Here is a 121,896-nt window from a genome sequence, read left to right on the forward strand (position 1 = left end):
TTTTGTTATTAGACTGCAAAGCCAGACTAAAAAAAAATTTAGTTTCTAAACCTGAACTGATCTTTAAAATCTCCAAAATCATCATCTAAACTATCCTGTTCTCCTCCGTCTTCCTCAACATTGTTGTCCTCTTCACATATAAGAAGGTCTTCAGTGCCATTGAGAATGTTACTTATGCTGCTCTTCTTGAAGATTTAATAATAATGTCTTTCCTCAGGCTAGACCATGACTGTTTTATCCACAGACACACTTGTTTGATTATAGATTGTTTTAAAGCTTCCTTTGGTGTGAATTCATATTGGGTTTCATTCACCATCCATTTCTTCCATTCCTCCTTCATGTACACTTTAAATGGTTTATTTATCAAGACATCAAGATGTTACAATTGTGAAGTAAATCTCAAGTTATTCAAAAAATAACAGCAATCTCTGTATTTTCCTGTCTCAATTTTTCTTCCACAGAATTTTTGAAATGACAGCTCAACTGATCTAGCACAAGGAGACACCTCTTCTTCAAGAAGGCACCTTCCTTCTTTCCCACATTCTATTAATCTGTAATTTCATACCAGTCTTGTCCATCCAACCTCTTCCTGTGTGTGAACAACACCTCCCAGCAGTATTTCAAAAGGTTTTGGCATTGTTTCGCACTTGAAAATGATCATTAGATTTAATTTAACATTGCCAGCACAACATGAGAGGACTACAGTGTAGGGCATTTTTTTAATGTCCACTTGTTCTTTTTAGCACCTTTCATGGCAATAGTTCTGTTACTTGGCACATCAAATGTCAGAGGATTTTTGTCCATATTTGCTATTCGGCTTAGTTCCACACTGTTGGTTTTTATTTTTCGCCCCCGATGTTGAATAATAAAGCAGTGGAAAGATAATATTTTCTCTTCATACTCTTGTAGCAGTTTATGAGATATTTTAGTTTTGGTTCACATGCTAAATCCATGACACTACATAAGCCTGTAGCACCAATGAAATCCACCCATAAACTCTGTTGAGTTTCACTGTACCACTAGCTTACAGGCGTGTATTGGAATCATTTTTGTATTTGTCGCCATTTCAGTACATCATATTATAGTTTTGGCCATTTTGCATTCAGTCCTCTATCTGCACATTTAGTCTTCCTTATTTCTTTTAGTTCTTTCTTTACCAGCCCGCCAGTCGCAAAGGGCCAAAATGCTGCTCATCTGCTCTGTTTCTATGTTCTTCTGCGTATGCTGTTACTTTCAATTTACAGCCCACATCGTATGAATACCTTTTTTTCCATTATGAAACTAGCTACTAACAAAAATGTCACACTGTTACCAATAACGCAAATCACTTTCAATTCAGGTTCACTGGCACAGTAGACTGAAATGACACATCATAGGGTAGACAGTTTTCTAGGTTTGTGATGGTGGAGGTGGAGGGAGATAGTGTTAGCAGCTTGTAAATCTCCACAACTTATGTTCGTTGCATTTGTGCACTGCTGCTGCCAGTTGAATCCAATACTGCCAGATAGTGATAGGTTTCCTGTTGCATCGAATATATGCCCATTTTAAGACTGGTGGTAATTTTAAGTCAGACACGGGACATTTTTATATTAATTTTGAGTATAAGATACACCTGACTTCTGGAGGCAATTATTAGAAGAAAAAAAAGTGTATCTTATAGTCTGCAAAATATGGTAATGTTGCATTCCCATGTGATCATGCCACAGAAGGGCAGAAAACAGGAGAGTAGAAAAAGTGTAAGTACACTTTGTTGCTTCAGATCACACTTAAATTTTGTTAAATGATTCTGAATTGTCCCTAGTGGTTACAACCTGTACACAAGAGCAAAAAGTGCAGTCTTGCTGAACTCCAAAGAGGTGCAATCACATTTGGTGGGCATGCAGCCCCACAGTGTCCTTAGAGAAGGGTTGATACATCCAAGGGTGTCAGCAATGCCAATGGTTGTCAAGAACATCTTCCTATTGCTCATTTAATTGTGAACTGTCATCTTTGACCGCAAAATGTGTGGGAATCGATGTCTCATGGAAAGGAATGGTTTCATTGACACCCCTTATGCCATTCCGTAAGGCCTTTGTGTGTCGATTCTGGGTGGTGGCGTGTCTGAAATGTTTTCCTCGGCCACACATAAGAAACCTGTGTGATTTCAGTGCTGGGTGTCACAGTTCTGACCATCACACATCCATGGTGGTGATGGACAGAATTGTGGTGAAATTTAATACCAATGTGACATCACTAACCCACTTTACAGCTTACATGAACTTCAGAGTTGTGGTCTTTTTTTTTTTTTTTTTTTGCTTGTGGCAACACCTTGCTGTTTGAAGTATCACTGAGCTGGAGGATGGCACTGCAAAGCACCATGCCTTAGTGCCATTACAGAGAAAAGTTGTAGGCACCTTTGAGCCAAATTTCAAACTTATGCATTACGCATTTCATTGGGAGGCAACTACAGGGTTTCAAAAATGTGGTCCTTTAACTGTGCTGCACATTGTACTTAGCATTTTTATAGTAATTTACTTTGATACTCAAATGATAAGCATATTTAAAAAGTGTATGCAAAGTTTGTTTTTATGTTATTAATATAAAACTGGGTGCCAACTTTTTGATTCAACTATCTGAAATCATATCCTCATTGGATTAAATCCAGCATATCCACTGAGTTATAAAATTAGGCTAGAAAATATTCACATAAATATTTACTCACATTCCTATAATGTTAGGCTGAAACTGAAAATTAAAATTTGAAATGGGGGAAAAATCACCATGTCTGAGAAAATGCCACATTAATTCTCCTCAAAGTGGACAAAGAGGGAAAAAACTTTCACTGAAGGATTATGGAAATTTAATGCCATCTATAACACATTGTTTTATTATAAAACTATAGATCTGATGACTTTAATGGATTTGTGACTTCTCTTTCATGCTCTGTAGCTCTTATTGTACTAGCACGAATGAAGTTGAACAAAATGAATTTTTACATGATAAACATGGAAAACCTCCAAAACCCACTCTCATATTGACCTGCAGAGTCAACAGTTAGCAATCTAGGACTGAGCCAAGTTAATCCTTGTCCCACCAGTTTGTCACATTATTGTGCAGCCATGCCAATTTGAATGCAGAATTCATAGCTCTGTACCTGCAGGATCTGTGTGGCATCTTGTTGCATCCATAGACTTTGAAAAGCTTCCACTATTGGAGAGGGCAACTTTCCAACCTTGAAATTCTAGGCAGAATTCCCCCCCCCCCCCCCCCCCTCCCCCTACTGATGTATTATAGATGCACACACTTACAATAGAGCATGACTGCCCTTCTGAGTGTTACGATAGCTGTGTTGTGTAAAACAGAATAGAAGCTGAGCAGTCCATCATGAGTTTTCCTTGTTCACAGACAAAAATGGTAAACTCTTATTGTGATTCCATTGTGCACCATAGGGAGGGGGCATGATTAATGTGAACTGGGGATTGATGACACACATATACTGCTGTCATTCTTATAATGTGTTGGGAACTGACAACCAAATGTGCATGCCATGACGTTGGACCAGCTCCTTTTTTCAGCTCAGTAAGAGCTGATCGAGGAAATGACAGAGAAAAATTGAAGGCACTATTTTGGCAATTTCTAGTAAAGCATCACATACAGCTTGACTGGAGGACAGCACCTAAACTGTAGCCACACCAGGGAATTTTGTGATTTTTCATAAACAGAGTGACTCCTAGGAAAACCCAAATATATAGTTACTGTTAAGACTGTATGTTTTCCGTTGCAAGTGGCAATGTTAAATTCGAAGTTGGGGAGTAGCAGACAATGACTGCTAGAATTTCGAGAAAAATCTGTAATGCATAAAAAGGCTGTATCCAGATTCGAGGAGGGTCAAGTGCCCATCCTCTCACCCCCTTCCCCTTCCCCTCCCCCTTTCCTGATGCCTGGGGCCTTCTCTGCCTGAATAGTCAAAATGTTCAGATCTGTTTGTAACTAGAAGATTTAAGATGTTTCCCTAAATTGTTTCAATGTTCAAGACAAGTTTCATATAAGATAATAAGTACATCATCACATGAATTCCTGACTGCCTTACCTGTTCTTCTCACAAGTGTCTCTTAGTCTATGACTTGTAGGCTGAAATCTCTTTCTTTTACCCTAACATCATCAGGAAATTTACTCGCAACCTTCTTCAAGCTTCTCCTAAAGTGATATGCTAATACAGCTCCTGAGGCCAGTGGTGTATAAAAATATTCAGTTTAGTATATCATTGCAATATACAGTTTCTATGTTCAGTCAATTTTGACTGTTAACATTCAAACTACATTTCATTCAGAATCTTCATTAGATGCAATAATGTCCTTCACGATCACCGTCATTGTCAACCAGCCTTTCCTTGTGATTTGTGTGTTCCAATTGAATTTGAGATTTCATAAATATTAATTTTTGTTTTCAGGTAGCTTTTTGTCACTAATACTACATGGGTATTATTAACATAATGATCAATGGTAATTGCAGGATTTTAACACGGACATGCCTGCAGTTAATTAAGTCCATATTACATTCTATATCAAATATTACATGTATCCAGTTTTATCATTTTTTTTTTTTTTCTATCATGTGAGTGAGTGAGGTAGACTTAAACCATTGGCTATGAAAGAGATGAGGACCTTATAAGTTGTCATCTGTGTTTTGTTTAACGTGGATGCTTTGGGCCTTGATTACTAACCTTGTGTCATTAGCAAACAAACAGTTTTTGAACAGGTGCTTAACACGTCTGACAGATTACTGCTGTGACTAAGGAATGGAGTGATATTTTATGGTCTCTCGGTCTGAGAGCACTTGTGAAGCACCTCTGGAGTGTGAACTATTACACTGCATTAGGAAGATAAGACCCCACCCATTCAAGGAAGATTCCATTACAATATTCTTTCCCAGAGAGGGAGCAGTAGAGATAAATAAGTCCTATCTTTACTGGAATTGTAGTCACTCAAATGAAACTGAGGTGATGTAACAAACAAACATGCCATTAATAGATTTATAGTAAACTTCATTGGTGATAGTGAAATATTTTTTGCCACATTACAGTAGCAAAGAGTTTTGTTTGTTTGTATTTTTTATTCATTGCAGTTATTCATTGTTTCAGCTTTTAAAATAAACACATCAATGACCTCAAAATCAGATGTAAATTTCAAAGAAAAAACCTTGAATATAATGATAAGTACCAACATAATGATGACGAGAATAGTTCTGAAACAATGAAAACAAATGTGTGAAATAATGAGGAAACAGTTTTAAACATACACACTGTTGTGTGAATCAGGAAGGATGAAAGAATGATACTACATTGACCAAAATTATAAACTTTTATTCATTTATTATTTTTGTTCAAGAAAAGAAACAAAAAAGTGTATATATGGTGCATAGTATTTAGGCTTTATTGTTTTAGCAACACATTAACCCTTAAAATCTTTCTTCATATTTATTTCTTGTTAGTGGAAGACTTAAATACCAAAAGTTAGTGACTATATTATCAATAAATTCCATACAGCTCTTGTAATATTGGGGTGAGTGGCAGCATGTGAGAGAAGGAGGGGGGGGGGGGGGGGGGGGGGGGGGGGGGGGGGGGTGTCAGGTCAGAATGTTTCACCAACTCTTCTGGTCTGTCCTGTACAATATCAAGTTTTGTTTTGACAGTTTGTAAAGAGTATACTTTTTTTACTACTGAGTGTACTCCAACACTATTCCCCACTTTATTAAAAATTATATTTACAAAAGCATAAACTATGCAATTATTATGAAGTAATTGAACGTGTTTTGGTAATGAGATGTGATTCCATAGACATTCATTCAATACATTTCTGTCATATTACCATATGGGATAGAGGTAAATAAACTTCTTTCACAGACACAGGTTTGCAGTCTCTGTTTTGCATGCACTTGACAAGTTAAGTGTCCTGCTGTACCACTTGGCTGCCTTATGACATGGTTCAAGAAGCAATCAAGAGGTCACCTACTTCTGTCTGTATTGGAGCATTCCTTTCAGTTTATGTAGAACATTCTTGATGGCTGGCTGGCTACATACACGATACGCAGAATGATCTCATTCTGTTCTTCCATATATAAGTGTCCAGAAAGCAGGAGCTAGATTTCAGTCTTGTGCTCAGTGCGAGATCAGTCTTCGGCCTCTTGTGTTAAAGATCTGTGAGTACATTCCACATAATGAGTTTCCGTAGATGACAGCTAAATGTTAGTAGCATATTTTATATTGATTACTGCCATATCCGTTGTCTTCTAGTGTCAGATGATTCCTGATACTGTTATCTTGCTGAACTTATCAGTATAGAAGACCTATATGTATCATGAGATTCTTATAGTCGTGAAATACTCAAAACATTATTCTGAAATATGTAGTACTACTTATGTCTCTATTGTATTTGCATTACACAATCCAGTACTGGGAAAATAAACTCAGAAGTATTAATTAAAATCAAGACAACACTGAGCTATGTCAATATTTAAAATGTGGAAAGAGAATTGTCAGTACACTAAAAGGTTTCTTAGATTTTCTTGGTCTACTTTCTCCACCCACACAATAATTTTTTTTAGGTCATTGATCATTTTAACAGACACACAGTTATGTCATTTACACAAAGCCTTAAAAACTGCTACACTTAGATACTGTAATTTAATAGTTATCCATCCATTGTCATGCTGTATCTGATTTGTAAAGGATTTCTTTTAGTTTCTGTATAAAAATTAAGACAAAGTAGCTTCACTTATTAAAACTGTCAGACTTATATGCAACTGATTCTGACAGCACTATCTCTGAGTAGCATCTAGCAGTGTTTGCTGTAGATGAATAAACAGTGCAGTGACATTTAATGGTGTAAGCAGAAGGAGTAACAGTTTTATCACGAGAAAGTTGTATGTACTAGGTACATGAAATTACACAATACTGTGCTGGGATCAGTATGCACAACATTTTGCAAAGTTATAGACAAACATTATACTATCTTTGCATTACAAACAGGTGCTTAGAGTCATTACATACACAAAATTAAGTACATTAATTTATTCACTCATCACATTTAGAAAGATCCTAAGATGAAAGAGAACTTTTTGAGTAGAAGAACAAGTCAACAGTTATAGCATGAGAAGTATATATTGTAACAATCAGCTGCCAGAAACTAATTGTGTACACTGTATTAACAATCACCAAACTACTATATACAATACAAACTTACAAAAGCTAAAATGAACTTACAAAAGCAGCAAGAACACTACTATTATTGTAAAAAACAGCAAGTTCCTTTATTATACTAAATAGCTGCGGTTTGCTGGCTATATCTTGTTTGATATTTAAATGATTAAATTAGCAATTACCAAAGAATAACAACTACACAGATGCTGCAAGAATAGAGGCCTGTACAGTACAAATTGTTGCATGTCATACTCTTAACAGATTTTTTCAGTTCCTGAATCAAGATATTTTAAACATTTGTAAGAGTTGTGGCTAATAGTGTATGTTTTTAGTTTTGTTATGAGTGTGTAGAATCCATCATTCCTTTTTTTATCTTTCTGCCAGTGGTTAATTGAAAACATTTCTACAAGAATGCAGAACTCCATTCTGATTGCTACAGTAGGCACAAAGTCTACATGGGAATAATTTGTGTGTCTCGTGTAGTATTTATGTATATTGCATTTCACCTGAACCTGAATTTTATTACTGGTCACAAATACCATTAGGCATTAAATATACTGGAAAGTGAATGTAAGAAATCTAAAATCTTTGAAGAGACCTCTGCATGACGTATTATGGGTAGTTGCCTATTCTATGCAATTATTTTTATTTTTTATTTTCTTAGCCTGTAGTTACATCAGTACGGCCAGTTTAGACTTATAGGGCTTTATTTCCACGATTTACTATGTAATTTGTGGCAGAAATCCCACTGATATTATCAATAACACTTTAAGTCAGTGCCCAAAAAGTATCTACATCTTAGATTAAAAAACTAGTTTCTAAATAAGTGATATCAACACAGTGTTGATATGTTCTTGTTCCATTTCAACCAACTCTGCAAGAAGCCAGTCTGATTCTGTTCTGCGTCTGGAACAGCCCAAGTATAGGTGGTTGATGTCCTGGCTCTTCCCGTAGCTGTAGTGGTTGAATTTCAATCTGCAATGGTCATTATCAATAACCTCTTGTTCCCATTTCCTGTGTGTGTCTTTGATATATATGGTTTAATTTGTCTGTACCAAGTGGCTTTGTGCAGGTGACCGAGCGAGGTGGCATAGTGATTAAACACTGGACTCGCATTCGGGAGGACAACGGTTCAATCCCGCATCTGGCCATCCTGATTTAGGTTTTCTGTGATTTCCCTAAATCGCTCCAGGCAAATGCCGGGATGGTTCCTTTCAAAAGGGCATGGCCGACTTCCTTCCCTGTCCTTCCCTAAACCGATGAGACCGATGACCTTGCTGTCTGGTCTCCTTCCCCAAAAACAACATTTGTGGAGATCTTCGGTCTCCCACTCCATCCACTCATTTTTGACTACAGCAATTAGATCCGTGGCTGCTGTGCATCTATATTGATCCCATTCTTTGACCGTCTGCCAGCCATCTTGTTCCCTACAATCCCAGCAGCCCCCTTGGTCCACACAATTAATACTTCTGTATTGTTTCTTCTTAGTTCAGAAACATTAGCAGCTATTTGGTATAGCAAATATCAGCTTCCTTTGCCTTTACTGACCAACGATACTGTTTTTAATGTGGAAAGTGAATGCAATACTCTCATTACAGTATTTATTTTTGTTGCATTGTACTAGAAGGAACAGAAGCATTCAGCATAAGCTGGTTCCTAAATGCAATGAAGACTAAAGCCTGACTCAGTGTCCAGAGATGACAGTATCCCTGTGTTTCTTTTTTTTTCCCTACATTGGACAAAGGATTTAGTCCAATGGCTAAATAATATCTAGCAGTCTTTATTCATTGTGGCTGTCACCAATCAATGTCTCCTCTATATAGCAAGTAGCAATCTACCCTTTTCATTTGGTTGATATTAAAAAATATCGTAATTCATATTCATTATTCCATATTATAATTTCAAACATTACTTGTACACTATCCATTTTGCTGTATCCTCTTCTGAAATGTGCTTGTTCCTTTGCATGGTAGAATCCAAAGATGGTTTCTTTTCTCTCTGTATGCAATAGGTGATAATTTCAGTGGATAGCGTGTCCATTATGGAAATTAGGTTGATAGGTCCCTAGCTTTTTATGGCTTGTTTGTCTCCATTCTTGTGAAGTAGAACAACTGCAAAAATGTTCCAGTTATGGGGAGCCTGCATGTTACACAGACATCCTGTTAATAATTTTGCAAGCTTCTTCTGTATTACTTATACTACACACTAAATAATTTATTTTGAAATGCCATAATCTGGCAAATTTACTTTAGAATGTCATTATTTCTGTTGTTAAATATTTGTGTTTGTGATTCAATTCCTGGTCATTATAAACTTCCAGAGAAAACTTAGAATGCTTTTAGAAATTTATTTCTGTTGTTAATTTGTTGCGCCATATTAACGGTTGAAGTATGGTTTCTACAATTTCAATTTTGTTTTCCCCATACTCTTATGGTTTTCGGTTATACAAACTTTTGTTACACCCTCTCAAAGACATTAGCAAATAGGTCTGTTTAGTTTGACACACTGTATCATATTCGTATTATCATTTGCTTGAATCTCTCTTCTTCACTTTAATAACTAGTTTGTCACATCTGAAGTTTTCTTTTCTACATATGTGCAACATCTTTCACTTTTTGCATAGATAGCTTTGTTAAGTAATTGCACTTTTTTGTCTCTCTCTTTATAATATTCAGATTCTAAGCTTACTTTTTTTGGCATCTCTCTGTATCCTTAAATAAATTCTCACAATCTACTTATACAATTTCTTGCCTGATGATGTTTTTCTTTCTAACTTTGTGTCTCTTTTTGCTTTGCATCTTGTTAGCTTATGATCACTTGAAATTCTAAAGTAGTTCAGAACTGTCATGTCATTACTGTATGACAAAATAGTGAACTCATTTTTAGTTTTATTTAGTTTTTGTCAAATTGATTGTAAATTTGTTTTCTGATGGGTGATGTCTAAAGGGCAATTATTTTGCTGTTATCACCAGATTCTACATATATATATATATATATATATATATATATATATATATATATATATATATATATATATATATATATATATATATATATATATATATTTTTTTTTTTTTTTTTTTTTTTTTTTTTTTTTTTTTTTTTTTTTTTTTTTTTTTTTTTTTACTTCTGCAGTTTCTGTTATTATAGCCACAGTTTGCCACTGAAGAATTATTCTTTAGGTTTTATCCCATTTCTGTATGAATGCCATTATTTTTATTTTATAGTGGAATTTGGTGTCATTTACCACTTAATGTAAATCTTCACAGAAGACCCCTGGTCAAAATAGACTCATTTTACACACTCTTGAAAGATTCTGTGGAATGTCTTTTGTTTATTTTAAAATAAGTCCTGCTATTGAGTCCGAGATTCCTTCAGCATCTAGAATGTTGTTTATAGTTAATTTGTTTATAGTAAAATGCACATTTGTATTTCCTTGTGCCTGGTTACTTCATGGTAATACACTTGTTGCTATATTAATTATATATTATCTCTGTTATTTCCATGCACTTCTCACAATCCTATTTTACCTTGTTTATCTTCTCTCCCATCTTCACCATCCCATCTTGACAACCTAAAGTTCTGTACTTCAGTGTCTCTCAACAAAAAGTAGTATAAGCAGTTGAGTTTCTAGAACAAATAGCATTAAGCAGTATGGTGATCTTTTATTATTAATACAGAATACACATTAAATTTCTTTGTCTGTTGTTAATCCCTGATGGTTCTCCTTCTTTATAGGATCTACATAACAGAATCAATGAATGGTGTTTATGTACTTGTCTACACTGTGCAACACAATTAAATGATCACTTTCTGAAATCCCATAATTGTTTCCCATTGCAATGTTTAAGTTCGTAATTTGATTGAAAGATGCCTACTACCTTCCTCTGTGATGGTGCAAAAACGTAGCAGCACCCTGTGATGTTATTCTTGGGCTTGGAAATGTTACATGCAGCAACATGCTGGTACATGCAAAAAAAAAAAAAAAAAAAAAAAAAAAAAAAAAAAAAAAAAAAAAAAAAAAAAAAAAAAAAAAAAACCCTCAGAAATAGGCACCAAATTTCACAACAATGCTGCGCAACTCCATCATGGACTTGCCACATGATGGGAAGGTAGTCAAACCTCCTCCTAGCCACATATCACCCCTCTGCAATCGAGGTCAGAATGTGATGCTTAGTGTTTAAATCATGCTATTTTCTTATGGATGGCTGAGGAAAACATTTCAGACACACCACAGCTTTTTTCCCTTAAAGCGTTGATTCCCATGCATTTCATGGTAAAAAAAAAAACAACATTTTGCATGCAATGAGCAATAGGACAATGTTCGACACTTCAAAGGGACATAGAAGGGATTGCCTATCCTCAGGTGTTAGAGCAGCAGCAGAAAGCCAATTACGTGAATTATGTCAAAGTGTCTGTACAGGTTCACTTTTAAAGCGCATAATGAGGGTGCACAGATGGCACTGAGGGTATTGTCAAACTGGGGTCTTAGAGGGATCCTTTGCCATTTCATTCATGCATGTGTCAATGTCAACCCTCCCCCCACGATCATGCCACAGAAGAGTGGAAAAAAGGAGGGCTGCGAAAGCATAAAAGCCCTTTGTTGTATCATGTCACATCCAAGACGTGCAAGCACCACTAAAAAATATCATGCGGAGTAAATTGTACACCCATTTCACTTGTTATTTTTGTTGTTCTGGTCATCAGGTCCAAGACTGGCTTGATGCAGCTCCCCATGCTAGTCTACCATGTGCAAGCCGCTTCATCTCTGCTTAATTACTGAAACCTACAGCTATTTCAATCTGCTTACTGTATTCAAACTTTGGTCTCCCTCTACCATTTACCACCCCATACAGGATGTGTCCTACCAAATGATCCCTTCTGTTAATCAAGCTGTATCATGAATTTCTTTTCCCCCAGTTCGATTCAGTACCTCCTCACTTGTTATGCAATGTAACCATCTAATCTTCAGTATTATTCCATAGCACCACATTTCAAATGTTTCTTTCTTCTCTTTGCCTGAATTGCCTAACATCCATATTTCAGGCTACACTCCAGATCAAAAGTATCCTGGTACCCCCAAAAACACACATTTTTCATATTATGTGCATTTTGTTGCCACCTACTGCATATCAGACACCTCAGTAGTCATTAACCATTGTGAGAGTGCAGAACAGGATGCTTCACGGAACTCACAGACTTCGAACATGGCCAGATGATTGGGTGTCACTTGTGTCATACGTCTGTATGTGAGATTTCTACACTCCTAAACATCCCTAGGCCCACTGTGAAGTGGAAACATGAAGGGACACATACAGCACAAAAGCGCACAGGCCTACCTCGTCTGCTGACTGACAGAGACCGCCGACAGTTGAAGAGGGTCGTAATGTGTAATAGGCAGACATCTATCCAGACCATCACACAGGTATTCCAAACTGCATCAGGATCCACTGAAAGTACTATGACAGTTAGACAGGAGGTGAGAAAACTTGGATTTTATGGTCAAGTGGCTGCTCACAAGCCACACATCACGCCGGTAAATGCCAAATGGTGCCCCGCTTGGTGTAAAGAGTGTAAACAATGGACAATTGAACAGTGAAAAAAAGTTGTGTGGAGTGACGAATCACGATGCACAATGTGGCGATCTGATGGCAGGATGTGGGTGTGGCGAATGCCCACTACATGTCATCTTCCAGCATTTGTAGTGCCAACAGTAAAATTCGGAGGGGGTGGTGTTATGGTGTGGTCATGTTTTTCATGGAGGGGGCTTGCATCCCTTGTTGTTTTGCATGGCACTATCACAGCACAGGCCTACATTGATGTTTTAAGCACCTTCTTGCTTCCCACTGTTGAAGAGAAATTTGGTGATGGCGATTGCATCTTTCAATACGATTGAGCACCTGTTCATAATACATGGCCTGTGGCGGAGTGGTTACATGGCAATAACATCCCTGTAATGGACTGGCTTGCACAGAGTCCTGACCTGAATCCTATAGAACACCTTTGGGATGTTTTGGAATGCCGACTTTGTGCCAGGCCTCACCGACCGACATCAATACCTCTCCTCAGTGCAGCAGTCCGTGAAGAATTGGCTGCCATTCCCCAAGAAACCTTCCAGCACCTGACTGAATGTATGCCTACAAGAGTGGAAGCTGCCATCAAGGCTAAGGCTGGGCCAACACCATATTGAATTCAAGCATTACCAATGGAGGGCACCACGAACTCGTAAGTCATTTTCATTTTCAGCCACGTGTCCAGATAATTTTGATCACATAGTGTGTCTCCAGAAAAGACTTCCTGATACTTAAATTTATATTAGATGTTAATACATTCCCCTTTTTCAGAAATTATTTTCTTGCTATTGCCAGTTTGCAGTCTATGTCTTCCCTGCTATGGCCATCATCACTTATTTTGCTGTCCTAATAACAAAGCTCATCTGCTACTTTTATTGTCTCATTTCCTAATCTCATTCCATCAATGTCACCTGATTTACTTCAACTACATTCATCAGCAATCTTAAATTTTATTCATGTTCATCTTATATCTTTTCAAGACACTACTCATTCTGTTCAGCTGCTCTTCCAAGACCTTAGTAACTCAGACAGGATTGCAATGTCATTGACAAATTGCAAGGTTTTTATTTCTTGAACCCCATGTTGTTTTCCTTAAGCATTTGCTCAATGCACATATTGAATGTCATTGGGGATAGTCTACAATCTCTTTCAGGCCCTTCTCAACCACTGCTTCCCTTTCTTATTCATTGACTCTTGCAACTGCAGTTTGGTTTCTGTGCAAGGTATAGGTAATCTTTCACTGACTCTATTTTATGCCTGCTACCACCAGAATTTGAAAGAGTCAAAAATTTTCTCAAAATTTGCAAATTCTACAAATGTGGGTATACATTTCTTCATACTGTCTTCTAAGACAACTTGTAGGGTCAGTACTGCCTTGCATGTTCTTACATTTCTCTGGACCCCAAATGGGTCTTCCAAAGGCCAGCTTCTACACTTTTTCTTTTTTCTTTTCTTTTTTTTCTTTTTTTTTAATGCAAATAATTCTTGTCAGTATTTTGCAACTGTAACTTATTTAACTGATTGTTAAGAGTATTCACAATAGAATTATTACATTCTTTGTGAAGTCTGAGAGTATTTCATCTGTCTCATATGTCTTATACACCAGACACAATATTTTTGTCATGGGTGGCTCTCCCAGGAAACTGAGAACTTCTGAGGAAATGTCATTTACTACAGAGGCCAATGTTGACACTTAGGTCATGTAGTGTTCTGTCAAATTCTTCTCACAGTATAATTTCTCTCATTCATCATCACCTACATCTTCTTCTCTTTCTGTAATGTTGTCTCCAAGTTTCTTCTCCCTTCTATAGACCTTCTATATATTTATTCCTTCCATCTCTTCATCATCTGCAGAGCAAGTATTCATATAAACCTGTACTACTGTGGTAGGTGTGTGCTTCATGTCTATCTTGGCTACAATACTGCATTCACTATACTGTTCATACTAGCTTACCCAAGCTCCTACTTGTTTATTCATTATTAAACCTACTTCTGCATTACCCCTATTTGATTTTGCAGTTATATCTCAGTATTTGCCTGACCAAAAGTCTTGTTCCTCCTGCCATTGAACATCACTAATTCCCATTATATCTAACTTTAACTTATCCATTTCCCTTTTTAAATTTTCTAACCTATCTGCCTGAGCAAGGAATCTGACATTCAACGTTCCAATCCGTAGAATGCTAGTTTTGTTTCTCCGGATAACGACGTCCTCCTGAGTAGTCCCCACCCGGAGATCCGAATGGGGGACTATTTTACCTCCGGAATATCTTACCTAAGAGGATGCCATCATCATTTAACCATACAGTAAAGCTGCATGCCCTCGGGAAAAATTACGGCTGTAGTTTCCCCTTGCTTTCATCCGTTCGCAGTACCAGCACAGCAAGGCCGTTTTGGGTATGGTACAAGGCCAGATTAGACAGTCATCCAAACTGTTGCTACTGCAGCTACTGAAAAGACTGCTGTCCTCTTCAGCAACTATAGGTTAGTCTGGCCTCTCCACAGTTACCCCTCCTCCGTAGTTGCTTCGATGATATGACTATCTATATCACTGAGGCATACAGGCCACCTCATCTTAGCAGGGTCAATAGTTCAAGTGGTCCACTTACCTGGAACAATATTGTAAAAATATATCAGGTCAAACAATTTGGAGTGTTTCACTCAGAAACAGAATCTGTGAAAAACCTTGTGAAGGGATGTCCTGAATTTTTTTTTTTATTAATGGACCTAAAAAGGAGCCAAAGGTACCATAATGCTAAGAGAATTGGCTCAATCTGTTGCCCCTCATGCTAGATCAATTTCTTTATCTTGCAAAACTCTTGTAGAAAATGATATGTGGGATATGGCACATAAAACAAATAATGCATTTTTATCAATAGAAATAGATTAGCCATACTAAGCACCCTCTGCCTTGCATCTTACAGTGGTTTTCAGAGTATGTTTGTAGATGTAGCTTCAACCAGCACAAGATCTGTACAACATTGTCACTCCTTGGAGCTTGTATATGTTTACTAGCATTGCTTATGGAACTGCCTCTCCTCCAGTTATATGGCAAGCAAAATTATATAATATTCAAGTTATCTTGAATTGCATCAAAATAACCAGTGGCCAGATTGCTCATACCTATATTGTTACATGGGTCATAGTTGTAAACCCTAATAGTCTTAGACCTCAGATTTTATTAGCAATATACTCAGGCCATTTGGCAATCATAAAAATTAACTCTGTAGCTCCAAGCTTTACATGGGGGCATGAATTGAATAAAAAAGTAGGGAAAATTAGTGCTGCTTACTATGAATGTTCTGGATCTGTAGTGCTCTGGTAAGGCTGTTTATCACTCAGCAAAATAGCCTACAGTACCATAGGGGAGACTTCATACTGGTTTTACAGAGTTTCCCTAGACGGAATATTTGATTTTAGTGGATGCCCGTGGCGTTGTCAGAAGTAATCAAGATGTCTTCTACCATCGCTTGTGTCCTAGTAGATGCATTAATTCATTTGTTTACTCAGTTTGGTCTATGCAAAGTGATGTGTCAGACAATGGAATCGAACTAGTTAGTAAAAACTTTGCATGAAGAAAAGTTGAATTAAGCATTTGACCATTGCAACTTACCATCTTACCGTATTTACTCGCATCTAAGCCGCACTTTTTTCCGGTTTTTGTAGTCCAAAAAACCGCCTGCGGCTTAGAATCGAGTGCAAAGTAAGCGGGAGTTCTGAAAAATGTTGGTAGGTGCCGCCACAACTAACTTCTGTCGTCGAATATATGTAGCGCTACGCAGGCATGCTTCGCAGGCACAAAGACAAATACTGGCACCAAAACCTCTGCGTCAGTAAATTAATAAAAAAAGGTGGAAGACGAGCTTTTTTTTTCTCCGCCCCGAGTTTCGACCACTGCATTTTCATACATTATCCAACGAAGTAAATACAAATTCCGTATTGTTCCTCTTCGAACGTAGCAGCATTTCAATGTACTACGAAAATCCGACTGGCAAGACTGTTTGGGATATTTGTCAATATGGCCAACTCTGCTTTCTGAATTTTTTCCTAACTGTGAGAAGAAATGGTTGCTAATAGAAACTTTTATGAATTGTGAATCACATGCAGTATTCTCTTCGCCATAAGAATAATACGAATATAAACATTTTGCCAAGTATTATTTCGTGTTTGCTGCTATCTCATTTAAATCCTGTCCGCCTAATAAACTACGAAACTAGAGTGAGACAACAGCAAACGCAGAAGAATATACATACCATGTCATGTTTATATTCGTATTATTCTTATGCCTAATAGTGATACAGTCAAAAATGAAGCACGGCAATTGACTAGATTTTTAAATCTAAGATGACTCTAATTTCTGAGCACAATGTAACGTACTAAAGAGGCGTCTGCAAAGATTTTCAAACGGAAAAAATTTTCGCTAAATTCTCGTTCAGAACATCTTCTATCATACGCAGTCTATTATTTGATTCTTGTTGATCATTATCAAAGAAAGCAGCAGTGTAAGTAGCAACGAATAGCAGTCTCATGCCATTGTTTCGCTAATGAGACGATTCCTCTTTTTTTTTTTTTTTTTTTTTTTTTTTTTTTTTTAAAAAAAAACTGTAAGCGGCGGTAGCGTGCACAAAAGCAAGCCATGCCGCGAGCGGCGACAGGCCGTAAACCCTCATTTTCAGAATGCGACAAACAATGCATGACACAGTACAGTAACGCATTTTCAGCTTTGAGTGACGGAAACAGCTATAACAAAGAGAACTGCACTTGTCAGATCAAAGAAAAATAAGCAATCAATTCAAACCAGACGAAGCACGTGAAAAAGGAAAGGTACCCGTATAAATACGGACGGAGCGCCTGACGCATAACAACGGCTACCTGGTAAAGCTTAACTGCTAAGCTTGCGACTCGAACCAAACTACTACAGCTGTATCGTCATTCATTCAACCTAAATTGTGTCTCATATTACAATGGACCAAGTTTGTTTCGATTTGGAAGTGCGGCCTAAAACTTTTCTCTCCCCTTGAATTCCGAGTCTCAGATTTCAGGTGCGGCTTAGATTCGGGAAATTTTTTTTCCTCGATTTCGAGTCTAATTTTTCAGGTGCGGCTTAGATTCGAGTGCGGCTTAAATTCGAGTAAATACGGTAATTCAAATGGTCAAGCTGGGCAAGCATTCAAGGTTGTAAGCGTGCACTGTAAGTTAGTAAGTTTGATGAAATATCCAACCTTTATAAACTGTATACTTGGTTACCTGCATATTGCAATGCAGAACACACTTTCACCCGCCAAGGCTCAGTCGTGCTTATGTTCAGGAGGGATTTACGGACTTGATTAAGCCTAATCAAATTTATTGATGACCAGCCAAAGCTCTAAACCAAGTTAATACCTAATAACAGTTGTTGATTCAGCATAGGAGACTTCATAGGCATGAGAAATGGCATTAACATTGATGCATGAGAAAAGGGTATAGTTGTAAAAAAAGGAAGACATTTCAATGTTACTATTAACAATGTAGGAAGAGACAGATTATTACTTACCGTAAAGATAGCATTCTAAGTTGCAGAGATGCACAATTAAAAGACACTTACACATAAACTTTTGACCTCAGCCTTCATCTGAAAAAGAGAAGAGCTGTCTGACAGATTGTGCAGGGACTAGGATGCCAACAGGTGCAGCATCATGAGGTTGTGGGGCATGGAGATGGGGAAAATGCAGTTTTAAAAGGAGATGTGCAGGGAAAGATGGATGGCAGAGAGTGGCCGACAGATAGGGTGGTAGACAGGAATGGGTAAGAGGTGATAGGATAGAGGGGGTGGAAACTGTTGGATGGATGGTGTGGGGACATTATGTTACTGCAGGTTGGGGTCAGGATGGTTACAGGAACGTAGAATGCGTTGTAAGGATAACTCCCATCTGCACAATTCAGAAAAGATGGTAGTGGAGGAGAGGCTTAGGCAGTGAAGCAGCCACCACTGAAATCAAGCATATTCTGTTCAGCTGGTATTGTGCCACATGGTGATCTGCTTTGCTGTTGGCCTCAGTCCAGTGGCGACTGTTCATCCTGGTGGACAGCTGATTGGTAGTCATACTGATATATATAAAAAACAAACTGTTCAATGATGTAGCAGAGCTGGTAAATGACATGACAGCTTTCACAGGTGGCCCTGTCCCTGATGGAGCATGATTACCTACAATCATGCTCTGAAATGAGGGATGGCCTACCTGAGATCCTTCCCATCCTCTCCTAATGGTGTTTCACCACCCATCCACCCTGCACAACATCCTATTCCATCCCTATGCCATTCCCAATCCCAACCCCTTATCACAAGGGTCTTATCCTTTTGGAAGACTTGGGTGCAAGATCTACCCAAACCACCCACCCAGTACTTCCTATTCCACTCGTATCGCAGATTTATCCTACCCCATCAGGGGCCAGGCTACCTGTGAAAGTAGTCATGTCATTTACCAGCTCTGCTGCACTCATTGCACAGCTTTTTGTATCAGTATAACTACCAAACAGCTCTCTACCAGGATAAATGGCCACCACCAAACTGTGGCCAAGAGTAAAGTAGACCTCCCTGTGGGACAACATGCAGTGGAACAAAACATGCTTGATTTCAATGGCTGCTTCACTACCCGAGCCATCTGGATCTTCCCCTCCACCATTAGCTTTTCTGAACAGCGTAGATGAGAGTTATCCATATAAGACATTCTGGAGACTCCCATAATTACCCTGGCCTCAACCTACAGCAACATACTGTCCCCACACACTCCACTCAACAGTTTCCACCTCTCTATCCAGTCACCTCCACCCATTCTCATCTCCCACCCTTTTTGTTTGCCACCCTCTGCCAATGCACCCACCCATTTTTCCCTGCACCTCTCCTTTTTCACTCCATTTTCCTCACCTCCCTGCCCCACAACCTCCTGGCATTCTAGACCCTGCTGGAAGAAAGTTTGAAGCATCGTCCTCCTGTATGCATTTCTCTTGTGCTAACCCTCGTGCCACCTCACTTGGTAGGTGTTTGAGAATGCAATTCGTAAGTAAGAAGCAAGCACACAAGCATCTGTTGGCAAATTACTATAGGAACTAATTGATTATATGTACTCAGGAGTCCACAGAAACGTATTCAGGAGCTGGCGGTGGTGGAGGATGGGAGTGAGAATGGAGGGGGTAGGGGGTAGGAGAGGCACTACTCTAACAGTCTAACTATCAAAAAAATGCACATAGCAACTACTAAAGGCGCAGTACTGTCTCACTGTGATCAACCACGTAATGCTATAACTGGCTACATGAAAAGTGTAGCAGAATCACGCTCCTAGAGGTGTATGAGAATTTTGTAAAAACTCTATTCCACGTTATGGGAGGGGAAGGGGTGGAGGAGGGCAAGTGGGTTAAGTGCCCCCCTCCCCCCCCCCTTTCAAGCCGCTAAGGTGAAGGAAGTTTTACACACTTTTACTTGAAGTATAAGGTGCATATAATGCGCTTGGACCACCTTTTTATGCTGTGGTTACTGCAACACACATACAAGCTCTGTATGCCAATATTGTTGATAATTAACGAAAAATTCAGGAAAGGAAAATAATTAGACAATTCCTATTTTCATCTAGAGAGGAACCTAATGTGCGGCACAACGACGATGGGCTTTGATTTCAGTCCCATAAGGAAAAAGTTAAAATATTCACTATAAGAAGTTTCCACAAACGTTTAAAAGAATAAGTAGTGGAAAATGACGCCAAGAAATGAATCAAGAGCCATTAATATGCTCGAAATCTGATTTTGTTAAGTAACAAAGTAGCAAATCAGTCTAATATTAAAGTGGCATTTATTTACGTTTGTTTTTCCATGTTTTTATATTTTATAACCATTACTTGTGGAAGAAATTCTCGTTAGAAATACAGAATGGCATAAAATATTAAAAACACACACTTTTGTTTTGGTGGTGGGGTAAAATGCAAAGGGTTTTTAGTTCGCTTTTCCACATTGCAATAGCAAGGTTTGATGTGGAAAATACATTCTTCCAGGACGATACATTTCTGAGAAATATTGTCGTAGAATGTTAAACCAACCTCTTTCTTAGTGGCTGTGTACTAATAAAGAGGGCTGACTGCGGACATAGCGTGTAGACACGAACCCAACTTCCTGCGAAGTAGCACGACGGGCGCGCATGGTAGAATGCAGCGTGAAATTGCGACAGGCGTAGCATGACCGCGTTCACAATAGCAGGCCTGCTACACGCCAATAACGAAATGTCTCCAAGAAAAAGTACTGGAAGTAAAACACTACTTTTCTGACAAGTAAAATTAGTCCTTTGTAAATATTTTTCATGTACCGGTAGAGGATTGGTACCGGTATTAAGTAGAGCGATTGCTAGTTATTGGAAGGTTTCATTCACTTCTCTTTTCGCCGACACTCAGAAGTCTGGGCTACACTTGGCCACTGTTTCTATGTTTTGGTACAGTGTATCGATACGTGGAACTGTTTCAGTGTTTCATTCCGCTCTGTGTCGGAAAACGGGACCAGATTCGTTCTCGTGCCACGGAAACTGTATCTTTGTTCAAAATAACGCTGTTTCAGTCCACTTGTGCTTGGAATGGGCTAATTGTATCGAAACAGTGATGTTTCATTTCGCTTTGTCTCGGACGAGATTCGGGCACGGCACAGATATGGAAATACGTTTAGTATACTACTTCATCAAACTCTTTTTCAAGAGTGTCGAAATCTTTTTGACACACAACAGCATGAAGCTTAAGATTTCCGAAAATAAAGCTTCGTTTCTAATTAACTGCTCTATATTGAAATGGCGTAATATATGCTTTATAAACACCAAAAAATAATAAAATAAAGCACACCATTCGCATTCAAAATAATAAAAGTGTGAAAAACATTCAGTTAAATTACACATCTCCTACGACATATGCTTCTCTGTTCATGTACAGTAGAGATGGGCAAACTGAAACACTTAACTGTTTCGAAACAAATGAAACAGTACAATGTTATGTTTCGATACGCTGTTTCGAAACAGTGAAACAGTTTGTGTTTTGTTATCTAATAAACCTACACATTTTATCATCTTGAATGTCTACTGTATAAGTATGTCCATATAAACACAAATGAGGTGCGAGAGCGCTAATCATTTCGCAGATATGAAACTATCACTTGGGAGTCTTGGCAGTTTCGTATTTCCTGCAGCAAATGGTAATACATCTGCTTGCTGTGAGTACTTGAGGGAACTCCATGTACCTGTACCTCAAACAAACTTCTTTAGCAAGAACTATAAGTGGTCTAGAGGCAGATCTGCCATGATACAGGTATCACAAAGACATTACACTGTATGAATTGTTTTAAATTTTAGTCTGGATTTTATACTTCAAAGAAACATACCTATCTCTGCATTTCAGTTACCTTGAAATGTTTTCCAATTCTATCAAGTGTACTTACTAAGAGATGTATCCAGCTAACTTGAGAATGGTTGATGAGAAACTGCCATTCTTGACCATTGCGCTATATCCTCCAGTCTGTTACGGTAATTTTTTGATCTGTGTGCATAAGTCACTTTGCATCCTGCTCTGTGTGACAAACAATGGAAAATTTAACTGTGAATAGTAAAAGTGTGAGTGGCACAGTCATAAATGTTAATTCAGTGCCTCGCTTCCCAGAATGTTATCTCAATAAATTATATCTCATGATATGCCTTTTCAAGAGCACATGCAGATTATCACTCATTAAACCTATCAAAATTATGCACTAGAATATTGGGAAATGATTTTGGCAAAATCTGTTATGTCAAAAATATTTAGTCTGACCTAAGCCAGTTGGAAAATATGATATTCACATGACACGAAAGCAGCGCATTTGCTGCTACAGGAAATATGGAACTGCAAAGACGCCTAAGTGAAAGTTTCATACTTTCTGCGATATGATTGGTGGTCTCGCACCTCGTTTGTGTTTTTATGACAATATTTATACAGTAGACACTCAAGATGATACAAAACACGAACTGTTTCACTGTTTCGAAACAGCGTTTCGAAACATTACATTGTACTGTTTCATTTGTTTCGAAAGAGTTAGGTGTTTCAGTTTGCCCATCTCTAGTGTGAAGAGGGCTGGCACTGCACTTGGGCACACTTAAAGACCAAATAGCATGTCTTACATTTCCTCGAACAGTGTGCTTCATACACCAAACTCTTCAGGAAGAAATGCGCCAAAAAATGAATATATTTTTGAAGACAAGATTTTTTAAAATTTTTGACGTCTTATGTCAAACGCTCCTATAAGTTTTTCCTCCTGTTCGGAAATGTTGTAGATCTGGGGCTGCTTAGAATCATATGAGAAATACTGCATAGTTAACTGCACATGAAAATCTAACTAGTGCGGGTTTTAACTTTGTACACAAACAGTAAAGTAGAGAGTTGGATGTCCACTGTAGAACAGTTTGTGACGAGAGACGCTTGCCATAATGCATAGTCACTGTAAAGAAACTCCTAAAGAAACAGAAACTACTTTATTACCCATTTTATGCCATTCACCAACCATGGCTGGACAGACTGCATCAAGCTTACAATAATGTTACTACAATAAAATTAATACAACAATGTAATTTAAACTGTGGTACTAAAATAGGTACTATAAGACATGAAGTTAAGAATTAGATTACAGTATACTTTACAATAATAAGACAATCAATATTAGAACGCAGTGTGGTAACATAGCAGAGTTGCTGCTGTTTTCTTTGGCCCTGAGTTGCAGCTCAGGCAGAAACTGTTCTGTCACCAGAGAAGTATTCTTCACTACTGCACAAAGTTTGCTCTTTTAATATACACAAAATTTTAGTTCTAAATTGTTCAGTTGCTAATGACTGAATACCCTTAGGTGGAGCATTAAATAATTTTAAAGCTGCTATTGAGGAGCTCTTCTGTGTTTTAGTTGATTAACATCTTGGCCTATATATACTGGCTTTATAGTGAGGACTGTGTTAATGAACTTCATTTCTCTATCTGTAGGTCTCCTGATTTCACTTTCTGTGAACAAAGCAACTGAAAATATATTGGCTGAAAACAGTCAGAACTCCTAATGTGGAAAAAATTGGTTTACAATGGTCAGCTTTCTTGCTTGAGGTAATGATCCTATTGCTTTCTTTTGCAGTAAAAGCACTTTCTTGCAGCCTGTGGAATGGCCCACAGTAACAGCCCTTAGTTGATGTGGCTGCATAACATTTTATAGTATACTGTTAGTAGGTACTGTATGATTTTAAACTTTTTAGTTTCCTCAAGAGGTACAGAACCCATGATAGGTCATAAGATACAAGTTTAGCATACTGTTGCCAGGTCAACTTGGTTTCAAGGAAAAAGAGCAATAGCTTGACAGCTACTCTGTCACCCAGTGCTCCAGAATCACTCAGGCTGCGTATCATCCTCTGTGTTCTGTCTTAACAAAATTTTCCATCTTGTTCATAATGATGAACCAGGCCTTGGCCCCACTGAATAGGACTTCGGCTTGTTGAACAACCTGAAATACATTCTCCCCTTTTGAGAACAAAGTTGTATCATCTGAAACTGTACTGTATGCCCATTGGAGCCTGTGTCATTAATGAAAATTAAGAACAACAGGAGCCCTATTACTCATACGTGTGGCACTCTGTCTTTTAATTTCATTTCACCTGAGTCTGCTCCTTGCACTGATACAACCTGTTGACTGTTCTTTAGGTAGGATTTGAGAATTTGTAGAACGGTTCCCCCAATAGCCCTTGATTTTAGCTACATGAGCAGGGCCTTGTGCGGAATACAATCAAATGCCTTACTAACATCATAGAGTACCTGTGCTATAGGTTCCTTGTCTTCAAAACTCTGACTTATATTTGTAACTAAAAAACCCTGACTTATATTTGTAACAAAGTCAAGTACTGTTGTATTTGACTTGCCCTTCCAAAAGTTGTGCTGGGTATACTAAAAGACGTTATTTACGTCAAAATAACTTAATAGCTTATCTTTCGTTATGGGTTCAATCACCATAGATAGTACTGGTGTTATATATATAGGTCTGTAGCTTGACACTTCATGTGGATTACCTTTTCCTTAAACGCTATTTTCAGGAAGTCTGGCAGTGCCCCGGCAGGGAGGTATTTATTTATTACTACTAACAGCGGTTGAGCAATTTCACAGATTATAGTTCTTAATGTAGTACAGGACATGCTCTAAATATCGATATTCCCTGAGTGTTTGTGGTCTTTCACTATTTTTTATTATGTTTTTTGGATACATTCTCTTTCATATTACTTGCTGCATTTATTTCCAAATTTCATAGCAGCTGCAGGATCTGTTCCAAACTCAGGAATTTCACCTACTGTGCTTTCCACTATGCTCATAAAATATTCATTTAATTCATCTGGACTGCAATAATTAAAGAGAGACATGGGCTTTTGTCTATGTTTATTAACCACATCCCAAGCTGGTTTACAAGGATTGAGAGTTTCTTCAATAAATCTGGCATTGGTTGCCTTCTTTACTCTCTCTACTTCTTCTCTGTACATCCTTTTGGCCTTTAAGTAATTGCAGTATAGCCTGTCCTTGATGTCAGTATCTTCAGTGGCTTTGACATTATCACTTAAAGATTTGCAGAATACATCTTATTTTAGCTAATCTAGAGGTATATCACCACTTAACAGGTTTCTGTGTGTAGTCTAATTTGGCAATTGGATATCTCTTGGGTTATAGTGGAAAACATTTCATCAGAAGAATCCAGAACATGGAACTGAATGTATCATTTGGTGCCAGTTCTTCATAGATTAATCTGTAGAAGACACTGTAGTTTTAAAATCATCTAAATTTTTCTTTGTAATAACCCAACTTCTGAAGACATAATTTGAAATCTATCCGTGAATTTGTTAAGTACTTCCTGAGTTTGTCTTTAGTTTCATAATTACTGCACTGTGATCTAGAAGCATTGGTTCAATCAAACTTACTTTGTAGTCTCAACTATTTCAGTGTGTGGCAACTGTATCAAGACAAACATCTTCTCTTATAGGTAGATAACTTGTCACAAATAGTCCACAACTGTTTGTTAAGTTCATAAAAGCTTCCTTTTTTGTCCTGAAGCACAGCACATTTGCACTAGCTATAACTAAGCTTGCATTTTTTCCATTGGTGACATTTCCTTTTCTACAGGAATATTCTTGGTGTTGGGAGTTTATCTCGCGGAAGCATTGGGCATCCCACAGAATAAAAAATGTATTTTGACAAAGTTTTTGAGCCATATGTTGTTGTCCATTATTTTATCTTTTAAGTTGAAATGAACACAAGTTTCGAAGCTATTATTTAATCTCTTCATTTCCAGTTTTTCAACTTCAAAACTGTTGTAAGTTGGGAAAGGATTCTGTAAGAAAGTAGTTACAGTATCAGCTGTTGTGCCACCTATTAGTTTGTTAGGGTGGAATCAGTTACCATATTTGCCATACAGCATTCTATTTTTGTTGTCAGTACTTAAAAGATGAGTGATATATGCAGGATGAATAAAAAATGTTGTACTTGGAGGTCAGCATGCAATTCCTCATCCAGATTCAATACAAAAGTTTATCTAGCAAAATCAGTCTGGTGCATTTTGAAAAATGTTTGAAAATGAGGAGCTGGCAACACCGTTACATCATGAGCATATCAGAATGTTCAGAGGAAGTTGTATCAGCTCGCAGTACCTTGCCAGTAGTCACAGCTCACTGAGTAGACTGTTGGGGCTATTTTTGAATCTTTGTCAGGTTCTTTTTTTATTTTTATTTTGCAGACATCTGTTCCCTAGTTCTAGACATTTATAAGCAAGACATCGATTTTTCACATGGCAGTCACCTTTCACATAACAGTGCGATCCATTAAACTACATGCATGTGTCTACTAACCATGCAGTGAACAACCATAACTTATCCTGTCAAGTTCATGTAGGATGGCTTCCTGACGGAGTGCACAAACGATGAATACATCATTCAATATGCTTTTGGTGCTCTTGCATATTCTGCATGGTGCCTTGACAGACGCCAACCCAATAAGAATGTTTTTCATCACCAGGAGCAATGCATTCAGGAAATCGGTAATCTTCATCCACAAGTAATGGACAGTGGTCATCCAAGGTATAGACATACTACATAAGCAGAGGTCAATATTCTTGATACCATTCACCAATCACCTTGGTGAAGTACCTATGATATTGCAAAGCAGTTCCAGATACCTCAAATACTGGTTGTTGGAATGTTGCACGATGAAGAACTGCATCTGTATTATTACATGTTAACTCAACACCAGCAACCAGAAGACTACATTCAATTAGTACAGTTTTGTGAATGGGTTTTGCACCAAGTGGAAGCTAACCAACATTTTATAGATAATGTGATGTGGGCTGATGAATGTCGCTTCACTTGTCAAGGTATTTTCAACCTCCACAACAGCCATTATTGGTCGGAACACAACCATCATGTAACTCATGAAATGCCTTTCACATACACTTTGGCATAAACCTGTTGGCTGGAATTGTGGAAGGAGTGCTTTTGGACCCTTACCTATTGCCAAACAAGTTGAATGCACCTCTGTATCATAAGTTTCTTTGCAATATTTTTCCTGGCACATTAGAAAACATTCCACTTGTCCTTCAGCAACAGCTATGGTTTCAACACAATGGTTCACTGCCATGCTTTGGAATGAATTTGCATAACTATTTAAATGAAGTGTTTCCAGGGAAATGGATTGGTCGTGGAGATTCTGGCTTGAACATTCCCAGGACCTTAATCCACTAGACTTTTATTTGCGGGGACTCTTAAAGGAGCAAATTTATAGCACTCCACCCATGGATGTACACGACCTGATAGTTTGCATGCATGTCGCTTTGGCAATGATGGATGCAGGTGCGTTGCATAGGGTCCAGCAAAGTATAATTTGGTGAGTGGCAAAGTGTTTAAAAGTGCCAGGTGGTCACTTCGAACATTGCTAGATACCCTAAAGTGAATGTTGCTCATGGGTGTACATAACAGCTCTTTGAAAATAAACCTGGATGTCAAATGCAAGGAATGGAATTATTGTGCATAGCATAATGTGCAGTCTAGTGTAGCCTGTCTATTGTCCTATTGTGTTTTTAGTACCTCATTGATACAAAAGATATTACTGTAGCCACTATTATATTCTATTGGTTTTATTTGTGTCAGGGGCAAAACAAAGTGGTCATTTACATCTGTAAGAAGTTTGTGTTATACCTTAATGTTTAAATAATCATAACTGAAACAGAAAGAAGTACATAAAATACTTCATTACGGAAGTGTAAACTGGATACAAATTGATGTTTAACTGGAAAAAAAAGTTTAGCACAAACACAACTCGAATATCAGCAAGTCTGTATATCCATTCCCTCCACTATTACCCTGTCTCACTGAGCTAATGGGACAGCACCAGCACAGTGTAAGGTTCATTCTACCTGTTCTTGGCCACACTGCACACAGTTACAACATTTCAAGAGCCTTATATTTTAAATAAAATATCTATTAAACGTATTTGCAGGACTTGGTTTTTGTAGATACACTTTTGTCTTGAATTGGGATGTGGATCCGCATCCTGACCTCCAAGTGTGGCGTTTTTTCCATCACCCTGTATACTAGTATCAGTGGCATTGAGAAAAAGCTGAAGTTAATGTGTTCTGAGCTCAAAAATAATAAGGTATATTGAACAGAATGATCTCCTTGCTAGGCAGCATGGATTCCAAAGACATAGATCATGTGAAACCCAACTCACTTTTCGCATATGACATACTAAAAGCAATGGATCAACACAATCAGGCAGATGCAGTAATCTTTGGGTTCTGAAAAGCGTTTCATTCAGTACTGCATCTACATTCATTTTCAAAAGTATGATTGTATGGGGTACCAAGCAAAATTTTTGGCTGGATTGAGGATTATATGATCCAACTTAGAATATTGCTCAAGCGTGCGGCACCCAAACTAAATACAACTTACAGGGGATATTGAATGGATACAAAATAGGGCATCACAAATAGTCACAGGCTTATTCAATCCATGGGGCAGTGTCGCAAATATGTTGAAAGAAGTACAATGGGAGACACTTGAAGATAGGTGCAAAATATCCTGTGAAAACATACCCAGAAAGTTTCTAGAAACAACTTTGAGTTAATCTAGGAATACCAGGTGTTATCAAAAAGTAATGGGAATCTTTGTTTTCCTTAAAGAACTTTATTTGCTCATCAGCATCAACTTTGTCCACTTCAAAGTAATCCAACTCTTTTTCCAATCTTGGAAGCCCTCCTGGAACTCACTTTTCATTATGATGTTCAGCTCCTTCACCAATTCTGTTTTTATCTCATCAATGGCGGCAAAACAACATCCTTTCATGGTTCTCTTCAGTCTTGGGAGTAGAAAGAAGTCACAGGAAACCATGCCTGGCAAATGTGGTGGCTGAGGCAACACAGTAGTTTTGTTTTTTGCCAAAAAAATTGCAAACAAGCATTGAGGTGTGAGTGGGAACATTATTGTAATGCAGTTTCCACAACTGGACAGTTCTGGTCATTTTCATCAGATTGTTTCACACAAATGGTGCATAAATTCCAGGTAGTTTTCCTTATTGACCGTACAACCATAAGGCAGGAACTTGTGAATGCACTATCCCATTGTAATTAGCCTTCAGGCAATTTCCATTGGGATGATTTGTCTTTGCTTGTAACGTCATACAAATATTTCATCACCTGTTGTAACCTTCTTTAGAAGTCCTAGATCATTGTCAGCTTTATTCAGCTATTCCTGAGTGATGTTTGCATGATGTCATTTTTAGCTGAAATTCAACAAATTTGGAAAAAAAACTTTGCTACTACACTTTTCATGCCCAAAACACTTGAAAAACTTGCTTGGCATGAGCCAAAGGACATTCTGACATCATCAGCAACTTCTCTGATGGTGATTCGGGGATTTTCCAAAACCATTTTCTTTACTTCTTCCACATTGTCATCAGTGATGGATGTGCTAGGGAGTACAGGACAGTTGTCATCTTCGATGTCTTCTTGATCCTCTTTGAAACATTTATATCACTCATAAACATTTGTCTTACTCATAGTAGGTTTGCCAAAAGCTACAGACCACGTTTCAAATGCAGTGCTGCACTTTACTCCATTTTTGAAGCAGACTGTAATGCAAATTCTTTCATTCATCTTTTTTGTAAGTAAAAATTCACTAAGCACTTGAAAACATGTCAACTGTTTCAGTTGTCAACAATAAACTAAATATTAAAAATATTTGAAAATGGAAATATAGATCAGAAACATGTGTACCAAAAACTTTAAAAAAATGTGAAAACCGGGTGTTTAAAGCTGAGGAAATTAAAATATTCCCATTAGTTTTTGATCATACCTCATATATTATAACTGCTTATGTGTTACTCTTACAGAAACTAAGAAGACAAGATTGGACTTATTACAGCACACACAAAGGCATTTAAATAAACATTCTTCCCCCAATCTATATGTGAATTCAATGGGAATAAGCCCTAATAACTGGTAAAGTGGGACATACAGTCTGTCATTCACTTCTCAATGGTTTGTAGAATATAGATGTAGGTGTAGCCTTCCTTCATTTACATAAAACAAATTTTTTCAAGGCACTTCACATAACTCAAAATATGATTCTCCCCTCCCCTGCCCATGTATTGTCTAATGGAGCAACCAGATCTCAGTGTTGTGCTTGGAGATGCATCTCAGTGTTGTGTCACTGTCACCCCAGTGTGAACCAGTTAAGTTGCTTCCACTATGTTTCTTTGTGCTCCACCAGTGCGGGTTGCTCGTGTGTTTGTATTGCGAGTCATTTGGCAGTAACTACATCTGGTATACTCCACCAAGGAATTTTTTAACTGTGAGGAAAGTGATTGGATTCACTGAACTTTCTCCAAAACTAGTAAATCTGCCAGAGAACTAAATGTTGATGATAGATGAATTGAATCTATAGTAAATGCTTAAACTGTTCAAATTTTTTCTAATGTTATGTATTATTTATATTGTAATACATCAGTTTTGTGCAGTCTGCCCAGCAATGGCTGGTGAATGATATAGACTTGGTAATAAATGGTAATTTTATTGCATCACATGTTGTATCACATCGGTGGGAACTGTGCTAGCTCTCGCTTCCAGTCAGATGTAGTGTGCACACTTGTGTGCCAGCCACACATGGCTGTAATGTAAATGTGAAATAGTAGAGCTGCAGTTTTAATAGTTAGAGCCACTGTGTTAACACATGGTAAATTTTGCTTTATAAATTTGTGTAATCTATGAATATGCAATATAATCTATGTATATACGAAATGTGATCAAAGAGTAATAGGAATTTTTTAATTTTACAGGTTTTATACATTCAATTTTCAAATTTTTTTATCTTGTTGGTACACATTTTCCTGAGGTATGTTTACATTTTCAGTTATTTTGAACATTTAGTTTATTGTTGCGAGTCAAAAACTTACACAATCAAACCTTGATGTATTGAATCTCTAGGGAAGGTAAGATTCATTCAATGTATAGAGGGTTTGATATACACTACTGGCCAATAAAATTGCTACACCATGAAGATGACGCTCTACAGACGCAAAATTTAAGCGACAGGAAGAAGATGCTGTGATATGCAAATGATTAGCTTTCCAGAGCATTCACACAAGGTTGGTGCCGGTGGCAACACCTACAACGTGCTGACATGAGGAAAGTTTCCAACCGATTTCTCATACAGAAACAGCAGTTGACTGGCGTTGCCTAGTGAAACGTTGTTGTGACGCCTCATGTAAAGAGGAGAAATGCGTACCATCACGTTTCCGACTTTGATAAAGGTTGGATTGTAGCCTATCGTGATTGTGGTTTATCGTATCACGACATTGCTGTTCGTGTTGGTCGAGATCCAATGACTGTTAGCAGAATATGGAATCGGTGGGTTCAGGAGGGTAATACAGAACACCGTGCTGGATCCCAACGGCCTCGTATCACTAGCAGTCGAGATGACAGGCATCTTATCCGCATGGCTGTAACGGATCGTGCAGCCACGTCTTGATCACTGAGTCAACAGATGGGGACGTTTGCAAGACAACAACCATATGCACGAACAGTTCGACGACGTTTGGAGCAGCATTGACTACCAGCTTGGAGACCACGGCTGTGGTTACCCTTGATGCTGCATCACAGACAGGAGCACCTGTGATGGTGTACTCAACGACGAACCTGGGTGGATGAATGGCAAAATGTCATTTTTTCGGATGAATCCAGGTTCTGTTTACAGCATCATGATGGTCGCATCTGTGTTTGGCAACATCACGGTGAACGCACATTGGAAGTGTGTATTCGTCATTGCCATACTGGCGTATCACCTGGCATGATGATATGGGGTGCCATTGGTTACACGTCTCGGTCACCTCTTGTTCACATTGACGGCACTTTGAACAGTGGACGTTACATTTCAGATGTGTTACGACCCGTGGCTCTACTCTTAATTTGATCCCTGCAAAACCATACATTTCAGCAAGATAATGCATGACCACATGTTGCAGGTCCTGTACGGGCCTTTCTGGATACAGAAAATGTTCAACTGCTGCCCTGGCCAGCACATTCTCCAAATCTCTCACCAATTGAAAACATCTGATCAATGGCGGCCGAGCAACTGGCTTGTCACAATATGCCAGTCACTACTCTTGATGAACTGTGGCATCGTGTTGAATCTGCTTGGGCAGCTGTACCTGTACACGCCTTTCAAGCTCTGTTTGACTCAATGCCCAGGCATATCAGGGCCGTTATTACAGCCAGAGGTGGTTGTTCTGGATAATGATTTCTCAGGATCTATGCACCCAAATTGCGTGAAAATGTAATCACATGTTAGTTCTAGTATATTTGTCCAATGAATACCCATTTATCATCTGCATTTCTTCTTGGTGTAGCAATTTTAATGGCCAGTAGTGTAATAAGGTTTTGATAGGGAGGTGATAGGGGTGTGGGGCAAGTTTACAATCCATGATTTTTTTGTTACTGTACTATGATTTTTTGTTTTGTTGTTTCTGTGTGTGATAATGCACTATGTTTAGTTTTCTTCTGAAATAGGCATCAATCTATAAGTTTAAAATACTTTCGTTGTAAAGAAATATGCAGCTCACGTACATAAAAATTTCCAGAAATCATTGACTTTAAAAATAATCTGTAATTTTGGCTTGCTATAAACTTTTGATCACTGTCAGTCAGTTTCATTGTCTTTAATTACAATGGCTGAAAACACGTTACTCTATACCTCCTCAAACTTCTCCGTGTATGCTCTGATTGTGTCGAGAGCCACTTTGGCCTGCCTGGTCGTCACTGGCAGTGCTTCTTCAACCTTCCTCTACCTTCGACATTGTTGCCACTTCCTTTTTCTTTCGCTGTCTTCACAGAGTCAGCAATCTTGGCTTCTGTTAATGATCCTGCTACTGTGACATCATTGTCTACATCTACATAATCTTCAAAATGAATGTGAGCGGTGTTAATGTGAGTCACCACTTTTGTCCATTCGGACTCAAGGATACTGACAGGGAGTGTCTCCCATAAGTACTGTATAAAATAAAAACTAATCACAATTCCCATAAACAAGTGTCAGACTCAAACTAAGATTTTACATACTTTTGTATTAAACCCACCAGACACTCATTTTTGTCTGTCATTGAAAATCCATGTGTTCGGAGACAATTGAAGATCATTTGCTCCTTCACATTTCTGTACATTTTCAGCATTCTTATAGTGTCTAAAATTTTGATAGTTGTTGGGTCATTGTTGTCAGTAGCCCAGACATGTCATTTCGAACATTTCGTATCTAGTTTTCTTTGGCAGTCTTGATTATTCCTTGATCCAAGGGCTGAAATTTTGACGTAGTGTTAGGTGGTAAAAATTGCTCTGTAACAAATTTTAATAGAGGGTTAACGCTGTGTGTACAGCAGTTGACCACAAACAACATTTTTTTTTGATTTTCACAAGACATTTTCTATCAAAATCCTGTAACCAGTTGGAAAACACTTCTGAGGTCATCCATACTTTCTTGTTCACAGTGTACTCCACAGGGAATGACTTACACCCAGAAAAACAGCACAGTTTCATAGGTTTTCCAATCCTAAGTGGCTTCAGTTTTTCTGTGCCGTTCATTTTTGCTGCTAACAGAATGTCACACAATCTTTGCTTAGCTTGCTCCTGAGACATTTTTCTCCTTGGAAGGTCAAAGCTTTGTCTGAAAGACATTTGTAAAAAAGTTCAATTCTGTCTGTGTTAAAAAAATCATTGGTTCGTAATCTTGAAAAATCCTGCACAGTTCTAGCTTCCAAGCATTGCAAATTTTGCTATCTACACTGGTACTTTCCCTGCTCACTTTTCAGAAAAACAATACAATGTCTTTTCATGAAGTTTTCTAACCACCGCTCACTTGCATAAAATGTATCATATCCAAATGTTGCTGCAAAACAATCGGCCATTTCTTTCAAAGTAAGTCCACCAATGTTCACATTATTGTTCCCCTGTTGCCGGAACCACTGCACTAAATGTGGAAACTCAGCCTTTTGTTATTGTTTCCAATCTGTCCCTTCATCTGTGGTAATCACACAGTCTGCCTAAAGCACATACCTGCATAGAGGGCTTCTTGGGAACTTCAATGCAACACAGATCTCACTGATGTATCAACGCAGGAAGGGGAGGGATTGGGATTCCTCTATTTGCACACACTTCAATATGTAGAGGTACCATATGAATGACTTTACATCAAAGAGGTGACTTCAGTGTAAAGTGTTTTTGTCCCCTGAACTGCAATGCAATGTACGGAGGTAAAATCTGCCCTTCTTGAGCCTTCAAAAAAACTTTGCTGTAACAGCAGATTTTCTTCAAAATATTAAGGATTTGTGCTTTCAGGAGAAGGGAATGAAGAAAAAATTCAAATAGACAAGTCTTCAGTATACTGAGGTTCAATATAACGAGGTTTGATTCTACATGTTTTTGAGTGCTCGGTGAATTTTTACTTTCAAAAAAGGTGGATCAAAGAATTTGCATTAAATTTTACTTGAAAAACGGAATAAAGTACAGCACTGTGTTCAAAATGTCAACTATGGCATTTGGTGAACTTAACTATGAGTAAAACAAGAGTTAATGAGTGGTATAAACATTTCCAAGAGGGCCGAGAAGATGCTGAAGACGACAACTGCCGTGGACACCCTAGCACATCAATTACTGATTACAATGTGAAAGAAGTAAAGAAAATGGTTCTAAAAATCGCCCAATCCCCAACAGAGGGGTTGCTGATGATGTCAACATATCCTTTGATTGCTGACAAGCAATTTTTTTGGATGTTTTGTGCATCGAAAGTGTAGTAATCAAGTGTTGAATTTCATCCAAAAACAACATCATGCAGGTATACTCAGGAATTACTGAATGAAGTCAGCAGCAATCCAGAATGTCTAATGAAGGTTATAACAGGTGATGAATATATGGGTATATGGATATGAGGTCAAAACCAAGGCCCAGTCATCCCAACAGAAACTGCCTGAAGAGCCAAAACTGAAAAAAATTTGACAGTTTTGGTCAATAAGGAATAATACCCAGAAACTATGTACAACTTACATGAAGCAGTCTGAAGAAAATGACCAGAGCTGTCCACATGTGGAAATTGCAAAACGATAATGCTCCCGTTCACACCTTGGTTCTTGTTGGTTATTTTTTGGCAAAAAACAATACTGTTATGTTGCCTCATCCACTGTATTCACCCATCATGGCCCCCTGTGACTTCTTTCTATCCCCAAGGCTGAAAAGAAACATTAAAGGACATTGTGTTGCCACCATTGATGAGATAAAAACAGAATCGCTGAAGTAGCTGAACACCATGATGAATACTGAGATCAAGAAATGCTTCCAAAATTAGTGAAGGAGCTAGCCCAAGTGTCTTATATATCAGGGGAACTGATTTGAAGGGGCAAAGTTGATACTGATAAATAAGTAAAGATACTACTCTAAACAATAATTGCTATTACTGTTTGATCACACTTCGTATGTAATTTTATTAAGTGCTACATGATAATAAATTGACAAATTTGTTTACTGGCATGTTGGCCACTATCAGTAAACCTCATACACTAATATGTGCCTAAAGCCCATCCTCTAACCTGACAACAATTTTTTTTTTGAGATCTATACAGTGGTAACCAGAGTAAAGTTTTCATTTACTGCAATGAAAAGTGTAACACACTTCTTGTGTTTAGTTTTGCTCTGGAAGGAAAGACTGGGGCATAAGGGATCAGACTCTGCAAGAGAGGCGCTCTGCATTGCAGTGTAGATTGCTCGCCAGGTTTCGAGAGGGTGCGTTTCTGGATGAGGTATCGAATATATTGCTTCCCCCTATTTATACCTCCCGAGGAAATCACGAATGTAAAATTAGAGAGATTAGAGTGCGCATGGAAGCTTTCAGACAGTCGTTCTTCCCGCGAACCATATGCGACTGGAACAGGAAAGGGAGGTAATGACAGTGGCACGTAAAGTGCCCTCCGCCACACACCGTTGGGTGGCTTGCGGAGTATAAATGTAGATGTAGATATCATTGGTAACATTCATACAGGTTGACATAATTTATTAAACTCACAACTATTACAATTAAAGCAGATCACATTAATTAAAAAAGACAAGATTCAGGTTTTGAGTTTTGTGACTTTCAAAATAATTTAAAATGAAATCAAATTAATAAAATTAAGCAATTAAATACAGAGTGTTATTTAAGAAATAACTTTTGTGATTTAAGCATTTAATCAAGCTTAGTAAAATTAAAAAATAAGAAAGAGATTTTAATAATTTTAACCAAACTTTAAAAATAAATTCCTAAAGTTCTTCCCTGGGATATAATACCAAGTAACAGAAATTAACTCCCTATTGCCCCAAAATGTTGAAGTGTGATTTCAGTTTTACAAGTGTGAAAGAATCAGGAGGAGCAGCATTACCAAACGAAGGAATGGGGTGGGGGGTGGGGTTGGGGGGAAGACAACACTATATTAAAACAGTTTAAGTAAGATTTCTGTTGGAAAGGGAGCAGACAGGACAGAGGCTATGAAACCCAACTTAAGCAAACACCGCCCATCGAGATACAGCAAACAATACACCCAAATCAGTAGCTTAAGCTCCACATGCATGAACACGCGAGGACTAAGGTGCTGCCTCACGATACCAAAGTTAGGTTACATGATGATATGCTTTCATTATGTAACAGATAAAGGGAGTTTACAGTGCCACAATGAAGCCCAGATTTACAAAATACTCTTCTCGTAAAATATGCCACTGGAGAAGAAACACAATTCAGTACAAAATATAACCAGTAGCTCCTTTTAATTAAAAAAAAATCTTAAGAGGCCAAGACATACACAATAAATAGGCTGAACAGTGCAGGCAATTAAACGTGAGACTGAGCAGATCATCATGTTTAACAGTCAATGTCTTAAAAAAAAAATTCAACTGATAAGAGGGACCAAAACAAACCGGCACCATTTTCACTCCAAGCAGTAATGAATTGGCTGGCACACTAACGTCAGATGTTCTCCAAACAATTTGGCAATGTTAAGTGGCTTGCAAATCATCAAGCAGTATTTAAAAACCCACTCACCATACATTGTGATGTTTGCACACACAAATGCCAGTGTAGACATGAGCGGTGGCCATGATGGTCACCGGTCCAAGGAAGAGGCACATTTGACAGCAAGTGAACCACAGCAGACAATGGCTGAAGACTCGACTGGGAAGATGTAAGTAACTGGAGCCCTATTGAGGACCTTCATCTCACATGTGCCCTGCTCATTTCATATCAGTAATGGACTATTTACACACCACTATTGGCGCCTCACAACTCGATCCAGTTGTCTCACTGTCACAAGCACTGCACCAGGTCCCCAGCCACAAAGCCCCAGTAGCCACACGCTGAATGCCACCATGTGTCCTGGCAGTCCAACCACATTTCCACATTTTGGGCAAAGATAATATTTCAACACATAACATGACTGTCTATCATGGCTTGGCTCAATAAGTATTGAATGATGAGAAAGGGAAAAAGCTTAAAACTGCAACTGATATTTAAAAGATATTCCATACAAAATAATTGTACAGGCTATACTGTAATGCTGCTGAAGTGTGACCCAATAGTGATGCTTATGGATTCCATAGGATTTACATCAGATGAACCTGGTCACTGAGACATTAACATGAGTTCACTGTAATGCTCCTCACACCAATGTAGCACAGTTCTGGCTCTGAGACATGGACAGTTATACTGCTGAAAGATGACATTGCTGTTAGGGATAAAATCAAGCATGATGTGATGCAGATGGCTCACATCTGTCAGCGTGGCTTCGATTACTACCACAGTCCCATGCGAGCACAGGAGAATACCTTCCATAGCATAATACTGCTCCCACCAGCCTGCTTCCATGGCCTGCTGCACATTTCAAGCCATTGTTCACCTCAATGACGGCATTTGTGGAGATGGCCAGTGACCTAGTGTAGCAAAAATGTGATTCATGCGAAGAACCAACACATTTCCATTGATCAACACTCGAATCCTGATGGTCCCATGCCCACTGCAGTCATAACTGATGATGTTGTTGGGTCAACATGTGAACACACAGGGTTGACTGTTGTGGAGCTCCATGTTCAACAATGTACAATGAACGATGTGCTCTGAAACACTTGCACATGTACCATCATTGTGCTCTTTTGGAAGAGATTCCACAGGTCACTGTCTATCTTACTTTACAAAGCAGACAAGCATGTAAACCCCATGTTCTGTGAATAGTCATGGGCATCCAACCATTTTGTGCCTAGTGGTAGTTTCACTGTCCTTTTACCTCTCTCTGTAGATCCTCATGACAATAGCATGTGAACATTCAATCAGATTTGCCATTTTTGAGATACTCGTTTGCGGTCATAATAATAATCTGCCCTTTGTCAAAGTTGCTTATCTCAATGGACTTCCCCATTTGCAGCCCATGTCTTGTGATCTCCCATCCATGTCTGCTCTGCTTACATACTTTTGCTACCACCTCACATGCCTGCAGTGCTGCCAGCTGGCATCCAACGCCGTGGTCATAAAGTTTTGGCTTATTGGTATACGGTCATATATACAATAATTCTTTGTGTACAAGTCACAACACCAAATAAGATGGCACAGCTGTGCTTACATGGTTTACAAACAGTATTTGATTTCCATGTGTACTTACTTGTATTACAAAATAGCTTACCCAGGGCCTCGTCCCTGTTGCAAGTTACTCTCTAACAGCTTCCAGGGGCACGAAAAATTTGATTTTTAATATTTCATACAGTTATTAACCGAATTTAAAATACTATCATAATCTACTCATGAAGAGCAACAGGTATATCTTATGTTAAAAGTTTAACACAATAAATCAAGTACACTGGTGTCTAAAATTCAAGCAAAAAACTGCTATTTCCGCATCCTGTGTCTAATTCATGATGTATTCATACAAACTGTCAACCAGACGTCCATACAATAGTGTTCTGCACAGAAGATTTCATTCTGGTCAATGGACAACCATGCCAATTATGGTGTCGGGGCACATATGAAACGAAATAGCGTTTGCCACACATCCACAATCGCTGTGTACACAGCCACAGATGGTGCAGCAGGGCACATAAGAGTTGCCTACCAGACTCTCTAAAATGGAGGGCCATAGAAAGAAATGAAACAGGGCAGTTGCTGACTGATGAGGCCCGATGGCGTAATGTGAATTGTTCTGTTGTGTCTTGGACATGGCGACAGTTTATAGAGGCTGAAACTGTATCCCAAAGACAAGGGCTGACCATGTGTGACTACAGAAGAGAGGACTGTTATTTGTCTGTAAGCGCACGATAGTACTGCTATAGTGCTGCACGGCATCAGGCATGTGAGCTCACAGCATCCACTGCACTTGTTGTATCAAGGCAAACAGCGTGCTGAGAGACATGCTGTATGCCTAGCTCTGACACGTCTTCACAGAAGGGAACATCTGTAGCTGAGTTATCAACAAGCCACCTGGACGGTCAAACAATGGGTCAATGTTTTTTTGAACAAATGAGTCCCAATTTAGTCTGGAGAGTGATTCTCGATGGATTCACATCTGGAGGGAATGTGGAACATGATTTTGGCACCCAAACATTGTGGAAAGAGACTGAGATTGAGGAAGATCCCTAATGGTGTGGGCAGGAATTATGTTTACCACTCGAAGTCCTCTTCGTGAAATTGTACAGGTGAATTGGCAAGTTTTAACTGCTATCAGGTATTGTGATGAAATCTTGGGACCTCATTTGTGGTTGCTGCTAGGTGCTGTGGGCCTAGACATTATAGTGATGGACAATAATCCTCAACCTCATAGAGCACTTGTGGTTGATATTCTCTTGGAAATGGAAGATATTTCATGCATGGCGTGGCCTGCTCACTCTCCTGATTTGAATCCCTTAGAGCATGTGTGGGATGCACTAGCGTGACGGCTTGCATCACATCAGCATCCACCAACCACTCTCCAACCACTGCAGGAGCATCTCTGCAGGAAGAATGTGTGTTACTGTCTCAACATGAGACTGATGACATCATTCACAGCATGTGATGTTGTTGTCTGGCCTGTATTGCTGCCAGAGGAGGTCATATCCCATAATGAGCACATTAACCAGTTGTCGGAATGCATGTGAAAATCCATTAAGTTGGAAAAAATGAAGAACATTTTGTCTAGCATTATGCATGTTCCAGTTTCTTATGTTCTGTACTCTTTACATTGTTTCTACTTTACTGTCACCTGTTTATACAGCTTTGTGGCAAAGTAAATGCAGCCTTGCAAAATTTCATTTTGTTACTTTAGTTTTGGACACCAGTGTACTACTGTTAGAAACTGTGTATATTTCTTGAGGCAGCATAATTCAAGGCATGAAAACTCTCCAGCCTATATTCATCGAGTATTTTAATACAAGAGCACTCAGTGAATTCCAACAAACTGTGCACAAAATTTTAAACTTTTATGAAACTTTTTCCCAGTGGTACCCTTCACAAAATGATGAACAGAGAAAGGTTTATTGCTTACTACATTTTCAAGGTTAATGCAGTATAAATGCAGCATCAGACATGATGTTTTAATTTATGACTTCTTTACTATTGACTCTACAACAACACATTTTTCAGACAATAACCACATACACTGCTGAATGAACCTGGAAGTGTCTACTACATGGTGGAGTTCTGCCTCTCATTTGGTGAAAACCTTATCTTACACTCAACTGGTTTCTTTTCAAGAAAATAATAGACACAGATGACTGGGGTGAAGAAGATTACAATGCTGCTTCTAGATTTGAAATCACAATGCATGATGTCTGTTTCAGTTTCATTCTGCATACTTTCACAGATAATTTTCCTCGCACCAATGCCTTAGTTGATATATTACTAGCCTGAATTTAAGACATTGGCTAATGTGCAACAGAAGTTAATGAACTTCAAGAGATGTTGAAAACCAAATGTGATGGATTTGAAAGAATATTGTAAAAGAGTCATCCAAGGCCAACATACGGATGAACCAGGAAATAAATGTCCTAGGCATGGTGCTGCAGTCAGTTTGGAAGCAAACTTTAGAAGAATTTGCTGAAAAATTTTGGTCACAGTGATTGATCAGTTACAAAACAGATTCAGCTTGGACTCTCTGTTGTATTTGGAACTTTTAGGGGTTCATAATTTTGATCAGTATGAACAGTGCTACTCTGAGATTGCATACCAATCATTAAATGACTGTTGTAAATCATTTCATGTTTTAGAGATTTCTTACAAAGCATTTGTGTTCACCTTTTTGGTATACTGCTCAGATGTGTGGGACCAAACATTACGTCTCTCCCATTTTTCGTGCCCTTTATCTCATATCTTGATGGCATCAGCATGTCAGTTATTGAATGTGGCAATTTTAGTGGTAGAGGGTGGCCGAATGCCCTTCCTGTTGCCCCTGCTTTCCCTGCCAGGATGGAATTTATCTACCCCAAATTAAAGTGTGTGAAGATTTTTTACATGTTTGCAAATCATGTTACTGAGGCAGGATGTGGGTACTAGTCCAGTATTCACCTATTCAGATATGGGAAACTGCCTGGAAACCACATCCAGGCTGACTGGCACACCAATCCTCATCATTTGTGCAAAGCCAATTCAACCTGTAGCCAACATGCCCCCCCCCCCCCCCCCTGAGTTCCAGAAGTGGTGTGCTAACATGCACAGCCATGCGGGCATATTCATACAAAATTTTACTAATGGTGTGTATTGAATGTAAGCAAAGAAGGGCAGCAGAAATAGTCTCAGGTTAACATGACTTGTGGAAATACGTCAGAAGCATAATTTGCTGATGCTTGAATAGAGACCCAATTATCCAAAGAATGCCTACTTACAAATTTTCAAGAACTAAAACTGAGTGAAGAATCTAGAGATATTCTTCGGCCCTCTACATATCACACTTACAGGTACCATCAAAACAACATTAGATTAATTACTGCACACACAAGGGTGATTAACTTGTCGTTCTTCTCATGGTCCAGATGTGAATGAATGTAGAAATAATGAGCAACTGCTTTAATTTGTCTGCTGGAATGTCTGCTGTAGTTTAAGATTAGGGCATCCTGACAGGCACTCATTGTTGTTGTAAAGTTACATATTGAAGTATCATAAACAAATGTTCACCATAATTACAGTGCATGACTCAGGTGTAGATCTACCTTGTTGTATTATGACCATCTTCTCTTGAAAACTGTGGGAAGAAAACTTGTGCATCAGAGTTCCACATGGTAAATTATGCAAGCTCAGTTGCTTACCTTCCTGCCAACAGTGGCATACCTCTTTGAAGGTTATTATAAATTGCTAAGGCTGTTTGTGGAATTCATATAACAGAAAACTATGTACCGTTTGTGCAGTTAGTTGTTTTCCATAACTATGAATACTTTTTCCATAGCACCAGAAAAGAAATTTCAACTTCTAGTGGTTTTGTAACCTGACACTGATGGTCGCAGTCAACTCACTGTGGGAGCTTGTGGAGTGGGATAGCATGTAGTCACACTTGCTGCCAGTTTACAGCCTATTCAAAGAAAAACACTCTTTGCCTGAATTATAAGGCATAGGGAGCGTGAATTTTGCTGGGAATCTTGCAAAATAAGGCAGTGCTAATTCAAAAATATTATATAAGATTGCATTGTAAACCCATTAAGGAAAGTTTTTAAATTTTAGTGTTTCCATTAGTTTCACCATTGTTTCCGTTTTGTACCTGGCTTACCTGGCATTGCTTGAATACATGCCTTTTATGGGACAGTTTCCTTTTTTATTTCTGTTTCTTATTTTTAGAAAGTTTCACTGTTTAACCACTAACCCTATTCAATAGTGATCAACTATTAGTGAAAATGTTCTAGAGTGTAAGTGCTATTAAATTTATTTGTGCACAATTTAATTCTTTCACAGGCATTGGCCTTCTACTGTATCAAAAATATATGATGCTTCAATATACACATGGCTGAAAACTTGCAAAACTCATACTGCAACATATGACACTGCTGTATACTTTATTTTTAATTGTATGTCTGGTTTCAGTATGTATGTATCTCTATACGAGGATGGTCCCATAATTACCCAGCGTGACTGAGAGACGGTAGTCATTGTTGAAAAATATCTCTGGATTAGAAAGTATACAAACTATGAAGCATATGTTTCAAGTTTGAAGATGCCACATTGTTTAGTATTTGTTTGGCAGCCATCAATAGCAAATGTTGTTAGTGAACTTGTGAACATAGAGAAAATTGGCCATCATTATGTGATATAATATCTTTTTTTGAAAGGCCTCAGCCCAACCAATATTAAAGCTGAACTAGATTGTAGTTTGGAAGAGTGTGCTCCTTTGTTGAGAACAGTAAAATATTCGGCAGATGAGTTTAAATGAGACCATATGAGCTGCCAAGAAGACCATTGCAGTGGTCGACCAAATGAGGTGATAACTCCAGAAATGATGAAGAAAATTCACAAAGCAGTAATGGATGATCGTTGACTGGAAGTGCGCAAGTTAGCAGACATAGTAGGCATGATGAGAGGTATAACTATGTGAGAAAATCCCGCACATGAACTTCCATACAATCAAAAACGAGATGGAACTTCAAACAGATTTATTAACTCTCCACATTCACAGTTGTCTACAAGTGTTACTATAACAACAAGAGTCACAGAATCTCTACAAAAACAAAGAGTAAAAATTGGTAGTTGCTCTTCTATTCTAAGAGCAAATGTGGCGTGTCACTGCAGGTGAATCGCCATGTCCCTAGCTGCAAAAACACTCGGCATAAGGACGGCATTCTTCTGTCTTCATTTCACACTCATACACGAACTTCAATGCGAGCGACTATCATGTGCGCTGACTGCAGTGTCGGTGTGTAGTAGTCACTACGGGAGCCACCTTGGTGAAAGCAGATTGTGGTAAGTCTTTTCTGTACCTGGCAGAAAAAAGAACACATCTTCCTGAGCGAGTCGTGCATTTTGCTTCGTCTTGATGTGGGTGAGGCGGTGGTGGAATGGGAGGCTGAATTGTAGTCCCTTCCTTCTCCTCTCTCAAAATCTTTGGCGGTGTAGTCGGTGCCTCTTTGAACATGTAGGCTGACTTAACTCTGTGCATTGAAACTGTAGCTTGTTTACCCATAATGAGAATGTCCATGGTTTGTTAACTCCTGCACAGCACACGGTATGGTCCAGTGTAGGGTGGTTGCTGTGGCAGTTTGACAGCATCCGTGCGAAGTGTAACATGCGTGCATGTGTCAAGATCCTTATGCATGAACATCATGTGCTGTCCATGCCTGGTGGCTTTCATTGGTTTCATGCAGTCCACAGTCTCTTGTAAAGTATGTACGAATTGTGGTTGATCATTAATGTCACATATCTTTGTGGCATCAACAAATTCACCAGGTAGATGCAGAGACTCTCTGTATGCAAGCTCTGCTGGTGAATCCTCAATGTTTGGCTTGAATGCAGTCTTCAGACCAAGTAGGACAAAGTGCTGAAGTCCATGTGGTCCCACAGTACATAGGTGTTGCCTTCAAACTGCAGTGCCATCTTAACAGCATGCCATTACTAGCCAGGTGGTAAGTAGTGGTCTTATGGGGTGAGTATCTGCAGAACTTGGCTAGCTGAGTGAACAAGTCAGACTCAAACTGCCTCCCCCTGTTGGTTGTTACATGGAGAGGGCAAATGAATCTGGTGAGCCATGTTTACGTGAAAGCTGCTGTTAGCATTTCTGCCGAAATTATCAGTAGGTACTGCTTCCGGCCAATGCATTTACCTGTCAATCATTGTCATTAAATAGCAACGACTGTCTGAGGGAGGCAGTGGTCCTACCATGTCTAGGTGAATGTGAGCAAAACGTACGCAGACATCTGGGAACTCCTCTATTGGAGTGTATACATGGTGGGCAACTCCAGGGTGACACAGGTTATGGAGTTTATTGAACACTGTCTGACAGAATGCGTTCGGTATATATGGTCATGAGTATATATGGTCATGATCTGCCGTGCAGTAAGTTGCACTAGACCTTGCCAGTTTCGCCCGGAATGTCGACCAGTTGCAATTTTAGTGAAGTTTTGTCATTGCGTAATATTACTTGTAGTTCAGGGTCTTCTTGCTGCAGGACTGCTAGCTCTGTCATGTTCAGTGGTTGGGAAACACCAGATACTCTGGATAAGCAGTCGGCCACCACATTGGTCAATACAGAAATGTGCCGCAAGTCCATAGTGAATTGGCTTTTAAACTCGAGTTGGGAGTACTGACGTGGTGAGCACTTGTTGCTGTTCTTACTGAATGTGTATAACAACAGTTTGTGATCAGTATAAACTGCAAAATCCCGTGCCATGACCTGTGGTCAGAGGTGCTTGATTGATTGCTAGATGGCCAACAACTCCCTATCATATGCGCACCAGCACTGCTGTGAAGGCAATTTAAGTGAAAAATATGCCAGCAGCTGCCATGTATCATCTACTCATTGTTGTAAAGCTGAGACGATTGAAAACTGGCTGGCGTCAACCACTAAGGCGAGCAGAGCATCAAGTTTTGGGTGAGTGAGTAGGGTATCCTGAGCAAGACTGTCTTTCATCGTTTTGAACACTGCATCCATACTCTCATTCCATTGCACAGGGGCGTTACCTCATACCTTTGTGCCTGATAGTGCTGCATTTAACAGTGCTTTGCTCAGCGGTACGTGGTAAGTGACGCCGATAAAAATTCAGCATTTTGAGGTATCTGGGTAGCTCTTTTATGCTGGTAGGCTTTGGCAGTTGTAAGATGACCTCTACTTTTTCTGTTTGTGGTGCAGAACCAGAGGATGGTATGTCGTGGCACAGAAATTCAACAGCAGGCTGGCCAGAAATACATTTCATAGTGTTTAAGACTATGCCTTACTTTTCCAGTCATTTGAAAACCTCACATAAATGACTGTGGTGCTGTTCTCTGGTTTCTGAATAGATCAACACATTGTGCAGGTATGGAAAGCAGAAAGGTAGCTCATGCAAGATGAAACCTGTAAACCACTGCCAGGTCTGTACAGCATTCTATAACCCAAATGTCATAAACTTTGACTCGAACAATCCAAAGGCTGTAATTATAGCCGTCTTGGGAATGTCCTCTGGTGCAACTGGGATATGCGTGTAGGCCTTTGCACTATCAGTGATGCCAAATATTGTTCAGCCATGAAGAGTGTGATTGTAATCACATAATAATCATACAGGGTAGTGGTCGGGAATAGTCCTGGCATTCCGTGCTTGATAATTGCCACATGGACGCCAGGCACCACCTTTTATAGGTACTAGGTGTAAAGCTGATGCCCATGGACTGGATGATGGGTGATTAATTTCTTCCTGCAACGTAAGAGCAAACTTTGCCCTTGCTATTGCGAGACATCCGGGTGCTAATCTGCATGGGCAACATGACACAGATGGTCCATCAATAGTTTTGATAGGGTGGACAGTGTCGTGCAACACATGTCATGGTGCTCCCAGTGGTCTAGTTAAGGCCTGCTCGCTGTATCTGTGGTGTTACCAGCGAACTGTGGGGCCAGACTCTGACGCAGTATGCGAAGTGGAGCGACTCCTTGAACATCGTCGGCTACACCTGCTTCGGCAGCTTGTATTACCACATGAAAGCAAAGCTGCCATCTGTGCAGTTAAGAGATCCACCTTGGCAGACAGGGCATCGTAATTGGCATGTGACACCATAAGTGGTATGGACGTAGCACTGGAAGGAACAGTTTACTGTACTGACCTGTGAGCACAGTGTAATGGCATCTTGAATGCAGTGAGCAAGTTCAACGACTGCATCCAGTGACATATCCGACTCAGTACCAATGATGGCTTTTACCTGGGCCGGCAGATGGTTGCTCCAAATTGTGTGCAGGTGGTTATCAGGAACAGTGCCGAAGTCCACTGTGTTGCTAATATGGCGAAGGTATTGTGAGGGTTTCCTGCCACCCATTTTTTCTTGTGTCAATATCTGGTGCATGCAGTCTTCCTGTGAAGCTGCCATATGATGTATGAGTTCTGCTTTTAATCTGTCATAAGTGTTTTCCATTGGAGGAGCTGTTATTGTGCCTTGGACCTCCGTAGCATATCGCTGGTCAGGCTGGCATATGACCAAAGAATGTTTTGTGTTATCTGCGATTATTCCGGCATAGTAAAAGCTTGCCTCCACCTGAAAAAACCACAATATGGTATTATGGGGCCAAAAGGATGGGAGGCGCATTGCCAGGCGTGATACTGTAGACGGTTCCATTGATGTTTGCTAATTCTGTATGGCAAAATAACATCAGGGTCATCACTGATGAAAGGTTGCAGGGAAGTTCATGGCGTCGGTTTTTTGGGATGTATGTGAGATAATTTTCATTGACTACATTGAAAAAGGAAAAACTATCAATTGTGAGTATTATGTGAACTTATTGCAACATTTGGACAAAGAAATCAAGCAAAAATGGTTGCATTTGACGAAGAAGAAAGTGTTGTTTCTTCAGGGCAATGCATCAGCTCACAAGTCCGTTATTGTGACAGTCGAAATTAATGAATTAAAGTTTTAATTGCTGCTTCATGCACCCTGTTTGCCAAATTTAGCCCCCTCAGATTATTTTATGTTCCCAAACTTGAAAAAATGGCTCGGTGGTAGAAAATTTTCAACAAATAAAGACGTGATGTTGGCAGTTAATGGCTGTTATGAGGAGCTAGACAATTATCATTATAAGAAGGGTATTGAACTTATTGAACATCGCTGGGAAAAGAGTATAGAGCTGAAAGGAGATTATGTTGAAAAATAAATACATTTTTTTCAAAATTTTTGTGTTTTCTTTGTTGGGTCGGGTGCTTATGGGACCACCCTCGTACATGCAAGCCAATGGCCCGAATGACTGACTGACTCACTCACTCACTGACTCATCATTACCCAGCCCAAACCAAGGAGGATCTTGAAATTTGCAGAGGCATTGTTTAAGAAGATATTTTTTGATGTTCCACTGTTAAGGGGGTGAAATAGGGGATGAATTTTTTTTAAATGTGTCACCATTAAGGCAATTTTATAGCTAGACCTATGAAAATTGATCTTTGGTTTCTCAGTCAGAAGTAAAGAAATATGTGTTCAAGTATTTTTGGAAATTGAACCCCTTTGGGGGTGAAATAGTGGGTGATTTTTTTTAAAAAGAAAACATTATTAAAGAAGTACTGAAGTATTTTCAAAGCATCATGTATGAAAAGTCATACTTGAATTCTCAATTACAATTAAAAAAATACATGTTTCAGTGTTTTTGGAAATCCAATCCCTAAGGGGGTGTTTTATGAAATATTTCATTATGAAAGCATTGTTAAAGCTAAATCTAAGGAAATCTGAATTTGGCTTTTTGGTTAGAGATAAAAAATACATGCTTCACAGTTTCTGGAAATCGAACTCCTATGGGGATGAAAGTTTTTATGGAAATATTTCATTGTGCAAGCATGTGTGAAGATAAATCTACGAAAATTTGTGTTTGGCATCTCTGTTATAAATAATAATAATTAAAAAAATGCATTTCACTGTTTTTGGATACCCAGTTCCGAAGGGGGTGAAATGTTTTTAAACTATGTCTATGACACTTATTACTTGGATTTCAGTTAGAAATGAAAAATGTGTGTTCCAATGTTTCCAGAAATTCAATCCCTAAGAGGGTGAAATAGGAGATCAAAAATTTTTAAGAATATATTTTGCTATATTAAAAAGTATTTTAAATATAAAACTATGGAAACTGATACTTCACTATTCAGTTAAATATAAAGAAATATGTGTTAGGGGATGAAAGTTTGTACAGAAATATCTCCACAAGAAGGCAAAAGGCATGATTAACAAAAATTTTGGATTCCAGTTACCAGAATTGCTTCTTGGTCAGAAGTAAATTCGGCAACGACCACACTGCTACTCACCATATAGTGGAAATACTAAGTCACAGACAGGAACAACAAAAAGGCTGTCGGAAAGTGTTCTGCCTATCTGCAACTCAGCATCTCTGCTATTTGGTGAGTAACAAATACCCTTTTTATAATATTGAACAACATGAAAATTTGGGAGAGAGAGAGAGAGAGAGAGAGAGAAACAGACAATATGCATAGGAAAAAAAAAAATAAAGAAGAAAAACAGAAAACCTGAAAATTTGTACTGGAAAATGGTTTCTAGCTTAAACCAGTTGTACAATTAAAAATAAATTATACAGCAGCCTCACTTGTTACAGTATGTGATTTCTAATGTCTATCAACACTGTGGAACACAATCAATAGAAACTTCTCACATTTACCTATGAAATCCCTTCATGAATGTTACTGTTATGAAGGATTAAGTACCTTGCCTTCTCATCCAATTTTGTAACGAACTTACCCTCATGCACCATGATTTTTTCACTTAATTAAAAAAAAATTAGCATTACAGGAGGTTAGAACATTGTATGAATAGGATTATAGATATAGCACGTTTTACTTTTTTTAGTAAATCTTTTATTAAACTAAGATATAATGAATTACAATGTTTTATAAATGTTGATGCATAACTTAAGCATTATCAATATATCCTTCAAATGATTTATATTAACCAGGGATTTAATAATAACAATAATAATAATAACAACAATACTAATGACTGAGCCATGGTACCACTATAAAGTGCACTTCATTTACAAACGTATATACTATTGAGGGTGCTTATTGTTAGGTATTTTTTGTAACAGATACGTAAACAACAAGTATGAACATAATGTTAAGGACAATCAAACAATTTAAAATCAGAGAGGGTAAAATAGACTATATTAAAACTGAGTGAAAGTCCAAATCTGTAATAGGTGTTTATTGTGTTTCCACTGTATGACAAATGGTTTCATGCTTTGGAGGTATATCTTCAAGTCATATCCACATAAAGAATAAAACTACATAAGTAAAACCACTAGCAGTCAACATGACCCACCGAACAAGGTAGACAGTAAAGCAATGCACTCACAAAACTAATTCTTCATGTGCCATGAATTTCAAGGTACTGAAATATATTGGCATGCGTCAAATAGAACTACATGTCACAGCCACACACTGAATACTGTGAAGCCAAGTATGTGTCACCCTGTCGCGACTTGAAGCGACATCTAGTGGTAGAAACCGAATTAATAGGACACGCAGATTGGACCTTGGGAATCGCGGTAATAAAATGGATCACAGTGTTAAATAACAATCCAGTACAAGAGACAGAAAATGTTAATCATGACACTTATGAAAAGTAAGATACAGTTAAAATTACTTAAAGCTAAGGGAACTGAAGTACCTGATTCCATCTAAAACAAGATATAGAAACTGACTGAAGTCCTAATCCTTTATGGTAAAATATATTAAGCCAATAAAAATATTAAAAAAAATAAGAAAAAGGAGTAGGGGGATAGGGCAGGGGGGGGGGGGGTGATGAGGAGGGAGGGAGGATGGCAGAGGTGGTTAGGAATAGGGAGGGAATATGGGAGAACTGAATCTAGGCAATGGGAAAGTTATTTATCCAGGATGAATGGAAACACATGTGGACCCTATCGATAGTTAGTAGAGTATAAGTAGTTGAGATTCAATAATAGACCCCCATATTTTAGGTTTCTAACAAGTATGAAGTTGACATGTTCTCTCTTCCAAAGACATAAAAGGCAAAATTGCAATGAATGTACCAAATGAAGATGTATTGAGCTGCTACTTCAATTTGCATGCTAGGACGGCTACCATATTACAGCTCAGGTTCATGATACCATGACAACAAAGACCTTTATTAGTGCCTTAGAGGAATTCAGAGCAGAGTCACTTGTAAAATAAATATGAAACAATAAATAGTGGCACATTTGATTACCTGGCCAGCCATACAGATTTAGGTTTTTGTGGTAACTGCACATCTCTTAAGACAAATACCGGGCTGGTTCCTCTAAAAGACCAGGAAAATTTTTTTTACACCATGAGTGTTCTGTCTGAGCTTGAGTTCCACCTCCAGTGACCTTGTCATTGATTGAATATTAAACATCTTTCTTCTACCCATAAACTGAATGGAAATAAACCTTAAAAATAGTAGACTCTACCATAAAATGTATTCCCTTCCATACTAACTATGATTCACAGAGTAGATATTGGTACAGAAATTTCCCACAATGTAATTGCTGTAATTTCATACATATTTCTGTCAATAGGGCCACTATACTTCATTTGGCTTTTGGTAGTAACCATTGAGCTCACTACATTTGAATCACCAAAATTTTATGTAACATTGCCAGATGTACTTTGGACACACTAGCATTTACAAACATGGCTTATAAAACTTCTTTCTTTAAGCTTTTTTAATTTGGAGTCAATAAATGTGATACCCATCATGCACTTGACTACATGCAGATATTTGTTCGGGATTTCATGTCCCCTTTGTTTGAGATTCATTCACATGTCATGTTCAGTAATTCCTATAAAGAAGATGTTCTGAAAGAAGTGACTGCTCCTTCTTCTATATAAGGCCCTATTTGGCTGCAGTTATTATTTATTACTTCAAACAAAGCCTGTTATGTAACTTTACTTTAGTTTTCTACATACTAGTAAAATCAGGATCTCTCTAATAAAATATTAGAGTTATATGGAATTGATGTTGTTGTTGTTGTTGTTATTGTTGTGGTCTTCAGTCCAAAGACTGGTTTGATGCAGTTCTCTATACTACTCTATGCTATGCAAGCCTCATCTCTGAAAAACTACTGCAACCTACATCCTTCTGTACCTTCCCCTTGTGATCATCTCTTGGTCTCCTTCTGAGGTTTTTACCCCCCACACTTCCCTCCAGTACTACATTGGTGATCCCTTGATGCCTCAGACTGTGTCATATCCCTTCTTGTAGTCAAGTTGTGCCACAAATTTCTTGTCTCCCCAATTTTATTCATTACCTCATCATTGGTTACGTGATCTACCTATCTAATATTCAGCATTCTTCTATGGCGCCACATCTCAAAAACCTCTGTTCTTTTCTTGTCTAAACTGCTTATCATCCGTGTTTCACTTCCATAGATGGCTACACTTCACACCAATATCTTCAGAAATCTCCTCCTAACACTTACGTCTATATTTGATATCAAAAATTTTCTCTTCTTTAGAAATACTTCTCTTGCCATTGTCAGTCTACGTTTTATATCCTCTATACTTTGACCATCATCAGTTATTTTGCTCCCCAAACAGCAAAACTCATCTACTACTTTAAGTGTCTCATTTCCTAATCTGATTCCTTCAGCATCACTTGATTTAATTTGACTACATTCCATCATCCTTGTTTTGCTTTTGTTGAGGTTCATCTTATATCCTCCTTTCAAAACACTGTCCATTCCTTTTAACTACTCTTCCAAGCCCTTTGCCCTCACTGGCAAACCTCAGTTTTATTTCTTCACTCTGAACTTTAATTCCCACTCCAAATTTTTCTTGGGTTTCCTTTACTGTCTACTCAGTGTACAGATTGAATAACTTTGTGAATAGGCTACAACACTGTCTCACTCCCTCCTCAACCATTGTTTCCCTTTCACACCCAACTCTTCAACAGTCTGGTTTCTGCACCGTCCTTCCCTACAGCCTAGGTCTTCGTGACAAACGAATCTGCTCCAGTCCGGAATCCCTGAACCATTACACCAACAACCTGAAAACAGCTTTCGCATCCCGCAACTACCCTCCCGACCTGGTACAGAAGCAAATAACCAGAGCCACTTCCTCATCCCTTCAAACCCAGAACCTCCCACAGAAGAACCCCAAAAGTGCCCCACTTGTGACAGGATACTTTCCGGGACTGGATCAGACTCTGAATGTGGCTCTCCAGCAGGGATACGACTTCCTCAAATCCTGCCCTGAAATGAGATCCATCCTTCATGAAATCCTCCCCACTCCACCAAGAGTGTCTTTCCGCTGTCCACCTAATCTTCGTAACCTCTTAGTTCATCCCTATGAAATCCCCAAACCAACTTCCCTACCCTCTGGCTCCTACCCTTGTAACTGCCCCCGGTGTAAAACCTGTCCCATGCACCCTCCCACCACCACCTACTCCAGTCCTGTAACCCGGAAGGTGTACACGATCAAAGGCAGAGCCACGTGTGAAAGCACCCACGTGATTTATCAACTGACCTGCCTACACTGTGAAGCTTTCTATGTGGGAATGACCAGCAACAAACTGTCCATTCGCATGAATGGACACAGGCAGACAGTGTTTGTTGGTAATGAGGATCACCCTGTGGCTAAACATGCCTTGGTGCACGGCCAGCACATCTTGGCACAGTGTTACACCGTCCAGGTTATCTGGATACTTCCCACTAACACCAGCCTGTCAGAACTCCGGAGATGGGAACTTGCCCTTCAGTATATCCTCTCTTCTCGTTATCCACCAGGCCGCTCATACCTCACCTGTCTTTCAACAACATCTTTGCCTCTTTACTTCCGCCTCGACTGACATCTCTGCCCAAACTCTTTGCCTTTACAAATGTCTGCTTGTGTCTGTGTATGTGCGGATGGATATGTGTGTGTGTGCGAGTGTATACCTGTCCTTTTTTTCCCCCTAAGGTAAGTCTTTCCGCTCCCGGGATTGAAATGTTCAGTAAGATAGATATAAAATCAGTAGTGTCATATCTCAAATGAGGAACTTGAAACTTTCAGCACAGGTCAGGAGTATGTATATGAATTCTTGCTCAAGTTTAAAAGAATAGTTAACCCACATTGGATAGATATGTAGAAAAGTTCATAATGGGAGGAAACCTTCATGGTATATGGTCACTGCGAAGAAACTTTAAAGAAACAGAGATTACTGCATAATAGACGTAAAGCAGGGGAGTGTAGGGCTATAGATAGACACTGAATGAAACGTGTTTGGCTGTCAACAGAGCAATGCATGATGCCTTCAGTGATTACCATAGCAGACTGTTGTCAAATGACATTTCACAAAATCCTAAGAAATTCTGGTCATTTGCAAAGGCTGTTAGTGTCACCACAGTTGGTGTCAAGTCCTTAACAAATGACACAGGAACTGGAATTGAGGGTAGCAGTGCAAAAGCTGAAATGCTTAACTCCATTTTCAATTGTTTCTTTACAAAGGAAAACCTAGGAGAATAGCTTCAATTTAATCCTCATACCTCTGAAAAGGTGAATGAAATAAGTATTAGTGTCAATGGTGTTGAGAAACAGCTCAAATTGTTAAAATTGAACAAAGCTCCAAGTCCTAATGGAATCCCAGTCAGATTCTGTACTGAGTTTGCAGCTGAGTTAGCCTCTCTTCTAACTATAATCTATTGTAGATTCCTTGAACAAAAAACCATGCTCAGTTCTTGGAAAAAGTCATGGGTCACATGGGTTTTGAAGAAATCGTTCATGTGAAACCCAACTCGCACTTTTCTCACATCGCATACTGAAACCTTTGGATCAAGGCAACCGGTTAGACACAGTATTTCTTGATTTCTGGAAAGCATTTGACTCAGTACCACACCTACACTTGTTGTCTAAAGTTTGATGGGGTATCAATTGAAATTTGTGACTGGATTGAGGACCTTTTGGTAGGGAGGACACAGCATGTTATCTTGGATAGAGAGTCATCATCAGATGTAGAAGTAACTTCAGGTGTGCCCCAGGGAAGTTGTTGAGACCCTTGCTGTTCATGTTGTATATTAATGACCTTGCTGACAATATTGATAGTAAAAGCAAGCTTTCTGCAGATGATGCATTTATCTATAATGAATTACTATCTGAGAGAAGCTGCATAAATATTCAGTCAGATTTTGATAAAATTTCAAGGGGGTGCACAGATTGGAACTTGCTATAAATGTTCAGAAATGTAAAATTTTGCACTTCACAAAATGTAAATAGATCTATTATCCTATGACAATAATATCAATGAGTCATTGTTGGAATCAGCCAAGTCGTACAAATACATTGGTGTAACATTTTGTAGGGATATGAAATGGAATTATCACATAACAAAATCCAGGGCAGAATGTAACAGTATTATGAAAAGAAAAGTTCCTACTCACTATATAGGAGAGATTCTGAATCACAGGTAGGCACAACAAAAAGACTCCCACAAATAAAGGTTACGGCCAGTAAGGCCTTTGTCAAAAATAAATGACAGACACACGCACACACACACACACGCATTCACGCCTCAACTCACACACATGTTACTAGAATCTCAGGCAACTGAGACCAGTGTGGGTGTATGGTGAGTAGCAACTTTCCTTTTCATAATATTGTTACAATTATCACATAAGTTCAGTCATGGGTAAGGCATGTGGTGGACTTCAGTTTACTGGTAGAGTACTGGGCAAGTGCAATCAGTCTACAAAATAGATTGCTTACAAGTCACTTGTTGGGCTAGTTCTAGAATGTTGCTCAAGTGTGTGTGACCCTTACTAGATAAGAATAAGAGGGGATCTTGAACATATACAGAGAAGAGCAGCACGAATGGTCACAAGTTTGTTTAATACGTGAGAGAGTGTCGCAGAGAAACTAAACTGTCAGACTCTTGAAGACAGACTTAAACTATCCTGAGAAAGTATATTAACAAAGTTTCAAGAACTAGCTTTAAATGATTACTCCACGGATATACTACAACCCCTTCTTATCACTCCCAATCACTCCCATAGGGGCCATGAGTATAAGATTAGAATACTTACTTCATACACAGACACATTCAAACAATCATTCTTCCTGTGCTCCATATGTGAATGTAACAAGAAGAAACCCTAGTAACTGGTACAATGGGACACATGCTCTGCCATGCACCAGTGATTTGCAGAATATAGATGTAGATGTAGATTCTGTTGTAAGCTACCTCAGCTGTGTGTCTAGAATGTGCCACATATTCATTGCTTGTACATATGTGAATGAGTTCAAACCATTCCCTTAGGATACAAAATTTTACACAAATCCATCATGAAAATCTTACAGCTAACACACACATACAATGTTTTGTGTAGAAGTCTGAGGGTGATGCATACAAAAACTTGTAAATGGAATCATACTGTGATTTGTTGAAAAACAAAGTTCTGCTGAGTGAATGTTGGCGAGCTCTGAAGCCAATTAATTGACTCTGCTGTCACTGAAATAGTTCTTGTGTGAAAACCAAACAGACCATGAGATGTGGACATACTGCCTTAAATCCACCTAGTACTGCCTTGCATCACCCAATCAGTGTAAAATTTTTACAAAATGTCATTCTCTTAAATGTACTATTGATGGTCATTAAATTAAGTATATTGCAACAGGTTTACCCCCCTACACTCAGGTTAGTTTTGTGACCTTTCTGTCAGTTCTAGAACTTTTGATTATCATTTAATTGCTACAATGGTAAACTGACCTATCTCTCAAAAGTACGCCAAACAAAGCATTCCGCATAACTCTGCATAATCCTGCCATTTGATTTGTGCTTGAGGGTCAGAACTGCTTAATGTATTGTTGAGATATTTTGGTCAGATCTAGTTGTCACAGGAGCTGTAATTTGAATTACTGTACAGATCTGTAGATGTATGGATGTATCAGTAATTAAAGTTTTATTACGAAATAAATCTCGGGTGAACAGCCTGATATGAATGTGCATAGGACACAATATTTCGGCAATCGATCATGTTGCCATCATCAGGTGCACTGATGTACTGACCAGCGGTGGGCTGGCGCCAGGTATATATAGGACAATCCCCCTCCTGCTCCTCCTTCAGGCGCTTCCTATGAGTCGGTGCAGTCCGCGCCCCGCGCGTGGTCCAGGTACAGCATCCGTTCTCCCACCGTCTGGGCGCTGTGTCCTAGGTCTTCTCGTTCAGGAGGGTCTGCCGGCACCACTCTTGTTATTCTTCCCTCCTCCCCTGAAGTTGGTACACTCTGGGAAATATCCTTTTTCTTCTTAATCTGGGTGATCGCGGGTTCCCACACCTTGCTAAGGATGTAACCGCTGTCATGATTTAGTTGTGGCTCCCTTACTCTGGTCTCTATGGCTTCTTTGATGACACAGTCCCAGTATTTGGAAGTCTATGTCAGGATTTTGGTTTGGTTATAATCCGTGCTGTGGAGTTCCAACAGGCAATGCTCAACGATTACCGACTTATTGGGCTGTTGCAGTCTAGTGTGCCATTGATGTTCTCGGCATTGGTCCTCAATGGTACGAATGGTTTGACCTATGTATACACTACCACACTGGCAAGGTATCTGATAAACCACTGATTTACGTAGACCAAGGTTGTCCTTCAACACTACCAAGAAGGCTCTTGGTTTTGCTTGGAGGACGGAAGATGGTTTTCACTTGGTGTTTACATAAAATGCCTCCAATTTTTCCAGATAAGCCCCCACAAAAAGGGATAATAGCCAAGGCCACCTCCTCCTGAGGTTCATCCTCAGTTTCCGCCAGTGCTGCAGGTGTGGGATGTAGAGCGTTCCAAATTTGCCCTTCCTTGTAAGCCATAGAGATCAAAGTAAGGGAGCCACAACTAAATTGTGACAGTGGTTACATCCTTAGCAAGGCGTGGGAACCCGCGATCACCTGGATTAGGAAGAAAAAGGATATTTCCCAGAGTGTACTGACTTCGGGGGAGGAGGGAAGAATAACGAGAGCGGTGCCGGCAGACCCTCCTGAACAAGAAGACCTAGGACACAGCGCCCAGACGGCGGGAGAACAGATGCTGTACCTGGACCGCACGCGGGGCAGGGACCGCACTGACTCATAGGGAGGAGCAGGAGGGGATTGTCCTATATATACCTGGCGCCAGCCCACCGCTGGTCAGTACATCAGTGCACCTGATGATGGCAACGTGGTCGATTGCCGAAATATTGTGTCCTATGCACACTCATACCAGGCTGTTCACCTGAGATTTATTTTGTCATAAAATATGCCTGGAGAAATTGAAGAATCACAAAGTTTTATTGATTAGTGAGATGTTGTATTTAATTTATTCACCATGTTTATGTCAAATTTCATTGTACATACTGCTGTGAAATGTTAGTGAGCTCATCTCAACAATACAAATAGAAATGGTGCTCAGATTTGTGTAATGGTGATGGTTCACACGTAACTTGATTTCAACTGGACACGGTACCCAGCCCTTTCATGTACTGCAGATTCCAATAGTTGAAGTTAGTCTTTGGTTTTTTGTAAAATAAGGAAAAGGCAAGCATTTATTCATAGAGGATTGGTGCATGGCAAACACACACACACACACACACACACACACACACACACACACACACACACACACAGTGTTTGAATTTGTGTACTCCTATTAGAAAAAAAACTAGTGTTAACTGTTTTTGTTTACATGTTTCTGAGCACCAGTCCTCTATAAGTATGTGGTTGCCAATATGATGGATGTATAGGTATTATGGGTAAAGTTTAAACTGACTGTAAATCACTTTCTGGAGAAGTATATTTTGAGTAAACTGATTAAGGCTGGGAAAAATACATAGTGGTTTAATAACGAAATTCCAAAATTTCTGGAGAGACAGATTGCTGCAGTCTCAGTTTTAAAAAACGTGGAAATGTCAACAATCAATTTAGCATTTTTAAAATGATCAGTGCATGAAGCATACAACATGTGTCATCATACAATAATGAAAGATTTTGCCAGGGATCTGGAAAATTTTAGTTCTGTGTAAAATCACTAAGTAGGTTATGCATATATCAGTCTGGTGCTACAATAAAAGACAGCAAAAGGAAAGCTGAAGTTTTAAATTTTGCTTTTAAATATATGCCATTCATGCAGAAGGATCATACAGACATGCCGTCATTTGACTGTCACACAGACTCCCACATGGAGGACCTAGAAACAGGCATCCCTGGCCATAAGAAACAACAGGAGGAGTTGAAAACAACTAAGTGACCACATCCAAATGGAGTCCTAGTTAGATTTTGCAGAGAGTGCTCTTCAGCATTAGTGCCTCCTTGGTTTGATTTGATTTGATTTGATTTAATCAGGGAGACAAAACAACAGTGGTCTTAGCCTCCTGTTGCCTGTGTATAAACTGTGTTTCCTGTGTGGGTTCTATTCCTACCATTCCAGTAAAGCCACCCCAGTACCTGTGAAGAGTAATAAGAGACCCTTCGTTGTATCTTTGTTAAATACAATCTTTTCAGGAATTAGTGACCTAAATATTTTGTGTCTTTTTTGTCTAGTGCTTCACATGGAAAAATTAGTGCAAGCATTTTCTGAAATTCCCATGGTCAGTCATCTGATGTTTCATGAGTGTAAACTGCCTCTTTTTCAGGCCCAGGATTGCAGAACTTCTCATAAAACATGGTTTCAACATGTTTTAATTTTTAGATTTTAGTCCAATATAGTAGGTGCTGACTTCTGACCCAGCCATGTAGTTTAGATTTCACCATTTCCCAAATGATTGTTGAGAAAGGTTCCATTCCAATAAATGGAGTTGTCACCCCTGCAAGACCAACCTATCAGTTTTTTTTATTTTCATTAATTACCCCATTACTTTCCCCTAGCCTCAAAAAGAATTCATGGCATTCTCCAACAATCTTTTATCTCATTGCAGTGGCTGATAGAAATTTCAGAGCTGCTTGGCTGTCTGGAAGAATGTAGGTGCTATGATCCTTGTAGCATCTACGTAGAGTCTTCTTTGCACACATTCTAATAGTGAATATCTCCACTTGGAATACTGTAGCCAGCTTCCCTAGAGAGTCTGTGGTCTCCCTAGTGTAGGGGGTACACTGTATACACTGTTCCCAGCACCTTCATCTGTTTTCCACCTATTAGGAAATCAGACTGTGCCTCATGAACAGTATTGTGATTCATTATTCTACTGACCCCTACTTCCAATTATTATATAGGAAGGTTTGTTTAAGCAGCTGGAAGCTACTGTACAGTTATCTGCCATTTTCTGATCCTTCCTATATTTACCACATTCATTATATGTGGGAATATGGATAGTCTAAAAGTTAGCAGATTTTTTCAGTTTTAACTTGTATGCCCCTGCCACATTTTCCTTGAATGACTCTAGAATTGTCTCAGTGGAATTGGATAGCTGAAACATCCAACAGTTAACTTAGTTGCACCTAGACCTGATAGATATGTGAGGTCCCATATAACTTCACTGTCACACTCAGCTTTGACCATAATAGAGACAATATTTTTGTCAACTGCAATGAACACTCCCCCTCCTATGGCCTCTAATCTGTCTTCCCGACGTATGTTCCATGATTTGAAAAATACCTCAGAGCTTTCCGCTTTGGCTTAGAGCCAGTTCTCAGTCCCAAGAATAATCTGAATGTGAGAACTTTCCTGGAGGGCAGTAAATTCAGGAACTTTGTTATGAATACTTTGATAATTTACAGATAAAATTTTGACTATCAAAGTGTCTTTACTCAGAATGCATTCTGATTTCCCTTGCTGCACATCGACTTGCGAGTGTTCATCAGGATACCTCAGACTATAGCCTAGCCTAAAAACCCTCATGTGCACTCCACAAATATTCTGCAAGCCAAGTAGCTGCTTCCTTAGTGTAGTGCACCCTTGAGCTATCAAGAGGAGTCCTACAAACCCCCCTCTATAATGCAGCCAAGACCACCACAGAGTCGATGAAGCATTTGGTTGAGACTCTCCACTCAGCTCCAAATCAAAGAAAGGAGCTTGATCCACTCTGTGAACAGTGCTTCGAATTGTGAGCTCTGCTTGCACCCCACCTGAGGCCAGCAGCCTTCACGACCCCCTGCTGCCACCTGTGTGAACTGAGGATGGCCTCAGAACTCATGCAACAGACAACACTGGTGCCAACGAGAGCCACTACTTACAGACGACTGTGTGCTGCCTGCTCGATAGCTGCTGCCCCCTGGCAGGCATAACAAGTGCACATTGCCTTTCTTTCCAGCCCATAACTTAACACCTAATGTTTGAGCTCCCAATAACTAATGAACCCATCCCCCTGTGTGCCTACTCAGACCTTGCTGAAGCAGTGGCCACATGTCCACCCACAGGGTGAATTGGTGAGGCCAGACAGCCAGTCTCCAAATTGGCTGTTCACCTTGAGCAATGCGAATGTATTACCATCTGCCACTCACTCTGCTGTGAGGGGGGATGCACTGCATTGGACTAGGAGTTGCCTCAGCAGCAGAGCCTGTGAGTGAAACAAGCAACATCTGAGATGCTCCTTGTAATGTGCCAGATCCTCCATTGACACTACACCCAGATGCAGCAAATTACAAAAGCAGACAGAATCCTAGTGATGCGACTTGCATGCTCCTAGTGTGCCATCCATGGATGCTGAGCCTTAATGTGCAATGTAGCTGGCTGTTTACAAGAAATGAAAACTGCTCTACATGCTGGCTGAATTTACGCTTACAAAATATGGAATTAAACCTCTTAAACAGAAAAACATGCATGATATTTAAGAAATATACTATGATGAAAACACAGGAAAAGATAACCTCTTCAATTGCCACTCTGTAGATATGTAGCAGCTGAGAGTTTTTTGTTTGAGGTATATATAGTAAATTATGGCTAAAAGAGAGATGAAATTAGCTACAAATTCTGTATAGAATGTGACTGTGGTTTCATTGAGCCCTGGGCCTTTGTTCAGTTCTAGTAATTTTAGCTGTTTGTCAGTAGCAATGACTGACTGGCTTGCTAAATGGGTGGATGCTTGTCTTCAAAATAAAACAAATAAGCAGTTACTACACTACAGACTAAATGAATTTACACTTACAAAATGTGAGACTAAACTTCTTAAATAGAAAAACATTCACAAAATTTAAGAAATGCCAGCTGACAATACATGTGATTGTGCTCCTTACTGCATCTTCATTGTCCTCAGGAGGTCTGTTGGCCTCTCTGAAAAACCACTGCCCCTCTACAAATTCTGCAGCGGAGTCCTCTGGTACCATCCCCATGCTATAATGTGATGAGTCATTAACCTGCCCCACATTTTTGTAGTCCGTTCTCACTGAACGCAAAGTGACCTTCCCAAAATTCCAACTCCTTTCACTCTCTGTAATTCAATAATTTATCTTTCGTCTATTGTTTACAACATTGACCTTGTTACTCCTGAGCCATCCTATCCTCAAACTGATTTACACTGCCAGTCCTTCTACTACCATTTTCTATTGAAACTTCATCCCTCTATGGTAAATCACATGAGCTTACTCATTAACATTTCAGCTGTGAATTCCAGTCACACCCCGTAAACTTATTCCTCTTATTAGTAAAGTCATGGCATCTTTATTCTCTTAATAACATGCCAGCAAGTCTTACCAAAAAGATATACACCACTACCTGTATCCACAATCAGATTCACCTGTCTCTCATTGGCTCATCCTCTTATTACTGGTTTATTTATATCTGATTGGTTATTCTGGTTCTCATCCGAAGGTACTCGTTTTAATTCTATACCTCCCTGATGTTGTACAAATGCTTACTTGGGGCACACTTGTAATTGCTTCTACACATGCTGATGATAGATAACATGCTGTATTCTACCTACCAAGAAACCCTCCATCGAGTCACAGATTTCATTTGACATCCCATGTGATCTATTATCATATTTTAATTAGCATTGGTTTGTTACTGAGTCACAAGCTGTTTGGAAGCTTAGACACACCACATCCAGTTGACTCCCATGATCCATATCTTTCAAGACCTCATGTGAGAAAAGTGCAAATTGGGTTACACAAGACCAATGTCTACAACAGATGGATATCAGTGATATTGGATGGTAATTCCGAGGGTCACTTCTGCTGCCTTTCTTGTAGATAAGTGTCATGTGTCCTTTGTTCCAGCCACTGAGTAAAGTATTTTGTTCAAGGAATCTACAGGACATTATGGCTAAAAAAGAGATGAAATTAGCTACAAATTCTGTATAGAACCTGACAAAGTTTTCATTGAGACCTGGGCCTTTGTTCAGTTCTAGCGATGTTAGGTGTTTCTCAATAGCACTGACAGTAACATCTCTATCACTCATCTTTGCAGTGTTGCGAGAATTAAGCTGGGGCAGCAGTCCTAGAGCTCTTTTATAAGGGAAAATTTGAGAACAGATTTCACCATTTCTGCTTTTCCTTTTCTACTCATAATTTCAGTTCTTGTATCTTCTGTCAGCTTCTGGACACCTACTTTGGGTTTTCTGACAGCCTTTAGATATGACCAAAATTTTATTTATGTTCTGTGAGAGGTCTTTTGATATGATTCTGCTAGATCTGTCCCATCATGAACTGTTATACTGGTTATATACCTGTTCATTGCTTGGTTAGTTATTCTTGTAAACTTGAGCTACAAACCCTCTTCATGCTCCTCCCTACAACTACATGTTTTATCAATTAATAAAGCAGTCAATCTCACAATAATCATTTCTTTAAATTTTTAATTTCATTCTTAAGGTCTGGTACTGTTGCCTGTGTTTTATTGTTCTTTATGCTTTGGTAATTATTTTTCCTACAGGTTACTGATACTAACTTTAATATTGACTTTCCCAGAGATATCAGGTCCATTCGTTAACTGATGTAACATAAATCCACCTTAAGTTGCTTTCCAAGATTTTTGTTCTATGTACTCTCCAGAGAAGGCATTACCATTGTTTTGTAGGATTTCTTGTGAAGCCCTCCACTTGCAAAACTGTAACTGTATCAATTTCCTGGATGGTTTGTGTCTCCTCCAATGATGGCAGCATGATTCGGAAACATATGTATTAGTGAGTTGAGGATTTCTTTAAAATTCTCTTTAATGCAGTAATCAATAGAACAACCCAGTTATAAGGTTATGTCTACCCTTGATAAATAAATAAATGGTTTATTTGTCCATAATAACTTTTACAGTCATGGACACAGTCTATTTATAAACAAATGAACATTAATAACTGTTTAGAAATAAAGATAAATTATATACATCATTAAAAATCCTTGATGGACTACAAACATTTAGCAATTAACAGTTGCTTTAATTTTGTCTTAAATAAGTTTCCATCCAACAGTTTCATATTATTTGGCAGTCTGTTATAAAAATGTCTTCCAGCAGAAAATAGACTGTGACCTGTTGCTCTTTTATTACTAAATTTTATGTGGTAATCTTCTCTTTTTCCTGTATTATAATTATGAATTTCACTATTGATTATACTATGTTCTATATTTTCTTTTGCAAACAGTAGAGTCCTGAGAACATATAATAAATATACTGTTAGTATGTTATACATAATGAAGTATTATCTACAGGACTGAAGCTTACTAGTATTAGCCATTATCCTAATTGATATTTTCGGGCTCTGAAAGCCCTATTCATGTATACCGTCAGTGCCCCACCCCGTATCTCTGTACCATATTGTAGGTGGGAGTCTATGATTCCAAAACAGATTTGTGTTAAGACATGATGTGTTTTAGCAGGCGGGTGTTAGAGGAGTTTTTTTTTTTTTTTTACACATATAGCTGATGTGCTCCTTCCATATAAGACATTCATCTACTGTAATACCCAGGAATTTATGTTTATCAAGTGTTTCACCTGAATACTCTGGCTCAGTATCCACTTCTCTTGGTTTATAATTTAGCAGAAACTCCATCAGATTTGTCTTGTCCTTATTTAGTGTCAACCTGTTTTTGGTGAGATATTCTGAGAAGAGACTAATGTTCTCTATTATTTTGCACTGCTATCTGTTTTGTAGATTCCTAGCTTATGAAAGAGGTATCGTCGGCATAATTTATTAGGCTTGAATTTTGTGGAATTATTATATCATTGATGTACACAATAAACAAAAAATGCCCGATATTGCTTCCCTGAGGGAATTTTATAAAATGATTTTACTGTTTGTGTATGTCCCCCAGTTGTATGATACAGCTTAACACAGTGTCTCCTGTCAGCATGGTATGATCTTAACAAGTCTAATGCCACTCCTCTGACTCCATAAGTTTCTAATTTATATAGAAGGATAGATTGATTAACAGAGTCAAAGCCCTTGGATAGGTCTAAAAATGTGCCAATAACTTTGTTTCCATCATCAAGTTTATGCAGTACTGCTTGAAAAAATGTAGGTACAGCTGTTATTGTAGATCTGTCCTTCCTGAAACTGTCCTGAGAGCTTTTTAGTAGATTGCACTTGCAGAAAAATGACTCAAGTTGATCAGGAAGTAGCCTTTCCAACAACTTACTGAGTATTGATGTCAGTGAAATACTGAGTATTGATGTCAATGAAATAGGCCTATAATTTTTCACATCGGTAGTTATTCCCTTTTTGTGCACCAGTCTTATTTTAGTGACTTTTAACAAGTCAGGAAACAACCCATGGCTGAAAGTGCTGTTTATTAAATGTTTCTGTGGCTTTATTAATTCATTACTGCATTCTCTCAGAAATTTGCCTGAGATGTCATTCCAGTCACTGGATGTATTTACTTTTAAGTTGGAAATGGTTTTCAGGATTTCCAAAACTGTAACACACCTCAGGAAGAATGAATTACTGACATTACTGGGATTTAGCACCTGTGGTGAGTCAATAATATCCTCCCTACTCATCTTACTAAATTGTCCTATGAATATCTCACATACTTCTTGTGGTCATTCAACAATTTTTCATTGCCTCTTATTATTATGTTATTGCACACTATACTGTCACTTCCCCTGCTTTCTTTTTTTACAAAACTCCACGCTGTTTTGCTAATATTGCTGGATTGCCTCATCTGTTCTGCATACATCTGTGCTTTTAATGTCTTAAGTACTTTTCCTTAAATGCAGACAAATGGAAAAACTGGTAGAAGCCAACCTTAGGGAAGATAAGTTTGGATTCTGTAGAAATGTTGGAACACATACTGCCCTATAACTTATCCTAGAAGATAGGTTAAGGAATGACAAACCTATGTTTTAGGCATATGTAGACTTAGAGAAAGCTTTTGACACTGTTGTTTGGAATATTCCCTTTCAAATTCTTGAAGGTGGCAGGGGTAAAATACAGGTAGCAAAACACAATGTACAATTTATACAGAAACCAGATGGCAGTTATAAGAGTCAAGGGGCAAGAAAGAAGAGGTGTGGTTGAGAAAGGAGTGAGACAGGGTTGTAGCCTGTCCCTGATGCTATTCAATCTGTAGATAGGGAAAGCAGTAAAGGAAACAAAAGAAAAATTTGACATAGGAATTAAAATCTGTGGAGAAGAAATAAAAACTTTGAGGCTGCCAACAACATTGTAATTCTGTCAGAGACAGCAAAGGACCTAGAAGAGCAGCTGAATCGAATGGACAGTGTCTTGACAGGAGGATATAAGATGAACATCAACAAAAGCAAAGGGATAATAATGGAATGTAGTTGAATTAATTCAGGGGATGCTGAGAGTATTAGAATAGGAAATGAGACACTTAAAGTAGTAAATGAGTTTTGCTATTTGGGCAGCAAAATAACTGATGATGGTCAAAATACAGAGGATATAAAATGTAGAATGGCTACGCCAACGAAAGCGTTTCTGAAGAAGAAAAATTTATTAACATTGAGTATAGATTTAAGTGTCAGGAACTCTTTCCTGAAAGTATTTGCGTGGAGTGTAGCCATGTATGGAAGTGAAACATGGATGAAAAACAGTTTAGACAAGCTTTCAAAATGTGGTGCTACAGAAGAATGCTGAAGATTAGATGGGTAGATCACATAACTAATGAGGGGGTACTGAACAGAATTGGGAAGAAGATGAATTTGTGGCACAACTTGGCTAGAAGAAGGGATCGATTGGTAGGACACGTTCTGAAGCATCAAGGGATCATCAATTTTATGCTGGAGGGAAGTGTGGGGGGTAAAAATCGTAGAGGGAGTTGAATATGGTAAGCAGTTTCAGAAGGATGTAGGTTATTTGGAGATGAAGAGGCTTGCACAGGAGAGCAAATTAACCAGTCTATGGACTGAAGACCATCACCACGATGATGACAACAACAACACAACAACAAGTGCTTCCCTGTAGGTTTGTCTTCAGGCTTTGTATTTAGATTGGAAGTACTGCAGTTTGGTATCTCTAAAAAGAATATATAAATCCTTCATGTCTTTCTTTAATTTTATCACGTTGGGGGTTTAAGATTCTTCCAACTGTCCTTAGTTTTTTGACCATTGGGCATGCTTGATTAAGACAATAGGTTAATGTTGTATAAATTTTGTCCCATTTCCATAAATGTCTTCTGTTTCATGTGGGCCTACCTGATTCCAGTTTACATGTGCCAGGGTTTCCTTTAATGTATGATAGTCTAGCTTTCCTTTACAGGTAAATATGTCCCCATGAGATACTATTTCTTTGTCTTTATGAAGCTCTAGGACTAATGCACTATGATCTGAAATGTGGATCTCAACAGTTCTAAATACAAGGTCTTCCTTGCTTAAGTATATAATAACGTGGTCAATACATGTCTGAGAGTCACATGTTATTCTTGTTGGTTATGAATTCACATGTGTGTAATTATAATACTGTAACATATCAATATATCTAAGATAATTAATACCATTAGTTAAGGATTCAATGTTCACATCACCTACTATTATAGTCTGTTTTTATGAGATAACTGTTTATCAACAAGTTCCTCTAAATGACAAAAGAATTCTTCCATAATACTGTTAGGGGATCTGTACAGGGTAGCTATTATTAAATGGCTATTTCTGAGCTTTATTCTTATTGCAGCTATTTCAAATGCCATTTCACATGCAAATTTATCCACCCAGTCAATTTTTTCACACTGATAATTATTTTTGACATAAATACCAACACCATCACCTTTATGTTGCTTTCTATAATACACACAAAAAGTTTTATAATTATTTAAATTAATGCTACACACATTTCTTCACCCACCAAGTTAGCTGGGAGCACTAATGCGCTGCTTCCTGTACTTGTATCAATCAGGAAAGAGGGAGGGAGAGGGAAAGACGAAAGGATGTGCATTTTAAGGGAGAGGGTAAGGAGTCATTCCAATCCCAGGAGCAGAAAGACTTACCTTAGGGGGAAAAAAGGACGGGTATACACTCGCACACGCACACATATCCATCCACACATATACAGACACAAGCAGACATATTTTTTTCAGAGTACCAGAATTATGGAGTTTGTTGAAGGAGTCACTGACTGCACTGCCATGATTATGTTCGCATTCTGAACTTTTCCTGTTTTCCTTATTAACTTGTCTTTTTTTCATTAGTTTTTGGGAGCTCATTACACTTCATTATGGTAGTTTTCAGAGGTTCATTACACTTTATTTACTGATGATCTGGTGTTGTATCTTATTTTTGTGTTTTTCATTGTGTTTCTTTCAAAATTACATTTACTATGTTCGTTATCAAGTTCTGTAATTCTGTAAATTTACTGCCATTGCTGTGACCACTTATTGAGAGTATACTATACCTGTTTTTATCAGCAAACTTCTGTTCATTTGCCATGATTGATGCCTTTCTTGCTTTTACAGCACTTGCTTGTTTCCAGTCTTGCAGTTTAGGCCTACTTGTTTGAAGGTCAGGAACTCACAGTATCTGTAGCTTTTGCAGCACAGAATTTTCATTTGTTAGGTGGGATTTTTCATGTCTTAATGCATCCATTATGAACTGTAGACTTATTAAATGTTCAATTTAGTTTCCTAAATTCCCTGTTACAATCACTACAAAATTCCTTTTCCACCACTTCACTGCAGCTTCTGTTCACTTTATCAATACATACAACTATTCATGATGCCATCTTGATCTTATCTTGATACTGATATCTTCTGATGTCATTGCAGTTTACATTGCCCATTAAAGAGCTGAGATTGCATGCTGTATCCATTGGTGCCCCAACTCGTCACATTTAATATCTGCTCGGAATACAATGGAATTATGTAAAATTTAGTGATTCTAGTAGCCTCTAAATCGCATGTTGCCATCACTGTACAACATATTCTAATGAGAATAATCCATAAATACTAAATTTTGGAATTCATAGTGTCAATGATAGTGTTCACTTGACCATTGAAGTCTGAAGCATTTGTTGATAAATGTAGTTGATACACTGGCATGTGTGACTTTGAAGGTTCTGTGACAAGCTAGGCTGCAACTTCCTAGGTTAGTGCCATAGGGCTGAGAACTGTAGGTACCCCTTAAATGGGTCAGGTGTGCACTACATATCAGAGGCTGCTACCCAAGTAGCTGATAGTGTGTAGGCTACACACAAGTGTTTTTAAGATTAAGTGACTCTCCATCCAGTCCACACAATGATAGCTGTAGGAGACCCGGAAGTATCAATGTAAGATCCAAAGGAATGCCCCCCCCCCCCCCCCCCATAGGTGAGAATATGAAAATCCTAGTAGTTAACTGCTACAGCATTCACAACAAAGGGCCAGAATTTGATGTACTACTGGGGAAAATTTAAGTATATATTGAAAGTATAGGCAATGGGAAATGGAGGTGACATATTTGTTACAAAAGACAAGGTACTCAAACCCACCAACATAGAAATTGAAACAGCATGAAAAATCATTTGGGCAAGACTCAGTATCAGGGATGGGCATAAAATTGTAATTGTAACTCTCTACGACCACAGAATCACACCCCGTTATAACTGATAGCCTTAGAGAAAAACTTCAGTTCACTTGAACTCAAGTTCCCCAATCATACTGTAGTCATTGGTGGAGACTATAATCACCCAAAAATCAATTGGGAAAATTTTGTTAGTGTTGAAATCCTGTGAAACATTACTAAATGCCTTTTCTCAACACTACATAGAGCATTAGATTCAGAACCCATTTTTCATGAAAATGTAGTACATCTAATGGCAACAAACAAACCTGACCTCTTTGAGCATGTCCACATCGAAACTTGTATCACTGACCATGACGCGGTTTTGGCAGCAGTTATTACCAAAGTACAAAGAGCAACTAAGACAGGTAGGTGGACATATATACTCAGTAAACTAGATAGAAAAGCAGTAGTGTCATATCACAGTGAGGAACTTGAAACTCTTAGCGCAGGACAGGAGCACACACAGGAGATGTGACTCAAGTTTAAAATAATAGTTGACCATACACCGGATAAATATTTAGCCAGTAGAACAACTCATATTGGGAGCAACCCTCCATGGTATAATGCCACTAAAGAAACTTCTAAAGAAACAGAGACGTTTGCATCATAGGTATAATAGGTGTGAAACAAACCATAAGGATATAGATAGAGAGATGCTAAATGAATCCATAAGGATATAGATAGAGGGATGCTAAATGAAACACATTTGGCTGTCAAGAGAGCAATGTGTGAAGCCTTCAGTGACTACCATAGCAGAATTCTGTCTTTCACAAAATCCCAAAAAATTCATGTCATATGTAAAGACTGTTAGTGCCACCTGAGATAGTGGCCAGCCACTCACAGATGAGACATAAACTGAAACAAAGGGTAGCAAAGCAAAAGGGGAATTGCATAACTCCATTTTAAAATGTTCCTTTACAAAGGAAAACCAAGGAGAACTGCCCCAATTTAATCCTCCTACCACTGAAAAGATGAGTAAAATAAATGTTAGTATCGGTGCTGTTGAGAAACAGCTGAAATAATTAAAACTGAAAAAAGATCCCGTGCCTGATGGAAACCAAATGAGATTATATACTGAGTCTGCAGTTGAATTAGCCTCTCTTTTAGCTGTAATCTATTGTAGATCCCTCAAACAAAAAACTGTGCCCAGTAACTGAAAGAAACTGCAGGTTCCAACTATTTACAAGAAGGGTGGTAGAAGTGATCCACAAAACTACTGTCTAATATCCTGGATGTCAATTTGTTGTAGAATCTTGGAACATATTCTGAGTTCAAACATAATGAAATACTTTGAACAGAATGATCTCCTTTGTGCCAACCAGCATGGATTCGAAAAACGCCAATCACGTGGAACCCAAATCGCACTTTCCTCACATCACGTATTAAAAGCTTTGGATCAAGGCAGTCAGGTAGGAGCAATGTTTCTTGATTTCCAAAAAGCATTTGACTCAGTACCACATCTATGCTTATCAACAAAAGTTTGCTAGAATTGGGTATCATGTGAAATTTGAGACTGGATTAAGGATTTTTTTGGTAAGGAGTATGCAACCTGTTATCTTGGATTGAGAGTCATCACCAGATGTAGAAGTAATTGCAGTTATGCTCCAGGGAAGTGTGTTCGGACCCTTGCTGTTCATGTTTTATATTAATGATCTTGCAGTGACTGTTGATAGTAACCTCAGACTTTTTGCAGATGACGCTGTTATCTGTAGTGAAGTACTGCCTGAAAGAAGCTGCATAAATATTGTCAGATCTTGATAAGATACCTGCAAAGGTTGGAAACTTGCTTTAAATGTTCAGAAATGAAAAACTATGCACTTCACAAAATGAAAAAAAAAAAACCTCATTAGGCAATGATTACAATATCAGTTAGTACTCTATGACTATAATATCAATGAGTCACAGCCAACTCGTACAAATGCCTGGGTGTAACACTGTGTAGGGATATAAAATTGAATGATCTCAAAGGCTCAGTTGTGGGTAAAGCAGCTCATAGACTTCAGTTTATTGGCAGAATACTGGAAAGATGCAATCAGTCTATGAAAGGAGATTGCTTGCAGATCACTTGTGCCACCTATCCTAGAATACTGCTCAAGTGCATTGGACCTGAACCAGATACGACTAGCAGGGGCTATTGAACATTCACAGAGAAGGGCAGCACAAATGATCACAGGTTTCTTTGATCCATGGGAGAGTGTCACATAGATGCTGAAGAGATGGAATTGGCAGACACTTGAAGATTAGAACTAAACTATCCCAATAAAAGCGTACTTATAAAGTTTCATGAGTCATCTTTATGCGATGACATAAGGAATATACTAAAAACCCTTATGTATTTCTCCCACAGGTGTCAGGAGGACAAGATTAGATTCATTACAGTAGGCATAGAGGCATTTAAACAAATAATCCTTCCTGTGCTCTATGCATGAGTGTTACAGGAAGAAACTCTAGTAACTGGTACAGTGAGATGTATCTACTGTGCTTCACAGTGGTGTTCAGAGCATAGATGTAGATGTAACTGTAGATGTGCCAACAGGCCAACCAACAGCATACAAAGTTAAATAGTCAATGCATATATTAATTTACACTCAGTGAACACTGAAAAGCTTTCTCTAGATAATAAGTAACTCACTGTTTATATTGTATGTGTACTGGACATTTTTTGCAGTTATAATTTTTTTATAACTTTGGCTTAGTAGTAAGCAGACTTAGAGATTTACCATTTTAACTTCATCATCACTAAAATCTATGTCTATCACATTTTTCGGTATATTTTGGACTTATAAATAAACATTTAATTCTAAACAGTTACAGCAAATCTTGTGGTTGTAATTGTTTGCTACTCCTGGTTTCAAGAATGTCACTCTCACTCAGGATATTGCAGTTGTAGATGAATTTATTATTCTAAGAAAATATATTACTGTATTAATTTTCTTTATTATGACAACAGTACGAATCACTTTACAACTTGTAAGGAATAGCAGCTGAGGTATGTGCACTGTTTTATAAAAAGTACAAAATCTGTCAGCTTTGTAATACATTTGTTGTTGATAGTTTACAAGTATGGCATTCTTTTTGTTCACAGCTGTGGAAACAGATATCTAGTTGTCATGGCACTTCTAGTAGCAAGATTTATAAGAAAAGTTATTGTAAAATTAATAAAAACTTGCCCCGAAGTGTTTGATGTAGGAAAGAGTAACACCGAAAGTGAGTATAGATACATCTGTGATTATTTAACAATGTCTTCAGAAGGACATGGAATAGCAAGAGGATATTATGGTTTGCCAACATACCCTGCATACATGTAAGTATAAAACATTTTGACCCTGAATTGGGGACAGGATAATAATGTTAAAAAATATTTCATAATGTTAATTTTGAAATACTCAGATAACGATCTTCATTTAAACTTAAGTACTGGCATATTTGTTATATGGCACATAGTATGGTTAGAGAATCATAACACTTTTGTTTTATGTCAAAACATTGTTGTTCAAAGTGAAAGTGAGAATTACATGAAGGCAGGTTCACTTGTCAAATTCATTTGTGGCAATATAAATCCAATTGTTGTACAGGTAATTATGCATAAACACAAGAAGGAGATGTTTATTTCTTAAAATTCTGCTAAAATCAACTAAATTAATCATTAAACTCTGTTTATTTGAAGTTCACAGCTGAACACATTTGATTTTAGTATATTTGCAAGGAATAAAGAATGTTTTATATACTGAAAAAAGTCAAAACATATGAACTTCACAATTTTGTAGTTCCAGAACATATCAATAGATTTATACAATTATTATTTTTGCATAGTTTTCGTAAAATTATTAGTTTTTTACAAGTAAGGTGACACATTGTTATGAGCAGAATGTGATACATATGAGGCCATGCTGTTTTGCAAGTTGCAAACACCTACCCCTTGTGAGAGAATATCCTGGAATTTCTATTTCATAACATCAACAGTGCTAATAATATGTTGCTTGGGCAAGCCTTAGTTATAGTTTGGTTCTTGTTCTGGAAGTGAACCAATATGTAATCTTTGGCAACCAGTAAATGCCTGTGTCTTGAATTGTTGCCTGAGTGCAGATGATGGATGCTGCTACTTTGTTACATGTCTCTTGCTCTCTGTTTAATAATGGTGCACCATGGACGTATCTCCTGCTACATTTGTTCAAGGACAGCTTCTCCATCATGAGCTTAATACTCCGTGTGCTCCTGAGAACCTGTTTGCTGCACATTCTTTGAGCCATTGACTGATACATTGCTATTCATTGGTTATGGACTGTCCTATAACCAAGGTTATGGTGGGTAGGATGGAATGGGAGATATGATACTGCGTGAAGAGTTTGACAGAGCACTGAAAGACCTGAGTCGAAACAAAGCCCCCGGAGTAGACAATATTCCATTGGAACTACTGACGGCCGTGGGAGAACCAGTCCTGACAAAACTCTACCATCTGGTGAGCAAGATGTATGAAACAGGCGAAATACCCTCAGACTTCAAGAAGAATATAATAATTCCAATCCCAAAGAAAGCAGGTGTTGACAGATATGAAAATTACCGAACTATCAGTTTAATAAGTCACAGCTGCAAAATACTAACACGAATTCTTTACAGACGAATGGAAAAACTAGTAGAAGCCAACCTCGGGGAAGATCAGTTTGGATTCCGTAGAAACACTGGAACACGTGAGGCAATACTGACCTTACGACGTATCTTAGAAGAAAGATTAAGGAAAGGCAAACCTACGTTTCTAGCATTTGTAGACTTAGAGAAAGCTTTTGACAATGTTGACTGGAATACTCTCTTTCAAATTCTAAAGGTGGCAGGGGTAAAATACAGGGAGCGAAAGGCTATTTACAATTTGTACAGAAACCAGATGGCAGTTATAAGAGTCGAGGGACATGAAAGGGAAGCAGTGGTTGGGAAGGGAGTAAGACAGGGTTGTAGCCTCTCCCCGATGTTGTTCAATCTGTATATTGAGCAAGCAGTAAAGGAAACAAAAGAAAAATTCGGAGTAGGTATTAAAATCCATGGAGGAGAAATAAAAACTTTGAGGTTTGCTGATGACATTGTAATTCTGTCAGAGACAGCAAAGGACTTGGAAGAGCAGTTGAATGGAATGGACAGTGTCTTGAAAGGAGGATATAAGATGAACATCAACAAAAGCAAAACAAGGATAATGGAATGTAGTCTAATTAAGTCGGGTGATGCTGAGGGAATTAGATTAGGAACTGAGGCACTTAAAGTAGTAAAGGAGTTTTGCTATTTGGGGAGCAAAATAACTGATGATGGTCGAAGTAGAGAGGATGTAAAATGTAGGCTGGCAATGGCAAGGAAAGCGTTTCTGAAGAAGAGAAATTCGTTAACATCCTGTATTGATTTAAGTGTCAGGAAGTCATTTATGAAAGTATTTGTATGGAGTGTAGCCATGTATGCAAGTGAAACATGGACGATAAATAGTTTGGACAAGAAGAGAATAGAAGCTTTCGAAATGTGGTGCTACAGAAGAATGCTGAAGATTAGATGGGTAGATCACAGAACTAATGAGGAAGTATTGAATAGGATTGGGGAGAAGAGAAGTTTGTGGCACAACTTGACCAGAAGAAGGGATCGGTTGGTAGGACATGTTCTGAGGCATCAAGGGATCACCAATTTAGTATTGGAGGGCAGCGTGGAGGGTAAAAATCGTAGAGGGAGACCAAGAGATGAATACACTAAGCAGATTCAGAAGGATGTAGGTTGCAGTAGGTACTGGGAGATGAAAAAGCTTGCACAGGATAGAGTAGCATGGAGAGCTGCATCAAACCAGTCTCAGGACTGAAGACCACAACAACAACAACAACAACAGGATTGTGTGCAGATCAACAGTTCAAATTGAATCCAGCATCAATTCATCAACATCAATGATTTGCAAGTCAATTTGCTGTTCTGCTCTTTTGCTGTTTCAGTTTCACACATACACAAGTATTCCACTCATCTGTACATCATTGGCAGTGTATCTTTCAGTATTTAATCTTTCCACTGATTCATATGCTATTCCTTTAATTGAACATCTGTCTCAGTAACAAACCTTCATTGTCCTGCAACTTTCAAACAGATCCACACCCTCTGACCCCATAAACATGCAACATGATTGTTTCTGTATGGTGCACATCATCAAAGGTCTGAATATATTTTGTGCGCTACTGTGTGGATTTATACTACTCCAACCTGTCAACATGTTTGTGGCATCAAATTAAGGGTTTACTGTTGGTGCCATAAAAAATATTTTAATCAACACACGTTTCCATGAAAGTTATAAAAAATCCTGTAATTTAATGGCCTTCTCTGAATTTTAAGTCAGTTGCAGGGAGACTTAAAGTCACTTGTGATTTATGCTCTATGAGGAAAGTTCTTGGTTAGCAAGGTAATGTAATCCAGAATGAATTTTCAGTTTGCATTGGAGTGTTCACTCATTTGAAACTTAGCCTTTACTGATTTGAAACTTCCTGGTTGATTAAAACTGTGAGCCAGACCCAGGCTCAAACAAAATTTGAGTCCCAATCTGGCACGAAGTTTTAATCTGCCAGGAAGTATATAATATATTATAGATGGGGGGACAAGGAGGAGGGGGGTGGGGGTGGCAAAGAACAGTAAGGATGACTGCCTCAGTTACACTGTTGAGGATGCCATCAGGAACATTGCTGAAAATTCTTCCCACATTACTAAGTGAGGTGGTGCAATGGTTAGCACACTGGACTCTCATTGGAAGGTGATGGTTCAAACCCGCATTTGACCACCCTGATTTAGATTTTCTGTGATTTCCCTAATTTGCTTCACTCAAATTCTGGGATGGTTCATTTGAAAGGGCACAGCTGATTTCCTTCTCCATCCTTCCCTAACACGAGCTTGTGCTTCATCACTAATGACCATGTTGTCGACAGGACGTTAAACGCTAATCTCTCATCCCCCTCACCCCTCTTCCCACATTACTATCAGAATTACATAATCATTCCAGTGGAACTACAAGCCCTGCAGACATAAATGTCAATTTTTAGGAAAAAAGTTCATATTATATTCCATATGCTATCAAAAATGAAATACATTTATTTAGATTACTTGTTTTGCTATTGGTGCTTGATTTCTATCTTATCTACTCATCCCCCTTGTGTCACACATCTTTGCTTTATGTCAGTTGAACAACAACGAGCCATTGGTAACATGGTATGAATTCATCAGGTCAGTAAAAAGTTGTAATACTGCTGGCTGTGAAGGTGTTTCTAGCAGCATATTAAAATCTTGTGCTGACTTAATAGGCTTATCCATAAGCTCCAAATGCTATCAAAAATGAAATACATTAATTTAGATTACTTGTTTTGCCATTGGTGCTTGATTTCTATCTTATCTACTCATCCCCCTTGTGTCACACATCTTTGCTGTACGTCAGTTGAACAACAAGCCATTGGTAACATGGTATGAATTCATCAGGTCAGTAAAAAGTTGTAATACTGCTGGCTGTGAAGGTGTTTCTAGCAGCATATTAAAATCTTGTGCTGACTTGATAGGCTTATCCATAAGCTATCTTTGTAGTCAGTGACTTGCGGCATATTTCCTAACAGACTTAAATATGCTGTAGTGACATCCATCTACAAAACTGGGGATAAGCAAGCCATCTCAAATTACCTTAGTATCATTCTCTCAGAGAAAATGGTCTATGATAAAATACTGACTGGTTTAACTGAGCAAAACTTTTTAACTGCTTCTCTGTGTGGCTTTCATAAAGGATTCTTCACATAGAAGGCAATACAAGTCCCCACAAATGAAATAGTAACAGAGCTAAACAAGGAGAATTATCTTGTTGGTATGTTCTGTGACTTTACCAAAGCCTTCAATTGTGGGGATCAAAAAATTCTGTAGGGCGCAAACAAAATGTTTCTGTTTGAAGGCCTTACAGCAGAGAATTGGTATGCCAATCAGGCAGAAATCACCATGAGCATTAAGAGGCGATCATGATTCACTAATGTACCAGACTTAAGATGCTTGCTTGGTGAAACACCATGTCCTACTGCGTGAAACAGATCATAACTGTCTGCTGCACATCTTGGCTGATAGGAATTGTTAATACTTCAAGGCCTGTTTTTAAGAGACCAATGGCATGATATGGAGAGAGATCAGGACTAAGTTGGTGTAACTTATGCCTTATGACATTTGTGACATGGGGTTGAATCTTGACTTGCACAGAACTTGGCGCACCATTCCACAATGGTTGGTTTTGAAAGACGTGCTACCCCATATGCATTCTTCAATCTGCAATGGATATCTACTAGTGTTTGTCCTTCAGCAGCCAACAATAAAATAACAGCATGCTGGTCCTGTTTGGATGCATTTGGTAGTAACATCGCCATAGTTCATGTTTCTCCATTTACTGCATGCGTGTCAGAAAGATAGGAATGTCAAATTAATCCCTTGCCTACATGTTGGTGCTTTTATACCCACATTGGAGTCATGTTACATTGCATATACTGTGTAACAGTGCCCTCAAATGGAAACTTTTTGATCACCCCTTATACTTGATACCTTCTCTTACGGATTCGAAATGGAAGGGTAACCTTTGTAGATGGTCACACTAGATCACAATGGTTCTGATGTGATAAGCAGCTGAGCACAGTAGCTGAACAGTTATTGGTTTACTTAGTTTACACAGGCATACACACAATTCATGCCTTTTTTTAAAATATGAAACCAGTAATCCTTGAAATATTAATATCATGCAAATTTTTAGGATATAAAATCTTTCAAAATATTTAAAGGCAATTACTGAAATTCTAAATTTACAAAAATTTTCCCCATAATATTAGAACCAATAACTTTTAAAAATTTACAATGATCCAAGATATTTAGAATAATCACTGAAGACCTAGATGGCTCAAGTTTCCTTTTCCTTTAAACATTAGGAGCAGTAACTTTAAAAATTTAAAATTATCCAGCATCTTCTTTCTAAAACAAATAAGCTTAAGTTTAGTATTTTTTCATATTAGTACACTGCAATTGGCCATGTGAATTACTTAACGCCAGTTCAACCAATCCATTTGTGAGAAAACCAATGTTACAATAGTTATAGAAGAACCAATAAAAAATTTAACTTCAGGTAACTGAAGCATAACATGTGCTAATGCAGCTACAAACAAATCAACTTTTCATTAGTATCAGATACATCAGTACATGCCTTACTTTGCTACATCCCCAGACTAAGGACAAACTCTCTAAATTACAATTTATCACTATCAGTCTTAACCAACTTTACATCCGCCATGCCTCTGGAACATGAGGCAATTTGGAACAATACACTTCAACCTTGATGGGATTGACTCACAGCTTTGTAATCACAGAAATTAATTAACTCCTGTACATGCAAATTCTAGTCAGTGGAACCTGAGAAAATGTATCCACAATCTTGAAGCACCCTAAAGCTGACATCACTTCTGTTGAATATCATGCACACTTCAACGTGATTTACGCACTCCAGAAAGTCTGCATCAGAAAGGTATCGGATTAGCCACACATACATGGAAATTTGCACGATACCACCAGGGTACAATTTTGTGACACTACAGTCAACGATAAGCCCAACTCGCAACATCTAATGTGATGTGTCCCAGAGGAAATAGGAAAAATGCTCCCAAGACTTGCTAACCGAAAACAGTTGCACGCGACTGGAGTCAATCGAAGATGTACGCTTTACTTTTCCAGCCAAGATGAATGACCCAGTTCAAATTCCAAATATAATGCCAACGTCCACCAAAATCAGTAGAAGTGTGAGGCACTAATTCTGATTTGATGCACTCCCCACCATTCGCTGACTAACAGCAACTTCTGGGTTGCTGACCCATCACTCGGATGACACCGTAGCTCTTCCCTTGCTTCCAGTCCACAACTAGCATGTGCCCAGCTCTCAGTACACAGCATAATCCACTCTTTGTCATTCAGTCCACCAGTCCCCCAGTCTTACTTGGTGCATGCTTAAAACAGTTATCCACACCTGGCATCTCTTACCACAGCACAATTTCTCTTTGTGTAACAGCGCACTGGCACCAGAAGTCGATACGGTTGCAAGTATGCATTGCAGAAGTAAGAACCAAAAATTGTATGACCTTATCAGTATTTAGCAGACTAAACTGTCATGGCATTAATGGAATAAATTGAATCTTACCTCCATAACAAAAGGCAGATGGTCTCATTAATAGACTGTATCCCCAGCATGAAAATAATCTCAGAATGACGAAACATAATGGTGGAATGCCACAAGGACCAGTACTTGGCCCATTCTTCTTTCTGACTTATATGAATGACCCTAAATGTCATTTCAAAAACTGTAACTTATGCTAACAAAACAAGAATATAATGAAGGTCCAAATTCAACTTTAGCAGACCCAACTGAATAGCCTACGAGTACCACAGTGAGATTTTCACATCGCAGCTAAGTGTGTGCTGATATGAAACTCCACAGATTTCTTGTCTCCTACCTTCCAAACTTCACAGAATGTCTCCTGCAAAACTTGTGGTACTAGCACTCCTGGAAGAAAGGATGTTGCAGAGACACAGTACTGGTGGAATTATAACTATGAGGATATGTCGGGTGAGAAAAATATAAATTGTTTTATTATTATTGTTTTAATATTTATTCTTTCAATAGGGTTTTTAATTATTAATCCTAATTTGATTAGAATTTTGCTAGGTTTGGGTAGCTCATTTGGTAGAGCACACAGTTGTAATCTGCAAGGAATTTTCAGGCCTACAAATTGTTTACAGCTAACAATTTAAGCCTTAATCTCGCAGAGACTCGCATTATGCAATTTCAGACAAGTAATAATTATCTCTTAGCACCAGAAGTAGACATCAATGGTCATACACTGAAAGTAGCACAGTGTCTAAATTCCTTGGGGTCCAGCTGGATAACAAGTTAAAATGAAGTCAATACATGGATAAACTAAACAAGAAGCTCAGTTCAGTTTTATGCCCATAGGAACATCTGTTATTGTCTTGACCTAAAGACAGAACTGTTGATTTATTTTTCATATTTTGATTCCCTGTTGTCTTTTGGAATTATCCTCTGGGGCAACACACCAAAAGTAAATAAGGTGTTTGTTCAGCAGAAGCAAACAGTAAAAATATTATGTAAAATAGATACATCTTGCAGAAGCCTTTTCAAGGATCTTGAAATTCTTACACACACTTCCCAACACATTTTTTCCCTAATGGTTTCTGTTGCTGATAACAAAAATTGTTTTCAACTGAACTGTGATAAATGCAGAAACAGCAGAAGAGATGAAAATGATTGTCATGTTGACTTCTCTTCCTTGTCTATGGCTCAGAATGGAGTTATGCACTCTGGTAACAATATTTTCAATAAGCTTCCATCTGACTTTAAGCAAGATGTTGGGACTCCCTACTAATTCAAAAGAAAATTAAAACCACATCTTATTAGCCACTATTTCTACCAGTTATCTAAATATTTGGCTTCAGGGACTGAAAAGTTCTGTTAGCTCCATGACAAGTAGCAGTGTTTGTTAGCAAATTGACCCGAGATGAACACACCCAGCATGGACTCACATATGAACAGGAGCAGAAAGTTATGGTTAGTGAATGAAATAAATGTTTTCTGTGGCCCATTCACCAACAAGAAGGAATCAATAGCACAAGGTTATAATTCTGAAGCTTTGCTAGAGTAAAGAACCATTGAAGATGTTTTTAAATTTGGCGTAGATTTAGGAATCTCTGACCACTCTGAACTACCAAAAATTAACAAAGAAATTTCATGTAATGAAACCCACATGAAAAGGAACTTCAATGAAAAACTTCAGTTACATTTAACAATAAGTTAAGAGATGTTGAATGACCTGACAACAGCTGTATTTCAAGTAATAGCAACTTTTAACAACTTTTTAAGTAGCTTTCTTGAAATATTTAATGATACTTTTCCACTTAGAACCACATGTAACAAAATGACTAATAAACTTAAATGGATATTGTAACTCGGGGTATAAAAATTTCTAGTGCCAGGAAGAGGAAACTCCACAGCGAACTGAATATAATAAAAACAGATGTTTCACTGAGTGTGTTCATCGTTGTAAAGCTATATTTAAAAAGGTTGTGAAGGCAGCCAAACAAATGGCAAACAATATGTCCATTGCACAACATAAAAGCAAGACAAAAGCCATGCGGTTCTATGTCAAATCAGAATTAGTAATAATGGAATATCTAGGATTAAAGTAGATGATAGCTTTATTGTAAACCCAGCTCAAATATCAGAGTGTTGAAAAGAATTCTTCGTAAATGTGGCATACTCAGATGTTGATGTATCAGAGTAAAGTAAATTCTTTTGGATTCAAACCAGAAAGCTGAGTATCTTACAAATTTTAAAAAAGTCACAATAAAGGATGTGGAAAATGTTATCATAAAAAAAATGAAAACTCTGCTAGGTGAGAGGGATACCAACTAAAGTGATTAAAACAGTGTGTGACATAATAGCATGTCCCCTAAGTAAAGTATTCCACCAATCTTTTGAACAGGGATGCTTTTCCCATGTTTTGAAGTATGCTGAAGTCAGGCCTCTGTTTCAGAAAGGGTTGAGGGAAGAACGGGAAACTATCACCCTGTGTCTGTTGTTCAGTCGTATCAGAAGTGTTAGAGAAAGTAGCTGCAAACCAGATCAAAATTTTTATTGTAAAACCGATACTATCATAAGTAACCAATTTGGATTTCAACCAGGGAAAAACACTCTGGATGAAGTGAATAACTTTACTGAAAAGATATGCAAATCATTGGAGTAGAGGAGTAAAGTTGCAGATATCTTCTGTGATCTCACAAAAGCATTTGTCTCCTTAAACCATGACTTGCTTATCTACAAATTAGATAAATGTGGGATTAAGGACAGTGCTTTAAATTGTCTCACATTATTCCTACATAACAGAAAAAAGGGTAACTACCACTTCAAATGCAGTGAATTATTATTGTTCTAAATGTAGTAAAGGTTCCTCAAGGCTCCATTTTGGGGCCACTCGTGTTCCTATTGTACATAAATGACTTATCCATAAATATAAATTGCCTATCAGTTCTGTTTGCAGATGATGCTTCTATTTTAATTGAAGATGATGATTGAGAAAAAATTGCAAGCTCCATCATAAACACACTAGATACTTTAGAAAATGGGTTCCACTTAAACAGGTTGAAACTAACATTACAAAAACCTATATGATATATTTCAAAACCAAACATGCAAAATGTGTGGAATTTAAAATGCAACATAACAATCAACTTATGCAAGAAGTTGACATGGTCAAATTCATAGGACTAAATGTGAACAAGAACTTACGCTGGAATACAAATGTTGACTTCCTATTAAATGAACTATGCAGTTTTGCATTTGCGATGCAAATACTAGAAAATTCCATTGACTTGAGTACACAAATATTGCTTTTCAAGGGGTTTTCAATTTGTTATTAGATATGGTATAATTTTTGGGGTTAAATTCAAATAATGTGTCTCGGATACTGAAACTGCAAAAGCAAATTGTCAGATACCTGTGTATTGCACAGCAAACGGAGTCTCGTCACCCATTATTTCAGAAACTAAAAATCCTAACTGTTCCCTCCATATACACTCCTGGAAATTGAAATAAGAACACCGTGAATTCATTGTCCCAGGAAGGGGAAACTTTATTGACACATTCCTGGGGTCAGATACATCACATGATCACACTGACAGAACCACAGGCACATAGACACAGGCAACAGAGCATGCACAATGTCGGCACTAGTACAGTGTATATCCACCTTTCGCAGCAATGCAGGCTGCTATTCTCCCATGGAGACGATCGTAGAGATGCTGGATGTAGTCCTGTGGAATGGTTTGCCATGCCATTTCCACCTGGCGCCTCAGTTGGACCAGCATTCGTGCTGGACGTGCAGACCGCGTGAGACGACGCTTCATCCAGTCCCAAACATGCTCAATGAGGGACAGATCCGGAGATCTTGCTGGCCAGGGTAGTTGACTTACACCTTCTAGAGCACGTTGGGTGGCACGGGATACATGCGGACGTGCATTGTCCTGTTGGAACAGCAAGTTCCCTTGCCGGCCTAGGAATGGTAGAACGATGGGTTCGATGACGGTTTGGATGTACCGTGCACTATTCAGTGTCCCCTCGACGATCACCAGTGGTGTACGGCCAGTGTAGGAGATCGCTCCCCACACCATGATGCCGGGTGTTGGCCCTGTGTGCCTTGGTCGTATGCAGTCCTGATTGTGGCGCTCACCTGCACGGCGCCAAACACGCAAACGACCATCATTGGCACCAAGGCAGAAGCGACTCTCATCGCTGAAGACGACACGTCTCCATTCGTCCCTCCATTCACGCCTGTCGCGACACCACTGGAGGCGGGCTGCACGATGTTGGGGCGTGAGCGGAAGACGGCCTAACGGTGTGCGGGACCGTAGCTCAGCTTCATGGAGACGGTTGCGAATGGTCCTCGCCGATACCCCAGGAGCAACAGTGTCCCTAATTTGCTGGGAAGTGGCGGTGCGGTCCCCTACGGCACTGCGTAGGATCCTACGGTCTTGGCATGCATCCGTGCGTCGCTGCGGTCCGGTCCCAGGTCGACGGGCACGTGCACCTTCCGCCGACCACTGGCGACAACATCGATGTACTGTGGAGACCTCACGCCCCACGTGTTGAGCAATTCGGCGGTACGCCCACCCGGCCTCCCGCATGCCCACTATACGCCCTCGCTCAAAGTCCGTCAACTGCACATACGGTTCACGTCCACGCTGTCGCGGCATGCTACCAGTGTTAAAGACTGCGATGGAGCTCCGTATGCCACGGCAAACCGGCTGACACTGACGGCGGCGGTGCACAAATGCTGCGCAGCTAGCGCCATTCGACGGCCAACACCGCAGTTCCTGGTGTGTCCGCTGTGCCGTGCGTGTGATCATTGCTTGTACAGCCCTCTCGCAGTGTCCGGAGCAAGTATGGTGGGTCTGACACACCGGTGTCAATGTGTTCTTTTTTCCATTTCCAGGAGTGTACATTTATAAAATTATAATCTCCCTACACAGCAGACAAAAATTATTTGATGAGAATCAATTTAACCATACATACAACACGAGAAATGAAAATAATTTTTGCTACCCACACACCAATTGAAATTATATGCACAGACTCCACAGTATATGGGGATGACAATAGATAACCAGTTAATGGGGAAACACATATTTTATATGAAGCCAGAAATTTCAAAAATGAGGCTACAGCAGATTCTGTGGGAGAAATGCTACTATTCAATAAATTAATTCATAGAGGGTGAAATGATAATTTGAGCAAGGGATAATGAAGTGTTAGATTTTGTTGTATGTATGTATATATAACAAAATGGTATTATTATTATTATGCTGTTTGTGAACATCAGCTGTTCTACACTGAAGTGTCAAAGAAATTGGCATAGGCATGTGTATTCAAATGCAGAGATATGTAAACAGGCAGAATACTACACTGTGGTTGGCAATGCCTATATAAGACAAGTGTCTGGCACAGTTGTTAGATCGATTACTGCTGCTACAATGGCAGGTTATCAAGATTTAAGTGAGTTTTAATGTGGCATTATAGTCGGCGCACAAGCAATGGGACACAGCATCTCCAAGGTGGCGATGAAGTAGGGATTTTTTCATATGACCATTTCATGAGTGTACCGTGAATATCAGGAATATGGTAAAATATTAAATCTCTGACAGCACTGAGACTGGAAAACGATCCTGCAAGAATGGGACCAACGACTGCTGAAAAGAATCCTTCAATGCGACAGAAGTGCAACCGTTCTGCAAATTGCTGTGGATTTCAATGCTGGGCTATCAACAAGTGTCAGCATGTGAGCCATTCAATGAAACATCATCAATATGTGCTTTCAGAGCAAAAGGCCCACTCGTGTACCCTTGATGACTGCATGACACAAAGCTTTACGCCTTGTCTGGGCCCATCAACATGAACATTTTGCTGTTGACGACTGAAAACGTGTTGCCTGGTCGGACGAGTCTCGTTTCAAATTGTATTGAGTGGATGGACATGTATGAGTATGGAGACAACCTCGTGAATCCATGGACCCTGCATTTCAGCAGATTGCTGTTCAAGCTGGTGGAGGCTCTCTAATGATGTGAGACATGTGCAGTTGGAGTAATATGGGAGCCTGATACACGTAGATATGACTCTAACTGGTGACATGTATGTAAGCATCCTGTCTGGTCACCTGCATCAATTCATGTCCACTGTGCATTCCAACAGGACAGTACAACACCCCACACATTCAGAATTACTACAGAGTGGTTTCAGGAACACTCTTCTGAGTTTAAACACTTCTGCTGGCCACCAAACTCCCTAGACATGAACATTATTGAGCATATCTGGGATGCCTTGCAACATGCTGTTCAGAAGAGATCTCCACCCCCTCATATGGTAATGGATCTATGGAAAGTCCTGCAGGATTCATGGTGTCTATTCCCTCCAGTGTCAATTTCCTCCGGCATTACTTCAGAGATAAGTTGAGTTGTGTTGCGTGCACTTCTGCATGCGAGCAGGGGCCCTACACCATATTAGGCAGGTGTACCAGTTTCTTTGGCTCTTCAGTGTATGTTTATGGCAAAATTTTACCACAATTTTGACGTGTGTCCTGTACCTGAATCCAGTGATTTAGATTATGTACATTATGAGACGTATAAACAGAGAAGAAACCCAGGCATCACTTAGCATAATACATCTGAGAGTGCAGTATATTAGAAAGAAACTCAGTATACTGCAGGTATTTGTAAAAGAGCTCTTGCCACAAGTGTTAGTATTAACTGAACATGGTGTAAAATGTAATGAAATTAACTGTTATAATCTAGATGGTTATGTACTGGTAAACATTTATTGTAGGGAACAGTGTAAGGGTGGAGGTGTGGCAGTCTTTTTGAGAGAACATATTCAACCTAAGAAACTTACATTTATTGAGCAGTATAGTGAAGAGGGATATGAGAAGTAAGTGGTAGTGCAATTCAGATAAAAGAGCATGGAGTCAGTGTAGTAAAACATAAAGTAATAGGAATATACAGACCACCTTGTGTAGATGTCATCCATTTTCTCAACAGCTTCAATACCATTATTAGGAAAACTGGTCCCAATGACCTTATTTTACTCAGAGACCTTAACAATGATGCGAACTCCAACAACATACGTAACATGAAACGTGTAGATGTATTAACTTCATGCGATCTTGGAAATATAGTTACCATGGATACCAGGGTCTCAGATTCTATCAAGATAGATTATGCAATAATTAACAACACTGCTGATGATACTGTGAAAACAATACCAAAAACTTTTGAAAAGAAATGAGTTATAAGCAATAGTAACATCAATTCTCTGAAAATTAAACTAGCTGAGGAGAGGTGGGGTAGATTCTACCATGTGGAAGGATCAGATAACAAATGGGATGAGCTTTATAATAATATCTTTTCGAGAAACTTTGATTCCTGTTGCCCCGTTAAAGAAATTCAGACAGGGCCAATACACAGAGTGGAAGAAATAACAAACTTAGATTTCCAGCCAGCCTTGTTACACACATTTTCATGACTTAGATATCCTGTACAAATCAACAAAACTGCACATTTAAAAAAAAATATAACATAACTAAGAAAACCTTTAAAGGAGAGCTTTCAAACCTTAGAAAACAATTCCACAGTAATAAAATCTGAAAATCTATAAATATGAGCAAGGCATTCTGGAAACTGATCATTAAATATAAAAAAAAACCTCCACAACTAGGGTCAGCAAACCTTTATACATTATACAGAATAGTAATATTCTAAAAGGACCAAAAGCATTGTGTAACCTTTTTAATAAACATTTCAAATCACTGACAGGACATCCAACACAAACTTTAGAAATGTATTGAGAGGTACCGAATCACACTGCTCAAGCAGTGAGTTTTGAATTTGATGACGTTAAAGAAAATGATATAAGCAAGATAATCCTCACATTAAAGAGCAAATACTCAGCTGGATGGGGTGGCATATCTTGCTTAGTAGTTCAAACATGTAAAAAAGAAATATTTAAACCACTAACGTACCTCATAAACTGTAGTATTAGAGAAAGCACTTATACTAAGAGTCTAAAAATAAGCATTGTTAAACCAGTGCATAGGAAGGGGAATACAAAAGAGGTTTCAAACTAACACCTAGTATCATTGATCCCTACCTTTAGTGCGGTTTTTGAAATGGTTATCTTTTCTCAGCTCTCTGCTCATTTTACAAAGAACAAATTGTTAACAGAAACACAGCATGGTTTTTGGAAAGATCGGTGGACAACTATTGCAGTTACTGAATTTTTTCATAAAGTGTACATCCTCCTAGACCAAGATATGAAGACAGCAGGCATATCTGTAGGTCTTTCCAAAGCCTTCAACTCAGTCAACCATGGGTTGCTCATTAAGAAATTAAAGGCGTACAATATCAAGGACTCATGTATGGAGTTACTCACCACCTGCTTGACAAATCACAAACAGTATACTAAACTTTCATGTAAAATAGATAATAAGGTAATAGATCTCCATTCCTCTAGAGATACAGTTATCCAGGGTTTACTGCAGGGATTGATGCTTTGCCATAAGGTAATAGATTTACAGTCCTCTAGAGATACAGTAATCCAGGGGGTACTGCAGGGATTGATCCTTGGGCTTGGTTTATGTCAATGACATGACACAACCCTTCAACTCACATCTAGTTACCTATGCTGATGACACCTCCCTCTTATTTTATGAAAAAGGCCTTGAGACGTTACACTCGGCTGAAACTAAAGGTGTGATGGAAGGAACCAAAGATTTTCTACACCAGTGTCTTATACCGACATCAGTAAATTCCAGCTACTACATTTAAAACAACTGGTTCTTATAAGGCTGAAATAAACAATATTTGTGGTATTACATTAGCAGAACCAGATAAAATTATATTTATTGGTGTCCACATGGACAAAAATCTCTGTTGGGTAAACCACATTTTTCTGTATGTGAGAAAATCAGCAGTAGCTTGTATCTGGTAAGTCAGCTAGCAAAAATGTCCCAAGTTAAACACTAAAAATTGTTTACTATGAAACAGTTTATCCATTTCTTAATTATGATATTGAACTGTGTGGTAGTGTGACAGACCTGCACCTGAACAGAATATTAGTTGGGTTGTTTTGTTTTGGGGGAGGAGCTCAGGCAGTGAGGTCATTGGTCTCATTGGATTAGGCAAGGATAGGGAAGGAAGTCGGCCACGCCCTTTGAAAGGAACCATCCTGGCATTTGCCTGCAGCCATTTAGGGAAATCATAGAAAACCTAAATGAGGATGATTGGATGTGGGATTGTACCATTGTCCTCCCAAATGTGAGGCCAGTGTGCAGAATATTAGTATTACAGAAAAGAGCCATTAGGCAAATGCATGGACTAAAGTCCCAAGAGGCCTGTCATGAAACCTTTGTCCAATATAAATATTTAACAGTATATTCCTTGTATTTGTGCAATATATTTTTTCTGAATATTAAAAACAAAGTAAATAAATGCAGTGATAAACACAATTATGATACTAAAAGTAAGGGTAACTACTTCAGGCAGAGGACAAAATTAAGAGTAACTCACAATAGCCCTTATATTAATGGGCAGATATGGTGCAATAAGCTGCCACAGGCTTTGAAAAGCTGTTCTCCAGGGAGTTAAAAGCCTTCTTTGTATATAAATGTTTATGTTCACTCAGTGAATTATAATCTACTTGGCCTCAGTTGTAGCATGCAATATAATTAAAATATTAAGATGAATGTATGTACCATTACTGTGCGCAAGTGTTATCTATATTAATCTACTCAACCTATGTATGACATTTGCAAAAGTCAACATTGAAATGTTGTGTAAATAGGGAGGTAGCAGCTTTCTTAATAATTTTCTTGATCCAATTTAGATAGCATAAATGTGAATAGCATTACACAGTATAGTGATAATTTATTGTTAATGCAGTATATAGGTTAGGTTTCTATGGTGCTTTTGGCGCATATTAATGTATCCTTGACTTATTCCTCATCCCTGAAAGTTCTCCTTCTTGATATAATCCACGGAACATTGTGAACAAGTAAATAAATAAATTAATTAAATGTACTTTCAGCATGATAGAATCCATCTATATGTTATCATACATGTTAGACAACATCTGAATCACTCCTTACTAGATCAAAGAATTGGTAATGGTATACCTTATCAGGCCTCCACTATCTCTAGACCTAACAAAATTAGATTTTTGTTTATTTTGTTGTTGGATAATGACAAAGATATGCAGAAACAAGGTGGATACATGGTATGGACTGCTAGAACATACAGTGTATGCTACTACTCTAATAAAGCTGCAGTAAGCACAACCCATGCTCTCAAGTGTACAAAAGAATATTTTAGTTTATGGTGAGCTTTTTGGAAATTTCTATGTTTGAAGTTAATTATATATTATGAGTAGCAACTAACTCATAAAGATAAATAATAAAATAATGCCATCTTACACTAATAATAAATACTTAGAAGTGCCTATGATCTATAATGTCTATATTTACTGATTTGCTTAAAATGACCATTTATTTCACATTTCAAAGGATTACCACTTCTTCTCTGTTGAGTTTACAAGAGAACTTACTACCGTTTGTGGTGTAACAAAGCATTTCAAGCGACTAGGAAAAGTTCCACATTAATCTTGTTTTCAACAAGGTTTGGTAGATAAGTGTGCATAATTATAACGCTGTATCAAGGATGCTAATTTGTTCCAGAATTGTTGCTGTTGTGGTCTTCAGTCCTGAGACTGGTTTGATGCAGCTCTCCATGCTACTCTATCCTGTGCAAGCTTCTTCATCTCCCAGTACCTACTGCAACCTACATCCTTCTGAATCTGCTTAGTGTATTCATCTCTTGGTCTTCCTCTACGATTTTTACCCTCCACGTTCCCCTCCAATACTAAATTGGTGATCCCTTGATGCCTCAGAACATGTCCTACCAACCGATCCCGTCTTCTAGTCAAGTTGTGCCATAAAATTTCTCTTCTCCCTACTTCTATTCAATACCTCCTCATTAGTTATGTGATCTACCCATCTAATCTTCAGCATTTTTCTGTAGCACCACATTTCGAAAGCTTCTATTCTCTTCTTGTCTATACTATTTATCGTCCATGTTTCACTTCCATACATGGCTACACTCCATACAAATACTTTCAGAAACGACTTCCTGACACTTAAATCTATACTCAATGTTAACATATTTCTCTTCTTCAGGAACACTTTCCTTGCCATTGCCAGTCTACATTTTATATCCTCTCTACTTCGACCATCATCAGTTACTTTCCTCCCCAAATAGCAAAACTCCTTTACTACTTTAAGTGTCTCATTTCCTAATCTAATTCCCTCAGCATCACCCAATTTAATTCAACTACATTCCATTATCCTCACTTTGCTTTTGTTGATGTTCATCTTATATCCTCCTTTCAAGACACTGTCCATTCTGTTCAACTGCTCTTCCAGGTTCTTTGCTGTCTCCGACAGAATTACAATGTCATCGGCAAACCTCAAAGTTTTTATTTCTTCTCCATGGATTTTAATACCTACTCCGAATTTTTCTTTTGTTTCCTTTACTGCTTGCTCAACATGCAGATTGAATAACATTGGGGAGAGGCTACAACCCTGTCTCACTCCCTTCCCAACCAATGCTTCCCTTTCATGTCCCTTGACTCTTATAACTGCCATCTGGTTTCTGTACAAATTGTAAATAGCTTTTCACTCCCTGTATTTTACCCCTGCCACCTTCAGAAGTTGAAAGAGTATTCCAGTCAACATTGTCAAAAGCTTTCTCTAAGTCTACAAATGCTAGAAACATAGGTTTGCCTTTCCTTAATCTATTTTCTAAGATAAGTCATAGGGTCAGTATTGCCTCATGTGTTCCAATATTTCTGGAGAATCCAAACTGATCTTCCTCGAGGTCGGCTTCTACCAGTTTTTCCATTCGTCTGTAAAGAATTCGTGTTAGTATTTTGCAGCCGTGACTTATTAAACTGATAGTTGGGTAATTTTTACATCTGTCGACACCTGCTTTCTTTGGGATTAGAATTATTATATTTTTCTTGAAGTCTGAGGGTCTTTCGCCTGTCTCAAACATCTTGCTCACCAGATGGTAGAGTTTTGTCAGGGCTGGCTCTCCCAAGGCTATCAGTAGTTCTAATGGAATGTTGTCTACTCCCGAGGCTTTGTTTCGACTTAGGTCTTTCAGTGCTCTGTCAAACTCTTCACGCAGTATCGTATCTCCCATTTCATCTTCATCTACGTCCTCTTCCATTTCCATAATATTGGACTCATGTACATCGCCCTTATATAGACCCTCTATATACTCCTTCCACCTTTCTGCTTTCCCTTCTTTGCTTAGAATTGGGTTTCCATCTGAGCTCTTGATATTCATGCAAGTGGTTCTCTTTTCTGCAAAGGTCTCTTTAATTTTCCTGTAGGCAGTATCTATCTTATCCCTAGTGAGATAAGCCTCTACATCCTTACATATGTCCTCTAGCCATTCCTGCTCGCCCATTTTGCACTTCCTGTCAATCTCATTTTTGAGATGTTTGTATTCCTTTTTGCCTCTTTCACTTACTGGATTTTTGTATTTTCTCCTTTCATCAATTAAATTCGATATTTCTTCTGTTACCCAAGGATTTCTACTAGCCCTCGTCTTTTTACCTACTTGATCCTCTGCTGCCTTCACTACTTCATCCTTCAAAGCTACCCATTCTTCTTCTACTGTATTTCTTTCCCCCATTCCTGTTAATTGTTCCCTTATGCTCTCCCTGAAACTCTGTACAACCTCTGGTTTAGTCAGTTTATCCAAGTCCCATCTCCTTAAATTCCCACCTTTTTGCAGTTTCTTCAGTTTAAATCTACAGTTTATAACCAATAGATTATGGTCAGAGTCCACATCTGCCCCTGGAAATGTCTTAAATTTTAAAACCTGGGTCCTAAATCTCTCTCTTACCATTATATAATCTATCTGATACCTTCTAGTATCTCCAGGCCTCTTCCATGTATACAACCTTGTTTCATGATTCTTGAACCAAGTGTTAGCTATGATTAAATTATGCTCTGTGCGAAATTCTACCAGGTGGCTTCCTCTTTCATTTCTTACCCCCAATCCATATTCACCTACTACATTTCCTCCTCTTCCTTTTTTTACTATTGAATTCCAGTCACCCATGACTATTAAATATTCGTCTCCCTTCACTATCTGAATAATTTCTTTTACTTCATCATACATTTTGTCAATTTCTTCGTCATCTGCAGAGCTAGTTGGCATATAAACTTGCACTACTGTAGTAGGCATGGGCTTCGTATCTATCTTGGCCACAATAATGCGTTCACTATGCTGTTTGTAGTAGCTTACCCACACTCCTATTTTTTTATTCATTATTAAACCCACTCCTGCATTACCCCTATTTGATTTTGTATTTATAACCCTGTATTCACCTGACCAAACGTCTTGTTCCTCCTGCCACCGAACTTCACTAATTCCCACTATATCTAACTTTAACCTATCCATTTCCATTTTTAAATTTTCTAACCTACCTGCCCAATCAAGGGATCTGACATTCCACACTCCAATCCGTAGAACGCCAATTTTCTTTCTCCTGATAATGACGTCCTCGTGAGTAGTCCCCGCTTGGAGATCCAAATGGGGGACTATTTTACCTCCAGAATATTTTACCCAGGAGGACGCCATCATCATTTAACCATACAGTAAAGCTGCATGCCCTCGGGAAAAATTATGGCTGTGGTTTCCCCTTCCTTTCAGCCGTTCGCAGTACCAGCACAGCAGGGCCATTTTGGTTATTGTTATAAGACCAGATCAGTCAATCATCCAGAATGGTGCCCCTTCAACTACTGAAAAGGCTGCTGCCCCTTTTCAGGAACCACACGTTTGTCTGGCCTCTCAACAGATACCCCTGCATTGTGGTTGCACCTACGGTATCGCTCTCTGTATCACTGAGGCATGCAAGCCTCCCCACCAACGGCAAGGTCCATGGTTTGGTGTGTGAAGTTGGCTCAGAACAAGCTTTTGCAGAATTATGGGACATGATTTATGCCTATATGCTATGGTCAAAAATCTTTCCTACAGGAATCAACAAGGATTTTTCTAGTAGCAATTTTGTGGAACTCAGCTCATTGCATTTGTCCATGAATATCAGGAGACAGTAGACACCCTCTGTAGTGTCATGTTCTTGACTTCAAGTTAGATAATGCTGCAAGTTATATGAGGTTATTAGCATTGTATGCTTTTGTTAATAGGAAAACAATAATGATAGAAAACTGTAGCAGACTGTAGAGGGTTGATACTTTGTGCAAAGACTGGCACCTAACAGTAAATTTTCAGTCACAATCGAAAATATCCACAGCTCTGTAGGTAGAGTGATTTGAGGTGGAACAACTAGAGAAAACTAGTTGTAGTAAAGGCAGATGCTGGACTGAGATTTAGTGGAAAATCCTAAGGAATCAGATCATTCATGAAGGAGATAATTGCCAAAACCGTCATTTGACCAGATATATTCAAAGAACTTTGAGTTTGGTGTTTGAAGTTGGCTCAGAACAAGCTTTTTCAGAATAGATATATGGACTTACTACATATCACCCTTATGTACATGAATTCTCATTTATCTAAACTATCTGATCCAAATATGTCACTGTTAACAATAAACAGATGTGCTCAGCTGCACTCTTTATTACCGTTCTTGCAACAAAATAGCTGAAGATAACTGGATCTATCCAGAAAGCTGTTTCATCTATTGCTAAATAAAATCACCATTTTTAAATGATGATTCTGACATTTATTTATTTATTTGTTTTTATTTGGTCCTGTAATATCTGGCGTTTATAAATTACAAGTCAAAATATAATGCAAAGATAATCATTGCAAATTTTTCACTCAAGAACAGTACAGAAATTAACTATGATTTCACATTCAGTCCAAGGAACATTTACTGTGTTATTGATATCCCACAAATGATTGCTACAGATAATACAGTTAGACAATAAGTACATAAGAACACATATATACAAAAAGACAATACAGAAATTAATCATGGTTGCACATTCAATCTTAGTAATGTCCCACAAATGATTCCTGTAGACAATACATACACTGATAACATATACACAATTTACTATTTATGTTTGCTATTTTATGTTTCACAGATAGATGTAGTATTTGGAGTAGGATACCATGTTACACTTCATTTTCCAAGAAATTCATTAACAGAGTAAAAATTGTGGTTCATCAGATTTTCAGATTTGTTTGAATAGGTTTTTTTTTCTTACAATTTTTTTTTTGCTGAGTAGAAGGTTATTATACAATTGTGTTGCACTATGTAGGACTCTTTTCTGATAGGTGGATGTTCTGAGAGGAGAGATATGAATATTATTGCAATTTATTGTTTCATCTTTATGTTCAGAGCGGTTTTGTTTGGAAGTTGTTAAATATTCTTTAATAAAGACTATTCCCTGATTTACATACAAGCACAGAAGGTGGAGAATCTTTAATGTTTGGAAAAGAGAACAACATGAATCTTGTCTCTTTTTGTTGCAGATGATTCTAACAGCTCGTTTTTGTGTTTTAAATATAATTTGGCTAAAAGTTAAATTTCCCCAGAATATGATTCCATATCTGATTTCAGATTGACAATGTGCATGATATGCCTGCGGTACTATTAGAGCTTGAGTTCAGTGTCAACAGTATATAGTAATTAGATGACAGTTTACCTTTTAGAGCAGGCTCATCCAAGAATTGCACCCGGCAGGTGTGGCCGCACCTTGCGGGCGCAAGGCAGTGTAGTTCAGCACCCCGTCCGTGACCGTGTGTCATCAGTGTCGGCATAGGAGCAAGAGAGACAGCTGCAGAGTGAGTGATACCGCACAGCACTGCTCTGAGTTGGACTGTCCTGCGGTCAGAGCCACCGAAAACAAAATAACAGAGGAAGCACAGCTCTGTAAAAGTGGTCGATGAGTGGTAAAACAAGCAAACCATTTACTGTTTAGGTAACAATTACTGTTTGTGTGGCAGAATTATTCTGCAGAGCTGTAGAACACAATATCCAAAACAACAATCAAAGAACAACTTAGTAGTTTTCTGACCCACAGGTTGATACTATTAGTATTGCACATACACACAAGTCATATGTATAGTAGGCGTCTTCTGTAAGATATATCAATTTCTTAAGTCAACTAGTATCATATATATTCTGTTTTAGAAATAATTTTATGTAGGGGGTATACAGTCTCATTCTTACTGTTAGTAGTTACAAGTAAATATTCTTTGTTATACTTCGTGCTACAGATTTTTGTATTCCTTTTCAGAGTTTAGACATTGGATCCTTAGTTTGCTGTTTTGTACGCAATTATTTTATTTGACCAAGTTTGAAAACTTATGAAAAACATATAATTAAGGTTATAAATACCTTTAATCCTTACAGTCAACATTGTAAAACAAGACAATTAACATTTTACACATTTTTCTTTTTCGAGGAAATGATTTTGTGTAGGTTTAGTATAATATTCCAGGAGACAACTAACCTCAAAGAATCAGTCAAATTTTTATCGCTAAGTATTGAACAGTTCTTGGTTTTAGCAAGCTGTAAAAGGGAGAAAAAGTGGTCACAAATATATGTGAAACTAAGCATTGAGAGAACTTCAGCCATGTGCTTATGCAAAAGAGGATACTTCTCTCATGGAAAACAGCTGTAAAAGTCATCCAAAGTTTTACACATAAGAAAGCGGTCCTTCAGGTGGAAATCACACTGCAGCTCAATCGGCACTACTTGAAACACTTGTCAGATGTCCTCTGCCCTAAGGGAAAATGGGTGAACAAATATATGTAAGGCCGGTTGAAGCTCAGTTATCTCCAAAAATATGTTTTTAAACTCTTGTTGTAATTTGCAAATAATCTGAACATAATCTGAAAAATCCACATCTTTTTTAACGCTGTCTAATGCAGGTAAGTGTCCACAATTCTCCTCACACAAGTGATTATCTCACAAAATAAGTTTTTTTTTTTTTTTAAAAAAAAAAATGCCTGAATCGTCTGCACTAAATTAACAACAGAGTGATTTTTGTCTTGGAGTGAAATGTTCAAAGTATTTAAATGACCAGTTCGGTCACTGAAAAAAGCCAAATTCACCACCCACTTAGGACACAAAGTAATTCTTTTGGACGTCTTTTCATTACGAAAAAGGTAATGATTTCGTCCCTCAAGGAGAAAAACCGATGAAGCACCTTTGCTCTGCTCAGCCATCTTGAGGTTCCAATGACATACTAAACATTTGACATGATTTTGGATAACAGTACATAAGAAATTAATTTTCATCTCAATAGTGTGGATGCACCGCTCCTCCTACTCCCCCCCCCCCCCCCTGCCCCCCCTTTCTGTTCGATCCACTGTAGCCTTATGTCTGTTGACTAACAGTTTTGTTTTGTATCAAAGCTTTTGACCGCTGCTGGCGCGGCAATCTGTCTTGGTACTAAGTGCGCGTTCAGCGGCATGGAGAGGCATGGCGGGTGGTCTGCACAGCCAGCTAAGCGACACGGCTCGGCCACGTATCAACAACAAACAAATGGGCCCGGGGCACTGGCCTTGGGCAATCGCGGGCGCTAGCGCTCCAGGGGCACAGTTTGGATGAGCCTATTTTAGAGACTGAATATGTGTCTTTCATTTGAGATCATCCTGAAGATGTATCCCCAAAAATTTCACAATATCAACCAGTTTTGAGCTTTTGCTGTCTATTTTCAAGTGGTGGTCATTCTGTTGCTTTTCATGGGATATGTGAAAGTTAATTGCTGCAAGTTTTTCGGTACTTATAATGAGCTTATTTCATTCAAACCAGTCTGACAGTTGTATCAATGTCCTATTGTCCTATCTGCTGTTGACTGAAGGTCTTCTTTATTTGATTCCATTATCAAAATGCTCATGTCCTCCACAAACAGAGTCATTCATATCATCTGTAAACAGAAGGAAGAGTACTGGATCTAATATGGACTGTTTTGGCACACCATATTTGATAAAAGTTTTCCCTGGTGAGTATGTTGTTGTTCTTATGATGTTTCCAGTTTGTATGTCATGTTTTAGAATAATCTTTTATTGACAGTAAGTAAGGTACAATTTGACCTATTTATTTTAAATATCCTTACTTTCTATTTTGTGTAGTAGTGTTGCATGATCAATAATGTCAAATGCTTTCGATAAATCCAGAAATATTCCAGTATCCATTTCCTTTTGGTCTATGGCTTTTAGGATTGCATTTACATATTTGTGGACAGCTGTGGCTGTGGATCTAGATTTACTAAAGCCATGCTGATGGTTCGATAGTAATGAGTATTTGTTTGTAAATTCTAGTAGACTGTTGTAAAAAAGCTTTACAAAGATCTTTGAGAAGCCACTAAGCTATGCTACAGGCCTACAATTGTTAACATTGTCTGTGCCTCCATTTTTGTGTAATGGTGCAACCTTCGCAACCTTTAGAAGATCAAGAAATGTACTAGTTGAAAAGGAGTGATAAATAATAAATTTCAGAGGTCAACAGTGTAGTTCCCTGTTTGTTTTATAATGCAGCCTAGAATATCATCAATGCCACATGTAAGTTTCATTAGTGAGCTTGTTGTCAGTATGAGCTTATCTTGTGTGACCTGTTTGTGAAACATTGATCCTTTGGGAGATCTTCCATTGTCAGAGCAGTGTATTTCTTGTCTTAAAGTTTTTTTGTATAATGTCATTTGCTATATTGCTAAAATAGTCATTAAAGATATTAGCCACTGTGTTAGCATCAGATACGTGTCCACTTTCCAACTTAAGGGTAATACTTTTTGCAGCTGGCTTTGTGCTTGTTTCAGATCTGATAATGTTTGATAATGTTCCGTGTGGCCCGTGTCTTATTTTTTTTCTTTCAAGATTTAGTTGTAAGTTCTCTGGTCCTCCCCCCCCCACCCCCCACCCCCCACCCCGCCCGTGGGACCAAATTAAGGAGAAGTCTCCATGGTCATGGAACGAGTCAATACATGTTTTTTTTTTTTTTTTTTTTTTTTTTTTTTTTTTTTTTTTTTTTTTTTTTTTTTGGCCTATCTAATAACTTTGTGGTATATCTTATGGTATATTTTTATATAATTTCTTATCGGTTGTATTTTTCACATGAGTGTAAGGTTTCGATCTACATTCTGTAACTGGAAAGGTTATGTCAAAATAATGCTGATGTGTAGTTATTGAACATTTTATTTGTATGTGTCTCATTGTTCACATTGTGACATTGTGTAAGTTTCCTTCATTTGTCTGAAATATTTAACAGATGAAACTTGCTTATTCAGGAACCACATAACATCACACAGTTAGTACTAACTAGAATTTTCTATTTTTCCTATATTTAAATAAAGTTTGAAAATCTGCAAGTGTCCAGATAGAGTTGTCATTTGTGTGTGATTCTTGTTTTGCTACCAATCATTAAAAAATAATTAGAAAAAGTAATATACAAGCTGCTTAGTAGCCATTTGAATTCAAATAGTGTATTGTTGAAGTCACAGTTTCAGTTTCTAAAGTGTTCTAATATTGAAAATGCTGTTTCACATATAGAAAATTTACCTAAATACGTTTGGATTAAAGGAGACCACTCACTGAAAAGCACAAATGTGGAGTTGTCGATAGGCACACACAAATAGAAAGGAAACTTGGTAGCTCTTGGAGTAATCCCTAGAGTAAAACCACACACACACACACACACACACACACACACACACACACACACACACACACACACACACACATGTGTGCGTGCACACATACGCACACCCCTATGCCCCTACATAGTGCTAGCACCATAGAGGTGTGTGTGTGTGTGTGTGTGTGTGTGTTTTACTCTAGCTCATAGAAGGATTAATCTGAAAGCTAGTAATGCGCTTATTGACAACTCAAAATGCTTTAATCCAAAACTATTTACATTCTATCGGAGCTTTCCTGCAACAACAATTTATTTAATTTATTAGACAAGAAATTACTGGCTATTGGCCTATTCTGCATAAATCACAATGTCCTTTCAAGTAAAATAGAATATTTCATGCTCTTTAAAATAGAATATTTTGGTGTTACAGGGACACACGAGAGTTAGTTAAAATCATATATGTCTAACAGGAAATGTGATGGCAGTACGGAAGTAACCTGTATTAAGTAATCAATCATCATCCAACAGGAACTAATTACATGTCGTGTCCCACAAAGTTCAATCTTAGGGAACTTTCTTCAGTAACATTACCAGATGCTAAGTTTGTTTTGTTTGCAGCTGATGAAAACATTGTGACAAACTGCAAATTAAGTTTAATTTTAGGAAGAGCTTTAATGGCATTTTGATGGATATTAAAAAAAAATTTCTAGCCAACACTTTGCCCCTAAAGTTCAAAAAGAGACAGAATTAGTAACAGGTTTGCACCTAGATGTGTCTAAGTTTGAGAATGAGTATTGTATCACATGTTGGTTATTTATTTAGCATGTGGCTTGATCACAAACAAATAATATATACAACTGTTGCAAACTACAAACTAATATTCAGGCCACAAATGTAACCTATTGATCAGTCATCATCACCAGGAACTCTGTTGGATCACCAAGGAAAGCTCTCAGAGAACATTCTTGAACAACATGGCAAACAGTCTGCTTTTCAATGCAAGTCACAACTTGGTGAAATTATTTTCTTCTACTTGTGCAAAGAGTCAGCACATCTTCCAGTGTGGCAGAAGTCTGCCGTAGAACTTCTGAAGTGCCTAAACAAATCTTTATTTTGGAATTCAGATGTCAGCAGGTATAGATAATCCTTTGTTTACTGTCATTCTATAATGTCATATTGGGTCATATCTCAGGGAAATTCATCAAGCCAAATAAAGTTTTCAGAGTCCAAATGTGTAATATATATTATTTGTGGTATGTATTCAAGAACATCCTGCAGAGGTCTGTTCAAGGTACAGGGAGTATTAACTACTTCTATGTAGTATATTACTAATAATATCAAATAATGTGGGTTCTAGGTAAAATCTGACTTTTGCACATATTCATTTGCAATAATGTCACTTCTGCAAGTAAGTGTTGGAAAATAATTATCAGTTGTCAACACAGACACACTGTGTGTGTGTGTTCAAAGGATTCCTCTGAAAGCTACAGTGTGTCAGAATTTTCCTTACTATGTTTTGTATTTATATTTTTTCATGTCTTCTGCATCCTTGATGATCTCACTATGTAACAATGGAACTGAGAATGTATCTACCTATCCATCTTTGGGCATTTGTTTTCAGTTATATGAAGGGAATGGGTGGAATAGTTTAAGGTGCCTTCAGAGTCCAGCATCCTTTACTTTTTGGATGGACCTCATTTTTTTCCTGCCTCTCCTAAATCTGCTGCTCCCAGAACTTAAATAGTTTCTCTGAGCAAATTTATATTGTTTTATACATTTGATTTCCGTCACTACACACAATAAATTGCACATATGCTTTCCTCACATCTGTGAGTAAATAATGTTATCTGAAAATGGAAGTTCATGTTCCATGTATAACATTCTGTGAAATAACAGAAAATGGAAATCACTAGGATGTAGAAAGTGTCAAGTCACAATAATGTTTCAAGCATTTAAAACATTATTTAACATAGAAGTTTAAACATTAAAGAACTAGTAAACTTTTGCTACAAGTAAAAAATTCACAATCAGTGTTACAATTTTTTGTAAATAATACAGTTTTCTCGGAGTGTAAGGTTACCAATAATGGCTTTGATATAAGTCATATGACAACCACTACGTATGTTACACAGTTGTAAACATTTTACTATTGAGATGTGAAGATAACGATTATTTGTTGTTTTATTTGCTGAATTGTGACATCAGTTGATTTGCGAATTGTACGAGGGCCGTTCAGAAAGTAACCTCCGGTTGATTTAAAAAAATACACCAAGTTAAATAAAAATATTTTAATATATACATCTTACAACTACATCTTTGCACTATTTTTCTACATAGTCTCCATAGCGATTGAGGCACTTATCGTATCTCTTCACAAGCTTTGAAATTCCTTCTGCATAAAAATCATCCGCTTATGCCTGGAGCCAGCCTGTGACCGCATCTTTGAGCTCTTCGTCGTCATCAAACCGCTGTGACCCGAGCCATTTCTTCAAATGCATGAAGAAGTGATAATCACTTGGCGCCAGGTCTGGGCTGTAAGGTGGATGGTTGATAACGTCCCACTTGAAGGACTCAAGAAGGGCCGTTGTTCTGCGAGCAGAGTGAGGACGGGCATTATCGTGCAAAAAAAACGATACCGGAAGTCAGCATACCACGGCGTTTGTTCTGTATAGCCCGTCGTAACTTTTTTATTGTTTCACAGTACACGTCTTGATTAATGGTCGTACCACGTTCCATGAATTCAACCAACAACACCCCTTTGGCATCCCAAAACACCGTTGCGATCAGCTTTCTGGCAGAAAAATCTTGCGAGGTTTTTCTTGGTTTGGTAGGCGAATTTGAATGTGCCCACATCTTTGATTGTTCTTTTGTCTCAGGGTTCACGTACTTAATCCAGGTTTCGTCACCGGTCACGATTCTGTTTAACAATGGTTCTCCTTCGTCCTCATAACGTGACAGAAAGTCTAACGCAGTGGCCGTTCTTTGAGTTTTGTGGTGGTCGGTAAGAATTTTGGGCACCCATCGTGCACAGAACTTACGGTAACCCAATCTTGCTGTCACTATCTCGTACAAGAGAGTCTTAGAAATCTGTGGAAAACCAGTAGACAACTCCGACATTGAGAAACGTCGATTTTCACGAACTTTTGCATCAACTGTCTGAACGCGTTCGTCAGTCACCAATGATGGTCTACCATTCCTCTCTTCATCATGAACGTTTTCTCGTCCACTTTTAAATAAACGTACCCATTCACGGACAACTCCTTCACTCATAACTCTTGGTCCGTACACGGCACAAAGCTCACAATGAATAGCTGCTGCAGAATATCCTTTGGCTGTAAAAAACCTTATGACAGCACACACTTCACATTTGGCGGGGTTTTCTATTGCAGCACACATTTCAAACTGCCACAAAAACTAAACTAGCGCAGGTACGACGTTCACTCGACCACGGCTTGATGCCGAGTGCCGACTGACCTGTTGAGTGCGTGAACGCACAGATGGCGTCGCTACTCCCCCCACAACCCGCACTGTGACCAATCGGAGGTTACTTTCTGATCCGCCTTCGTAATTTAATATATACGTAAACATATGTAATGATAACCTGGACACATTCACATTCATGGCAAACTCACTGCTGTGCAGATACAGAAAAAATAAATAAAAGTGTTTACTGATGCAAATTATGTTGAAATAATATATCTCTTTTTGTACAGAGCTATTTTTATTTGTCTCTATGCAGATGAAACTTCTCTTCTAGTGGGTACAACACCAAGGAAACACCTGGAAACTTCTGATAACGATGTATTTAATGATATCCTTGATTTCTGTATCTGTAATTGACTCATTTTGAATGTCAACTAACTCATTATGTACATTTTCATGTGACACAGAAAGTACAAGTGGACATAAATACATAGTGAATTGCTCTTGGTTGTATTTACTGACAGAAAATTAAATCTGTCCTTCCACATCTTAGATCTAGCAAAAAGGCTTGATGCTGCAGTTTTTCCCTTATAATTGCATAATCTACACACAAAGGGAAAAAAAGCTTCTTACTTTGGGTATTTCCAAGTTTCCAAGCACTGTCATCTTTTGGCATCATCTTTTTTGGTAGCCAGTCCTTGGAAAAAAGGAAATTTTGCTGCTCAGAATAGTTGTAATTATTATTATGAGTAGTGTTCAATCAAGACACTCATGCAGGAACCTTTTCTGCGGATGACAGCTATTTACATTGATGTCTCAGTACATATTCTCCCTTGTATGTTACATTAGCAAAACCCACTCTCTTTTCAAAACCAATAGTGCATATCATGGACGTAGTATGAGGCTGAAGACATCAAAAGTCTTTCTCTTAAAACACTGAAATTCAAGACTAAATTGAAAAAATACCTGTTGCAAAATTAATTGTACTCAATTAGTGGATTTCTTTTAGCATAAATGAACATTTTATTGTACAACTGAGCTGCCTGATTTAGTGGAAGCATAAATATAAATTATTTTTTGTCATAAAAGATTAATTTGTTTTCCAATATTAAGATACTACTAATATCAATGTATCATAGTCTATCTATAGATATTAATTCTGAAGTATTCTTGTATTATGCACCTTATTTATTTTCATGTATTATGACATAACGTTAGATGGTATGAGTATTACCATGTATCTACCATACTGTACTCTACTGTATCCATTATTGTAAGTTTTATAAAAAATTTATGATTGTAAATAACTAAATATTGGAAAAATGCTGACTTGTTCCATATCCTAGCAACTCTAATGTTGTTGGTATCAAAAGAACTCACAGTAAAATTAAATAAACAAAATGTTTACTCTTGTCAAAAAGTATAGATCTGAAGGAATATATTGTATAGAATGTGGGTAGCATGGGAGAAGTAGATTGTCAAGGTGAACAAAAGTCATAAAAACCAAGAAACATTTTGGTTATTATTGCAAATACAGGTTTCAAAGGATCTTCCAGGAAAAATATCATGTATGCAAGTCATATGGAGAACAGGGTGGGTGGTAAGAAGTTAAAAGATGTTAAAAAGAATAGTAATGTTCCTGAGAGACTGCAGAATGTTAGAAAGAGACTGAGTCAGGAATAGACAGCATAAAACTGTCTGCCCTGCTGGATGATCAATTCTCAAGACAGGGTGACAGAAGTTCTCTTGGCAGGCAGGTGCAGGAGGCAGTCATATTGCCTCCCTCCTGTTACCCTGTGCTGACTGATTGTTTATTCAAAGTATGCTGGACTAAGCAGCATCTTGGTACAGTTCTGTGCTGCCCTTTAACTTTGGTGTGTCAATTCAGCATGCATACAGAGGCACATGCAACTGACAGAATGACTGGGTTTTGAATACTAGATCTTGGCAACATCGAAAGACAACAAAAATTATTAATTTATTGGGTTCATGTTTTGACTGACAACAGGAGTTGTGTGTACAATTACACAACAGGAGTTGTGTGTACAATTACTGGGCAGTACAATATTGTGTTTTTATCCGCTGGATAGGTCAGGAGTCCACTACACGCAACATGCGGCTACACGGGTAGCAGGGGTTGTGTGGCGTGGGCTGGGCGGTTTTTTAGGTTAGATGGCCTTGGGCAAGTACAGAAAGGGCAACAGCCTCAACGGGAGCGGGGCAAAGTCAGGACATGCGGGGACCAAGCAGCAATCGGTATTGTAATTGTCAACTGTCGAAGCTGCGTTGGTAAAGTACCGGAACTTCAAGCGCTGATAGAAAGCACCGAAGCTGAAATCGTTATAGGTACAGAAAGCTGGCTTAAGCCAGAGATAAATTCTGCCGAAATTTTTGCAAAGGTACAGACGGTGTTTAGAAAGGATAGATTGCATGCAACCGGTGGTGGAGTGTTCGTCGCTGTTAGTAGTAGTTTATCCTGTAGTGAAGTAGAAGTGGATAGTTCCTGTGAATTATTATGGGTGGAGGTTACACTAAACAACCGAACTAGGTTAATAATTGGCTCCTTTTACCGACCTCCCGACTCAGCAGCATTAGTGGCAGAACAACTGAGAGAAAATTTGGAATACATTTCACATAAATTTTCTCAGCATGTTATAGTCTTAGGTGGAGATTTCAATTTACCATATATAGACTGGGACACTCAGATGTTTAGGACGGGTGGTAGGGACAGAGCATCGAGTGACATTATACTGAGTGCACTATCCGAAAATTACCTCGAGCAATTAAACAGAGAACCGACTCGTGGAGATAACATCTTGAACCTACTGATAACAAACAGACCCGAACTTTTCGACTCTGTATGTACAGAACAGGGAATCAGTGATCATAAGGCCGTTGCAGCATCCCTGAATATGGAAGTTAATAGGAATATAAAAAAAGGGAGGAAGGTTTATCTGTTTAGCAAGAGTAATAGAAGGCAGATTTCAGACTACCTAACAGATCAAAACGAAAATTTCTGTTCCGACACTGACAGTGTTGAGTGTTTATGGAAAAAGTTCAAGGCAATCGTAAAATGCGTTTTAGACAGGTACGTGCCGAGTAAAACTGTGAGGGATGGGAAAAATCCACCGTGGTACAACAACAAAGTTAGGAAACTACTGCGAAAGCAAAGAGAGCTCCACTCCAAGTTTAAACGCAGCCAAAACCTCTCAGACAAACAGAAGCTAAACGATGTCAAAGTTAGCGTAAGGAGGGCTATGCGTGAAGCGTTCATTGAATTCGAAAGTGAAATTCTATGTACCGACTTGACAGAAAATCCTAGGAAGTTCTGGTCTTACGTTAAATCAGTAAGTGGCTCGAAACAGCATATCCAGACACTACGGGATGATGATGGCATTGAAACAGAGGATGACACGCGTAAAGCTGAAATACTAAACACCTTTTTCCAAAGCTGTTTCACAGAGGAAGACCGCACTGCAGTTCCTTCTCTAAATCCTCGCACAAACGAAAAAATGGCTGACATCGAAATAAGTGTCCAAGGAATAAAAAAGCAACTGGAATCACTCAATAGAGGAAAGTCCACTGGACCTGACGGGATACCAATTCGATTCTACACAGAGTACGCGAAAGAACTTGCCCCCCTTCTAACAGCCGTGTACCGCAAGTCTCTAGAGGAACGGAGGGTTCCAAATGATTGGAAAAGAGCACAGATAGTCCCAGTCTTCAAGAAGGGTCGTCGAGCAGATGCGCAAAACTATAGACCTATATCTCTTACGTCGATCTCTTGTAGAATTTTAGAACATGTTTTTTGCTCGCGTATCATGTCATTTCTGGAAACCCAGAATCTACTATGTAGGAATCAACATGGATTCCGGAAACAGCGATCGTGTGAGACCCAACTTGCTGTATTTGTTCATGAGACCCAGAAAATATTAGATACAGGCTCCCAGGTAGATGTTATTTTTCTTGACTTCCGGAAGGCGTTCGATACAGTTCCGCACTGTCGCCTGATAAACAAAGTAAGAGCCTACGGAATATCAGACCAGCTGTGTGGCTGGATTGAAGAGTTTTTAGCAAACAGAACACAGCATGTTGTTATCAATGGAGAGACGTCTACAGACGTTAAAGTAACCTCTGGCGTGCCACAGGGGAGTGTTATGGGACCATTGCTTTTCACAATATATATAAATGACTTAGTAGATAGTGTCGGAAGTTCCATGCGGCTTTTTGCGGATGATGCTGTAGTATACAGAGAAGTTGCAGAATTAGAAAATTGTAGCGAAATGCAGGAAGATCTGCAGCGGATAGGCACTTGGTGCAGGGAGTGGCAACTGACCCTTAACATAGACAAATGTAATGTATTGCGAATACATAGAAAGAAGGATCCTTTATTGTATGATTATATGATAGCGGAACAAACAATGGTAGCAGTTACTTCTGTAAAATATCTGGGAGTATGCGTGCGGAATGATTTGAAGTGGAATGATCATATAAAATTAATTGTTGGTAAGGCGGGTACCAGGTTGAGATTCATTGGGAGAGTGCTTAGAAAATGTGGTCCATCAACAAAGGAGGTGGCTTACAAAACACTCGTTTGACCTATACTTGAGTATTGCTCATCAGTGTGGGATCCGTACCAGATCGGTCAGACGGAGGAGATAGAGAGGATCCAAAGAAGAGCGGCGCGTTTCGTCACAGGGTTATTTGGTAACCGTGATAGCGTTACGGAGATGTTTAATAAACTCAAGTGGCAGACTCTGCAAGAGAGGCGCTCTGCATCGCGGTGTAGCTTGCTCGCCAGGTTTCGAGAGGGTGCGTTTCTGGATGAGGTATCAAATATATTGCTTCCCCCTACTTATACCTCCCGAGGAGATCACGAATGTAAAATTAGAGAGATTAGAGCATGCACGGAGGCTTTCAGACAGTCGTTCTTCCCGCGAACCATACACGACTGGAACAGGAAAGGGAGGTAATGACAGTGGCACGTAAAGTGCCCTCCGCCACACACCGTTGGGTGGCTTGCGGAGTATCAATGTAGATGTAGATGTAGCAGGGGCTCGGGGTGTATCAATAATTTTCTTCAAGAAACACTTCTGTGCATAATGAAGATTTTATTTGCTTGATGCTTGTTGCTATGATACCATAAAACACAAATGAGTGGAAACAGTGAAAATATTGAGCTTTGACCATATCCTTGAAGCAGCTGACTCTGTGGTACAAGTATCAAAAGTTGTTGCTCAATCTATTTTGAAAGTAAAGATTGTGCAAAAACAATTACAGTGGCTATCAATAAGTAGTTTCAAATTTTATAAAACCTAGTTGTCATTGTTTTTCATCATTGTCTTTTCTGTTAACCTATACCTGAAATCTTTCTTAGTAAACTGTGTCTGGTAAACATCAGCATATCCAGGAGGTCTTAAAAGTAACATTCACAGAACTTTTAAGACTGGTTTTGAAGTATCCGTTAGTTATAATAATGTGGTTTTGAAGTATCAGTTAGTTATAATAATGTATCATCTGCAAAGAAAGTGAATATGTCTGTCCAGATCAAAATTACAGAATCTCAATTCAGTTGCTCCCAAACACAATAATGGTGTTTCTCTACTACCATATCTCACGTAGTTTCTATTTATTTATTGTAGCTGTACTTTTTAATAGTTACCAACAGCCTTTATTTATTAAATACCAAATAGCATGTTACAATTGTAATATTTCTCTGCTTCTGTGAATTCAAGTTTATACTGGGTGAAGGAAAAAATGCCTCACTTGGAGGTTGGCATGCGATTCCTCATCCAAAATCGAGGCAAAAATTTATCTAGCAAAATCAGATTGGGTGAATTTTGAAAATACATGTATGACAATGAGGAGCTGGCAACACTCTCCCATTGTGTAAAGTGTCAGAATGTACAGAGGAATGTGTATCACTCCACACTACCATACCAGCCATTGTAACTCATGGAGTAGACTGCTGGGACGTCAAACTCACATCCACCATGGAGCTTTGGTATGAATCCTTGACAGGCTCATTTTTTTTAATTTTTTAGAGGTCCATTCCATAGTTTTCATCATTTATAAGTAGGACATCATTTTGTCACATGGCAGAAGACTACTGCTTGGCAGTGGCATTCATTAAACTACATGCATGTGTCTACTACCACGCAGTGCACAACTATAACTGATCCTGTAAAGTTCATGTAGGCTGGCTTCCTGATGCGGTACAATGCTGCACAGTACCCTCAAAGATGCCATACCAATAAGAATGCATTTCATCACCTAGAGCAATGCCGTCAGGAAATCGGTAATCTTTGTCCACAAGTAATGGACATTGGTCATCCGAGGACTAGATCTACTACATAAACAAAGGCCTTGATTGTTGATACCATTCATCAGTCACCTTAGCGAAGTACCTGTGATATTGCAAGGCAGTTCCAGATACCTCAAAGACTGGTTGTTGAAGTGTTGCATGATGAAGAACTGCATCCGTGTGGTTGCATGTTAACTCAACATCAGTGGCCAAAAGACCACATTCAATGAGTGCAGTTTTGTGATTGGCTTTTGCACCAAGTGGAAGATAATGAACATTTTATAAATAATGTAATATGGGCTGATGAATCTAACTTCACTTGTGAAGGTATTTTCAGCCTCCACAATAGCCATTATTGGTCAGAACACAACCCACATGTAACTCATGAAATGGCTTTCAGGCACACTTTCACATAAACCTGTGGGCTGGAATCATGGGAGGAGTGCTTTTGAGACCTTACCTATTGCCAGACAAGCTGAATACTCCTCTACACCATACGTTTCTTGTCTGATGCATTACAAAATGTTCCACTTGGTATTCAGTGACAGCTAACGTTTCAGCATGATGACGCAGCACCACACTTTGGAATGAATGTGTGTAACTATTTAAATGAAGTGTTTCCAGAGAAAGTGATTGGTCAGGGAGGTCCAGTGTCCTAGCCTCCAAGTTCCCTGGACCTTAATCCATGAGAGATTTATTTGGGGGAACACTTAAAGGAACAAGTTTATAGTACTCCACTCATGGATTTACATGACTTAATAGCTCATGTGCATGGTGTTCCAGCAGTGGTGGATGCAGGTGTGTTGCGTGGGGTCCAGCAAAGTATGGTTCAGCAAGTGGTAAAGTGCTTGCTAATGAAGGAGGAGGATATTAGTGTTTAACGTCCCGTCGACAACGAGGTCATTGGAGATGGAGCGCAAGCTTGTGTTAGGGAAGGATGGGGAAGGAAATCGGCCGTGCCCTTTCAAAGGAACCATCCCGGCATTTGCCTGAAGTGATTTAGGGAAATCACGGAAAACCTAAATCAGGATGGCCGGAGACGGGATTGAACCGTCGTCCTCCCACATGCTAATGAAAGATGGTCACTTCTCTAAAGTGAACATTGCTGATACTTGTACATGTCGGCTGTGTGAAGATAAGCCTGAACATCAAATGTACAGGATGGAATTATTGTGCATAGCATATGTGCAACCTAGTGTAGCCTACCTGGTATGTTTTTTGTTCTTCACTGGATACAGATGATGTTACTGTATGCACTATAATTTTCTACTGGCTTTATTTGTGTCATGGATAAAACAAAGTGATCATTTCCATCTATGAGAAGTTCATGTAATGTCTTAATGTTTAAGTAAAGGTAACAGTTACAGAAAGAAATACAAAAGATACCACATTGTGGAAGTGTAAATGGGATACAGTTTGGTGCTTTAACTAAAAAAAATGATGTAAGGTGCAAATGTGACTCGAATACCAGTGAGTCTGCATATTGTTCCCCACTGCACTGCCTCATTTCACTGAGCTAATGGGACAGCTGCAGCACAGTGCATAGTTCATGCCAGCTATTCTTGGCCATGTTACATGCAGTTACAGTGTTGCCAGAGTCTCATTTTTTAAATTGCAGAACTATTAATCCTATTGGTGGGGCTGGGTTTTGCTAGATATAGTTTGTCTTGAATTGGGATGAGGAATAAAACAAGTGTGGCATTTTTCCTTCACCCCATATATACTTTAATTATTTCTGATGTTAAGTAAAGTAATTCCTTGTGGTTTCATAAAGTTTACTGTATCATTACAAAAACTAAGATTTAATGTTGCCTGATGTTTCAGTGTTTGTGTAATATGGACTGTCACTTATATCGGGAAGTTTTATTTCCAGATCTGGATTTGATCCTCTAACTGTGCTTGCTGGACTTGCTTTCCTTGCTTTCCTGTTGCAAACGCTGTATGCACTGTTGTACAGGACTCCACAGCCTAGTGCCATAACTCCAGTAGCTGTATCCCGTTCAGTGTCTCCAGGAATCTCAGACTTAATGGATAGGGTTTTAAGAGCAATACAAAAGTATGTAAGTATCCTTCATATTCATGTTACTTTTTACATGGCTATAAGATTTTTATATTTATTTGAATAAAATATTGTCTCATTGTAAAAGTAGCCAGTCAAGGTAAATAGATTGCACTGAACAGAAATTTGTTATATTTCCTTTCCATTTCAACAGATAGTTCCATTAATAAAACATTATAAGGAGTAGATAAATAAAAAATCTACTCACCGAGTAGCAGCAGAACACACACTTAAAAGAAAGGTATAATTAGGCAAGCTTTTGGACCCAGTGACACCTTCTTCAGGCAGAAGGGTTGAAAGGGAAGGAAGTGGGTTAAGGAAAAGGACTGGAAAGGTCTAGGAAGAAAGGGTAGATTCTGGAGAACCGCAGGGATGAGAATGAAAGACTGATTACTGGGGACTGCATCGGAGGAGATTCGAAAACCAGATAGCTTAAAGGTGAAGACAGGGTAATATGAAAGACAGAGATTACTGCTAAAACATCATGTATGAGTTAATAAGAGTGAAAATCTAAGTGCATTGTACATAACAGAGGTGGGAGGGTGGTGGCAAAAAGTAGAGAGCTAAGAAAATGAAAGATGTAGAAAACCAAAGCGGAGATAAGAAAGGAGTAGTTACTGTGAAGAAATGCTGAGATGGAGGAAATTAAAGTTAGGTGGGTGGCAAGAAACAAGGACATATAGCGCCTAGTTCCCACCTGCAGAGTTCTGAGACACTGGTGTCTGAGGGATCACCCCAGAGGGTGCGTATGGTGAAACAGGCACCGAGGTCACGATTGACATGGTGTAGAGCATGCTCTGATACAGGATGTTGTATGTTGTCAGTGTATGCCCTCTGGCTACACCCATTCATCCTAACTAATAATTTGGTGGTAGTCATGCCAATGCAGACTCTTTAAAGCACTACGCCACCATACTTGCCTCAGCTTTCACTGGACATAATTACCCCAGTAGCCTAGTTCAAAAGCAGATTTCCCAGGCCATAACATCCAATCCTGGTACTGCTGATGCCTTTTTTTAAAAAAAAAAAAAAAAAAAAAAAAAAGAGAAAAAAAAGAAAACCTTCGGAGAACACCACTGGTCACTCAGTATTATCCTGGTTTGAAATGTATTAATCAACCATTTCAATAAGACCATGACTTCCTAAAATCATGCCCTGATATGAGATCCACTCTGAGATTTTGCTCACCACACCTAGAATAGTTTTTTGTTGCCCTCCTATTCTCCACAATATTCTGGTCAGATCTTATGTTCCTTCTGTACCCATCTCCCTACCCTACATCTCCTAAACCTGTGACTGTCCCCACTGCAAGACTTGCCCTATGCACCCTCCTGCCACCACTTATACCAACACTGTAACAGGCAAAACATATACTACCAACGGGAGAGCTACCTGTGAAACGACACATTATATATCAGCTGTTATGTAAACACTGTTTGGCCTTTTATATCAGCATGATACCACCAAATTATCCGTTAGGATTAATGGGCATAGGCAGAGGGTGTATACTGGCAGCATGCTCTACAAAATGACAATCGTGATCTTGGTGCCTGTTTCACCACACTTGCCATTTGGCACTTTAGTTTTCTAGATCTTCTATTTTTTACATATTTTTTTGCCATCCCCTCCCCACCTCTGTTATGTACAATACACTTAGCTTTACACTCTTATTAAATCACACAGGGTGTTTTACCAATAATCTCTGTCTTGCATGTTACCCTGTCTTCACCTTTAAGCTCTCAGGTTTTCAAATCTCCTCCGGTGCATTCCCCAACAATCAGTCTTTCCTTCTTGTCTTGTCCAGTAAGTCTCCCCTGACCTGCGGTTCTCAGGAAGTTTTCCAAAATCTACGCCTGTTTCTTAGACCTCTCCAGTCCTTTTCCTTCACCCATCTTCCTTCCCCTTCAACCCTTCTGCCTGAAAAAGGAGACACTGGCTCTGAAAGCTAGCCTAATTATAACTTTCTTTTATGTGTGTATTCTACTGCAGCTTGGTAAGTAGATATTTTATCTATCCAGTTACATTATATTCTCAAAAATTTATTGTTTTCATTTTTATGTTTTAAGGAGCATTCTTTGTCATATAATAATGTGAGGGTGACTCTTGAGTTCTGGCTCCTACCTGCAGTTCTGAACTTTTCTACTGATGGAAATATTACTATTTGCAACTATCAAACTTATCATCATCACCACCACCAGCAGCACTATATTTCCAATTCAAAAAGCCACGCGCATTTGCAGATTAGCTTCCTCACTTATTATTGTCCTTCCTGAGCCATTGATTGTTTCTCTTATGTCAGATGGCACCTCAAATTATGATAGCACCTTGAATTTTGAGTTATTAAAAAAAACAGTCTCGGTTGTGAAAACCAAACAAGACTGTTTTTTCTGAAATAATTCAAAACTAGTTGCTGTAAATCGAAACTGGTTGCTATAGCTCCCTGTCACAATGGAATGGAATATGTTTTTGAATTAGCTGCACACAAAGTCTTCTTCTTGCTCTCTTCCATGGGACACTTAATTCATTCATCATGCTGTTCTGTTGATCCCATTAAGAAGTAGAATCTTCAAAGGTGTGTAATGAGGCAAGGTATATATTAACACATTAACAAAAAACGTGCATTAATGGTGCAGTGAGTCTTCAGGTATACAGCCAAGCTGTTGATTCCATTTTATGCACAATATTTCGACGAGCAGTGCAATAGTGTTCTTCAGGTGACGTGAGCTTTGTTGTTATGCATACTCATTGGAAGGAGTCTAGTCAGGCTATCATGTATTGTAGTTGTTCTGCCACATGTTACAGCTGAGTTGAACTCCCAGCACCTGCTGTGCACTTTGATTCTCAGTTGTTTTTTGGAGCCTTCTCTGTTATTTCATGAAACACACATTGTTTCAATGGTTTTCACCACTGATGAATGAGATATTGAAGAAATCTTTATAAACTGAGTGCTGGACCCCCAAGCCTTGTTTAGACTGAAACCTCTATAGTGGGGTAACATTTATAGCAAATTGACACTGCATACATCAAGCTGTTGTGCTATATATTACAAGCCCTGCAGTGTGGGTAGAATACTGTGGCATCTGGTTTGCGACTTAAAGCATCAAAAGCCACTTGGAGAGAGTATCTTTGCTTGGCATTGGCTGAGTGAAGCATGACCATATAATGTAGCAAGAATTTTCCTGGATAGTCATTGCTCAATATATTCAGACCAGAAGCTCTCTTGTCATTTGTGAAATTTGGGTGCCAGCCACAGCTGAGAGTGGTTGCTTGTGTGCAAGGTCATTGACTGCAATGATTATTAGCTGAGTTGTAGTGAGCTGAAGTGCATTCACTGCCCAAGATAAGTCAAGAAGTTGTTAGGAAGTAACTGTAGCAAACTATAAGTGCATTATTAAAGAGTGTTGGGTGGCAGTGGCCAAAGTGAACAGTTGCATGTCTGCAAGGTCGCAGATGGCAATAATTATTAGCATGAGCTGTAGCAAGCTGAAATGCAGACACCTCTCAGAACATTTATGATTGGTAGTCATTGTTGATAAAGTGTGTTATGAGGCCATAAAGTGTTTAATATTATTTTTCAACAGTGTTACATACTGATTAACACAATTAGAGTGCTGTGTACCATTTTGTTAATAGTACTATGTCAGGATGTGCACCACTAAATGAATAGGCTTGCTGTAAATCAAATTGACGTGCCTTTTATTGAAAAGCAGATCCTCATTTTCCTATAATCGCAACAGTTGCCAGAGCACTTCACAAATGAAGCGATGACTGAGTGTAACATTCTGTCGCAAGAAGGATGTTCAACATTAAAAGAAGTCAGTGGAAATTAAGGACTCTGGTGCTTGCCTGATGCTGTACACATCCAAATACAGCCCTCACGTGTATGGGTAGACTGTTACCAACAGCCATTAGGGCATGGCTATTAGAGCTGAGCTGTTGCAACAGTTTATCAGGTTTTCTGATATTTTTATTTGAATAGACTCCTTAATTAAGCTGTCCCAGAAACTTGGCAATTGCACAAAAAAACTAGTCTTGTTGTATTCATTTCGTATTTGAGACAATACTTAGCAAGAGCTGTTTTGTTTAATTATTTAAGTCAGGTATGTGTCTGATGTTCTTGCAGCTCTCCTCAATTATTCTGACAGTTTGCACCGAAGATGACATGCCACATCTGCATGCAATACAGTATGCACACAGCTTTCAGAGATCTAGATTATCTTTAAGAGGCCTTCCTGCGTGGGAATCATGAGTTGCGTCAGCATAAAGGTTGTGACTAAGCGACATATGGTAGTTTGAATCAGTACTGGAGGCATGCTCAGCTAGCCAAAGTGATTTAGGCAACCACTCACAATAAGCAGAAATCCGGGTGTAAGACCTGGTCTGGCACAAATTTTCATGTGTCACAAACAGCTGATGTCAAAGAATGTCAATTTATTTCATAAGGCATCCTTAAAATCACAAAATAAACTTTTATCTCTGCTGATGGAAGCAAAATACACAGGATGCTATAACACTGTAGCAGTCTACCATCTTCCCTGATATTGGGCCAGCATAAAACAGATAAGTGACTCTTGGCTAATTTTTTTCTTTCTCAGTGTTAACCTTTTTGTTGCTTCTGACTGCAGTGCCCATTCACTTTGTTCATGTGAGAACCCATTGTTTTCAAACACTATTTGTAGTTGTAATTATATGGCAAGGCTCTCCTTGTCTGACAGCATTTGAGCTCTATGGACCATTGTCTTTAGTATATAATTTTTTTTTTATTATGGAGGGTTTGGCTCAAGGCCTGGAATAGAGAACAGTATGGGTGGGTTTTCTACACACAGTGTGGCCCATGGATTCAGCTGTTCTTTTCTTAACTAACATGTAGAGAAAAGTTCCATCAAGTATCTAGTTTTAGGATGGATAGGATTTAAATATTCCGGGAAGTTTTCATGTTTTTTTGTTCCCTGTGCGAAAGACTCTTGTCCACAGAGCTCGAATGCTGTCAGAGAAGGAGTGCCTTACTAAAGAGTAATAACACTTGCAAATAGTGTTCCAAAGGAATGGATGCTGAAATTGACAAAATGTGTGTGTCTACAATGCCTGAGAAAGAAGTTGAGACGGAGGAAGAAGAAGAGAAAACAAGAATTGCGTATCTGGCCTAAGACAGCCCAGTATCTAGGAATATCAATATTTTGCTCCCATCAAATGATGTGAGCATCATTCTTTGTAATGTTAAAGAAGATCTAGGTCTCCAAAATACAGATGTGTACCACGTTCCATGCAGGTGTGACATGTGTTACATGAGGCAGACTATTAGAAGAGTTAAGGAATGGTACAAGGAACTTCAGTAACACACCTGACTAAAAGAACAAGCACTGCATTGTTTATAATCATAAAATGAAACACAATGAGACCAGTTTTGAGGTGCGAAGGTCCAGTCACTGGGACAGTGCAATAGAGCAGTATATTGAAATAAATGTGTTAGAAAACCTAATAAATTGGGATAGATGTTTCAATTTGAGCAAGGCTTGGGATCCACTCATCATCCAGCTAAGCTTCAAAGTGCTGAGAGAATGTGTGTTTTGGGAATAGCAGTACAGGCTCTGGAAAATAGATATGCATCAAAGGATGTAGAGAGCACAAGGAGTCGAAGTTGACTATAAATAGTGGTGCGACATTAACAATACTTCACAGTCTGGTTGGAGCCCAGGTAGTCAGTGCACATAAAAATACAGCTCGCATCATTTAAAGAAGACACAACTGGGTCGGTCAACAAAGTATTGTGCATAACTGAAACAACAACTGGGCTGTACACCCAAAAACCTAAGAGATCACAAAAGACAAGAAAATTATAGAAACTTAATCTGTATGTCACATTAACAATGAGCTACCATTATAATGTTCAGTGCTTTTTTTGCTTAGGCCACCAATATGTAATGAAGTAAACTAGAAAGACAGACACTTATTTGGGAAAAGCTGCTGCCTCCCCAGCCACATAACATGACTGCTATTTATCTTTTATTGTTAACTTAATATTTACTTGATTATGTTAGTGTAATTCAAAGAAAATAGTTATCCGTATCTGTAAATTTTGAGTCCTGTTTACAGAACACTATTACTTGTCATGCAGGTTATCCTGAGCACTACTACTTGGCATGTAGCTAGTAGTTAATGGGGTAAATTTTTAATTTTCTTGTGAAAAGGTTAGGATTTTGAATTTTTGAAAGAAAACTCATAAGATCCTGCTACATTGGAACCAAAATTATGCATGTTAGATCAAGAAGGATGTAATAAACAGACTAGCTCACATACTGACTGTTTACAAAGATATCTCAAAAATGGTCTTATCAAGTCAGCACAAGATTTAAATACTGTGCTAGAAACACCATCACGACAAGAAAAATTACTTCTTTTAACAACATAACTATTTTTATAATTTCCTTAGATCTTCTTGTTCTGTTGGCACTATGGCATGATTTTTGGAATGCAGTAACAAAACAATGAGTAACAAAGTGCAAATGGTAACCGTGAGAATTCAGTTGTATGCATTATAGCACTGGTGCTCCTTAAATGTCATCCATGCCAAATCATATCTGCCAGTTTGAAAGTCTGGACCTGCTCTACATTGTAATTATTTTTGGGTGAAAAGGAGCCAGTGTCCTGTGATGGATGTCGTTGCACCTTCAGGAATTTTGAAATTACCAAAATGTGAACAGCGGTCCAATGTCTTTTACTACAGTCTGAGATAGTCATTCAATAACTAGTGTCTTAATTAATAGTGTGAGATTCACCGTTAGTGTCTTAGTTAATACTGTGAGGTTCACCTTAATGGTGGTGAAGTGGATGTTAACATTATAAGGAAAAGTAGACACACTATCCAACACTGCCAGTTATGTGCATTTGAGGAGGGAAGCATTAAAGTTTAGGCTTATTTTCCCTCATCAGAGCACCAGGCTAACACTGATGTATACAATTTGATAATTAGTTAAGGAAAATGTAAGTGTAATATAATGCAAAAGTCAAAATTTTTATTACTTTCACAGAAATGTGAAGGTTATCTTCATGTATTTTTGAGAGGAAGTGATTGAACGATAAACAAGAAAAATAGTTTGAAAATCATATTGTAATTGACTGATGATTTTGCTTTCTAATCACAAATAATTTTCTTTTGTTTCTTTTTTACAGGATGAATTAAACAATCAGCATGAACAAGACAGTTCTTGGTTTTTACCATACTTGAAAGCTGTCTCTGGCTTTATGTCAAATTTATGGTTCTCAGCTCAGAACAAAACCTGTTTTGAAAAGTCTTGTAAATTTCTCAGATATTATAATGAGAAGATCAAACAATAATACTTACAATGAGTATATTGTAATAGATTCTTTGTACTCAGCAGTAATTATATCTGTAATGGCAAACACATCAAAATGGAATCAATTGTGTTCTGACTTCTGTGCAATCACAAGAGAAAACATGGTAAATAAAATGCCAGAATCCTAGCAACATATAAAAAGCATGATATACAGCTAGCAAAAGCCACATAAAGAAGTTATTTATGTGGCGTAAACCAATGCAATGTGAAACAAATTAGCAAATAAAGAGACTTTAATTCACTGAACATAAGTGCTTAATTCAGACACAGACCACCTTGTTAAACAGTGACCAAGAAAAGGTGGGGAGGGGGGGGGGGGGGGGGGCAGAAATTACTAGGATACAAACTGACTTATTTAACTAACAATATTTTTAAAGAATTTCATGAACAAAGCAATAGTGACAGAGACTAAAAATTTAGAATTAGTAGCATGCTTTGCTGAAAAGTGAGTTGCCATCATGTTTAAAAGAAGTACTGGATAGACCGAATTGAAACCTATTTTTGTTTTGTTATCAAACAGTTCTTTCATAGAAGAAAAGAGAAGAGTAAGATCAGTATACATACTCATTGGAAATTCTTGAGTGGTTGAGATGTGGATCAGAATAGAGAGAAGAAAAGTTAAAGGAGAATGGGTATAAAAAGGGAGCTGGACATTCATTTGTAAGTTGAAGGATGAAAACAACAAATAATGATAATGTCAGTATTTGAGATGTAGGAAGGAGAGAAAGCAGAAAATCTAATTTGTTATTCTATATGTTCATTGTTTTTTAGGTCCAGCAAGAGCTTTCAATATAAGAAGTCATTTCCCATTGTTTGTGATCCAGCCTGAGACTTTAAATCACTCATACTGTTAAGATTTTCACACGTTCCTCTAATTCGATCAGGAGCTCTCATTTTTCCTTCCTGGAAGCACTCTGGTTATGGAGTGTGTACATGTATCATACAACAAATCAAAAAGAGTTATTACTTTCTTATGATTCATACATGCTGTCAATGACAGCGAAATAGCTAGGTTTGTGCTGTGACCTAGGTCACAAAATTGGAAATGGCACGCGACTTCCCAGACAGTGCATCTATCCCCAGAGTGGCAGAAGAACGCAGAAGCTGGCATAGTGACTGATCTGCCTGCAGTGGTGGCGATGGGGCTCATCGTTAGGTGAGTCGGGAAAGGAGAGCACCACTTCCAAGTCCATAGGCTCTGCAGAGGGAGTCAAGGGAGTCATCATCACTAGTGCCCTATTCCACAGGCAAAAGTAAGAAGGTGGAGGGTATAGCAGTGGGTGTGCATATTGTCATGATTGGAAGCTTCCTACGTGCTGGCACGGAGACGGTGGTGTCACGCTGGCACCCCCACAGGTGAAAGTAAGAAGGTGGAGGATGCGGTGGGATCAACAGTGGGTGTGCACATAGCCGTAACCGGAAGCTTTTTACTGGGAAAACATCATATCTGAACCTGTCGCCCTGATGGTGTGGAGATGGTGGCATCATGAGTCCAACAGATGCAGACAAAATTGATTGGAATAACAGGTCAGCTGCTCCTGACTGACATCAACCATGAACAAATGCTGATCTTTGTGGCCAACTGCTATGTGTGGCAGCCCCTTGTGGTGCTGGCTGAAAGACCAGGCCAAAATGGCAGTCCTGAGAGGAAAGTGTGGCAGGCTGCAACAGTGTGGGGTGTCTGACTGGGTGTGCTACTGATCCAAAAGACCCTGCAGCTGGTGCCGATGCAAATGTTCCACCAAGCTTCACCCATTACCTGGCTTTGCCCAGTTTTGGTGAGGAAATCAGGCAGTACATATTGTAGGACAAAACATACACTGACTTATTCATTTGTATCTTGAATATTCACACGAAGCACTCTACCTCAGAGTTATAAGCTGAGTGAAATGAGGAGGTAATCAGTTGCTGGATATTGTTGTGAATGCAAGTATCTTCAAACTCCTGTGGCACAAATTACTGACCATTATCAGATATGACAAAATGGGACAAGGGGAAGGGGAGCCCTAAAACAGCAGAAATGAGTGAAAATGCACAAATAGCAACTGTTGACAATGTGGAAGATAGCTTGGCTGCATACAGGAAATTGGACAATGCATCCATTACCAAAAATCACATACTTTCCAAAAAGGGTCCTACAAAGTCGATGTGCACCCCGTCCTAAGGGTGCTCCGGGACTGGCCAAGGGGAATACTGATATGACAGTACAGCCTGGTTCTGTGCACAGGCCACGCAAACCCCCACAAGATGTTCAATATCGTGATTGATTGCTGGCCAGTAGACATGGTACTGTGCTAAAGCCTTTATATGAGATATAGCTTAGGGCGACTCATGCAACAGCTGGAGTATCCAAGGATGCAACACTAAAGAATGACCGGTGTGGCAAGCTAGAAGAACCCCTGGAACATCTTGAGGTGTCCTATAACAGGGAAATCATATGCCACACTGACTTCCTTCCTCAAGGAGTGCACTAAGGCCATCCCGTTGGACTGCTGAAAAGATTTACCAAAAAGATGGGTCAGCAGCTTTGGCATCCACAACCTCTAGTGCTGTCAAAGAAAAATCGAGCAATGTTTGCTGCAAGGTATCATCAAAGCAAAAAAAGAGAGCCTCCTGTCTGTCAAACTGCAGATATGGCCCCTCTGGCAGTTATAATATGCATCTGCATTAGTCTATTGAGCAGTGAACCAGTAAGGAATGTCACAGCTATAATTACTGAGAAAGAGAGTCTGTCTCTGAAATAAGTTGGCAGTCCTGTCTGGTAGTTTTGAATTAGGGCTAAGTAAACTAACGGCTTTTGGACAATGATGAGTAGGAACTTCACTTCATACAAAAAAAGAAATGTTTTAATGCCAAAAATTATAGCCAGTGCATCCTTTTCCATCTGTGAATAATCATGTTGCACCACTGAAAGCATCACTGATCCATGAAGGATGGGCTGCTTGGCACCATCTGGACTCTAATGCAACAAGACCACACCTAAGTCAAAGTGGGATGTATTGTCAGCAAGTGTTAATCGTTTACCTGACATGAAAGAAGCCAAACGAGGGTGGAGCACAAACACTACTCAAGGGACTGAAGGTTCTGTTGATAATCTGCAGACCACAAAAATTTGATGTCCTTTTGGCAAAGCCAGTTAAGAGGATTGCAGATGTGTTTGGTCCGGGGGATGAACTTAGCATAAAGAGAAATCTTGCCCAGAA

The 121,896-nt window shown here is 38.6% G+C and overlaps 1 protein-coding gene across 1 annotated transcript; it reads left to right on the top strand.

Annotated features, from left to right (window-relative positions):
• The first annotated feature begins 21,946 nt into the window (after positions 1-21,946).
• LOC124795427 lies at positions 21,947-118,919 on the top strand. Its single transcript, XM_047259454.1, has 5 exons — positions 21,947-22,058; positions 31,110-31,165; positions 72,853-73,071; positions 111,153-111,339; positions 118,509-118,919. The coding sequence occupies exons 1-5, from the start codon at positions 22,050-22,052 to the stop codon at positions 118,671-118,673; spliced, it is 636 nt and encodes a 211-aa protein (XP_047115410.1). The 5' UTR covers positions 21,947-22,049; the 3' UTR covers positions 118,674-118,919.
• Positions 118,920-121,896: the final 2,977 nt, after the last annotated feature.

This window comes from Schistocerca piceifrons, chromosome 4 (genome assembly GCF_021461385.2).
Source record: "Schistocerca piceifrons isolate TAMUIC-IGC-003096 chromosome 4, iqSchPice1.1, whole genome shotgun sequence".
In the NCBI taxonomy this organism is placed as follows: Eukaryota; Metazoa; Arthropoda; class Insecta; order Orthoptera; family Acrididae; genus Schistocerca; species Schistocerca piceifrons.

Excerpts from the sequence above, each read along its gene's own strand:
- LOC124795427 (XM_047259454.1), top strand. Across the intron at positions 31,166-72,852 it reads TTGGTACACATTTTCCTGAG|CTGTGGAAACAGATATCTAG; the intron begins GTATGTTTACAT and ends TTTTGTTCACAG. Across the intron at positions 111,340-118,508 it reads TAAGAGCAATACAAAAGTAT|GATGAATTAAACAATCAGCA; the intron begins GTAAGTATCCTT and ends TCTTTTTTACAG.